This window comes from Ctenopharyngodon idella, chromosome 16, assembly GCF_019924925.1.
Source record: "Ctenopharyngodon idella isolate HZGC_01 chromosome 16, HZGC01, whole genome shotgun sequence".
Classification (NCBI taxonomy): Eukaryota; Metazoa; Chordata; class Actinopteri; order Cypriniformes; family Xenocyprididae; genus Ctenopharyngodon; species Ctenopharyngodon idella.
The window spans coordinates 4057960-4182313 of NC_067235.1; the positions used below are offsets into that span (position 1 = coordinate 4057960).

The window sequence follows — 124354 nt, forward strand, 5'->3', positions numbered from 1 at the left end:
TCTCATGTGAAGAGCACTAAAAAATACCTTCCTGTAGTAAAATTAGGATCCCAGTGGATTTTAGCAAATTTATGGGGCTAAACACTGCAACAGTTTACATAGAGATTCTGTACAGAGTAGCAGCTGCTCTTCGTTAAATTACAGAGGGGCACATGGGGGTGATAAGGTCCATGGTGCCCCACACTCATGCTGTGATCCCCTTCTCACCCTCTGTGTTATATATCACTGAGAGCTTTACTGTGAGATGAAGTCACTCCACTGTGGCACAGCACTTTTATTGCTTGTGCTACTAGACATTTTTCTAAGAGTCTCAGGGTCATGCTGGGTAAGAGATGAAGTGGCTGGGAGGTTCATAACTCTCCGGTCTCCAACTCAGCATGGAAACCACTTTCAACTTCACAGAGAGAAAGATGGAGATGAGATAGACAAGAACAGAAGATAAAGATCCTGGATAAAAACTTGTGAATGGTGTATGTTTCTCATGTGGCGTTATGTATTTGTTTAATTCTTCGGTGAAAAGGACATTTGGCAGGAAAATCCTGATGTAGAGAACAGGGTTGGGCTCCTGAGAGAACTGAGAATGTGACACTTCATACCAGGAAGTATTAAAAAGTACCATGCTGTATGATATTTATGCATGAATATGTTATCATGAACATAAAACATATCACATTGTACAAAATTTGGTATTTCTACCAACATTAGATGATATCATGATATCAATTATCTTTAAATTTAAGCAAATTAAGAAATTTGTATTTAGTAAAATTTATATAAAAATGAATAGTTTTAGTAATGTTGCATAAATAGATTAAAAGTGACAGCAAAGACATTTATAATGTTAACAAAAGGTTTGTATTTCAAATAAATGCTGTTCTTTTGAACTTTACAATTGGCAAAGAATCCTGAAAAAAAAGTATCACAGTTTCCACAAAAATATGAAGCAGCACAACTGTTTTCAACATTAATAATAATCAGAAATGTTTCTTGAGCAGCAAATCATCATATTATAATGATTTCTGAAGGATCATGTGACACTGAAGACTGGAATAATGATGCTGAAAATTCAGCTTTGATCACAGGAATAAATTACATTTAAAAATATATTTAAATGGGAAACAGTTATTTTAAATTGTAATCATATTTCAAAATATTACAGTTTTTACTATATTTTTAATCAAATGCATTAAACATTACAATAAACAATAATAAACTACCAAAACTAAACTTTTGAATGATAGTGTAAACATAGCCTATATGAATCATTAATTAACTTGTGAAATTATGGAATGGATTATGGATTTTTCTGATGTTTATTAATAGTCCTTATTTTATAATCATTACAGTCACATTTTGCCTATTCTTATGAATTTATGTAAATATACGTGTACTTGCCCAATCCTGCAAATATGATTGACAGGTTGAAAAAGAGCAAATGATAGTGGAAAGAGGTGGTTGTCTTAAAAAAGTGTTCCATACATCTGTCTTATCAGCAGAGAAACAGACAGTTTACAACAGGATCTTATTAACCGCACTGCTCAACCCCCACATTAGTTCATTCATGTTGATTCCCTTATCCACAAAACCAGCATTTTTGGACACTACCATGACAAAACCATGGTATATAGATGGGTCTTTTCTTTCATTAAATGGTCAGTGAATAAATGGGCTTTACTTTAAGAAAATTTTGATCATCCTCAAGAGGTGTTTTTTGCAACCTTGTTGCCAAAATGTGTCTACTAAATACATTTTTAAACTATATTTTAAAATGCCATGATTTGATTTATTTTTTTATTATAGTAAATAAATAAATGCATAATAGTAATAATAATAATAATAATAATAATATCATCATTATTATAAAGATATGGAGATCACAGACATTCATAAGACTTGCCAGATATGTAGAGTGAAGAGTGAAGTCACTGTTAAGCTTCAGTGTATTGTGAGCCGCTGATATATGATCTGGATTCAGTCCATCACCTCCAGTCAGCGCTGGTCTGAACTGCCCTCCAGACAGGAAAATGTGACACCAGCATTGTTTGCTTAACCACTGACTTTACGCTCCAATAATTACTCAAGCATTTACAGTATCACAAGCTACAGTTACTCAATCCACTCCAAAGTCTGGCAAAAGGTGAAGGAGGGAAAAAATACTTTGTATTATTATTACCAGCCTGTGTTAGTTCTTCTTTCACTGAATCAGCTGGTGAAGATTTTTTCTTTCTTTTTTAATACCTTTTTTTTTTTTTTTTTGCAGTTTTATGCTGTACATGTATGTTTTTACCTTTCTTAATCAAGGAAATTCAAACTCCTCTTAAACTTTGCCAGACTTTGGAGTGGCCAGAGGAGAACTGGCCCCCAACTGAGCCTGGTTTCTCCCAAGGTTTTTTTTTTTTTTTTTGTCACCTAACTAATAATTTTTATGATGGAAATGAATCAAAACTGGACTTACTTAAGCTGGACAATGACACTATCGCATCACAGGAATAAATTTAATTTTAAAATATATTACAATAGAAAACAGTTATTTTAAATTTTAGTAATATTTCACATTATTACAGTTTTTACTGTATTTTCACCAAATAAATGCAGCCTTGGTGAGCATAAGAGACTTCTTTCAGAAATCTTTTTTTTAAAAAATCTTACTGACCCCATTTTTTGGGACAAACTTTTGGTACGCTTTCATAAATGTAATAGGGTTGACAATTTTACTTTGACATTACAAGTTTTGTCATGAGCAACTTTAGTAGTTGTACGAATGTATCCAAAATTATAGTAACAGGGTTGATATTTTAAAATCATCCCTATACTGACAAAAAGTAAAACATTAAAGCAAAAATCATTTCTTCAAAGGTAACGCCAATGGCATTATGTACATTAAGTTTTTTATGAATGCAATATTTCATTTTACTGTAAAAAAATATGATGATATCAGGGCAACAGAGACATGGCAGCCGTTTTGTAGAAAGACTAATGTGAATTATGGATGATTTATGAAGTAAATTTTTCTCTCTAATGAAGATAATAACAGTGTGAATGAGAGTGATATACAGGAAGATACACCTCTCTATTTCTGTGCCCCTGTTCTGCTCTAGATCAGATGACTTGTTATATTTCCTAGGTAGCTAAATATAGGTCATTCCTTGTCTAGCAGCATGAGAGAACAGTTTCTCTCTCTCTCTCTCTCTCTCTCTCACACACACACACACACACACACACACACACACACACATACACACTCAGTGACTCTAGAGGACTGCTGAGCTACACTTGCAGTCAGTTGCAGAGCAGGTGACTGGATGACGTACACTGGATCCTTGTGAGGGCAGTTTCCACAGCAGAATACCTGATCGCAGGCACGTTGCTCTGGTGACAACATGCAAACTGGGAAATGCTCGGAGGCACTCTTAAAGTGACACCTTTTAACTCACTCGGTACACATTCAACGTCTAGTTGAAAAATAATTGGTTACAAAACCGATTTAATATTGTTGGCTTCTGTTTTAGACATTGCATGGGGTGTAAGGTTCATGGTTACAACAGACGGTTTACACAAGTGCCGTTTAGGGAGCATTTAATCTCTTACCCGTCAGGAGCTCGTTGCCTCCAGAGACCTGACTGTTACAACTAAACATTGCAGCTATGCAGTGCTTACTAAAGAGCAAACCTTTGTCTGTCTGTACAAAGTACAATGCGGTTCCACTGGGTTTCAGTGTGTTATTTGCTGAGTCAGTGGCTACACATAATTCACCTGGGCAGAGATGTTTAAAGAAAGAGGCAACAGCAGAGATTCCTCTGGATCACAGGTCAACGGGCAAAGAAAATATTTCTAAATCATGTTGAATCGCAAAACCACAGAGAAAAAAATAAAAATGTAATTAGCATCAGGTCATCATGACCCTGTATTTTTTTTTTTTTTTTTCCAGTGGAACATATAATGAGATGTTAAGCAGAATGTCCAAGCTTCTCTTGTCAATACAATAAAAAATGACTGATTATTTTTTATTAATGCCAAGCTACAAAAAGAACCCATAAAGGCCCAGAAATACTCATAGAAGTATAGCAAAGAAATCAGATAAATCAAAGAATGAACTGGTTTGATGTTATTTTGAACAAAATCAGGAGCTTGTTTCAGGAGTTTGAAACAGCTTGCCAAAGCGGAAAAGTTCGCTCTGGCTGGTAAACATCTTCGAACTACCGTTGGTCTGTGGCGATTATGTAAAATGTAGGTGTGGCTTTGAGGCTCTGCGTTCTTTGACGTGGAAATCATCTCCAGTTCATTTCTTTTGTTCACACTGGAGAGCTGCTTTATAGTAGAAATTAAAGTTGTAATTAACCCTTCACAAAGACCCGCCCCCTTTAGTTACTGTTGCTATGTCCGACTAGCCATGGCACCCTCACCCCACACATCATGTTCTTACACAGTGAAAAATACATTGCGGAGCAAGAGGACACTGACAACGTGCTGACAGTCAAGCCAGAGCAGGTTACCTTTGATATGAAACAAAGTCTCAGCTTTCAAATTTTGTAATTTTTTAAAGAAATTCAAATAAATACCATTTTGTGGCTCTTTAATGTGACATGACAGATCGCTGTAGTCCCCTAGTTCAAGCGGCACGCGAACCGATCATCTCTTCCTACTAGTTATAGCACGAAATGAACATGAATGATGGTATGTTGAAGATATGTTGTTTCAGCCATGAAAAGGCATCAATAGACTCCATTTTTCAAGTTCAAGTCCACCTACATTCTGGTTTGTTTTTAAAAAAAAATAAAAAATTTGATTGGTCAAAATTTGATCTGATTGGTCAGATTGCCTGTCAATCAAACTCCCAGCGAAGGGTGAATTCTTAATAAAAAAAAAAAACTTAATAAAACAGTTTTTTTTTTCATGTTTAATACTGTAAAGACACTGTAAAGACACTGCTTTAAATCAGTCTATTGTATAAAGTGGTATATAAATAAACATTACATGACTTGAACAGAGTGGCGAATTGCAGAGTTGGTGCAAACATATCCATACATTGCTAAGATCAGATGCTTTCTTAACTGTTGTTTTCTCACCGCTGTCATTTTTGCTGTGTGTTTATTTTTTTATTGAGATGAAAGAGTGCAGCACATATTTACATATTCATCTAAACGCCACTTTTATGTGTGAGGTCGGGATGTTCGCTAAAAGTATACCACTAAAAAGGTATACTAAAAGAACTAAAAATAACTTCTCTGTGAGTATATCGGGGCCTTAAAAAGTTCATACAACTTGAGGGTGAAATGATCCTCCTTGATGCCTCAGTCTTACCTTCTGGACTTTTCTGCACTGCTGTTGAGATGGTGGTGGAGAAGTTCAGCGAGGCGAGAGCGCACCCGGCTGCCTTCAAAAAAATTTATCCCTCTCCAGGCCCAAAGTCTAATGGTCCTTGGAAAGAGGAGCAGAAGGTGAGTGTGGCTGCTCAAGCCCCTCCTCCGAGGAGTAGGAGGAAGAGGCACCGTGCTGGGTGGAAGCTGGAATAAGACCTGAGGGTTGTGATTTCTGCTAGAAAGATGGGCGATTGAGCTAGATAAAATTCGGGCTATAACCCCTCTCTTTCCCTTCCTGGTTGTTTCAGTCTCCCCCACTCCCCACCTTTTAGGGTATAAGAGGTTGTTAAAAAAACTGTTGGAAAGAAGATGTTTAGGGGATTAAGATCATGCTGCTGGTGAATGGATGGTAGAGTCTCTTCCCATTCTATTTGGTTAATACTGATCCTCCCCAAGTTGAGCTTGACAAATGGAATCTGTTCATAAACTGGGTGCTGAAGTAAGGCGGAGCTCCCTGGTGGTCCAGTCCCTTATCTCACCTTCCCCATCCTTTCTGATGGGGTATTTAAACATGGCAAGAGATATTCAATTCAATTCAATTCACATTTATTTGTATAGCGCTTTTCACAATACATATCGTTTCAAAGCAGCTTTACAGAGAATGCATGTCAACATTACAATTTGGAGAATGCAGTTAGCTAATAATGTAATAATTTAGGCAATTAATTTACAATCACTGTTAGCAATTTAATTGAAGGTAGAAGCAAAGAGCTCCTGGAAAAATGAATTACATATTAACAATAATTAGGATATATAGAAATTTGCGAATGTGCGTGTTGATCCAGATGTTGCATCTTCTGAAGTCCTCGCAGGAGTTGGCGCCGTCTCTTCAAAAGTGTTGGTCATCTGAGGTCTTCTTAAGAGGCTGGAACCAAACTGAAGCTGATGTACTCTCTAGTCACCTCGGGACGGGCGTCCCGAGGTAAAACGGAAAGGCAAATGGAGAATAATTAGCATAGCTGCTGTTCATAGCATTAAGCAAAGATAGTCATGTGCAATTGATCTGATATGAGATTCATTATGTGAATGCTTGGCTAAAGAGATGTGTCTTTAATCTAGATTTAAACTGGGTGAGCGAGTCTGAGTCCCGCACATTATCAGGAAGGCTATTCCAGAGTTTAGGAGCCAAATGTGAAAACTCTCTCCCTCCTTTAGAGGACTTAGCTATCCTAGGTACAACCAGAAGTCCAGAGTTTTGTGATCTTAAAGAGCGTGAAGGATTGTAGGGCGATAAAAGATCGGTTAAATACACAGGAACTAAACCATTTAGATCCTTGTAGGTCATTAGCAGTACTTTATAATCGATACGGAACTTAATAGGTAACCAGTGTAGAGATGATAAAATTGGTGTTATATGATCATATTTTCTTGACCTGGTAAGAACTCTAGCAGCTGCATTTTGTACTAATTGTAGCTTGTTTATTGAGGAAGCAGGACAACCAGCTAGTAATGCATTACAGTAATCTAGTCTAGACGTCATGAAAGCATGAACTAACTTTGCTAGCAATGTTTCTGAGGTGGAAGAAGGCTGTTTTTGTAACATATGAAATATGATTTTCAAAGGACAAGTTGCTGTCTAATATAACACCCAGGTCTTTAACTGTCGAGGATGGAGTAACAGTACATCCTTCTAAATGCAAATTGTAGTCTGAGAGATTCTGTGTACAGGTTTTTGGCCCAATAAGTAATACTTCAGTCTTATCTGAATTTAATAGAAGAAAATTACTAGTCATCCAATGTTTTACTTCTTTAACACACTCTGTCAGATTGGATAATTTAGAGTTTTCATCTGGTTGTGTTGAAATATATAACTGAGTATCATCGGCATAGCAGTGGAAACTAATTCCATGTCTTCTTATAATATTACCAAGTGGCAGCATGTATATTGAAAATAGCAGAGGGCCTAACACAGATCCTTGAGGCACTCCATAATTTACTATCGTTATCTTAGATTTTTCCCCGTTTAAATAAACAAAATTGTGACGGTCTGATAGATACGACCTAAACCACTGTAATGCCTGTCCCTGGATACCAGTGTAATTCTGTAGTCGATCTAGGAGTATTTTATGATCTATAGTGTTGAACGCAGCACTGAGATCAAGTAACACTAGTATTGAGATACAGCCTTGGTCAGACTCTAGAAGTAAGTCATTTGTAATTTTAACGAGTGCAGTTTCTGTGCTATGATGAGGCCTGAATCCTGACTGAAATTTTTCATAGATAGCATTTTTTTGCAAGAAGGAGCACAATTGGACCGACACCACTTTTTCTAGTATTTTAGATATAAATGAAAGATTTGAAATGGGTCTGTAATTTGCCAATACATTTGGATCTAATTGTGGTTTCTTAATGAGAGGCTTAATAACTGCTAACTTGAACGGTCTTGGAACATGACCTAGAGATAAAGACGAGTTAATAATATTGAGAAGAGGCTCTTCTGCTACAGATAACAATTCTTTCAGTAGTTTAGTGGGTATTGGATCTAATAAACATGCTGTTGGTTTAGACGCCATGATAAGTTTATTTAGCTCTTCCTGTCCTATAGTTGTAAAGCACTGCAACTGTTCTTGAGGTGTGATAATTGAGGCTGAATCATAAAACTCTGTCAAAGGTTGTACATTTACAATTGTATTTCTGATGCTTTCGATTTTTTCAGTAAAGAAATTCATAAAGTCATCGCTACTAAACTGTAATGAAATGTTTTGTTCTGGTGATGTCTGTTTATTTGTTAATCTAGCCACTGTACTAAACAAAAACCTTGGATTGTTATGGTTATTTTCTATGAGTTTGCGGAGATGCTCGGCCCTGGCTGCTTTTAGAGTCTTTCTATAACGGGACGAGCTGTCTTTCCACGCGATTCTAAAGACCTCTAAACGAGTTTGTCTCCATTTGCGTTCTAGATTACGAGTTTTTCTTTTGATAGCGTGAGTAATACTGTTGTACCACGGTACAGTATTTTTCTCTCTAACCTTTTTTAATCTCATCGGTGCAACAGTATCTAATGTACTAGTGAAAGTGGTGCACATACTGCTAGTCATTTTCTCGAGATAATTTGTGTGTTTGGGTACAATAAGCAGCTGAGACAGATCAGGCAGTTTATTTGTGAATTTATCTATAGTTGTCGGGAGAATTGTTCTACCTAGTCGATATCGTGGCGCAATTTGACAAATATCAGCAGTAAGCAGTACGCATGTTACAAGGTAGTGATCAGTGATATCATCACTTTGCGGTAGAATTTCTATATCAGTAGGATTGATTCCATGTGATATAATTAAATCTAGTGTATGATTAAGACGGTGAGTGGGTCCAGTGACGTTTTGTTTGACCCCAAACGAGTTTAGTAAATCTGTAAACGCAGCCCCTAATGCATCATTTGTATTGTCTACATGAATGTTAAAATCTCCAACAATCAGCGCTTTATCAACGTTGACCAATAGGTCTGAGAGAAAGTCTGCAAACTCTTTTAGGAAATCAACATAAGGCCCTGGAGGTCTATAAACAGTAGCCAAAGCAAGAGATAGTAGCGACTTTTTACTTATATCTGAGAGTGTAACGGAGAGATATCCCCCTCAAGTTGAGCTTGACAGATAAATTCTTTCACCCTCCCCAGTTCATTGACTGGCAGTTGAAGTAGGGTGTAGCTCCTTGGCAGGGACTGGCATGAGTAGAGTAGTAGTAGTTGAGATTGAGTGGGACCCTCACTCTCTCCCTTGCCATCCTACCCATTTGTCAATCTTGGGTAGTGAAAAAGGATTATGCTCCATGTGTGCATATTGGCCCTCATCCTAACAGACTACTTGAAAGTTGGAGCATGGCTTGACAGTTGGAAAGGTTTGTATCATGGTTGACAACCCATTCTCTGTTGCCTCCCCAGAAGAAATCATTAGTCTTTAAGTAGGGAATTCTTCCTTTGCTTGCTCCCTTCGGTATGCTGCTCTCATAGGCTTGTGCTCAGGTCTAGGATCATATGTAAGGTTGCTGCAAGCAACTCCGTATTTCATCTTCACCTGGTTGGCTGATGGATGTGCTGCTACGGACTTAGCTGAGGCTATGTCTATAGTCTCCCCTGTAAGCTCTGCTCTTAGTGGCTTTGAGCTGTCCTGTAGCTGTGGCTTGGACTGGTCTAAAGCAGGAGTCCCCATTTCAGAAATGGTTGAGCATGAAGCTTGGGCATTTGTTCTAACACCTATAGTACTGAGCTAGTTGAGAAAATCAGCAACTGACACAGCATCGAGTTCCCTCGAAAGGGAACGTCTTAGGGTTACTTATGTAACCCTGGCTCCCTGAGAAGGGAACGAGATGCTGCATCACTTTACCATACTTCGGTCATGCCTGAACGTCTTCCTTCAGACAATTTGAATCTGATGACATGTTTGCAGGCACCCTATTTATATGCTCAGGTGCTTTGTGTAACGTCATCGCACTGTGCAGGACAATGGTTTGAACATGAAGTTACACATGCCTCAAACACCAGTTTGGAACAACTCTGAGGAGATCAAACTAGTGCAAAAAAGGTATTTTACGGTAAACTGTTAATTTACAAGTCAAACAACAGAGGAGCTGAGAGCTTTCTGAAGGTGAACATTTGTTTAAATGTCCTTCTGAAGGTTCTCACATTCGTTAGACACAACTAAAGGCAGAGAAAATAAAGCACTTCTTATAATCCCTATCAAGATTTTAGATTAGTCACATGGTCTACTGTAAAAAGTGCTGTAATCTATATCAGTAACCTTAATAAGGGTGTTTCATAAGTAAATTGTTCCTGTAACTCTTATTATATAATAAGGACATGTACTGTAACTAACCCATGGGGCCAGTTTACTCTCAGTTTCATTTAAGGGCTGTTGTAAAACTATGTTTGAACCAGTAATTTGGTGCTCAATACAGGAAATGCAGACAAAACATGACCCTGCTTCTATAGATTTCATTTTCCTTTTTGTCTACATTATTGAAGTATCTTTTTTTTTTTTTTTTGTATAAATATTTAATAACCCAGTCCAAGATGAGTATAACTGATGTATAAATAGATACAATAATGAGAAATAAAGACTTTTAAAAAACAATTTGTTTACATTTTTAATGAATGAGTCCTAAAACCTGGAAACGAGTTAGCATTTTTGAATTTCCATTTCCATCGTCCATCGTCAATGTTTTTTTTTTTTTTTTTTTTTTTTTTTTTATGGGTTTTTGTTAAATGCCTGAAATAAGTTCTGTGGTGATGAACACAAGCTCAAAATATTTTCAGGTTTTATTCTATGTCATAAAATACATCAGTAAAACGTCTTTGTGATTTTTTTAAAAAGCTTTTATTTGTCTTGTAAAAGGTGACTGCTAACAAGTATCTAAATGGGACTACAGAGGTTGTCGAGGACATTCCATTCCATCATACTGAACAGGTTAAATCATCTAATCACTAATCACTTTTACAGTTTATAATCGTGCTCTTGCAAATTATTCTAACTTTTACTACTCTAACTCAAACTTTTGGGAATTTTTTTTTTTTAATAAAGAAGAAAGAGTTGTCGGAAGCTTAATGGTGCTGAGGTTGAAGTCATCTGACCGTTGTGTAGTTTACTTATAGCATACCCTGGAGGACCACACAAGGAATTTTCTCAATCTCACCGGCCTCAACGAGTGGTCCAAGGCATGCCTGCCCGTGGATAGTCCTCACAGGAGCTTTGCAGAGTACATTGAGCGAGTGGGTGCTGAGTGGGTGCTGGTGATATGTGGATCTCCCTACACCGTCTGCCCCTTGGAGAACGACATTACCAGCCCCATTACGGACCCAGAACCCAGCCAGCTGCCTCTCACACCGCTAACGGACGATATGCCAGAACCCACCGCAGAGACAGTGCTCAAGCCTGCCACGATGCCAGAGCCAGAGACCACACCTGAGCCGTTCATCACCTCAATGCATGAGCCCAACGCAGAGTCTGACCAGGTGCGTGAGCTAGCAACATCATCTGTGCCCTCGGTATCCTCATGGAGTACGAGGGGATGAAAGGTAGCCCCGCCCACACTCCTGCCACTGAGGAATTATTATTATGAGGAAGTGGAAGAGAATATTTCCCATCCCCACTGGTTCCACCCAGCTTCAAGTCTCCTTCGTCTCTGCTGGTCCCACCCAGCTCAAAGCTTTTCTGCGTCTCCAGTTTTCCCATCCAACTCCAAGTCTCCTGCGTCTCCATTTGTCCAGTCCAACTCCAAGTCTCCTGTGTCATAAAAAATCCCATCCAGCCTCCCTCTCCCACCTCCTCTACTAAAGACAGCCAGTCCTTTGGCCCCACCTCTGCTGTTTCCCTTCAGTCCCTCGGCTCCCCCTCTGTTGATTCCACTCTGCTGCATGGATCTGCCTCGGGTCTTCCAGTCTTCAGCTCTACCTTGGCAAGGATATCCCCTGACTCGTTCCTCCACCCCTTCAGCTCCATCAGACTCCGCCATCCCTCTGGCACCCTGGCTTCACCTCAAATGCTTGTTGCTACGGCTCCACCTTGGTGTCCTAATCTATCGATGTCGCGTGGTCTCATTGGCTCTTCAGCTCCACCTGGGTCTACACTTCCATTGGCTACATCTCAGTCTGTCATCCTCCTGGGTCAACCTGGATCTCCACTATGGCTCCTCCCTTCCTCGACTCCACCGTCGACTCCAGGCCTTCATCCTGGCTGTGCTATGGGTTACAATCTGGCTGGGTTCAATCCCCTCGTCCCTGTCCTAAGTCCCCTTCCTCCCTCCCTGCTTCCCTCCCACCATCCTCAGTTGGATTCTGTTACGGCACGAGGACACGCCTTCCGGGAGGGGGAGGCTACTGTCACGATTATGGACTCCTGTATGGACTTAGTTCATGTTTCCTTTAGTTCCTGTTTCCCCGCTCTGTTTAGTTTTGGGTTCCTTGGTTAATGAGTGTATATTCATTTGTTCCTATGGTTTTCACCTGTCTGTCATTATGTTCGCCTGGTATTTATACTCCCTGTTATGTTCAGTTCACTTGTCAGTTATCGTGTATGATTTAATGTGTGGTTTATGCTCCATTGTACTCATAACGATCACCTGCTTTTATAATTAAAGTGTCAAGTATTGTCAAGTATTCCTCCTTCGTGCATGTTTTTTTTTGTTTTTGTTTTTTTTTTTAACCACACAACATGTTACCCTTATCAGGTGAGGTAAGTTAATAAAATAATTTTAAAATCAATATTTCACGTCCATTTATTTATATGTTTAAGTAGTTGTGTAATAAGCAGGGTGATCAAATACCCTAAAGCAAAATGCAGCAAACATAATTCCTTAAATTTTGACCTTTTCCTCACACAAAGCTATATGGCTTCAGAAGACCTGGAATAGTGTCCATATTATTTTTGCTGCTATTTTTTTCCTTTTTGGAGGTTGGCAGCATAAATAACCATCCACTATTGTTGAACGGCAAAGAGAAGCTAGTTTTCAAAATAATAAAAATAATAATAATAATACAGGATCAAAATGACATGAGGGTGTGTAAATGGTGGTAATTTTCCACAGAGCTTTGAGACAAAAAAAATCAATTATGGTGGGAACATAGTCATAATTTATATGCAGTTGCCATGTATTTTTCATTTCAATGTCCTAAGTAAAGGTCAAATTTTAGCTGTTGTTTTATAATAGCTTTTTTGGAATATATGATGGTATGCATTGTCTTTATTGTTTTACAGTAACTTGTCCTAATGTGTCATTTGTGCAAATGCTTTGTCCTACAGTTAGTGGATAATTCAGGAGTTTTTTTTTTTTTTTTTTACCAACATTTTGGACATAATGTCAATGCGTGCAACTGCAAATTGTGGACTGACAAAAACAGACTCACCAAACCGAAATCCATTTTTGCTTTAATAAAAAACAATATCATTTGAAAATAAATATGTTTAATAGTTATACTAAAAACACAAAATGATGTTAATATTAACAGCACCAATAAATATATTACTGTGAAAATATACTGAAAATGTGGCTGTACATGGAAAACAAACAAAGAAAATAAAACATTTCTGGCACTTTCACACAAAGAGAATGTTTTGTTTTCTCCTCCACAGATCTCATATCTCCACCAAACTGATCATTGATACAAAAATGTTCAACAACAACAAAAAAGGCGCTTTCAGGAATGTTGAAGTGTTTGTCTTTCTTTTCATTTGTATTTCGTTCTATAAAGGCTGTCCACAGTTTTTCAGATTGATGACAATGTCGATAGGAAACAAAGCAAAACAATATCAACAATAACACTGCATATAAATAGATCAAATTAAATACACAGAATACTGAACATATTCTAACATTATAAATTAGATGAGGTGAACTACATAAAGGGATATTAGATATGTATATACAGACATTGTGTGGTAATGAACAGTTCCTAAAGTTGTGTGCAATATTCTCTTTGGAAAATGTTACGAACCTTAAATATCTGTGTTATCTTTTACTACTGCTGTGAACTGAATGATTCTATTCCTTGGCAAAAGTCAAAAGATTTTTTCTTTTCTTTTTTTCTCAATTTGCATTTTGTCACATTTATCTTTTCTTCTTGTTCTTTATTTCCATATATACATACATGTAATATCCCTTTAGTATTTTCACACCAAGTCCTATAGGATGTTAGTCAGTACAGGTGTCTTTTTGACTAAGAGTTCACCCAAGTAAGAGTGACATCACAGAAATAGATAGTTCCGCATTCGTATCCCGTGCCTGGACCCACTGTTCCGAACAGTCCGAAAGAATGTGTCACTTCCTCTCCTTTGATTTACAGTCTGTAACTGTTCATATAAAGGGGTGGAGATTATCGTTTGCACCTCTCAGTAAAGTCTTGGACATTCAATCCGAGTCTTTAATTGGGAATCCACAGCCGGCCGGTCCAGTGAAGCATTACCTCACCGTGTTCTGTCCAATCACAGGCCCAGGTGCAGTGACACTGCAATATATCCCATTCACACGCCAAGCAGCGTCTTCGTTTAGTTGTTTGTAGTAATTCAGATGATAGCAGCGACACACATTGTCATTGTCATTTAATATATATAATATATATTCTATATATTAATATCTTAAAAATATACATTGGGATGATATCTCCTGCCCTCATTTCATTCTTTGTCTTTTGTTCAGGGTAGTGTTTGTAGTTCGTCCAGGGAATGCATCCTCAGGTTTAAAAAGTGCTGTGCTGTAAAAAAAATTCCTTCATTCAGTGTTCTGCCCAGCGTTCCGCTCATCATCTTGGTTTTTCACATCTGAAAGAGAACAATGGATTGGTTAGAGATCTGCTTGATCTGCACAGGGGAAGCTATGCTAATATATGTCAAGGAAAGCCTATGCACTTATTGATCTGTGACTTTACTAACCCAACACCCCACAACCGATCAGAGTTAAGCCTGTTCACACACTATACTATCTTCACGATAGAATGAATCCCGAAGGGGCATGAGAAATGGCCTTATGAAATAATATACTTTTATGTATATAAAAGTAATGTTTTCAGACACTTAATTGCATATTAATTGAAATTAAATAAAAATGAATTATAGTTAAAATTTATATTAAATGCAATTAGCTGAACTTTAGAGTGGACTTACGTACATCATATATAATTTCATAATTCTGTTGTCATTGAAATATGCACTGACAAGCATTTATGATAAACTAAATATTTGTAATTACACATTTGTAATGATGAAGTTGCTAATAAGTGCATTTAAAATACATTCACTTTAAATGATATTGAATAACACTGCAGTTAAAATTATATTCATGTATTTTATGTGCTTTAGTATGTTAGTCAACACATCAAAATAAACGTACTCACTTAAAGCACAACAAAAGATGATCAAAACAATGATCTTTAATACTTTTAATTTGACATTATTACAAAGTTCACTTATAAAAAGTGTACTTGAAGTGTTAAGACAATAGTGTACTATCTTTAAGTGCACTTAAGTGGCCTTTAATTGCATTAATATTATATTATCCGCAAGTAAATATACTTTAAGATTTGTAGTTTATCTTGTTGTTTTATTCAGAAAAGTGTGTCAAGTTATCATCTCTGAACTAGATACAGTTATTTTGCATCGCTGGCACTGATCTAAAACATTGCATCGTATTGTGGGACACTATTTCGTATGGTGTTGTATACGGGGATAATGTAGTTATGTAAAAATGTCCAGAGGTTAGACTTTTGGATTGGGTTAAAATTTGGTTTGGGTGGAACGACCACAGTATCAAAGTATGCTGTGATCTCCACTAAATATAACAATAAAATGTGGACAACATATACAAAATGCCAGCAAAGGCCACATAAGATCACACAGTTTAAATTAGTGGGACAGTTGATGAGAAGCAAACAGCATGGACACGCTTATATTCACATATATGTATAATTCAACATGATCTCATATTATGCATCTGAAACCTGAAGAGCTAATGGCACGATTCTGCACATGATGGCAAAATCAATAATGCCAAATTAAGTTCTGACTCATTATGAACATAAAATGGCAATAACTGACATTGAAAAAAAAAAAAAAATGAATCAATGAGAGCAGGATGTGTGATTGCACTTTACAAACACACACACACATATATGCACCATCCCTGCCTGTTTACTCAAAAACACAAAATGATATTGCTTGTTGACAGAATATCTTGTTAATGTCAGTGAATTCAGTTCATTAATCATTTCTATGCTCAACGCCAAAGTGTCGACACCAGAAAACATGATGTCGTTATTAGTGCAAGGCAGTAGCGCACTAGACTCTGACATCAAAGGTTGAATCTCACAGCAATAAACCACATACACACAATCACACACACTACGTCACCCTAAACATGCACATATAAGAGCGAAAATGCAACAAGCGCTATAAGCATGCAAAGAGAAAGAGCTTCGGATGAGAAGTTGCGTGTTGCACGTTGTGACAGTTCGTAAACAAACCTGCAAGTTCTTTCGTTTAACTCAAGTTGTCTGGACTTGCATTGCAATTGTGTGTATTTGCAGGAGCATTTACAGGTGAGGGGGTCCTGCACATACAAGCGCTTTCTTCTCTCTGAGCAAGGCTCACAGTGGCTGCAAGGGAAGCAGAAGGGAGAGACAGAGAGACATCTAAGCACTAGTGATCTGGGCAGAGCTCTGGAGTGACGCACACACACACTCGTGTACCTCGCCATCACACACAACCTTCACCGGATCAGATTGAATGAACTGTTAAAAATGTGTGTTCTTTTTCGCTTAGTTTTGAAGATGGGTAGCATTAGTGGCAGAAGGAAAGCTGGCAATGTGTGATGGGAGTGAATAATGAGCTCATTCATTCATCCATCCATCCATCACACATGAGGCACGGTGATTAGTGGCAACATTGATTCAGCTAGGAACAGTTATTGGACTGACACAGACAGCTGCATTCACATTCACATACACACTTTCCACATACACAATTGAAAGCAGTGTGACGCAAAAGCAATGTTTGCAAAAATGGCTTGGTCAAATATAGAAACTTGCCACAGTGCAGCAGCACAATTTTGAAACACATTATCTGTTCTAAAATTTGACTTTCTTAATTATGTAACTGCACCTACACCAACTTTTAAGAAAAATAAATAAAAAAATACTCCAGTTTTTCTCAAATTATATTTATGGTTTGGTTCAAACCTTACATTTTGTTGTAATATTAATCAAAATATTTATTTTCACAAAAACAAAAACATTAATACAAAGTAAAAAGATTTTTCATTATAAAGACCATATCATACTTAATTAATATCTTTTCTTCTGACATAAGCTAAAATGTTACTAAATGTAGGTCAATATAATAATTTAAGGATTTTCACAACAATTTCACCATAAACAAAAGCCAAATTAGCTATATGACAGCAAAATTTTCACTTGAGATAAAACTAAACTGTTTGTCAGTGTTTAATTTAGTTTACTTACTATAAATAAAACAACTGTAAAATCCTTAATGTTTATTGTGAAAATATGCATTATATTTTCTGTTATATAATAAAACCCACAATCATTTCTGGAGTCAGTAAAGCTAGCACATCAACACTCTGTGTCAAGTGAAAATACTATGTAAACAAAATTATTATTAATTTTTTTTTTCTTTTTTTTTTTTTGGAGTGTTACTTGCTGAAACTGAACAAAACAGGTTTTAGTTCACCCAAAAATTAATTCTGTAATTAATTACTCACCCTCATGTCGTTCCAAACCTGTAACACTTTTGTTCATCTTCAGAACACAAATAAAGATCTTTTTGATGAAATCTGAGAGCTTTCTGTCCCTCCATTGACAGCTACACAACTACCACTTTGACACTTCAAAAAGTTCATGAAGAGATCGTCAAACTAATCCATATTATTGAGGGGTTTAGTCCAAATATACTGAAGAGACTCAATTGCTTTATATGATGAACAGATTTAATTTAGGCTTTTATTTACATATAAACATTCATCAACGCACACATCAGATATGAAAAACGGAAGCTCAAGCATGTTCGCTTGATGTGCAAGAACCAATGAGGTTCATTCTTGTGTTACGCAGCACGTTTGAGCTTCCGCAAGAACCAATGAGGTTTGTTCTTGCACGTCAAGCAGGTTCGGTTGAGCTTCTGCTTATGTTCGCTGTATTTGAATAAAAGCTTAAATTGAATCTGTTCATCATATAAAGCTGTCGAGTCTCTTCAGAAAATTTGGACTAAATTGCCTATGGATGAACTTTTTTGAGCATCAAAGTGGTAGTTGTGTAGCTGTCAATGGAGGGACAGAAATCTCTCAAATTTTATTATGAATATCTTCATTTGTGTTTCGAAGATGAACAAAAGTCTTACGGGTTTGGAACGACACGAGGGTGAGTAAATGATCACAGAATTTTCATTTTTGGGTAAACTATCCTTTTAACTTGTTTCAGTGTAGTACAGACAAGAGCCCAAGAGACAAGAGATTGTTTTCAGAAACGTCAATGGGCCTCAATACAGGTGAGGGATCACATGAACGTGGCGTCATCCCAACTGTGGCGGCACATTAGTATGATAATGACAGAGACAGCCATGCAACCACTGTTTATTTACCTTTGGTTGCTTTCGTCTTTGCGGGCTTTGGGCCAACAGTGTGAATATGAGTACAAATAAATGCAGACTGAGTGAGATTACAAAGAGCAAACAAACTGCCCTGAAATAAAGCCAATGACTGAGAGCAAAATACTGCTTGAGCGCAGGTGAGCCGAGGCGTTGAGATCGCCTGTATCTCCCTCTCTTGCTCTTTTTCGGCTTTTAACCCTCCCCACTCTGGGTTTTCTGCAAAAAAGGAAAATAACGCAAGAATAGGACATCTAAAAAATTGAAGTTTCGAACAGTTATGCTGAGAAAGATCTATCAGCACTAGGGATGTCAAAAGTACAGGTACTCCAGTAACAAGTTGATACTAACAAGTTGATTTTGTTTTTTTTTTTTGTTTTTTTGTTAAATTGATTTTTTGTTTACTTGCACTACCGTTCAATTTTCTTTTGTTTTTTTTAAGAAATGAATCATTTTATTCAGCAAGGAAGCATTAAATTGATCAAAAGTGACAATAAAGAGACATTTATAATGTTACAAAAGATTTCTATTCCAAATAAAAGCTGTTCTTTTAAATTTTCTATTCATTAAAGAATCCTGTAATCTAAAATGTATCACGGTTTCCACAAAAATATGAAGCAGCACAACTGTTTTCAACATTGATAACAATAAGAAATTTCTGATTTCTGAAGGATCATGTGACACTGAAAACTGGAGTAAATTGTAATAATATTTCACAATATTACATTTTTTTCTGTATTTGTAATCAGATAAATGCAGCCTTGGTGAGCAGAAGAGACTTCTTTTTAAAAAACATCAAATCGTACAAATTTTGAACGGTAGTGTAAAGGCTATATGCCACTGTTTTGAACCTAATTTATATATTTATATTAATATTTAACATTTTAAATAAAGTAATATACATATTCATTATTCATTTTTGCTGTGATTTCATAATTGATACTGGTGTTAGTATCGACTACTGAAATTTCGCTATTGTGACAACCCTAATCTCCACCAATTAAAGCGAGGAGCAGCACGTCACGCACAGGCCTCATGAAGAATCAAGGATAGACGCTATAGTCCAAATAAGCAGCTGAATGAGCCGTAGCATGTGTGTGTGTGTGTGTGTGTGTGTGTGTGTGTGTGTGTGTTTGAGGAGCTTAGAGGTAAGGATCGAAGTACAAGGAGCTGAACTTGAGCTTGTGAATCAGAGTCGCTGGACTCCCCGCCCCCCGCTTGCCTACGTGCTGAAAGACAGGAGGTAGAGACGACACGCAGAGAGTCGGCGCTTAGCCCCATGACGAACGGATTTCATTTAGCCCTCTCAGCTAACCTGATCCATCTCTGTACGCTCGCATTAACCTACCAAGGTGCATAAATGCACACAGCCGACGCACATCCAATTATACGGGGTCATTCCATTAGATTAGACACTTTTCTGAGCCATTTTTGTAATGACCTTTGACCAACTGGTCATTTAGTGGAAGCATGAAATATGTAATAATATCCAGCTTTCTCACTTAATATCCAACAATATTACTAATTTAACTACACTGACACTATCGGATGAGAACAAAACTTGTGCTGATTTGCAAACTTGCTAAATGCTAAAAATAAAGGTGACTTGGCTTAGTAAACCTGCTGTTGTATATTGTGAATTATGGTGGCTCTTTGACAAATTGCTTGTTCCTCTTTTGAAGTTGCTTTGGATAAAATGCTTTTTTTATGCTATTTTTCCTTAAAATAACTGACATTTGTTTTAATATTTCTGTTATGCAACACAATGAATGGTTTCGGTGGATTTAGATACTTTTGTGGTCTATGTATACTCTACTAAGACACAATGGCACTAAATAAGGTTTGTGAAACAGCTCACAATAACCAACAATAACCTCTGTCTCAGGATCACCTACTATTTAAAAGACTAAAAATAAAAGTGGGTTAACGACAGACACTTGCTACTATGATTAGTATGGGGAAGTAGGCAAGGGTCAGCCTTGAGCAACTGTGGTGTGACAGGCAGCGGGTGGTCTTCACAGCCACCATCTTACAGCTGCCACAGAGAGCAAAAGCCACGCCCCAAAAGAAAAACTGAAACCATCCTATAAAAGAGTCTGTTATCAGAGCTCAGGTCAGAGGTCTTGAGAGATATACAGAGAAATTCAGGCTTTTACTGTGGGCTGTAAAACCCTCAGAGCGGACTGACAGACACATGATGAGCTGCACACTCTACTCATGGATTGTTCTTGCTCTAAAATTAGATTGCACTAGTCACATTTGAAGGCATATTACTGGGCAAATGAATTGTTTATTGTGGTCACATTTCTGCAGCCAACCTTTTAATAAAAGCGATCAACCAATCATGGCTTTATATTACAACACTTAGGGGCCGTTCACATATCGCGTCTTTTGCACACTCAAGTTCGTTATTATACGTTATTTCACGCTTGCAATAGAGAGCAATGCTGTCACAACACTCATGCGTTGCGACACGCTTGTTTTATCTGGGCGTCTACGCCGCAGAGAGATCAGAGATTGTTATATTATAGGGAGATGAGAGGGTCTGTATCTCTTACCACTGGAGAAAGCGTAACGGCTAACTTAATCACGTGCGGCACCTCTCAGCCTATTGTGTAATGGCAATGACATCAGTCGCAACATTCCCTAGTCTGCCTTCTCTTTAAAAAATACATTTTTATCAAGCTAAAATCTACATATAGTTCCCAACAAAAGTATTGTTTAGTGTAAAACATGCTGAAGATTAGCAAACAGGCTGTCGATTAATTAAATGATTAGCTATTTCCCCACAAAAGCTGTTTAATCAGCATAGTGAAGCCTCTCATCCATTAGCATTAGCCATTACGCTTTTTTGGCTAAAGGCTGCAGGCTTGACTTCCAGTAGCTTTGGCAAGATAAAAAAATCCCAACTTTTCAGAATGCCGCAAGAGCATCGCAGGTCATGTGACATGAACCAACCAATCAGCTTCACCCTTTACGATTACGAGCTGTGCGATTTGTCAAGCGGCTATTATTTTCGTTGCTGGAAATCCATTTGTCCTGAGTGCATTGGAAAGGAGGAGAAAGCAGCGCGGCCGGCGTTTTCCACACGTTTTTAATGTGACGTGAGTGGTCGCTTAATTTCCTCAATATTATTGATTTAGCTACACTGACAGTATCGGATGAGAACAAAACTTGAACTGACTTGAGCTGAATAACGACACTAGTTTGCATCATTAATTCTGTTACTCTCCTGTTTATTACTGTGAAGCTGCTTTGAAACAATTTCTGTTGTATGAAGCGCTATTAAAATAAAGGTAAAGCTGTGCATTGCAGTCATTTTACCACATTCTGATGAATTCTACTGGATTTAAATATAATAAAATGTGCTAAATTGAGCTGCACTCTTATTTGTAGCTGAATGTGTATTACCAAAAAATATGTCGGAAACAAACATGCAAGGGGTGGGAGATTTTGTAGAAATTTGTAAATAAAGGGCACTGCAATTCCATGAGGATCTGCAAAGCTTTCTGAGGGCACAGATTCAGCATGGGACTGCTAATGCATTTTATCCAAAAAGATTTGCATAATTACTTTTTTTATTTTTTCTCTCAGTTTTTCTTTGTGAGACAGGCTGCCATGTTCAGCAGATGGCAATCATTAAATAATGAATGGTTATCTGCCAGAAATAGAGATGTACTTGCTATAAAAAGACATCTAACACAAATAAAAGGAAAAGCAGGTTGTGTCATGATTAAGTCCTATTGAAAGCAGCGAGTCTTGAGTTTGTGCCTGAGGATTAGGAGGGATTCGGCCTTTGTGACATTTAGTGGAAGTTGATTTCACTGTTTGGGTGTGAGAACAGTCAAGTGTTTCACTTTATAAGCTTTGTTGTAGGGAAACAGGGTTGAGGGTGTGTCAAGGCGTGCTGTGGGAGTCATGACGAGTCGTGGTCGTAGAGATGTTTACGCACCAGATTTAAGTCGATATATTGAATGCTCACAATATACGAAAATGCCAAAGTCCCTTTCAAGGAATATGGCGGCCATATTTGCAAGACCTCCGGGCAGCTATTTCGGCATCCAAGATCAAGTCCTATCTAATGGAATGGGGGAATCCTGAAATCTCAAAAACTGCTTGAGTGAACTCACAATTAAATAATATATTTCAAATTAGTCCCATAAATGTTGTTTCTCATACACAAATAGCCCTGCAGTGACGTGTTGACTTTTATTATTATATATATATATATATATATATATATATATATTTTTTTTTTTTTTTTTTTCCAGTTAAACTTTATTTTGTTTAAAGAAATAAAAAATGTTGTTTTATGGTTTTAGGTTTAATATTAGTTCACAATAATAACTTTGGTTTGGATGTTTAATTTTAAGGATATTTTGGGTGAGCTGCAGAGGATTGATGGCACTGCAGAAGTGGCCACATAAGAACTTTTGAATGTTTTTTTGTTAAAAAAAAAAAACAGTGGCAAGAAGACTTAGAAATGTTGCGAGTTGGAATTCCTGGAACTTTATATTAGGAATTACATATAAGTGAAAATAAAGTAAACTCTGAGTGCTGTGTGTTTACAAAGTGAGCTGCACTGGCGCTGTGGACATCTGAGTTCATTTAGTGTTCACATACAAGGCAAAATTCCTTTGAACCACCCTAAAATATAGATGATAGAACAATAAGCAAATGGGATGCAGCATTTATGACAATGCAAGCAGCATGAATCTGGCAATGATGGAGATATTCACACGCACATCATCTCAGCTGTCCAGGACAGTCTCTCTCCACTCACATACAGACAGCAAGGACTGCTGAGTCATTTACATAATATAAAGTACACCGACCCACTGACTAGTCAAGTATTTTTCTGAACGACTAGCTCCAACTGGAATACATTGCTAAAAGTACCATATGCTTTCAATTTTATTGGTCAAACCAGGCGAACAGCTAAAAAAACTTAAGCTTTACTGCTAATAGCCTGGCTGCTAAGTGTTCAGTGTCCAGCTGGCTGCTTCTCATCGCCGGTCAATCAACCAAGTCATTGCAGTTTATGTCTGTGTATTTAGAAACGCCCTGCGCCATCTACATGTAGAACCGTCCATACTGTCAACAAATGAATCTTAACCAAATCCCACAATATCCCAGATGAAAAAAGAAGAATTGACATAGCTTGTCATAAGAAATAATAATAATAATATTAAACAAACTTACTTTTCTTTCTTTGCTTTGACTTCTGCCTTTGGCCTGAAAAAGACAGATGCAACAGAGGTTTAATTCACATTTTATAAATTAAAGGAATCATTTGCTAAAAATGAATATTCCGTCACTACTCATCATTGATGTATGCTGTTATGTTTTCTGTGGAACACAAATTTTACATATTTCCAAATAAATACAGTGCCACCTGTCGCAACAGGTTTGATGCCAATGACAAGACAGAGCAGGTTACTTTTGGTATGAAACAGTCTCAGCTTTCAAATTTTGTCATTTTCTAAGAAATTCAAACAATAAACACCATTTTGTGGCTCTTTAATGTGTTGTAACAGATCGCTGTAGTGCCTCAGTTCAAGCGGCACGTGAACCGATCATCTCTACCTACTAGTTCCTAAATAAACATGAATGAACATCAGAAGGTATGTTGTTTCAACCGCAAAAAGACGTCAATACACACCATTTTTCAAGTTCAAGTCCACAACGTTAATCTACTAACTCTCCTATCTGGCTTGATTGTTGGACAAAATGGCGGATTCGGCGTTATGATTGGTCAGATCACCTGTCAATCAATCTCACAATGAAGGGTGAACTGTCGGCCAATATGCACCATGTAGTTTTTTAATTAAAAAACTCTGACAGAGAGAAGGTTTTCCCTAAATAACGACTTAAACTTTAACAAAGCTATCATATGACTTCAGAAGACTTAGAATATAGTGTGCCAGTCTTACAGACTACTTTTATGGAGCTTTTAGGGTGTTTTTGTCCTTTTTGGTCACAATGAATTGTTGAAGGTTTATTTTCCCACAGAAAAAATAACAGCACAGTGAACAATAAGTGAGTAAACTTTCATAATAATGGCACAATTTCCATTTTGGAAACAACTGTTCCTTTTTAGACATACCTGCATTCACACTTGGTGTGTTCTGTGAAACTCAGTTGAAAATTATGCTGCGATACACGTTGTTTGACTCGCATTACCTAGACGAATATACAAAAAAAAAAAGCACATTAAGCACTAAGTGTGTGAGCATTCGTGCACTACATGCAATGTGTCTGTAATGTATTATGTTTCAATGAGAAAGCCCAGGGCTCATGATGTAGAACCACAGCTTGAAATATTCAAGTTAACAACCAATTTTTATTGGCTTTTTCTTACGCACTGTTGAATAAATGGCAAGGCCAGGCCTCGACTGTGGCCAATAGCAACATCAACCACATAAACGGAGCGTAAACACAGTGTGCAGCGGTAAACAACATAGCTGACATGCCAGTTAACACCGCCTCACTGTCCCATGTTGGGCAAGCATGATTTCAGAGGAAGCAGGATTGAACCAGTCTCACCTCCATGGTGACATTGCGCGTCTCTGTAGGGACACACTCAAGCGCTTCGTCGTTGCAGCAGCCTGCACAGCGCATGAGAACCACACAGGACGGGATGTACGTGTGTTCGATCTCGTCAGGATACTCCTGAATGATGTCTACCAGCAGCTCTCGTGTCTTACACGCACTCTTTGTATACACTTCAAAGAAGGGAGTCACTAAAGAGCAAGAAAAGTGAGAATGTTCAGTCACTATCATATCATATTCACACATACCCCCCCCCCCTTTTGTCCAATTAAAGGGGCAGTTCACACAAAAAAAGGAATGTTCTCTCATTATTTACTTACCTTTATATCATTCCGAAACCTGTATGCTGTTATTTTGTCTGTGAAACACAAAAAGAGAATTTTTGAAGAATCTTCATGCGGCTCTTTTCCATTTAATGACATTATTTTAAGTTCGTAATGACCACGACTGAGTCTGTTCCTCACACAAAGCTTTTGTACAACTTCAGAAGACTTGACCCTTGCGAAAAAGAAGTGAGCTTAATTGTACTGAATGTGCATTTGTAGCGTACTCCAAATCTTAAAAGTATAATAATAATAATGAAATCAAAGGATACTTAAGTGTACTTAAAGGGAGTACACTTTCATGACTGTTTACTTAAGTACACTTTTAAAAGGGATTAAGATATAATTAAGTTTCAATAACCTTTTGTTGTGCTTTGAATAAGTACATTTAATTTGATAAGTTGACTAACATACTAAAGCACATGCAAAGTTTCTGGATAATAATTTTAATTTTAGTGTTATTCGTTATTACATTTAAAGTTAATATATTTTAAATGTACTAAATTGCAACTTCATCATTACAAATGTGCAATTACAAATATATGTAATTACAAGAGATGACATTAAGTATATTTTAGTTTGCCATAAATGCTTGCCAGTACATTCGGCAGTACACTTCTACCATATTTCAAAGACAAGAGTTATGAATAGTTAAAATTATGAAATTACATATAAAGATGTATTATTTATGTGGGTCAAAAAAACACTCTAAAGTTCAGCTAATTGCATTTAATATAAATTTAAACTATAATAGATTTATTTAATTGTAAATAACATGCAATTAAGTGTCCAAAAACATTGCATTCAGTTTGTGCTTAAGTATATTCTTTTACAAGTGTATTATATCCATAATAAGTCCCCTTTTTAAAAGCATGCTAAAGTGTACTTCTTTTCCACAAGGGGAAATACAGCACGTAAGTCTTTTTGTGTGTGTATTTTTCTGTCCTTTTTATAGCCAAATGTCATGGTAAATATGAAAAGAGCAGCCTGAAGATTCTTCCCCTTTTGTGTTCCACCATCAAAATAACAGAATACAGGTTTGGAACGACATATTAAACCACAACAGTCAGTAAATTTAAACCATTAAAGTCAAATGCATGGCCTCACACCTTCACACAGGCCTGTTCTGTTCATTGGGGAGTTTACTTCCTCAAATGGGCAAAAAAAAGACATGTCACACATGTTGAGGCACACACACCAGCACATGTGCCCCACTTGCACGTCCACCCTACTCCACCCTAATCTGTGCACCTCCCTGAGCTGGCTTCCCATCATTCATTCTGACCCCAGTGCCTCATGACCTGCAGACTGCCAGGGAAAACCATGACCTCAGGCAGTGTGGCGCCAGGCTTTACTGCAGACACCTGACCTCTAAAAGAAGCCCACCCTGCGTGAGTGCTCCCTGCCACCCATGAATGCAAAAAACCAAACACAACTGTATTTATGATGCTGATGAAGTCAATAAATGCTAGAAATTTGTTGGTGGTACTGTACCAGCCACATTTCACCCAATGCCCCATCATGACACGTCTTCATTTATGGCTATGATGTTTGTATCCCATATCTTTATTTAGCAAAGTGCAAAGTCGCACGTGGTCTGTTTCGATATAGCATCTCTTAACCAGTTAGCCTGAGGTATTGTCTCTGTTATTATGCAAATATAAACTGACCACTACTAAGGGCGAATCAATATGTTAATTTAATGCCAAGCAAAATCTTCTAGCATAGGAGATATAAGCTGTGGGAAAGTGATTACGAATGAAAGCAGATGGGGAATGATGTAAAAATAACAATACACGTTCCCTCAGAAACGTAATAGGGACTCTATACAAACAACCAGGTTCGCTAACAAATAATTGTGACCTTGAGGACAAATCAGGGATAAATCTTGCAGTGTTTTTGTTAATAAACAAACATGGCCATGGTCAATGACTCCACACAAGGTTGCTTGCGGGTAGAATAATTATTCACTTTGACGAACCTCAGCACAACCTAATGAGGGTGGGAAATATGCCCTAGTGTTGAGTGTCCAAGCAAATATTTATGTAAGTTCGTAACAAAGGAGTATTTGATGGACTGCGTACCTGCCTCTAAAGCCTCAGAACTGGGATAAAACCATTTTCAGTTTGAATTTTGCCTTGGAAATGTCATTAAATATATGTCCTCAAGGTGGCGCTAGACTCTTAGCCCGATTTCAAATACATTTTTCATATCTCACATACTTCACATCAACATGAATGTACACTGCACATACAAAGAGACTTACCTTCATTTTTGCTCTTTCCCCCTTCTTTGGGTATGTGGGCAGCCTATCAGGAGAGAGAAGTGACAGTTATAAGAGACAGATCGCACAGAACAAGTTATAATCTGACCTATTTTATACATCACTAAAAACAAACCAATAATAATGCTCAGGAAACTCTCAAAAGGGATCGTTTCCTTGAGTTATGCACAACCAAAAGCACTTTAATTATGCTATACATGATCAGACCAATTAGACGCTTAGCCTATTTTATTAGTAACGAGTTTGCAGTGGTTCTCAACCTTTTTTACTCTAAGGCCTCCCATTGCGGTCTCAGTAAATAATAAACATTTCATAATTCCATGTATGTTCTACAATATCATCAACAGCTGCTGAGACAAATTAAAAGCAAGAAATATGTTGCCAGTTTATGTGCAATGTGCAAAAAATCAAACTTTTAGGGGTACAACAGCTTGTCAGTGGGGCATGGGTCTGATTAGATATTGATATTTGTGCATTATCAAGCCCTAAAGAGCACATATTAGTGCCTTAAGTGTAACTATGACCCAGTGAATGTACAACCAAGGGGAGATGTACCCAATGCAAATCACAAACATACCCACAGTGTACCATTTTCAGAATTTTAATTAAGTTAGATTTATTTCAAATAATTTTGAGATCCCCTGGAAGCCCTCCTAGTGGGCCCCGGACCCTTGAGAACCACTGAGGCTTTCAGAATCTATTAAGGGAGTTTGAATGCTTTCAAAAAGTAGTTTTAGAATTTTTAGATTTTTTATAGAATCTTTTAGAATCTTTTTTTTTTTTTTTTTTTTTTTAAAGTGAACACTATCTTCTTTCATCTTAGTGAGTCAATTTGTCATTCAAAGAGGCTGCGGAGAGCCAATGATTCTCCTACTACAAATCAGACGGTCCTATTTTCCCGCCTACAGATTAGTCTCGCTAGCGAGAGAGAGCGTGTGATCGGTTGCTGGTTGGTCGCGTTACTGCAGGTGGTGGACTGGCGCAACAGCTCTCGGTGTTGCGTGAGAAACTCGCCGGTTTGCCTCACAGACCATCTGCTTCACATCTAAGCAGACATTTTTCATATTCTGCACTCAACGTTTGGACAATTACGACTAACCAACCAACAAACAAACACACGACGGTAATTTACCTCATACAAATGTTTCACGACATCAAACATAGGCTACGTGCACTGCCAAATCACTATTCAAGTAAATGAATTAATAAGGCGGGAGACAAAGAAACGAAGGACCTCAGGTAATATCTTGTCATTATTCTCGACAAGAGAGCATTTGGTTACATTATTTAAAGTCTTAAGATATCGCGAGCACTAATAAAGTCCATGTTGTGACTGAATTCATAGTATTACCAATAAGAAATTACATTCAGATTGATCGAACAGAACATAACCCGTTTAACGCGTGTGTGACGCGTTACAGCACGCGATATATATTTACATAGTAATGTCTTACTTAACTGCTTCAGCTGAAATTTGCATTTATTAACCAAAATCTTTGCCTAGCTGAGATTAAATCCCTACAGTATATAGGAACTGTAGCTATACCACAGTATTGATAAATATTCCTGACATGACAGATATTCGTTTGGAGAAACTAACTATAAGTTTTAAGCTGATAATTCCACGTGAAACTTCGGGTAACCTAGTGTATAAAGGGTGTAATGGCACTGGGCAGATGCATTCCGTCCTCGTGCGTGTAATATGACCGCCGTATAGGCTACACATTAATAAAAAACGAATGGCTTGATCCCTTTATGTTATCTCTCATTTCAAACCCACCAAGAACACATAGCCCTTACCTTTACAGCAGACAGATGAAGGAGAGCCGCAAAAAATAACTGTATCGAATAAACAACAAAGTTCATGATTGTAATTCCAGTGGTGTGTTGCGGTGAGCGTCACTGAACAGTCTTTGGATCTCAAAACAATTAAAAGCGAAGCTGCGGAATATGAATGAACAGTGTGATATCGTGGGTCAAAATAACCATTCCATTCTGCCCTTCAGGACCGAAGCACCTGCGTCGAATCCACTAAAATTAACTTCTTGAACGTCCCCGCTCCTCCAGAATATATAATAACATAAATAATAATAATAATAATAGTAAAATAAGACAAAGAAAATAAATTGGGTGAAATCCACACTATCTTGGTCCTCCGCGTATTTCGCTTATAAAATCCACAGTATAACGGAAGGTCGACTTTTAATAAATCTAAATCCAAAACGTCAGAGGCAAAACAAAACAAAAAAAGTTTCGTACACTTCCAAGCGCAACCTCCACTCTGCACGCGCGACTAGGGCCAGAGAACGGCTTCTGTGCGTATGATTATCATCAAGAGCAAGACATTACATGTGCCGGTATAAAGTGATCCAATGGCAATCCCTGGTTTAACTGCAGCAGACGTTTCCTTCTTTTCCTCGTCTTATTCCCGCAATTGTTTTGGCTTTTCTTGTTTCATATAGGTGTGGACGTTATCGCGCAGTATGGGGAGGTCTTGTCAGTTTGCGCTCGCTCTGTCTTTCAACGCTTCTGCTGCTCAATGCTGCAGATCTTGAGAGAATCAGCACACGGGCGGCGAGAGCGCTGATTGGTCAGGAGGTTACGTAGATTATGATGCGAAGGGCTTGACTCACTTTTTATGAAGGTGGGAAATTCGTGCCCATTGCGTGTGGGCTATTCGGCTTCGTATAGGACGAAAATAGGTTTTACATTTACGAAAGCATTTCAGTTGTATTAAATCCTGAGTATATCTCTCATACATCTTCTAACTAATTTCGTTTTGTACAGGTTTGACCAGTTCGCACTAAAATGGGGGTGGTAGTTAATGCATGTTAACCATCTAGTCTTTCTGGAGGTAGCAACTTTAGGCATTATGGAAATTAAGTGGTAACACTTTACAATAATCACATTAGTTAACGTTAGTTAATGCATTAACTAACAATGAACAATACATTTGTTATGGTATTTATTAATCTTTGTTAATCTTAGGTCATTGTTCCTATTAGCTCAGGTCCATTAAATAATATTAACAGACACAACTTTTGATTTTAATAATGTATTAGTAAATGCTGAAATTAACATTAAGAATGTGTTAAGGTTTGTTTCTGGAGTACATTTTTTTGGTGGGGTTTTGATTTGATGTTGCAATTAACTTGTTGCATTCATATACATTTATATATTTGTAATTTAGTCTTTCTTTAATTTCACAATTAGTTTCTTTTTGTTGTTGTTGTTTAGGTGGAGGCTTTAAATAAGCCCTTTTGGGTTTTCTGCCTCTCCCTGCACAATATATAGATTGTACATTTTGTTTTTTATTATATATATTTTATATTTGTGCAAATAAACTAAACCAAACCAAACTAATGTAGTTAAATGGACCCTTATTGTAAAATGTCTTATGTGGGCAGTGAGATCAGGTTTTCAACCAGGCGTTCATGAAAGTCCTGCAGGGGTGAACAAATCCTATATATATTTCTTTAATGATCCTTATATTTCTATTATTGAGAAAATCTAGCCTTTTACAGCATATTGAAGGTCCCTAGATTGGCCAAGAGTCCGGGTAAGGGAGTCCCGCACGAACTTCAAAATCAGTTGACAACGTATTTGTCTATGGAAAGCCACAAAAATATCTTTGTTTTACCAAAGAAGAAGAAAAAATTCTTTACAACTAAATAAAACAGATTAAGTATAAAATATGTGCATTATGTCTATAATAGACATAAAAGGAACTCGAGAACATTAGTTTAGAAATCAAACTTGTTTTAATGGAATATTCTGGTAATGTAGAATCCAACTTTGTACAGGGTTAATGAATGTAATGCAGAGGTTAATCCAAAAACTGGAATCCCTGTGATAAACATTTAAACTACCACAATAATATTTACAGACTTCTAATATTACAGGTTCGCATGCATTATGAATGATGTGTACTTTATGTTTGAGCTTATAAATATGCGTGTAAACATGAAATGTTTTTCGTTTTCGCAAATGTTCCTGCCACTCATGTCCTCAGTGGACACAGATACCTGTCCTTGGCAGTCCTGTCATATTTTGAAACCTGCAGGAAGAAAAAAAACTATCCTGGAGAACGTGGATGAATGAAAATTTGAGCTGATGTTTACTCCCTTGCGGCGGGCAGTAGGAAGTGGCAGGGGGTAATACCAGGGCTTCCAAGTTCCCATGAGTACAAGCCGCTGAGAAAATCTAATTCAGCCAACTGGAAGACTCAAGGATGGCGCCCCAGTACAAAGATGGAAGATTTAGACGTAGTTTCATTTCCCTTCGAAATCACCATGACCTCTTTCTCACACACACAAAAAATACTCATTCCCCATGTTCCCTGACACAGAGGTGGGTCACGGCCTTCTCTCCCACAGCGCTCCGAGTCAGGCACTTTACCCTGTTACTATGGTTGCCAACCACTTAAAGTCTCCTTCTCTTTATGTTCTGTCCTTATCCTCGCTAACTTGATCCTCAAGTGATAAGTGTAATAAGGCGGGTAAAATGTTTCTCACTGTGGAACTTTTTGGGCTGTAGAATCTGTTAAACTAGTAAACCATGCACTCGTGCTTTGGCGCAATAACAGTACTGGGTATTCATTGATAAATGTCATCCTGGAGAAAAACAGATTTCATATAATGAATTAGCTTTTAGTAAAACTTTAATAAGCATGTTTGGGGATGTCAACTAAGTATCTAAAGAGTGATCCAACAGACAAATACAGCCGCTGAACTCCAGTGAAAAATGATCTTATGCTAGTAGAGAAGAAAAAGAGCTTGTGTTGATATAAAGGAACTAAATGAATTCATTTGTTTGAGCAGAGCAGGTACTTGTTCTGGTTCGTCCCACATTATCCCTTTATTCTTTTTCACCCATAGAGGGCACTGTGTAGACACTGTTTAGCATGCTGATAATATAAAGAAATAAAGTTTACAAGTGTTTGCATATTAAGAGCAACTATGAAATGTTCTAAATATTTATTTTGTATACCATATGTTTAATGGCTCTGTTACACTATCTGTGTAAGTAACATCAGTAGAATCGATGCCCATATGATTCAGCAAATCACATGCCACAATTGACACAAATACCAATATGTGCTATACAAGAGTATCAGTGACATTGTATTTGAAAGCACATCAGTATGTGTTCAGATGAATGATATAAAAACCACTACACTAAAAGTATAACCCAAAAGACACACTGGTTTAGAGTAATATAAATGGGTTGAATAGGAGAACATACCCATGATCAAGACAAATAGTAGCATCTATTGCTTGAATTAAAATCATTCTTTATTAACTTTGCACAGTTAGGGCTAGACATATTTCATAGTTATTTAACCCTCTAACGCATGCATTATGATAAATTTATAGAAAAAAATATTTGACTCTTTTTCTTTTCTTAGAATGGCTTAACTTGAAGTGCTGTAAAAAAAAAAAATTGGAAAAAAATATTATTTTAAGGTACTTTGTTATATGTTCTATTTTGCTGGATAATGCTTTATATTCTTTGAATTTCATTACGTTTTTCATGAATATTACTTAAATTGCAAATTTAGACAGTTAAAAACAAATACTGTTCATCATGTATCATAAAACATTGACATAAAACCAAAAACATTGCAGTTCATGAAAATTCAACATTACGCAATCTTATGAGAGGAAGGTTATGAACATGAACTCCCCATAATCCTTGAAACCTCACCTTTTTTCTGTATGAAACTTCAAAACACATTTTTTTTAAGAGGTGAGGCACAGGTACACATCACATTTGGTGCACTTCACCCTAACAATACACTTACAGCCACTTGCACCTGCCTTTTTGAGACACCATGGTAGACCAGTGGTAGGTCTGGTCCAGTAGTACTGGCTGTGGTGGCAGTGGGCAGGCAGGTCTCCGATGTTGATTTAATCCATAATACAAATGCCATGGCAGTCCTTAACATACGACTAATCAACATTGTATCACTAGCATTAATGTTGTTATTGTTACAGCTTAACAGACTGCAGCTGACCTTTGCTAGCTAGCTAACCTATTACAATAATGTCATTCCATTATTGCACAGTGTTGCCATATGGCAACACAGACATTTTATCGATTTATCAAAAACTATTTTCATAAAAACTTTTTTGAGTGGTGAATATGTCATCATAACTTACCTGAGATGATGTTACCAATTTTTTTTGTGAATGTGACATGGGCGGGTCCTTGTTTGTTACTGACATTTTAGTTTGCTTTCAGCAACTACCGACAAGAGACGGCAGTCTGTCAGAAATTGCGCCACAGAAAAAAATTGCATGTCATGTGACTTAACCAAAGCACATCATTGGCTAAACTAAGGTCTTCTCTTACCAACAAAAAAACAAGAATGTTCTCTTCAAGAGACAGTGGAAAGGAAATGAACGCAAAGAGTATGTTGCCATATGGCAACACCATGCGGTAGAGGGTTAAACTCAGTCAGAATGAGAATAAAAGTGTACAGAATCCTTTTAAAGTCACTCCAGATAAGTTTGGATTAAGGTTGCGTCTTAGACTGGATCATTCAAGGACAATAATCTTCCTGTCCTTAAAGCACAGCTTACTTCAGTGGTGTGATTTTAAAAACATTTTAAAAAAACTTTTCTTTCTGTACCATCTGAACACATTTTGACTAGGCCTTTGAGTTTGGTTCTTTCTTTCTTTCTTTCTTTCTTTCTTTCTTTCTTTTTACTGAAATTTCACACAGTCTGGATCTTTATGATGTGTTTCATATTGATGTCACATATACAATGACCATTTTTTGTCCTAAACGCCTTCTTGATCATTTATCTCTGATTAGTTTCCTACTTTCATTTTGGGAAAGGTAAAATCCATATGTTCTGTAAACTTAACGGTGTTTAATCTCATATTATGTCACTGGGATATTTTATACTCATACTCCTGATTTGTACATTTCCACCAGTTGTTTTGAAAGCATGGTTTCGCCTAAATGCGTATTCTTGCTTTTCTACTGCCAAATAATTGAACACTCAGAAATATTTCTTCTTCAAATCATCACAGCTGGTCACAGTTAAAATAACTTTAAGTGTCAATTACTTTGTTGCGTCAACTGTAAAGTGACTGCTTTTGTATGTGCTTATACTTGCTATTCATGGTGTCTGTGACAGAAAATAATCTGACCATAACCAGAGCGCTTTTACATAAAACAGTTAAAACAGAAAACAGAGGGATGATTTTGTTGATCCTTTGAAATCAGCCAATACTGTCCCCAGAATGTGCAAGAAATTAATTCAGTTTTTAATGTTCTTATATACAGATGGTCAACACACTCTGAATAGATTTAATTTTTATAATATATTTGATTACATCTTTTTTTTTTTTTTTTTTTTGTAGACTTTGAAGGGTGCACTTTAAAAAATGCTGGGTTAAAAACAACCCAAGTTGGGGTAAAAAAACGGACAAACCCAGCGGTTGGGTTAAATATTTGCCCAACATGCTGGGCAGTTTTATTTAACCCAACTATTGTTTAAAAATTACTGTTTTGCTTGTTTAAAATGAACCCAAAATAGGTTGGACATTAAAAATCAGACACATAATTACTAGAGGCAACAATAATAATCAAAAGGTGAACATTTGTTAATAAGAAATTTAATGTTTAAATGGTTATTGTTTAATTATTATTCATTAAACTTATTAATAAATGCTCATTTATTAAACATATTAATACATGTTAATTTACAACATATTTGGGGTTCATTTTAAGCAAGCAATACAGTAATTTTTAAACAATAGTTGAGTTAAATAAAACTACCCAGCAGGTTGGGCAAACATTTAACCCAACGACTGGGTCAAAACAAAACATTTGCTTGGTTAAAACAACCCAATTGCTAGGTTTGTCCATTTTCAACCCAACTTGGGTTGTTTTTAACCCAGCATTTTTTAGAGTGTGTGGGTCTGTATCTGTGCCATGGACATAGCTTTTACGCTTCAGTCTCCTGCTCTATTTTTTTAATGAGTGATCTTTGCATTGAGAGCCTCACTCCAGCCAAGGTCTGTCCTCAGGTTTATCTGTCACCTTGTCCAATAGTCTAAGTCTGAGCGTATTATGTCTGTGTATTGGGCCTGATAGTTTCTGACACAGAGCGGAGGACACACTTAGATAATTCACACCATGAGTATCCGCAAGCATACTGCTCACAGCTGCACTCCAAATAAAAAGCAAAGCTGCAAAAGATTGCTAAGTGAAATTAAAGCAGATGTCCAAATGCGTTTGGAACAGGATGCGCCTACTCTGCTGTCTCTTGATCTCACAGGACTGACCCTACCCAATGTTTTAACTACCGACCCACCCTCACAAACTCTGCTCCTTAATCCTAAAGGCCAGTTGGAGTTCTTTAAGACGTCTCACATGCTTTCTGTGAAAATATTTTGTCTGGGCCCCATTTCCAAGGGAGTCACAACGATAACATGAGCTGCTGCAGATCAAGACAGAGCTTGCAAACACATTGCATAATAATGGACAGAGTTACACTGAGGAAGACAGGGTCAGCGAGGACCTGAAGAGAGCAAAAGAAAGAGATGCTAGATTGGGGAAGTTCCTTCAGCGGTGAAGTGACGTGAGCGGGGAGACAAGGTGAACTCCTGGTACGGCATTCCTTACCGGGATTTAATTGAAGAACAACACGCAGGTTCATCTGCAGCGTAAAAGCCTCCCTAGCTTTTGCTGATGTCAGGAACATGTTAACGCACTTGCAGAGAAACTTAATGAGCCCTGTCAGCATCAACACCCACACTAAACACACACAGGCCTGCTTGAGTATATTGTTGAACTGCAGCTGCTGCAGAAATACACAAGCTTGACTCTTTCACCAATGATAATTAGGTCACACAGACTCTTGAACTTTTTTCTCTGTCTTATTGAAAAAAGATTCATGTGTATAATCAGTAAGAGAGATGAAGTAGTTTTCCTGGATGTCTTCACAAAGATACTTAATTCAAGCTCTAAAAATTTAGCATACAACAAGAAGCCTTAGTTGGTTGTAGCTAAAGTAGCTAACATGCCTCTAATATAGTCAGTGTTGGGTAAGTTACCTCAAAAAAGTAATTAATTACTAATTACATCATCAATGTTGTATTTAAAATACTTTTCAAGTTACTCTGTCTGAAAAGTAATTTAATTACTCAATAAGTAACTTACTAATTACTTCTTAAAATCCCTATAAACCTTGACTGGATAGACAATAGAAAGGAAACTCTTTTAATAATTTAGTCAAACATGGAATAGTTTAGCCTTTTATAGCTTTTTAAAACATTTTAACTTCATTAAAACGTACTATAATGCTTTATTTACTTTATAATACTTAATTTTTTTTTAGTAACAAATAGGGATGTCACTATACCAAAAATCTAGTAGGCCTAGTCTGTACCGATACCACCAAAAGTGCACAATACTCGATACCAAAGTCGATACCACGGTAAAAATATATAAAGATACAAATAAAACAATGCTATGTATTTTTTCAGGTAGGTCTAATAGTAGTAAGTAAAAATACCACAGAAATTGAATAATCAAATATAAAATAACTCTGCATAGTCATAACTGTATAAATGAAATATAGATTAATCCTTATTAAAGCTTTTTGTTGTTGTTTGATTATCATTTATAATACAGACAGCCAATAGTAGACAGTAGCATGTTTTAAAGGCTGCTGTCAATAAGACCTAATGGACGGAGACAATATGCTGTTACACATGCTGTTCACATTCACATAACCAACGCGAATATACGCCAAGACGGGCATTTTGACATAACTGTGTGTGTATTTGAACGTTTATGTGTAATAATACATATAAAGGTGAGGCGGCTATGTGTGTGCGCTTTGGTCGAGAGCGCGCTGACTGAAGATCGTCTCTCAGAGAGCGCGAGCAGTTTTTTCTCCTTTAGACATAGCTTACATTTTACCGTAATGTTCTTGCCTACCTGCGTCAAAAAAGTGAAGTAATTGGAATATTTCCATTCTGCAAAACAGCCACTCGCTTCTGCCGACATCTTCAGACAGACAACTGGTGCGAAGTTGTGAACTCACGTGCAGCTGCACTACAGCTAACGATTTTAAAGAGGCAGCGTTCACTTTTACCTTTAGATGACAAATTTAGATTTTAAATTCAATATTGATTTAAACAGAACTGTTGAACTAATTTACAGTATGTAACGCAAGTACATTATAAGTAACTGTAATTAAGTTACCTAAAAATGAACAGTAATCCCTTACTTTACTTTTTCAGTGGATAAGTAATTTAATTACAGTTCCCAACACTGAATTATAGTAAAAGGGATAGTTCACTCAAAAATAAAAACGTTTATATCATAATACACTCATCCTCTTTCTTCTGTGGAATACAAAATAAGATATCCGGAAGAATGTCTACTGTTTTTCTCCATAAAATGGAAGTCAATGGGTCCAAAACAACACTCTATGGACTGAAAGATTTGAAAGAAAGAACTAGTTAATTCAAACACTTATAATACCTTAATTTTAAATTATTTATTTATATATATCGTTTATGATGGATGCACTTTCTTCAGCTCATACTCGTTGGTTTTGCTCACTGCCATTATAAAGCTGTGATGTGTCAGGATATTTATTAAAGGATTAGTTCACCTTAAAATGAAAATTACCCCAAGATTTACTCACCCTCAAGCTATCCTAGGTGTATATGACTTTCTTCTTTCTGATGAACACAATCAGAGTTATATTAATAAATATACTGATGCATCCGAGCTTTATAATGGCAGTGAATGGGTCCAACTTAATTTCAGAAGGCTGAGCTGTGTGAAGTACACATTTATGATGGATGGACGTGGATGAAAGCACTTTCTTAAGCTTCATACTCGTTGGTCCCGTTCACTGCCATTATAAAGCTCAGATGCGTCAGGATATTTATTAATACAACTCAGATTGTGTTAATCACAAAAAAGAAAGTCATATACACCTAGGATGGGTAGAGGGTGAGTAAAGCTTGGGGTAATTTTCATTTTAAAGTGAACTAATCCTTTAAATTTAAATAGTGGCAGATACTAAATGCACATCAGTGCACTGTCAGTCACCTTATTCACAGTTTTAAAATATTTTCTTCATTTTTATATTTAAAATGAACTCCTCTCCAAAATGTGGGATGGGAAAAGGGAGAAGAATGGAATAAGAAAAAGATGGATTTTAACTCGGGTTGGTTGCTTGCTTCAAAAGTTAAATCCTTGAACTAAGCCCGAACTAAACTGTAAACTTGTCCCTCAAATCTGATTGGTTGATTGGAATGTTGTTCCAGGATCAACAAAGATGTTTTGCACTTGCTGAAATCTGTGGCCTGTTGCATGAAGCTAGTTGAACAAACTCTGAGTTTCAGAGTAGGTTTGGAGTTGACAAATCCAGATAAATCCAACCTGGTTTAGATCAGGATCAACTGTTGCACAACGTTCGGTATAAACTTTCTCTGTCAACTCAGGTTTAATCCAGAGTTTGCAAAGCGCGTGCACCTGAATGTGTGACACGTGCGGCAAACAGCCAATCACACGGAACAAGGAGAACGTCAATTTGATTCACTTCTTGTGAGAGAGCCACGCAATTCATGTCTCTTCTGAAGATTGAGATCATTATGAAAAATATTAAATTAAACGCATTTACAAACCAGGAATAAACACTGATGCAGTCAAAGTTTATTTATTTTATTTAATATAAATATAATGAATAATTAACAGCAAATGTTGAGCAATTTTGTCTTTAAAATGTGTTCACCATAAACTGATTTAATTTGGAGTGAGAGATAGAGGAGGAGTGGCTTTATTGCATCAGATACATGTCACTTTACTCACAGCTGATTGGTCCAGTTTGAGTTTGTGATCTCTAACTCAGAATAAATCCTGCTCCGGAGCAGGTTAGCCGTTTAGCATAAGTTACCATAGCAATGAACCCTGCTAAAAACCAATCCACCTTCATGAGCCTGAAAACCAGAGTTTGCTCAAACTAACCTTGAACTTACCTGGGTAGAAACTGAAACAGGCCACTGGTTCTGCTGTACTGAGGGAGTGCAAGTTGCAGAGAGCCTTTGTTTTTTTCCCTGAGTTAACTGAAGCTGCATTGAGAAGGTATTAAACTTGTGCAAATTTGCTAGTGTGTGAATTGTTTATGTGTAGGATTTGGGAAAACTGCTTAGAAATGCTATTGAACAAATATTTGATTCTTGGATACTGTGGCCAGTTGAGAGATTTGTAGAGTGTTAAGGATTTGACGCAAGTTCATGCTGTAGAGAACTCTTCATAGCTCAAGATGAGTAGCTTTGGAATATGGCCTAGTTAGAAAAGGAGGCGAGTAATGGACAGTAATAAAACCAGGTCTGGATTAGTGAAATGATGGGATTGTTATTATTTCAGATTCTGTTGCAAGTAGACTGAAAAAAAAGGTAACCTAAAATGGTAAGATTTAAATTAACTGCTTTAATTTTTAAGATAGTTAGGTTCAAAATATTAATTGCTGAATCAGCCCAAATACATTACAACTCATTTTTATAGGTTAAATCTGGTAGAAATAGCTCTTGAAGGTAACAATTGCAGCTTACAGTGTACAGTGTGAACAAATTCAAATTCAAATAGACACATTCAGCAGGAAAATTGTTTTGTCAGATGCAATGGGAAATTAAAATACTTTGTCTTGGAGAAACATGTAGATTTGATCCAAAAATAATGAAGTTTGATGGTACCACAAGAAGAGGAATCATTCAGTTTATATTGTGCATATTTTATTTTTGGAGTGAAAGAGAGAAGTAGCCAAACCTTCTGGCAGTTGTTGAGGAGACAAGCTGAAAAGAGAATGATTTAGTGGAAGTCAAAGAGGCCATGTTGGAATTATATTGAAGCAAAAGAAATGCTAAATTGTTGGTGAAGGAAGCCATGTCTTGTAAAATGGTGCATAAAAAAGGTTCACAGCAAACCATCATTTATGCAGGACCAGAGTGAGGTAATATATCTTTCCATTGTAATTTGAGGAATTATAATCATGCACCTCCCAAACTGTAGTTTAGGACTCCGTTTAAATGTTGAATTTATCATCACTGAGTTCACCATGCACCCTCTAAGATTTTAAACTAACACCAAGTTATATGTATACAAACACTGTGTCTGTATATACTATAAAGTGGAGATCTAAACACACCAAATGTAATGAAGACACCAAACAGCTGCACTATTACTTATGTGTGTTACTTATTAGTGTTACATTCACATGTCACATGTTCCCTGGTGTACAGTTCTGCAATATGTTTCCTTAATGGCCACATAAAACCGCACAGAATAATTGAGAGCAAATGTTCACTCTTCGTATGGCCTGAAACATTTAACAGTGACTGCAGACAATTATGAAAATAAAAGATACATATATTGCAAGATTGCTAAATTAAGCTATAAGAAAGAGTTAACATGCTGTTAGATTCATAGATTTAGGTTCATAGCAAACATATGGCACAGAATCCACAGGAATTTGTTTCATAAAATTAAAAAGTCCTGTTGACCCCCCTGTATAAGGTCTAATAGCCATCATAAATTCAATACTGTAAGCCAGATCAGGCCAAGTTCCCAGCACTCTGAGCCAAGACCACAGATGGCTTCACAGTATACCAAGTGCACAACATACCCAGACATGCCCTTTTGATTTATGTCTTCGCAAAAATCATGTCTAGAAGTCAGTACATTTTTGTAATTGAAGGAAATCTGACCTGGCATCTTCATATCAAGTGCTAATCTTTCATTTTGGCTTCATCTAGGCCAAATTTGTTTGTTTTACTTTTTTTTTTTTTTTTTTTTAATTAAAAGCCAATGGTTAATATTATTTTTGTTTACAAAATGTAATATATGCTCTGTACCAGTTTGCCTACTTATACTATGCCTTAAAAGTATGTAATGTTTTTGAGAAGAAAAAGTACATACTTTTGAGTGTACTACTTTGGGAGCTTTGGGACATACTACTTCATCATAATTGTGTCTTTAACATACCGCTCTGTCATCCTGTCACTGTTTAAACTGCCCTGTCAATCATCTTGTCACAGATAAAATCCTCCTCAGTCATTTTAATTTAATTTCCTACCATGTTGGAGAGAATTGAAGTAACACGTTGATCTGCCTGTCATGAGTCTTTCATGTGGAGAACTCTCCTCAAGTTAATGACCAAACATATCTTTATAAAAGTTCACAATGCTGTTGCAGATTAAATATAATGTGGATAACACTAAATATTTTTATTCTTCAGGTAAGATACTGATTATTAATCACTCAAACCCTTTTATCTAAACCTCTCTACTTAACTGTCGGTCTCGCACAACCGCCATGTTTGTAGTTTTTTAACACTTGCACTTATACACTATGTAGCCTAGTGTAGTGTTTGAATTATTTTGACATTCAACAACTCTGTCCCAAATGGAACCCTAAGCCCTTGCGATCTTCCTCCGAGTCCACACTTTTGTGGCATAATGTCGCTTTGACTGTTGGGTAGGAGTCTGCTGCGGAGCTCGCGGGCTCTACAAAAGTGTGTATCAAGGGCGCGTATTGACCACAAAAGGGGTACTCGTGAGCACCCTTTTAAAACCTAAAATGACAAATGGGACACCATATGGTCTTGTGGACTTGCCCACACGGCGGCCATTGTAAGTCCACAAGACCGCAAGTGCACATGAAGTGTGCCATTTGGGACAGAGATAGCCCCTCCCCCTCTGCTAATTAAAGCACCGACAGTTGAGTGCGTGAAGCGTCCAACATTCCACACTTCGTTTTTTTTTTTCTTTCTTCTTTTTAGGTTAATTAAAGGATTAGTTCACGTCAGAATTCAAATTTCCTGATAATTTACTCACCCCATGTTATCCAAGATGTTCATGTCTTTCTTTCTTCAGCCGAAAAGAAATTAAGGTTTTTGAGGAAAACATTCCAGGATTTTTCTCCATATAGTGGACTTCACTGGGGTTCAACGGGTTGAAGGTCCAAATGTCAGTTTCAGTGCAGCTTCAAAGAGCTCTACACGATCCCAGACGAGGAATAAGGGTCTTGTCTAGAGAAACCATCGGTCATTTTCTAAAAAGAAAAAAAGAAAAATTTATATACTTTTTAACCACAAATGCTTTTCTTGCACTGCTCAGCGTTGCGCCATGCATTATGTAATCACGTTGTAAAGGTCATGCGTGACGTAGGCGGAAGTACCGCGGTAGGGCGAGAAACTCTGTCTCATTTTCTCCTCCAACTTCAAAATCGTCTCATATTGCTGTTTTATCTTTTTTTGTAAAGGCCGTTTGACTTAGTCTTCATGTTCATGTTTGCTTAGTAAACACTTGTCGGTACTTCCGCCTACGTCGCGCGTGACCTTTTCAACGTGATTACGTAATGCGTGACGCATCGCAGAACAGTGCAAGGCGAGCATTTGTGGTTAAAGAGAGTCCTGCAATTTTGACCTTCAACCCATTGGTAACTGTTGAAGTCCACTATATGGAGAAAAATCCTAGAATGTTTTCCTCAAAAACCTTAATTTCTTTTCGACTGAAGAAAGAAAGACATAAACATCTTGGATGACATGGGGGTGAGTAAATGATCAGGAAATTTTAATTCTGAAGTGAACTAATCTTTTAAGTGCATCATCCGGGTATTTAAAGTGTACTTTTTATTTTTGGAATACTACTTTATACTACAAAATGGCATAGAATAGTGCAAAAGTATATGAATCGGTACCTTAATTCTAAATTCGAATACTATTTAGGATGGATAGTATGCAAATTGGGACGCAGCAATAGATTGCAGCACACATCAAAACTGATTTGTAGTATTTGATGTTCATGTAAAGCCATGAGCTCTTTAAAAACCAGACGTGGAAATTCTCATTAGCGCAAGTTTAGCAAGGTCCTGATGATATACTGTCATAGAACTTCTACCTGATAAGAATAGACCACACAATTGTGGAACACATAGTACTGTAACAATGTGAGCTCATCAGTCAATTCACACCATGGATACTATCTCAAATTTGATGATTTATTTAACCACAGTACAGCAAACAGAAGACAAAACAACAGCACATCAGATAGAGCAGCACAGACACAACTGCATAACAAATTCAGAAGACTATTTCCTCAATGTACAGTATAGCCAGATCTGGCAAGCGACAAATCTCAACTTATGCTTCAGGACTTGATATTGATACTGATACAGTATTTAAACTGAAGTGGTAAAAATTGTACATAGAATGTACTGCAAGTGATCATGTATTTTTTATAGTCTGGGTTGCATATTCTTTTACCTTATGTAATGTTGTTCATGGTTTTTGAGAATGAGGGCATGTCATACAGCTTGTCCATTCTGGCATCATTCTAATTTGGGTAGCGTCTACCAAGTGACAAAAATGCATCACAAAAATGTAAAAACTGGACATCAACAACAAATATGTGATAAATTGACATTTATACATCATCTAAACCTGAATAAATAAGCTTTCCATTGATGTATGTTTTTAGGACAGTATTTAGCCAAGATACAACTATTTGAATATCTGGAATCTGAGAGTGCAAAAAAATCAAAATATTGAGAAAATCACCTTTAATGTTGTCCAAATGAAGTCCTTAGCATTGCATATTCACTCAAAAAAATATTTTTTGATATATTTACGGTAGGAAATGTACAAAATATCTTCATGGAACATGATCTTTACTTAATATCCTAATGATTTTTGGCATAAAAGAAAAATCGATAATTTTGACCCATACAATGTATTGTTGGCTATTGCTACAAATATACTCGTCGACTTATGACTGGTTTTGTCTTCCAAGGTCACATATTAGAAGTGTTTTCTCCTTCTTTTTAATAGTTTATAAGCCTTATTAATTTGACTTATTTTCCTATCATATGTGTGAATCATGATTACGGTTAGTTGTGTTTTATTATTTGCATTTACCATTGTACCATTTTCCCTGCTGTCCACACAGACCTGCAATCCAATTTTGGGTTGCAACTTACCAGTTGAGAACCGCTACTGTAAATAAATGGCACAGAAATACAATCAGTAATTTACTGTCTCTAGTGCTATAAATTATGGCTTGGCAGTTCCCAGGATGAGTCTCGGGAGCTTTAAAGGGATAATTCACCCAAAAATGAAAATTCTGTCATCATTTACTCTCATTTACTGCTGTTAGACCAATTAGGTTGACCAGCCAAAAAAAAAATGTAACTTTTTAAACCTTTTGTCATCACTAACGGAAGGATGCGTAATGGTGTGAAGCAAAGCAGCTTCAAAAATATCAAATATTGGCAGCTTCAGGAATATCAAATATTAACCATATCTGATCATTGGCAGGGATTTGTCCGCCTCTGTGTCTATGGTTGTTACAGCCTTGACCCTGATAAGGCAGTTCATCTGGTCATGACCGGTTAGTGTCAGCTGAATAGTTGTTCATCCTTTCATGGAATTGTTTATAAGATGTAAGCAAGTGCTTGACTTGACCGCAGTCTGATACTATTGCTTTGCATGAAATTAAGCAGGGCAGAAGCTAGATATTTTACTTCATAACTTCTAAAATATGGATGCTTACTGCCATTATAAAGCTCGGATGCATCAGGATATTTATTAATATTTCTCTGATTGTGTTCATCAGAAAGAAGAAAGTCATATACACCTAGGATGGCTTGAGGGTGAGTAAAGCTTGGGGTAATTTTCATTTGAAAGTTAACTAATCCTTTAATAAATATCCTGACACATCACAGCTTTATAATGGCAGTGAGCAAAACCAACGAGTATGAGCTGAAGTAATCCATCCATCATAAACGTACTCCACATGGCTCCAGGGGTTTAATAAAGGCCTTCTGAAGGGAAGTGATGCGTTTGTGTAAAAAAAAAAAAAAAAAAAAATTTATTCAATATAATATATTTCATTCTATTTCAATCCTATTTACTTTCATTCACATTATAGTTCTGCATCTTGTTTGTTTAAATTCAAATTAAGGAAGTGAACTGGAATTTAAAAGGTTTTCTCAATTGAAAAAATCTGGAATCCCTGGCTTGTACTCCGTACAACAACTTCAGAGGTGCTTCTCAATACTCTAAAGGATGTTTCCTCGTTTCCTCATTCCTCCATCCTCCAGCCTGTGGCCCGGAAACCGATCCAAGTTAGCAGTCTTGAAGGACTCGGAGCTATGAGCGAGGATGCACGGGTGTCTTTCTTGTCGAAAAACCTGACGCATGTATAAATTCACCATCCTCTTCATGTCTGCAGTTTAAATAAACTGTACATCTCAAATATTTCAACAGGGCATCTTGCTTTATTAATATTAGTTATTAATTTCTTAAATAAAACTTTAATAACATATGGGGAGATCCCTTGAGCACAGCTGATGAAGTGACACTCGAGTGACCAAGAATATTCCATTGTACAAATAAGCTTTCCTTCAATTCCTCATTTTCTTCCCTTGCATCATTTCCTCGCATCCTAAGGAGGGTGGAGCTAAGGAAACAAGGATGCACAAATGAGCAATGAGAAGCACCCCAGCAATACCTATGACTATGATTGGGTGGTCCGTGTTCCAGACCACACCGTTCTTTTCCTGGTTGGACATGGTTGAATTCACTCAACCCAGCACCCTCAACTCACTGAGAAACTGCTTTATCTCAGTTAGATTGTGTCTCTCGTCACTAGCCTTGAGTATAGCATGCTCGTCATACTGTACCTTTGAGGCCAAGATATAATTTTCTCAGTCCCTTAGAAAGCCTTCACCCTTGATCCTGATGTACCTGGTCTACTGATGACAATCCCATCCACTCATCTCGCAAGAATCGGCAGAGCCGGTCACGCTATCGAACACCACAGCAAATCATAATGCTGCAAATGACAAAACCTGCTGACAGACTCAAAGCATTCCTCCCTCCCTGACCCAGAAGAGCATTGACTTGAAAGGAAGGTTAATGTTTGCACGCCACACTTAGCATGATGATTTTAGCTTAGCACGTGACATCATTTAGGAAAACACAGGTGGGACAACAAAGCCGCGAAATGTAGCATTGTCTCATTCATTCAAAGCAGATAATGCAAACAAGAATGCTAGTCACTTGTCACCTGGATTTTCTGCTTTCTTTCAGGAAGATAAGCTGAGATTTTCTTGAATAAATAAGTGTCTTTGTAGGTATTGTGTGATGTTAGCGGATCACTTGTCAGCTTGCATTTAACTTAACAGCAGGAAGGGGGAAGTTAGGATAGGATTTAGGTAATAAGAGAAAATAAGGGGAGATAAGGAAGTTTTTACCAACCACTCAATCAGACTCTCTTCATTTGTCCTCACAGAGCAGGTCTTCATCTATTCAACTACCAGGAAAAAACAATCAGAGATTGTTGGGTACTGTTAATGAATTCAGGAACATGGGAGTTTTATATATATATTTAATGTTTGGTTGTATTATTCGTATTATATACTTACGGCTTTTACTTCTGGTGGACAATAAAATTAAAAGATTTTGAGGGGAGATTCTCTGATTTTGTGACTGATTTTGGGCTGTCTCCTTTAAATCACTGATTACTTGAAAGAGGTACACTGCATACTTTAAAAAGAGAAATAATATACTTTAAAAGAATATACTTAAGTATAAACTGAATGTAATAGTTTCAGTCACTTAATTGCATGTTATTTGCAATTAAAGGAAATAGTTTAAATTCATATTAAATGCAAATAGTTGAGAACTTAAAGGCAGGAACACACCAAGCCGACAGTCGGCTGTCTGGCAGTTTTTGTTCGTCGGCCGACTAAGTTTTCTCAGTGTGTTCCGCACCGTCGGCTGAAGTTGGTCCTCGTCGCCTTTTTTTCGGCTGATTTGAAATGTTGAATCGGCGTCGGAGCTCGTCGGTCCGTCGGGCCATCTGATCATTCTGATTGGCTGTTCAGATACTGCCACCTGCTGGTACGGAAAGGCATTTCATCTTACGCAGGCGCAGAACGGACGTGCTACTTGGCCGTCGGATGTTGAGCGTTGGTTTGGTGTGTCAGGGCTACTTTGGACACAGACGCTGCCGACGTGAGCCAACCCTGCAGTCTGCTTTTGTCGCCACTAGTTCGTCGGCGTCGGCTTAATGTGTTCTGGCCTTAATAGTACTTGTCTGACCCAATGATAGGACTTAAAGGATTAGTTCACTTCAGAATTAAAATTTCCTGATAATTTACTTACTCCCATGTCATCCAAGATGTTTATGTCTTTCTTCTTTCAGTCGAACAGAAATTAAGGTTTTTGAGGAAAACATTCCAGGATTTTTCTCCATATAGTGGACTTCACTGGGGTTCAACAGGTTGAAGGTCCAAATGTCAGTTTCAGTGCAGCTTCAAAGGGCTCTACATGATCCCAGACGAGGAATAAGGGTCTTATCTAGTGAAACGATCTGTCATTTTCTAAAAAAAAATTAAAAATTTATATACGTTTTAACCACAAATGCTCATCTTGCACTGCTCTGCGATGTGCCACGCATTACGTAATCATGTTAGAAAGGTCACGCGTGACATAGGCGGAAAACTCCAACTCATTTTCTCCTCCAACTTCAAAATCTTCTGACATTGTTGTTTTATCTTTTTTTTTTGTAAAGGGCGTTTGGCTTAGATTAAGCCAGGATTAGGCCTTAGTTCAATTAGGACATTTAAGTAGCTTTTTTTTAAAAAGTTCCTTAGAAAAAAAAAAAAAAAACGTTAGTTGTGCATCTTGAGACAAAACAATGGCTCTGACATATTTTAAGATTTGCCAGTGCAAGTTGCTTTCAGTTAAAACAGCTCAAACATACATTTGAGACTGTCTGTGAAACTGGGGGTAAAATATACTTTAACGTAATTTCTATTTAATCTTTTTTTTTTTTTTTTTTAAACTATATTTAAATGTATTTGTAATTACACATTTGTAATGACGAAGTTGCAATTTAGTACATTTAAAATATATTTCAGACAGGACCACTTTGGCAAGTTACTTTGAGTTTATTGAAACACAATTTATGGTTCCTTATGGGGGTTCTTGCTCCTAAATTAATTGAACATACAAGAGCTTTAACATTATCCCCCCCATGGAACCATCAGCTTGGAATTTACATAGACAATTAAGACACTTTAGTAATGTCTTTAAAGCAAACAGTGGCAATTGTGTAGATGTGGCAGTGGGACGTCTATACTGTAGCTTGGTTATAAGGATGAGTGTCTCTCAGCAGAGAGGTCCATGCCAGCTAGGACTTGAAAGCCTACCGGAAGGTGCACAGTAATATGCTCATGCTTATAATGGGGAGGGAGGGTTGCGAGCAGTTTGAACATACTTACCGAGCAGTAATGCCACCTACATATGTCCCCGGTCTAATAGGAGAATGGTAGTGATTGGAGCGATTTGACAGCTGGCCACAGCACTATGCCTACGTGGGCTGACTGAACTAACGCTGCGCTCGATTAACTCTAATATCAAATAACACACTACACTTAAAATTCTAATCAATAACTTTAAATGTGCCCTAGTATGTTAGTTCAACGTGATTTCATGAGAATAGGCTACGTGTGTATTTTTACGTAAATTGTGGTTCTACCACACGTACATTTACTTACATTTTCATACACACAAAAACGTACAATATTGATGTATTTATAGCACTAAAACGTAAAAATACTTACATATTAACAGCAAAAAAACGTAAATCATGTAACGTGAAGTGTGAATGTATATGAATTCCCATGTATTAATATTAAAATCGTGGCTTTAATGATGTTTTTAGTCGAATTTATTGAAAGCAGTTTACTCATCTACTTAATATGAAATAACATTTCTGTTCGTGACTTGTGCTGCTCGTTTCGGAGGATTACATAATGTTAAACAAGACTACAATTTGAAGCCTTATGAATAAAATTTCTGTAATTGTTTAACCATTTTGTAATATTTAGTTTGTTTGCTGTGAGACACAGAAGGCGTTTTCTCCTATGCAGCGACTGACAATACAACCGTAAGATACACCAAAGCACAACATAAATTCACAAATCACATCCATTTTATTTGTTCGCGGTACTCCAAATCTTTAGAATCCATATGATTGTAAGGAACAGATCCAAATTCAGCCCTTCATCCATCGATCTTCATCTTCATTCTCAGCAACAGCAACCGTCACAGTCAAAGCTCGCGCTCGTTATGATTCAAATTTGAAAGTAGCGCCACCCTCGAGAAGCGTTACGACATTGGTTTACGGCACTGATATCGAACGCTCATTGGTTCTCACCTGCTCCGTCACAGATTACGACATGCCGTGTTCCAGTGGATTGACATTTGAAATGAGTGCGCGCCTTCACGGAGAGAAGCCGGATTCATCATATTTTAAAGGATTAATAAATTAAATTCTGCTCTGTACCCTATAAAAACGAGAGGACTGTGATTGGAACGCATCATCATTTGAACTACTTTTGGTACCACTTTTGACATTTTCGCAATAAATAAATTATTGTGATTACGCTTGTTTGTACAGAAGCCCTAAACGGCCATGGATTATTATTTTTTTCTATCTTGTTTTGTCGTGATCACGACTTAATTTTCTCGTGATCTCGAGATAACAAAAGTTGTATTCTCGTCATCTCGACATAAACGTTCTTTTTACAGTGATTGATTCTGAAACACACTGTACCCGGATTCTACTGTTGCTATAGTAACAAACACAACTTTCACGCGCATCAGATCGACGGATAAATCATGCGCTCTTATATCTTGTGGATATTTCAGCAAAATGTTTACTTCACTTAATAATAAAGTTTACAATAAATAAATACATATAGGCTAATCAATCACTGTTCAATAAATCTACGCTAAACATTTTATTTGTGTAATTAACATGTTTAATGATCAACAGAGCATTCAGCATCTCAAGCGCAGCCAGAGTACCTTCAGAAAGATGACAGATTATTCTATAATTCTATAAATTATTCGATTAAACCCACTTTATTTTCCTCATTCGTTTGAAATAAAATTATATTACATAATGTGTTTGTTATTTTTATTCGTCATGTAGGATAGGCTGTGATATCATTAAACTGTCTTCCTCCAGCTTCCATTAAAAAGAGGTGCAATACTCCAGATTTCCAAAAAACAAAACTTTAATCCAGTTGATATAGGCTAAAACAATCTTGGGATGCTGTTTGAGAAGAGTGTTTATGTATGTGTGTTGTTTCCAACAAAGAAATGTAGAAAATAGGTTACACACTATCACTGAATTAAATGACATAGGCTATAAATCATATTTCTTATCAATATACATTGAGTGAGTGAACGAACACCGAAACTGCGATGATTAAAATGGCGTCTTAAAGATACACAATAAGGTGCAAACAGAATACTATACAGTGACATCAAAATTAGTTTTAATAAGCAAAAAGTTTAGTATCACACCGAACTATTGCGGTCGTGAAACTGTGGTGAGTCCTGCACTAGTCAGAACGATAACAGATACACTTTTTTAAGCAAAATAATCATATTCAAGCATTTAACAGTTAAGTTAATTACTTAACGCGCACAATACTGCACAAAGTAAAGCGATCACGAAGACTCTCTCTGTCCGAAACTCGTACAGTCTGGGCCAATATGAACTAATAAAGTGGAAATTTACTGCACATCATCAGTTATATTTGGTAATATACTGACACCTGTTGGCACATTTGTGTAATTTACAGCAGAGATTAAGTCGTGATCACGACAAAACAACTTTTGTTATCTCGAGATCACGAGAAAATTAAGTCGTGATCACGAGAAAACAACTTTTGTTATCTCGAGATCACGAGAAAATAAGTCGTGATCACGACAAAACAACTTTTGTTATCTCGAGATCACGAGAAAATTAAGTCGTGATCACGAGAAAACAACTTTTGTTATCTCGAGATCACGAGAAAATTAAGTCGTGATCACGAGAAAATAAGTCGAGATCACGACAAAACAAGATAGAAAAAAATAATAATCCATGGCCGTTTAGGGCTTCCGTATGTTTGTCTGTCATTCTTTTATTTATAACAGTGCGGAGTTTTAAGAAATGGTTATGGGTTGGTTTAGGGGTAGGTGTAGGATTAGTGGCTCAAAATATCGTTTTAATGTTATATTTTTACTAAAATTGTCATTTTCCACACATTTCTGTCCATTATGTTTTATTCTTTTAACATTCTGTATAAAATGGGTAGGTTTAGGTTCGGGGTGGGGTTTAGGGATCTTACATTTATCTACAAAACGATAAAATGGAAATTATACATATATCTTTATGACATGAAAGATTCGTAAATATTTTTTTCGCTGTAAAAACGTACGTATTTTTACGTTTTAGTGCCATAATTACGTCAATATTGTACGTTTTAGCACCTTTCTAAACGTACAAAAATGTACGTTTTGTGTCTTTGAAAGTTACGTATTAATACGTATTAACAATGAGACCAGGCTGGTTAACACATCAAAATAAGTGTACATTAAAGCATAACAAAATATTGAGCATAATGATTTAAAATGTACTTTAATGTACATCTTTTCATTTAATTTTAAATTAATTTAAAAGTACTTGGGTGTGTACTTTTTGTACCAAAGTCATGGAAGTGTACTCTTTTTAAGTACACTTAACTGAAATTTTATTTCTTTAATATTATATTATCTGGATAGTTTTATTAACAAATATAGTAAACTACAAGTACACATTTAGTACAATTAAGCTGATTCACAGTGTTTGTCAAAGTATTCTAGAAGTCATTGTGCACTTTGTGTTAGTTGAGAAAGCTTAGAGGCTACTCAAATATGAGATTATACCAAAAACGAGCTACTCTTGTCTCGGTTTTGTTCCAGAAACCCCCAAACAAGCGTGTTAACTTTTGTAATGCCTTTTTGCTTTTCAGCAAATGGCCAAATTCATTCTTTTACTTTCCCTCTCATTGACAGAAGGCAAGCTTCCAGACTCCCACTGGCATTATGACCAGTGTTGGGGAAAGTTACTTTTAAAAGTAATGAAATACAATATTGCAATACTCCCTAAAAAACAAACAAACAACAACAACAACAACAACAAAAACTAATTGCATTACTTAATTACTTTTTTAGAATGTGTTATATTACTTATGCATTACTTCTTCTTACCAGGGGCTGGGCTTGCTTGTTTTAATAACAAAAAAAAAAATATATATATATATATATATATATATACACACACACACACACAATAAAAAATATCAATGTGATGTTTATCTAACGTCATTTTTGCTTAGTATGGTTGAATTGAATCATCTGAGGTCAGCAGCAAACATATTGTTAATAAAGTGAGATTAAATACTTCAAGTATATTTGAGGTACAGTGCTCAGCGTAAATGAGTACACCCCCTTTGAAAAGTAACATTTTTAACAATATCTCATTGAACACAAAAACAATTTCCAAAATGTTGACAGGACTAAGTTTAATATAACATCTGTTTAACTTATAACATGAAAGTAAGGTTCAGATTAGGAGAGTCATTATTCAGCTGAAGTCTGTTCAATGCTGATTCAGTTCCGTTGCAAAGATCATCAATTATTAAACTAGTTCAATTCAGCTGTAAAGCAGTTCTGCAGAAAACAGTGATGTCATTGTCTAGATCATATCCGTTCACATCAAATATTGTGAGTGCAGACAAATCGATAAGTCAGATAATAATATTTCAGAAAATCTTTACAAAAGTAGTATATAGTATGGAGAAAGGAGTTCGCTAGTTCTCCATCATGAGCATAGCCCTTGCGAAAACTCTGCAATGCTGTTCAAGGATTTGCCTCAAAATAATAAATGCATGTATGATTAAAATTCCAGCCATTCTCTCCTGCAATATTCCACAAATTAATCTTTGGAACTGCCCTTATCCACAGACAAGCCATGATAGCATCAACAAACAAACAGCAAGAGAAAGAGCAGGTTCCCAATTGTTTAACATACTGTGACATGGTTCATTGCTCCAACCCTGCCTTACATGACCTCTGACCTCTCTCATCCCATTTCTCTGCTGCCTGTCACCACCGTGCTACTGCTCTCATCCTTTTAAAAAGATGAAGGAAAAAGGAACTAAAACAAAAGGACACATTCCAGATTAACAGGCCGCCAGGGGCGGACTGGCCATCTGGAGTACCGGGAGTTTTCCCGATGGGCCGCTGGACAATGTAGGCCGGCCGGTTGCAACGTAAATATATATGAAGAATGAGTTATAGTCTATATGCTTGCGTCAGCCCAGATGAATTGTTCGCGCGGGCGCGGCCCACTTGAGACAAAAACTCTAATCCGTTTAGTGTGCTCAGTCTGTCTAAAAGCGCTCGTCAATGTCAAAATGTTTGAGATATCAAATCAAATCGAAGGAGGCGGGATTTACAGTCCACAGAAACCGAGCATGCGCAACTTTTTAATGCTTGAATAATGCAAGCCGAGGTAAGATAAGCAGCTGATCATGACGAGACAATAATATACAGCAATATTTGCCTACTGTTTACGATAAAAACAACGGACATTCATTTCCAGGGATGCAAACTACTTCTGACCTTTTTGGATTTTTCATATTGTAATGCCATTTACCTACGTTATTCGTCACACAATGCACAAAAAAACATTAACGTAGCAGTTTTCAGCATGTCAGATAAGAGAGAATATTTGTGTAGCCTGTCTGTGGTCAGGATTTCTTCAGTAATTTCATAATCATTTGAAAATGATTCATAAAACTCAAAATATCATTCTCAAACTTACACTAAAACATGGCAAAACTTTCATATTCAAGTAGTCTATGACCCGTGTTAGGAAAGTATCTAAAATAAAATATAATTTGCTAATTAGTTCACATGCATTATTTTACACACTGGCGATCAAAAGTTTGAAATAAGACTTAATGTTTTTGAAAGAGGAAGGCGGAATTTATTTGATTAAAAATACAGTAAAAAAAATATATATATATATATATATATATATAAAATATGAATAAAATTTCAAATAGATGTTTTCTATGTGAATTTATTGTAAAATGTAATTTATTCCTGTGATCAAAGCTGAATTTTCAGCATCATTACTCCAGTCCTCAGTCACGTGATCCTTCAGAAATCATTCTAATATGCTGTATTTTTCATAAACATAAGAATTTTTACACTCTTTTCCGCAATTGGACCTCTATTCCATAAAATGACTGTTGTCAAGCTCTGAAAGGTCAAATGCTATAACCACTAGAAAAGGCATCATAAAACAGTCCACATTCTGCACTACATTCTAAGTCTTATAGACCATACCAGAGCATTGTTATATATGGACTTTAATGGTAGGTATTGAACTTTAGTGATATTAAACTAATTCTGATTTTTCTCAGTTATTTTGCTTTATTTCCAGATTTAATCATAGGCTCGTTCTTACGTACCAGAGCACGTACGCGCACTCTTCAAAAACGGTAAAATATGTAAATGACATTTGTATATATTCGAAATAAAATATATATATTGTACTTAATGTCAGCTTGCTTATTTTGCTCAAGATAACAATTTATTAAGTCCACATGTCATAAAAACAAGAAACTATACTTCTAACCACAACTGGAGAGCTGTCGCTCCAACCACACAGGTTTGTGAATGTTCATTTGAATTATTGTTTCGGGAAACACCAAATCGTTGAACTATGTTAGTAATGACGGAACTTGCGATGTTAGTTGGCTAATGATTCTTTTGGGAAATGCATCCCTGGTTTGAATGACGGATGTGTGACAAAATTACTACGTTCTCAGGAAACAATCAGGACCAGCTACACTGAAAAAAAAAATTCTGTATATACTACAGAAAAAAACTAATGTAACATCTACATAAAAAAGTCAGTTCAGGCAAGAATTAAAAAAAAAAATTATAAATATACTGTAAAATTAAGTATTTTTCTTGGCAAAATCCTAACTGAAATATTTGCAGGCACAATAGTGTCCAATTTTCTTCTGAATTAAGTGAGAAATAGGAGTAGGGATTTAGGAATGGAAAATGAAAACTGTTCATATGTTTTTCATAAAGTGACTATTTCTTCAACCATTTTGGCACAATATCAACATCTGTAAAAATATATATTAGTCACTTCTATATTCTTTAGAAATGCAATTAATTCTTGTTTATATTGCTCCATTTTTCTCCAGAAACTGCACAGTTTCTATAACATTTTGAACAATGACAGTTTTCATTCTCCTAAATTTTACTTCCTTCTTCCTTCACTGTAAGCAGGATAAGTCATGTTTTAATAAGGTATTCACTGTTATGCATGACCACTTCTGCATCTCTTTTTTCTATTTTAGATATTTTCTTGATTATCTTAGATATTAGACCTGACATAATTTAATATGTGTGCGTGTGGATGCTTGCATTATTTTCCTGGAAAATTCTGCCTGTAAAGACAATGCAACACGGTAAATTCCAGAGATGTCATGAGGCTGTGTTTGATGTAAGACAGAGACAATAATAGGAAGTGATGGACGCTCAGAGATGAATAAATGGGAGAAGCCATAATGCTCAATATGGCAGCTGTAGTAACTTTAAAAAAAGAAAAAAGTCAGTTGCCATTTTGAAACATTGCTGATTTTTAGTTCCCTTTCAGTCGGTCACGTTCGACGTACGTCAGTAGTGACCGACGAATTGGGATATCGCTAGAGAGCCCTATCAGCTTCGAGTGAACTACAACAGGCCAATGGAGTTGGCGTGCGATATTTGCATAATGCGCACCGCCCCCGCCAGGTGGTATAAATAGGGGAGCAGATGCAATCGCACTCTGTCTTTCGCTTCGGAGCCATCTAGTGTGTTTCCAGCTTTCAGACTTCAGTGAATTCTTCAAGCTAAAAAAAAAGGAAAATTTCTTTTTCTTGTGTTGGTGCAACGGCACTCCAGCGAGGTCGCGAGCTTCCCGAGGAGCCTGAGCTTAAAGCTCTCAACTGCTGTTTTCACAGCACTCAATTTCCATTTCCCAGCATTGTGGTCTGTTGCGATTTGGGCCGGTTCCTCCGTTGTGTTCGGGGAGTGGTGTACCCGAACACATCGTGACACTCCCTGTGTGCTTCAGCACAAGAGAGCTGAATTTTTCCCCTCCTAAAAGAGCTTCACAGACGAACCCTGCGTCTTTTTCAAGATGTCATTTCGTCTGTGCGTTACTGGATGCGGTCGTTCATTGGTCCCCGCTGACGGCCACAATCGCTGCATCACGTGCCTGGGCGTTCAGCACGCTGAAGCAGCTTTTGTGGATAGTTCATGTTCTCACTGTGGGAACATGACTATTGCAGTGTTGAGATCGAGACTCTCGTTCCTTGGTTCTCAGGGAGCGGGGGTCCCCTCCCCTATGCCCCGTGCCGCCGTTTTCTCTGGCTTCGGCCGGGGTGACGGTGCGCCGGCGTGTAGGCAGGGTGATCTGAGGATCACGGTCAGGGCTTCCCCGCCGAGCACCGCTCCGCGGGCCCCTGTCCCCTCTACCTCACTGCAACCGGTGGTGTTGCCGATTGAGCGTGCTGGTCCCTCTACGGAGCGACCAGCCGTTTCTTTCGGAGCACCGGCGGATGACTGCATGTCGATCGCGGCATCGGAAGGTGAGCAAGAGTCCTCGGGAGATGAAGACTCGGCTGCGTTACCTCCCTCCGGGACCGTAGCGTTGTCCGAGCCTGATCCTGAGTTGACGGCTATGCTTTCCCGGGCTGCCGAGAAGGTCGGGCTCGTCTGGAACCCTCCACCGTGTCCCGAACCTTCTCGGCTTGATGATTGGTACCTCGGGGCGGCCCGCGCTGGTCCCCAGCGCCCCGCCCCGATGCCATTCTTCCCGGAGGTGCATGATGAGGTGACCAGGTCCTGGCGGACGCCCTATAGCGTTCGTGCGAGACCTGGTCCCTCGTCCGCCTTCACCAACCTGGATGGCGGGGAGGCTAGGGGATATACGCGGATTCCCCCAGTCGAGAGGTCTGTTGCGATGCAACTGTGTCCAACGGCCTCTGGCTGGCGCGGTGAGCCGCGTCTCCCATCCCGGGCCTGTAAATTCTCGTCAGGCTTGACAGAGAAAGCTTACAGAGCCTGCGGACAGGCTGCCTCTGCCTTGCATGCCATGGCCCTTTTGCAAGTTCATCAGGCAAAAGCGTTGATGGAAATGCCCCAGGGAGGTCTTGACCAGCAGCTGCTTGGGGAGCTGCGTGCCGCCACGGACCTCGCCCTCCGGGCGACTAAGGTGACGGCACGTTCTGTTGGTCAGGCGATGGCCACGCTTGTGGTCCAGCAACGCCACCTTTGGCTGACCCTTGCTGATATGAGGGATACCGACAAATATCGGTTCCTGGACTCCCCCATATCACAGGTCGGCCTTTTCGGCGACACGGTAGAGAGCTTCGCCCAGCAGTTCTCTGCCGCCCAGAAGCAGGCTGAGGCTATCAAACACGTCCTGCCCCGGCGGTCCGCTGCTGCCTCCACCCCGCCGCCGGCAGCACAGCCTCAGCCCGCTCGTCGCCGAGGGCGCCCGCCTGCGTCGTCCTCCGCCCCTGCTAAGTTGGCAAAGCAGCAGCCTACACCAGCCAAACAGCAGGGTGCCGGTCGCGGACGCGGCGCCCAGCCCGCTCAGGCCAAGCCAGGTGGCAAGAGGTCGAGGAAGACGCGACCCTGAGACGGGCGACCTGGAGGGGAAGGTTCCTGCTCTTCGGGAGAGGACTCCATCGTCTCTCCCACCCCCGGAGGAGGGCCGGGGGGAATTTGTGAAATTGTCTGTCCCGCCGCTGGCTCTCCGGAGTCCAGCGGTACCCACTTCATCACAAAAAGAGCAGTTTCCCAATCCTCCAGGTCACAAGAGACTGTGGCTGTCAGCGCGCGAGGCTCCGCCTTGCCACTCGCAGCCCACTCTCACTTCGCCAGCAGGTCCCAGTGTGATGGTCGAGGCCGCCCCCCAGCCGTCTCCCATTCACACTGTCACCTCGCAGAGTCTGACCCCACTTCGGGCCGCTGCGCCGTCCGAGTCGGGTTCCAGCACTCTGCTTCGCTGCCCCACCCCCGGTGCGTCTGTGGTGCCTTTGGTCCCGCTGGCTCGGTGTCTGGAAGCCTGGATAGCGCTCCCCAGCCCGTCCCGCTGGCTCATTCGCACTATCAGACTCGGCTATGCGATTCAGTTCGCCCGGCGTCCCCCGGTCTTCAGGGGTGTCCACTACACTCAGGTGTCCCTGGACAATGCACCTGTTCTCCGGGCGGAGATTGCTGTCCTCCTGGCGAAGGATGCAATCGAGCCGGTCCCTCCAGCCGATATGAAGTCAGGGTTCTACAGCCCCTACTTCATTGTACCAAAGAAGGGCGGTGGGCTACGGCCAATCCTGGATCTGCGTGTCCTGAACCGGTCCCTTCACAGGCTGCCGTTCAAGATGCTTACGCAGAAGCGCATTTTCGAATGCGTCCGTCCCCAGGATTGGTTTGCAGCGATCGACCTGAAGGACGCGTACTTTCATGTCTCGATTCTGCCTCGTCACAGACCCTTCCTACGGTTTGCGTTCGAGGGTCGGGCATATCAGTACAAAGTCCTACCCTTCGGGCTGGCCCTGTCGCCCCGCGTCTTCACGAAGGTTGCGGAGGCGGCCATTGTTCCGCTCAAGGAACAGGGCGTTCGCATCCTCAACTACCTCGACGACTGGCTCATCCTGGCCAGCTCGCGGGAGCAGTTGTGCGAACACAGGGACATGGTGTTAGCTCACCTCAGTCGGTTGGGTCTTCGGGTCAACTGGGACAAGAGCAAACTCTCCCCCGGGCAGAGGATCTCTTATCTCGGTATGGAACTGGATTCGGTCGCCCGGACTGCGCGCCTCACCGAGGAGCGCGTCCAGTCAGTGTTGACCTGCCTGAGTACGCTCAAGCGCAGGACAGCGGCCCCACTGAAACTCTTTCAGAGGCTCCTGGGGCATATGGCATCCGCAGCCGCAGTCACGCCGCTCGGATTGCTTCATATGAGGCCGCTTCAACACTGGCTCCGCGGCCGGATCCCGAGATGGGCGTGGCAGCGCGGTACGTTCCGTGTTCCCGTGACACCGAACTGCCGTCGCACCCTCACCAAGTGGTCGGACCCTTCGTTCCTGCGGGCTGGAGTTCCCCTCGAACAAGTGTCCAGGCATGCTGTGGTCCACACAGATGCCTCTGCCACAGGGTGGGGGGCCACGTACAACGGGCATGCAGCGTCGGGTCTGTGGACGGGGCCCCAACTGCATTGGCATATCAATTGCCTCGAGTTGCTAGCAGTACGTCTTGCACTGGGCCGCTTCCAGGAGCTGTTGACAGACAAGCACGTACTGGTCCGCTCGGACAGCACTGCGGCCGTTGCGTACATCAACCATCAGGGTGGTCTACGCTCCCGCCGTATGTCGCAACTCGCCCGCCATCTCTTGCTATGGAGTCAGAAGCATCTGAGGTCGCTTCGTGCCATTCACGTCCCAGGCGTGCTCAACCGTGCAGCCGACGAGCTCTCACGGCAGCCTCCGCTTCCGGGCGAATGGCGGCTCCATCCCCAGGTGGTCCAGCTGATCTGGCAGCGCTTCGGCGAGGCACAGATAGATCTGTTCGCCTCCCCGGAGACTGCCCACTGCCAGTTGTTCTATTCCCTGACCGGCGGCACGCTCGGCACGGATGCCCTGGCAATCAGCTGGCCCCGGGGCCTACGCAAATATGCGTTTCCCCCAGTGAGCCTTCTCGCACAGCTCCTGTGCAAAGTCAGGGAGGACGAGGAGCAGGTCTTGTTAGTGGCTCCATATTGGCCCACTCGGACCTGGTTCTCGGACCTCACGCTCCTCGCGACAGCACCTCCCTGGCCCATTCCTCTGAGGAAGGACCTCCTGACTCAGAGACGGGGCACCCTCTGGCACCCGCGTCCCGACCTGTGGAAACTCCATGTGTGGTCCCTGGACGGGACGCGGAGGTTCTGAGTGATCTCCCGCAAGCGGTCGCAGACACCATCACTTCCGCTAGAGCTCCTTCTACGAGGAACCTCTATGCGCTGAAGTGGAACCTATTCGTCGAATGGTGTTCCTCTCAACCAGAGCGAGAGGACCCCCGATCATGTTCGGTCAGAACCGTGCTTTCCTTTCTGCAAGAGGGCCTGGAGCGAAGGCTGTCTCCCTCCACCCTCAAGGTGTATGTTGCCGCTATCGCCGCACATCACTATGCAGTTGATGGTAAATCGCTAGGGAAGCACGATCTGATCGTCAGGTTCTTGAGGGGGGCGAGGAGACTGAATCCTCCCCAGCCCCCCTCTGTACCCTCTTGGGATCTGACCCTGGTTCTTACATCTCTCCGGGGTCGTCCCTTCGAGCCTTTGCAATCAGTCGAGTTAAAAGTACTGTCCCTAAAGACCGTCCTCCTGGTTGCATTGGCCTCGCTCAAGAGGGTAGGGGACCTGCACGCATTTTCAGTTGACGAATCGTGCCTGGAATTCGGGCCCGGTGACTCTCACGTTATCCTGAGACCCCGGCCTGGATATGTGCCCAAGGTTCCTACCACTCCCTTTCGAGACCAGGTAGTGAACCTGCAAGCGCTGCCTTCGGAGGAGGCAGACCCAGCCCTAGCTTTGCTCTGTCCCGTCCGCGCGCTGCGCCTGTACGTGGACAGAACGCGAAGCTTCAGGACCTCAGATCAGCTCTTTGTCTGTTACGGAGGCCAGCAGAAGGGAAAGGCTGTCTCCAAGCAGAGGATGGCCCACTGGATAGTGGACGCCATCGCCCTGGCGTACGAGTCCCAGGGCGTGCCTTGCCCGTTCAGGTTGAGAGCCCACTTCACCAGAGGAGTGGCCTCTTCCTGGGCGCTGGCGCACGGCGCCTCGCTGACAGATATCTGTAGAGCTGCGGGCTGGGCGACACCTAACACGTTCGCTAGATTCTATAGCCTTCGTGTAGAACCGGTATCTTCCCGTGTACTCGCTTCCACCAGCCGGTAGACGCGAAGAGCCCGTTCTAGTGTCGGCTTGCAATGCCACTCCCGCCCCCTGGGCCGGATACGTGCATCCTTTTTACTCCAGTCGAGTTCCCCGCTTGGCGAACCCTGTTGAGTTCCTCCGCCTCCCCCTTCGGCTCGGACATTGCGGAGTGTCTGATGCCAGGCCAAACCTCCGTCACCGACGTTGACGTTTGGCTGGGTTCCACATGTCGTGACCCCTCCACGTGAGCGGTCCCATGTGTGTATTTGTCCACGGTCAACTCCCTACGGCGAGCCCGTGTCTTTCCCTAGCAGAGCCAGCTCTGCTGTCACCTGTCAGATGAGTCTCCCCCTACCCAGGTGGAGCCATCCCAGGGACTCCATATGCGTACTGCCCATGGCCAGTCCATATGTGTACTCTCCACGTAAATTCCTCCCCTACAGGTGGGTAGTGGTCTCCGCAGCGTCCCCTACGGGTTCGCTTCCCCAGTGTAGTCTAGTTTACTTAGTGGGTATATCGGAACAGCAGTAGACTCTCTCGGCGTAAGCTCGCCCCCTTCCCCGTCCCACTGGTGCGCCGGGTGGCTAGAGCTTGCGCTGGGCACTGGAAGGGGTTCATACTGTGGCGCTTTATTTGGGATCCCAATTCGTCGGTCACTACTGACGTACGTCGAACGTGACCGACTGAAAGGGAACGTCTCGGTTACGTATGTAACCCTCGTTCCCTGAAGGAGGGAACGGAGACGTACGTCCCGTCGCCACAGTTGCTGTACCCTCGCTGTAGTGCGGACTAGATTGTCTCCTCAGCGAAAAACAGAGTGCGATTGCATCTGCTCCCCTATTTATACCACCTGGCGGGGGCGGTGCGCATTATGCAAATATCGCACGCCAACTCCATTGGCCTGTTGTAGTTCACTCGAAGCTGATAGGGCTCTCTAGCGATATCCCAATTCGTCGGTCACTACTGACGTACGTCTCCGTTCCCTCCTTCAGGGAACGAGGGTTACATACGTAACCGAGACGTTTTTTGGTCTGATTTTAGCTAGAAGTAACATTTGAAATATTAGTACCAATAAGGGTTCATTTGTTAACATGAACTAAAAGTGAAAAATACTTCTAAAGCATTTATTAATCTCAGTTAATGTTAATTTCAACCTTTGCAAATACATGATTAAAATCAAAACAGTCAGTTAACATACACAATTACAGTCAACATACAAAATTAAAACTTAATTATGACCAGTATCAATTATCTAATACCAATTAGCTTCTGACATTATTCTTCAATTGATTCACCTTTAATTTAGAAAGTTGTGACTCAAAGAAAATCATGCATCCATCCCATAAACACGATCATTCTGACATGACATGAAGGAATCTTTTTCCTTTAAGCCGTTTTATTAACAAAAACAAAGAAGGTAATACAAATATGAGCTCAAAACTCAAAAGTAGGAGAAAACATAATAGAACATTGTAACGATCTGCCCTATTGGTCGATTTTACATGGATTAAAATTGGGTTCAGATTATACTGTGTGAGAGGTTATGAGTGTTTAAAAAGATGAGACAGACAACAGAAATGAATAAATAAGGTGTATTTACAATATTCACAAGGAACTTAAAACAACACAATAAAACTAGAATAACTTAGGCTGTTAAAAGTGTGGAGTCCGTTTGCACCATACTCTAAAACAGTCCTTAAGAGTCCTAGTAGCGTGCTGAAAGTCCCAATGTGAAAGTGTCCACCAGTGTATATACAAAGTCCACAGAAGTGCTAATCAAAGTGAAGATGATGTGAAGCGCTGGAAAGGTAAGTCTGTAAAAAACAACTCCTCAATCCAGCTGGTCGTTTTGTTTAATGACCCAGTTTGTTTGCCATGCTGCCTTCTTTATACTGGCTTACTTCCTGATTCCTGTCATGTGATCAGTCACATGACAGGCAGACCCAGACTCATTTAAAGACATACACACATTAAAACCAATAAGAGGAAAAATTGACAAAAAAACCATGTAAACCAATTAAAACTCTATTATACATAAAGACAACAGAAATGAATACACAGACAACAGAAATGAATAAATAAGGTGTATTTACAATATTCACAAGGAACTTAAAACAACACAATAAAACTAGAATAACTTAGGCTGTTAAAAGTGTGGAGTCCGTTTGCACCATTCCCTAAAACAGTCCATAAGAATCCTAGCGTGATGTAAGTCCCAAAGTGAAAGTGTCCACCGGTGTATATACAAAGTCCACAGAAGTGATAATCCAATGAAGAGTGATGTGATTTGCTGGAAAGGTAAGTCCATGAAAGGTAAGTCCATGAAAGGTAAGTCCATAAAATGTAACTCCACAGTCCCAGCTAATATGTTTGTAATGAGAGAGAGATTGTTTGCCATGCTGCCTCCTTTATGCTGGCTTACTTCCTGGTTCCTGTCATGTGATCAGTCACATGACAGGCAGACCCATACACATTAAAATAAGTAAGAGGAATAAAATGGCTAAGACAACATGTAACCCAATTAAAACTCAAATATATATAAAACCATCATGATATATATATTGAGCGGATAAAACATGTGTCTTATGTGACAGTGTCACAACATAATAAAGACAATACAACACACTGAACTGCAAACTGAGGAGGGTTTAAATACACAGATTAATGAGAGGTAAAACAAGGCATAGGTGGGGACTAATCAATCAACTAATGAGTAACCATAGTCAATAGAGGAGAAGGGAGTGGGAGGGACCATCGGCACCAAATGAGACCTGGAGTTGGCTGACAAGGGGACTTGGAGCTGACCAACGAAGGAGACTTGTGACTGAGTGGAACCAGCGGTGACGAAGGAGACTTGGGGCTGGGCGGAACCAGACATGGCGGTAGGCTCCATCTCTAGGTCACAATCCATTTCTGGGACAAACTCAGCTCCAGTCTCTAGCTACGGGATGGGACCTTCCACTGCTTTAATTTCCTCAGAGCGCGTGGTCTCTGGCTTTGTGTTCATGACAAGCTTTGGGTCTGGATGCTGATGAAGAAGGAAGGAGATGGATATAATTCCAGCTGTTTAATTAACAAAAACCAAAAAAGTAGAAGGTAATAAAAATATAAACTCAATACAGAAGGAGAAAACGTAACAGCTTAACTGCTCAGTAGAATAATGACAATACACATCACTGAACTGCAAACTAAGGAGGATATAAATACACAGATAAAACAAGGCACAGGTGGGGACTAATGAATCAACTAATGAGTAACCGTAGAAAAAAACAAACAAACAAGAAATGGGAACAAATGAAACAGGAAAAAAACAAGAGGGTGCAAACTACAATGTCCATGAAAAGAGAACTAAACTTATCCAAACCGTTACAGTACCTCCCCCTAGCGGTAGGTGCCTCCTGGTGCCGATAACAAAAACTGCACCTAAGTGGATGGAGGGGGCAGTGATGAGCATAGGGGGATGGGAAGGAGGGCTAGGCCCCCTCACGGAACAGTCTATGGAGGAGCTGGCAGTGGAAGAACTCATGGTGGAGCTGACGGAGGAAGGAGCCAGGGTGGAGCCTTTGTGGTGAGGCTGGTCTGAACCAGGGTGACGACCTACCAAGGTGGATCCATTAGGGGTGGAGAGTAGACCCAGGTGAATCCGAGGAGATGAAGACCCAGGGCAACACCACTGGTCCGGATGGCAGAGGTGTAACTGCAGGCTCAGGGAACCAAGGTGGAGACGGGCCTGTCAGACCAGTGCGGAGCCAGTAAGAGTGAGGACAATGGTGGAGCTGGAGGGAAGAAAGAGCCCAGTGGCACTAAAGGGGTGAAAGGAATAGGCGTAGCTGGAGGCCCAAAAGTCCGTGGCACAACCAGGGTGATGACTGACCAAGGCGAAGCCGGAGGGACAAGGGAGCCAGGTGGAGCCTGAGGGATGGCGGACCACTGTGGAGCCAATGGAGCATCCAGCCAAGGTGAAGCCAATGGGTTGAAAGGCCGAGGTCCAGGGCTCGGAAGCCCAAGGTGGAGCTAGGGGATTGACACACTAAGGCAGAGCTGGAGACCTGGAAGCCTAAGGCAGATCCGAGCAGCTGGGCGGAGCCAGCAAAGGAGGAGCCGAGGGGCTGAAGGGAGCCAGTGAAGAGGGGGCAAAAGAACTGGAGTCGATAGAGGAGGAGGAAGGGACCATCGGCACCGAAGGAGACTTGAGGCCTTTCTCAATACCAAGTACACAAAGTCCGGTGTTTCTGCAAATGGTACAGCAGCATACTTGGTTGTGTCACTCAGCTCGCTCTGGCTACTCTGGTTATCTCTGTATGTATATTTTAGGCAACAATAAAACAAAATATGTTATAAAGCACTGCTCTGCCTCTTTTTGTTTTCATTTAAAAAATCATAAACATATTAATAGCCACACAAATGTGGTTCAGGCAACGCATTCGTTGATTAGCTTCACTGCATGTATATTTTTAACAAAACGAAATATAAAACACAACCCTGCCTCTTTTCGTTTACATTTTAAAAATATTTAACATATTAGTATGTGGTTTAGGTAAAAGTCTATGTGCATACTCTGATTATCTTGTAATAAAATTAAATATAACACAACCCTGTCTCTTTTTGTTAAATGTCAGTTTTAATGATCAATGATAGTTGTTGTAAAAGTATAAGTAAAAGGTATAAGAAGCTACACAATAAGAAATAAAGGAAACAATTCAGTCAAATGTACAAAGTCAGCCTAGTAAATAGCTTAAATATATAGGCTAAAGTTATGAAACGTCACTTTGCCCTCAGCCAAAATGATTTGCCAGGGAACAAATTATAGATTCATGAGACCAAAGATCGCCCGTTAGATATACAAAAGACAAATTATTATATCTACAGAGACATCAGTAGACGACGTTACAACGTTACAACGTTAGGACTAACTTAGCCAAGGTTAGGCTGTTCTTGGCTGGGTACATGAGCACTAAGCGCCCAATGTTAGCCTGGATCTCACAACTCCGAAAATGTCAGATCAAATTTTCAAAGAGGCTCTATCTTTACCAATAAACCACAGATTTGAGCTTTAAACTAGTAAATTCTCAGTTGAAAAACTACATTACATAGTTAACTATGTAATGTAGACTAAACTACATAGTTAAAACTACATTTCATTAAATAATAACAGAAGTATGTTTAAATTACGTGGGTTTTCTCCTTTACTACTGACTCTTGCTGGTTAGTGCGAGATGCATTCTGGGATACCTGGCTGTCTCAAGTCCACACATGTCGCCTCTCTATGCATGCTCGATAAAAGGAGCGGATCAAGAACACATCTGGGGATTTAAACTGTACTTGGCTAGATGTGAACTTTGAATTGGAACAGTACTTGGGCAGCGACTGATGGCGTTTCACAAGTCCACAAGAACACAAGTACAAACAAGAACGCATATTGAGAAACGGCCTTGGAGTTGGCCTACAAGGGGACTTGGAGCTGACCAACGAAGGAGACTTGGGACTGAGTGGAACCAGCGGTGACGAAGCTTTGGCTCAGTTTCTGGGTCTGGATGTTGATGATGAAGGAAGGAGATGGATATAATTCCAGCTGTTTTATTAACAAAAACCAAAAACATACAAATATAAACTCAAAACTTAGGAGTAGAAGAAAAAGTAACAGCTTACTTGCTCAGTAGTATAATGACAATACACAACAATGAACTGCAAACTGAGGAGGGTTTAAATACACAGATAATGAGGAGTAAAACAAGGCACAGATTGGGAATAATCAATCAACTAATGAGTAACCATAGAAACAAACTAAAAATGGAAACAAAGGAAACAGGCATAAAAACAAGGGCGTGCAAAGTCCATGAAAACAGAACTGAACAGAACCGTTACAGCTGTCTATGGTTTGGAACAGTCGATGATGCCTTAAAACTAGTCTCTGTGTGTGTAGGAAGCACATATTACAAAAAAAAATGCTTTGGGACTGAGATCATTCTTTGCTGTTTTCACACAACAGTCCACAGAAGACAAATAAATGGGTCATAAGACACTGAAACATACCCAGCATAATCTTTGTATCTCTTTACAAGAATAATACAAATGTTAAGTATACTTCCCAGACATGGCTGCCTCTTGTTTGTTTTTTACTTAATTTCCCAGGAGTGTTTATCACAACATCTAATAAACAGCCTTGTGAAATTAGATTGTACATAAATAATAATAACAATAATGGCAGATATCTTTTTCTTTTTCTCCATTTCATTCTGTCCACACGCAGATAGTGTCATGCATGAAATACTGTGTTTGAAGGGAAATTCTTTGTAAGTTCAAAGATATATTATGTAACTATTCTAACTATGTTTGAAGTGAAATTCTTTGTAAGTTCAGATGTATTACGTAACTATTCTAACTATCACCTTTTATCTTAATGGAATGTATCACCCAAAAATAAATGTGAAAAATGAATAATTTACTCATGTCCAAACCCATGTGCTGTTATTTTCTTCTGTGGAACACAAAAGGAGATTTAATTTTATCTCTCTTCTAGAGGTTGGTTGGTTGTCTGAGCTTTAAACACTGAGAGGTGCTGAAGACACAGTAGAGCTCCTTCACAAGCCTTGTTGGGATTCAGTGTAGGATTTGATTCTAATTCACTCAATGTGGGTTTTAAAGAACCACAATTACGGCTCCAAAACTGCAAGCTGCTTCTCTCTTTTAAATTCAATTCAATAGAGTGTGTGCTCTGGGAACAAAAATAACATGCCTCTGAAGTGTGGAATTGTCTGTAAATGGTGGTTTGGTAAACAATGCTGCTGACACAGCCTGATTCAAGCTCATGAAAGCATATCCTCAATAATCTATCATGTTACTGCAGCAGAAAGTGATGCTCAGAATTACGATGTTATATAACAATTTTAAACTTCAAAGAGAACTTTTCAGGCTGTGTTTCAGGCCATCTGCAAAATTTTTTACTTATTTAAAAGAAACTTGCTAGAATTGAACACCATCAAAAGCCCCCTACTGATCCATACAAATACAAGCAAAGAGTGTGTGTTGTGGTGCAGTTCTCAATGTGCTTGCTTTCTTTGTGCAGGACTCTTTATTATTGACTGGTTTTTACCTTGTTTTCTTCAGTAATTGGATTTCTAACAATCTTACTTGGCAAACACACATGCATGTGTGTGGTCAAGATAACAAAGGTCATTAACGGTGTTAACTAAGGCAAACATCATCATTACTCTTGTCAAAACCCTAACCTTAAGTATTAAACTTAGGCACTAACTAATCCTACATCGTTTGTGCTACAGACATATGGTTTGTTGAGGAGAGCATGCTATTACTTTCCTAAGGAAACAGACTTGAATTTTTTGCCTGGTGCCACTTTTCGCTTACAGTACCCAGAACCTCCTACAGTAACAACCGCAACAATATGCTAAAAAGCACTGAGAACACCCTAGCAACTGCATAGTAATGTGATAAAAAGCAACCTGCAACTACAGTAGCAATGTCAGGGTAATCACCCAGAACAGCAAAGTAGCCACCTAGCAGGGCGCTAGCAACTTCATAGCAAGGTCCTGGCAACCCCTAGCATTGTGGTATCAAGTTTAGCACAGCATGCACCTTTTAATCTTTCAAAAAATGTGAAAATATCAGCCCAGCCTCATAGGGGCAAAAAAAAAAAGTGTCTGTGGTGACATTTTTGTAAAATGATGTTGCTTCTTGTGTAACGGAAGCCAGCTAGTAAGAGCTGTGCGAGTAAAACTCATTCCCCTGGCCTGAAGAGGTGCACTAGAGACTGATGCTAGAGGCTGTGGTATTTAGCGTCCTTGTTAACACGCCCGCCTCCCATGCCGCCAACACTAGTTTTAGTCCGACTCAGTGCCTGTAGAACCGGTGGGGTTACACTTGCACATTTTGCAGCACTTTCAAAGTGAAATGTCTAGTGAGTGGCGCTAAAAGCGTGTTCAATTTTCTCCGAAACAGATGAACATGTATCTGGCAACGTACCTGTATATTACATTGATTCTTGCATGTATCATGGAATTTCGTGACTGAAATGTTACCCTAAACATAACCAATAGTGTGAGCAAAAGCAAATGTTAGATATAAACATATTTGCTGAAGCAACCAAGCCATTTTAGTGTGCTTCTACAGCACAAGACTCTGAGCTGTTCTGCTGAGTCTTCACACTGTCAGCAAAACATTCATTCATGATTTCTGGCGATATGGGTGACAGTGACTATTGGCAGACAGGATGTAGGCATGTCCAGTGATGTGAAAAAGTTGAGTGATGTTTAACTTTATGCAAATAAAGAATGATTTTTGAGAGCAACAACCAATAGGAGTGAAGTCAGTGGAGCGCATGTTATCCGTCACTACATCTTGTAGGGAAGTCGGCAAGATGGAGGAGAATTTAATTTTAGTGGTCAGCAACTTCCCTATAATTTATGATATGTCTCTGTGTACAGTACATACAGCCTGAAAGGTTTTGTGAACGGGCTTGCGCTTTCGCCACAGATAAATAGACCCAAAGGAAAAGAGCATTCATCTGTAATATTAAGACTTTTGTTCATCTTTGGAACACAAATGAAGATTGTTTTAATAAAATCAGAGCAATTTTTGTCCCTCCATTGACATCTACACAACTGACACTCTGGCTCAGATTTCATCAAAAAGATCTTAACCCTCTACCACACGCATTATGATAAATTATAGAAAAAAATATTTGACTCTTTTTCTTTTCTTAGAATGGCTTAACTTGAAGTGCTGTAAAAAAAAAAAAAAAATTGGAAAAAATTTGGAAAAAAATATTATTTTAAGGTACTTTATTATATGTTGCCATATGGCAACAAAGTACAATAGTGGAAATAACTTAGAATAAGTGTAAGTGTATATAGTTAATATTTTTCCTCAGAAATGTTGTTTGTATTGAATCAATTGGTGCTATTATAAGCTTTAGCAGTAATTATAAACAACAACTTATAAATATTTTCCAACATCGTGTGCTTTTATTTATTCCATTCTCTTTTGCTGGATAATGCTTTATATTCTTTGAATTTCATTACGTTTTTCATGAATATTACTTAAATTGCAAATTTAGACAGTTAAAAACAAATATAATACTGTTTATCATGTATCATAAAACATTGACATAAAACCAAAACCATTGCAGTTCTTGAAAATTCAACATTACGCAATCTTATGAGAGGAAGGTTATGAACATGAACCCCCCATAATCCTTGAAACCTCACCTTTTTTCTGTACGAAACTTCAAAACACATTTTTTTTAAGAGGTGAGGCACAGGTACACATCACATTTGGTGCACTTCACCCTAACAATACACTTACAGCCACTTGCACCTGCCTTTTTGAGACACCATGGTAGGCCAGTGGTTGGTCTGGTCCAGTAGTACTGGCTGTGGTGACAGTGGGCAGGCAGGTCTCCGATGTTGATTTAATCCATAATACAAATGCCATGGCAGTCCTTAACATACGACTAATCAACATTATATCACTAGCATTAATGTTGTTATTGTTACAGCTTAACAGACTGCAGCTGACCTTTGCTAGCTAGCTAACCTATTACAATAATGTCATTCCATTATTGCACAGTGTTGCCATATGGCAACACAGACATTTTATCGATTTACCAAAAACTATTTTCATAAAAACTTTTTTGAGTGGTGAATATGTCATCATAACTTACCTGAGATGATGTTACCAATTTTTTGTGAATGTGACATGGGCGGGTCCTTGTTTGTTACTGACGTTTTAGTTTGCTTTCAGCAACTACCGACAAGAGACGGCAGTCTGTCAGAAATTGCGCCACAGAAAAAAATTGCATGTCATGTGACTTAACCAAAGCACATCATTGTCTAAACTAAGGTCTTCTCTTACCAACAAAAAAAAAAAAAACGAGAATATTCTCTTCAAGAGACAGTGGCAAGGAAATGAACGCAAAGAGTATGTTGCCATATGGCAACACCATGCGGTAGAGGGTTAATTTGTATTCCGAAGATGAACGAAAGTCTTACAGACTTCTTTTCATTTTTGGGTGAACTTACCCTTTAAGCATTTTATGTACTGATTCCATTTATATTTAGTCTTTTCCCTCCAAAATGTTTGGTTTTAGCTGCAAGCAATCTAATTTGTTGTCTGTGAGTGTCATTCCCAACATTACTTGGCAACCAGTAGTGGGAACGCCCACTAGCAACCCAACCACCAGCCACTGGAGATATGCAGCGACAAAGTCACTGGTGGTGTGAAAAGCTTAATGCTGTACCAGGTGAGCTACAGAAAAAGTTTACTACATTAGAAAAGCCATACATATGGAACTGGTTATGTGATGCAAAATTTAAAAAGTATTAGTTTACAAATCATGCCGAATGGTAAAGTGCATTGAGGTCATAACATAGTATTGTGCAAGGAACCATGTAAAAAGAAGTCTTTATTAATCGATAAAATGCCCCTGTAATCATTATTTGTGTGAAAAGGAAATAAAAGTCATTGGTGTTTTACTTGTTGTTGGTATTCATTTCAGCTGTAAACTGCAGCAAATTGATTGCATAGGTATCTTTTTGGAGTTTAAAAAATAAACAAATAAATAACTAGACTGATCCAACAGAGCACTGAGTTTTTCATATAAATTTGCAGCCTGTTGTTGGACAGCAGTGCTAACAGGATGGGGGTGAAAAGGGCCTCAGGGTTCAGCCCTATTTATGTACCGTCATGGTACTTGATGCTAAAAAAAAAAACTCTTCACCATAGTTACTCTCAGCACTTCAGAGCAGCCCAGCTGTTTATGGTGCGAAAAAGCAAATCTGCTGATAAAAGTCAGATAAAAGTCACGGGTGTCAAAAATATCAGCGCAGAAAAACATGTTTACTCTGGAAGGATGTCTCTTACATAAGAGCTGCTCCGTGTTGTACTCTCCCTTCTGTTGTGTAAGCAGTCCCTGCAGAATAGTGCTGCTCTTGAAGTAATTAGGAAGTTCACAATATCTGGGTCCACCCTGAGACACATTGGATGACCAGCGGCTCCCCTCCCCCAGCCGACTGACCTCCGCTGGGTCTGATTCCTCCCCAGACCACCACGGGGGCCTAAGCATTATAGCCATCCTGAAGTAATGTTTAAAGGCCTGGCGGAGTAACTCAGCGGCACGATTGATTGTGAATTTATCTGTGGGTGAAGATGTAGCCAACGTGTAAACACCATCCATCACAATCGGCATCTGCTTCAACAACACCCATGTTCTGTGATACACAAAGAAAAATTCACAAACTATACAGGTGTATTATATACACAAAAATGATCCATTGCTCAAGATGATTATCACTGCAGAAACAGTTCTTTATAGTTCATGCCAAGGGCTCAAGGTTTGGCTACTTTCACTCTTAGAAAAAAAAGGTTTAGTGGGGTTCTATATAGTATAACTCTAGGGTTCTTGACTCAATTTTAAAGAACCCTTTATGCCAAAAAGTTTCTATATAAGGAGAAATGTCTTAAATGATTGCAGAATATTTTCAAAATAACATGTTATTTCCATTTTTTTTTTTTTTTTTTTTGTAGTGATAATGTATGTTTATGAGCTGCTTAATTCATAAAATTGAATTAAAATTAAAAATAAAATGTATTTGTCAGTACATTCGGCAGTATACTTTAACCATATTTCAAAGACAATAGAATTATGAAATCATGTATAAAGATGCGCTTCAGGCTACATTCAGGCTGCCAGTCCAAATCCGATTTTTGTGCATATCCAATTGAAATCTGATCAGATTTAGCAAGTGTGAATGACCAAAAATCACATGAAATGCAATTTTTAAAAATCTGTTTCGAGCTACATTCATATGTGGTTTGAAATCCGCATTTCTGGAAAATTTCTCAACTAATTACATTTAATATAAAGTTATACTATAATACATTTTCATTTAATTACAAATAACAAGCAATTAAGTGTTCAAAAATATTGAGTTCAGACTTTTTTTTAGAGTATATTATTTCAATAATAAGCATTATTTTTAAAAGTATGCTAAAGTGTCTTTTTTTCACAAGGGTTAATTCATGCGTAGTATGGCTAACCACAGCTTTCAAGAACATCAAGTTCTGCTTCCCCAACACTTCCTAGTTAAACTGCAGGATCTTGCTGAAGAGTTGTGATGGAGAGATGTGCGTGTTTGTGGCTTTGTCAGTACGTACATGTTCCTGACATACAGCATGACTGTGCAAATGTTCCAGTTCATTTCAACACTCCTGCACACGTTCATGTACTTCAGCCAGACTTATTTTTAGGCCGCTACATGTAAGCACATATGCTAAGAAAAGTCCATAAAAATAGGGCCCAGTGTACTGTGTTAATGTTAATTGATTTTTCACAGATGTTTTACCCATATTTCGAATTACACATTGCATTGTGTTGTGTTTTAGGGTTAAATTAAATGGCTGTAAATTAAACAATTAATGTCCTTACAGAAAATGTATCACTAACTTTTCCATTTTCTATGGATTTTTTTTCTTATATTACATACAGTACCACAGAAAGCACCTCTAGTGGTAAAACATGAACACACAAATACAATAAATTTAAATAAATAATAAAATAAATAAATATACAAATATCCAATTAATCAAATAAAACTTAATATATTCCCTGGAACATTGGTGTTGCTTCAGGATTTTACATTGGACGAGTGTCACATACTGCTCCGAGATATAACTGAGGATCCAAGTGGGCAACATGCAGGAAACACAGGCAGACAAGGTAATCCAAGTAACCAGGCAAGAGTCAAAACCATAAACACAACTGATGGGTGCTTTCAAAAAACTGCTTCGTGAAGCCTCGAAACCTTTGTGAATCTTTTGTTTCGGAGCGCGTATCAAACTACCAAAGTCGTGATTTCAAACGAGCCTTCATGATGTCTTAACTGTTTTAAAATGTTTCGAAAGTTCAATGGTTCGCCACTAGGGGCAATATATATATATATATATATATATATATATATTAACACATATTATACCAGCACTTCATATTTAATGGTATTAGATTATTTGTTAATTGCATTTAATAGATTACTTTTCAATAAAACATTTTCAGTTGGTTTGTAAAATGTTTTTTCATGCATATTTGAGCTGAGTTTTCGATGCTTTTACACCATTCTGACCAGCATGCGTCACCAGAGTGTGACGTTTCGAGCTCTTCGAAACAGTGAATCATTTTGCAAAACACAGGAAACCAGAATAGAGCTCAGAATTACAGTGTGACACAAACAAGACTTCGCAAGGAATGACTGAAAACACAGGGCTTAAAGGCAGAGTTAACAAGGTGATGACACACAGGTGGAAGTCATCAAACAATAATGAGTCCAGGCAATGTGTTATGGGAATTGAAGTTAATGATGGGAAAGCAAGGGAAATGGGAGGAGTGCCCTCTGGTGGCGATCATGTGCACTCTAGTTGGTGGATGTAACAAGTGGTGACCCAACACAAAAGCAAAATTATGTATACAGTACATAGTAATGAAAAATGTCAGAAATATAATTACTATTACCATGAACCACATAATAATTATTAACATGTCATATGACAGATTTGGAGTGTTTTGTAAAACCTGTCTAAACATCTGGATTTTGACAGTTTATTGCTCTTAGCAGCCAACGTATTCACTGCATAAGACCAATTGTGGTTGACGCAAACCATGTTTATTCTCATTGCAATATAATGTATATGATGTAGTTTAGGTTTTACTTTCTTCCTCTGCACTCTATATAGTATTACTCTGAGAAAAAGAGGCCAACTACAACAAATCCAAAAGATTCTCATTGCCCTCCAAAAGAAATGTGGTAATTTCCAACAGTTTAAAGCTCATTTGAGTCAATCAGTCATCCTGCTGTTTTACCGTAAGACAGACTCCTAACCGTTCACCTGAGGACTGGCCTATTCCACGTCAGAGGTGAAAACCGAATCAAGAATATCACACAGTATATGTGTCATGGTCCATGGACCGCACACTCTCTACTATTTCAAAACACCGAAATCTGCTGAGAATAGGCGTTACTTATTATTGTAAGACGTTTTAATCGTTTTTTTATTAAGAGAGACACTTGAGACACAACTTACAGATGATTAATGGGATGGATGTTCTGTGATGCATAATGGGCATCGGTTTTCCATGAGCATGTGCTCATTTGATCTGACATAGGGAAGTTGTGAATGCCAAGAGACAATACATGAATTACACTCATTTGTCTTGAATTGGAAAACACTCAAGTTTTATAGTATGTCACAGCTTTGTTGGTGGCCTCCGCTCAGGACAAAAAATAATCACAGAAACTTAGTTTCTTAGTTCACTTAGTTCCTGTGTGAGCATAAATCTTATTAAACAGACATGAAGTAATCATCTGCATTTACAATGAAAGTGACAGAAAAAGTGATTTCACAAGGGAAAGCATGACTCTGCATTTGTCAGCATGAGTCTGAGTATATTCTGAGATTTTGCAACAGGTCAGTTAATAATCGCAAATGGTCTTCTAAATATGACTAAAGTAATTAATTTTCAGATTCTGTCAAATAGAGTAGAGTGGGGTAAGATGTGTCAGTGGGTAAACAGTGTCACAGTTGAAGCAGAAATCTGTCATCATTTACTCAGCTCATGCCGTTCCAAACCAGTATGACTTCTCATTTCCCCTCTGCCTTGAGGAAAACTTAAGGAAAAGGTGGCACATCTTACCAAACCTCCTACTCAGAAACATGTGGTGGAATGTGTGGTTTGTGTGTAATGTGAGGATGTCATTTGAGCTGATCTGTCTGAATCTCAAAAGCCCTGTGAAAATATAGACGAGAGAGTGATGCTGATGTCTTAAGCCCTATTTGGACAGGACTAAAAAATTACATTTTGTTTATCACTTGACGTCTGTGATTTCATGCACCAATATGGACGGGACGAACATCTCTGTGTTTATTACAGAGGTGGGAGTGTGTGTTTTCTCGACGTGGGCGTTACATCAGGGTCATGTGATATGCTTGCCTCTCACTTCATGAGTTTATAGACTTGGCTGTTTATAATAAACTTGCATAAGTGAGCAGCAAAATCAAGAAAAGCATTTTCTCTTACCTGACACTGATATTAAAATGGGCAGTCTTTTTTGCGATTTGGCTCTATTTATTAATTTTATAATTTTATTTTTTGTCGGATACCATTCATATTGAAATGAAATGAAAGCATGCTGAAGATTGGTGTGCAAACGGTAGCTCAGGTAGGTCAAAAAACACACAAGGAGAAGCATTAGGATAATACAACATCAGCAATCACAGACATTCGCATTCGGACGGGATTAGTATTATTAGTATTATCTGAGGTAATTTTTCCAGACCTTTTTACAGAAGGTAAGAGTCACTGCAATCTTCACTGACATTGTCCGTAATGATGACTGAGATGGCACATTCGGACGGGACTAAAATCACTGAGAAGCTCTGGTAATAATTACTTTACTCCACCTCTCCATGTAAAACTAATCCTGTCTAAATAATGCTTTATAAATGTCTTTCCCCTTGCAAATCAGTGTTGGTCCCATTTTATATTAGGTGACATTAACCACTATGTACTTACATTTAAATTAATCATTTGATACAATGCACTTATTGTGTACAAACATGTTTTTACATTGTACTTATATTTTAAAAATACCTGCATGTAAGTACATTAAGGGTGGGTTAAGGTGTAAGGGATGGATCAACAGTGTAATTATGAATGTAATTACAGAAATTAATTACATTTATAATTACACTGTTAACCCATTACTTACACCTTAACTCACCGCTAAACCTACCCATACCACCAAACCTGTCCCTAACCTTACCCATTTTGCAAAACAATATGCACACAATAGGTACATTGTACTTATTTTTTGATGTAAGTACATAGTAATTAAGGTCACCTAATAAAAAGTGGGACCTCACTGTTTTACTGGAGGCTAAAAACATGATGACAGATTTGTCCGTCTAAACATAGAGGCACAAGTAGACACATGGGGAAGTGCAAGATGAGTGTGACTGTATCTCAGAAGTTATGTTTTAGGCCAATGTCCAGTTGCACAAACGCTTGTTCCCTGAGAAAGGGAACTTGCACTGCGTTGGTAACGACACTTTGGGGAATCCCCCTCAGTGTAGCACGTCTGAAACATGAATGTAACTATTCCAACACAGAATCTACAAAGGGATGCCAGCACACAACAGAGATAGCTTTCGCTCTTCATCAAGCGCTCTCTGTCATTGTGTGTCTTATTTATTGTTGTTTGTCACAAGCATATATTATTATCTTGGCGAGTGAACAGTTCAAGCAGTGTGTGCATCCTTGCCCAAGGTTTATAATGGGTGGGGACACACATCAGCTGTGTGTTCGTTGTTTGGGAGTGCAGCTTGCCGGGGCCTGTGGTCCCTCCCCAGGGATCTTGGCAACAGAGGCGACGCTCTCGCCCACAGCCCGCCGAGCCGAAGGTCGATTTGAGGACCGTCCTTCAGGTGAGAAAGGCTTCGGGAAAGACGTCCTAGCTCTGGCAGGACCTCTGAGGGTTGTCCCCCTGGAGTGGAGTGATCGAGGTCATTTCCACCTCGGATTTCCAGCGATCGCATGCTGCAGTGTCCGGCTGTTCAGTTGCCTTCCGAATATATCTCCATGGGCCCTGCATACGGTAGAAAAGGGGTACAGACTGCAGTTCAGTTACCGCCCCCCGAAGTTCAATGAGGTGGTCGGGACTGTGGTGGACCCAGAGCAGGGTTGGGTGATGGAACAGGAAGTTCGCTCCCTGTTGGTAAAGGAGGCCACAGAACGTGTTCCTCCGCCAGGGTTCTACAGCCGGTACTTCATAGTTCCCAAGAAGGATGGGGGGGGTTGCGTCCGATTTTAGATCTGCGGCTCTTGAATCGTTCTTTTGAGGAGATTCAGATTCAAGATGCTCACTATTCCTATCATCGTTAGTCAGATCAGATCTGAGGACTGGTTTGTCAAGATAGATCTAAAGGATGTATACTTCCATGTGTCAATCATTCCTTCTCACAGGAAGTTCCTGAGGTTTGCATTCGGGGGCGTAGCGTTCCAACATCGGGTTCTTCCGGGGACAACCCTGGCCTAGCTCTCTCCCCTCACATATTCACCAAATGTATGGATGCAGCTCTGGCCCCGCTGAGGCCTCAGGGCATCCAGGTGCTGAATTATATCAATGACTGGCTCATTCTGGCCCAGTCTCGAGAATTGGTAATTCGACATCGAGATGTCGTCCTTGGCCATATTCAGAGCTTGGGGTTGAGACTCAACACAAAAAAAAGAGAGTGTTGTCGCCGCCCAGAGAACTACGTTCCTGGGGGTGGTGTGGGACTCGACAACGATGCGGGCACAATTGTCTCCCACTCGTATCGAGTCTATCCTAGTGATGGTTTCCAGGATCAAGCTAGGCCACGCTATCACTGTAAAGCAGTTTCAAAGGCTGCTGGGGCTCATGGCAGCTGCATCCAACAACATTCCTTTTGGCCTCCTGCATATGAGACCCCTACAGTGGTGGCTAAAAGCCAAGGGGTTTTCCTCGAGGGGAAATCCGTTCCGTATGATCAGGGTCATGCGGCGATGCCTTTGTGCCCTGGCCATATGGAAAAAACCTTGGTTTCTGTCCCAAGGCCCAGTATTGGGAGCATCATATTGCCGAAGAATCATTTCGACAGACACATTCCTTTACGGGTTGGGGCTCGGTCATGGATGGCCACTTTGCAGTGACTCATGAGTGGTCTGTGGCAGGCCCAGCATTCCTCATGGCACATTAATTGTCTGGAAATGCTGGCAGTCTACAAGGCTCTGAGCAGCTTTCTCCCAGACCTAAGCGGCCACCATGTCTTAATGAGGACAGACAATATGTCGATGGTCTCGTATTTGAACCATTGGGGGGTCTGAGGTCCTGCCCTCTGTGGTCCCAAGGGAAACTGTCACCTCTCAGAGCGATGTATGTCACCGGGGACCAGAATCAGGGAGCAGACATCCTGTCGAGGCAGGGGTTGAAGCCCAGGGAATGGAGACTTCACCCCGAGGTGGTGAAGCTGATATGCAAGAGGTTCGGCCCAGTGGAAGTGGATTTGTTCGCATCTTGAGAGACATCTCACTGTCCACTGTGGTTTTCTCTCACTCATCCAGCCCCACTGGGGTTTGATGCCATGGTACAGATGTTGTCGAGGCTACACCTGTATGCCTTTCCCCCAAATGCTCTGCTCCTGGGAGTTCTGGAGAGGGTCCGGAAAGAGGGGATCAGTCTATTGCTGGTAGCCCTGTTCTGGCTAGCCTGAGTATGGTTCTCAGACATTATTTCACTCCTGGCAGGCCAGCCGTGGCAGATCCCTCTGACGCATGCATGGAGGATGAGGCCTGCGACTCGTTCCAGAGTCCCAACCTGGAATCTGGCTGTGATTCTTGAAGGGCTGTCACTTGCCCCCTTCGAACCTCTTGTGTTGGCTATGGCAAAGAACCTGACTTTTAAGATGGTCTTTCTTCTGGCAATTACTTCTCTCGAGAGAGTGGGGGACCTCCAGACCTTGGCTATCTCACCGACTTGCCTGGAGTTTGCCCCTGGGGGAGTTAAGGCCATTCTACACCCTAGACCTGGCTATGTGCCTAAGGTATACCATCTAATTTGGCATGGTCAGTGGTTCTTCCGGCTTTCCATCCTTCGCCACATGTGTCGGCAGAAGAAGAAATACTTTATCTGCTCTGCCCTGTCAGAGCATTGAACATCTATATTCAGAAGTCTTCTCAGTGGAGGTGGTCAGACCAGTTGTTGGTGTGCTTTGGATCACCCAAAAAGGGGTTTCATGTTTCCAAGTAATTGGATAGTTCAGGCTATTTCCTTGGCCTATCAGGTGCGCAGTCTGCCTTTACCTGTGGCCTTGAGGGCCCACTCTACTAGAGGCATGGCGTCCTCCAGTGCCCTCCTTTCAGGAGTCCCACTGCAGGAGATCTGTGATGCGGCCGGGTGGCCCACCCCACATACTTTCACCAGATTTTATAGTCTGCACCTTCCTTCTATTCCCTCTAGTGCTCTCGTCCTAAGTTGTGCCTGGTTCAGCTTCATACTAGGACAGGCATGTTTCGGTGTGGCATAGTGGGTATCCGTTCCCCAAAGTATCGTTACCGACGCAGTTGTAACCGGAGACGTAGGTTACGACTGTAACCCTTGTTCCCTGAGAAAGGGAACGAGACACTGCGTCTCTTTGCCACACCTCTCCATGCCTGGGAGTGGCTTGCTGAGGCTATCTCTGTTGTGTGCCGGCGTCCCTTTGTAGCTTCCGTGTATGCCATCACATGTTAAGTCATGACGCAACACCAATCAGGATTGGAATAGTTTCATTCATGCTTCAGACACGCTATGCTGAGGGGGATTCCCCAAAGTGTCGTTACTGACACAGTGTCTCATTCCCTTTCTCAGGGAACAAGGGTTACAGTCGTAACCAGAGATGTTTTCACTACAAGTTGGTTTAAAACATCTAGCTCCAACTGGCTTAAATTAGAACAAATTTTGTGAATTTTATCCTTCAAATTAAAATTCTGATATGTGGTAATTTTATACAATATGTAACTTTTCTTTAATAGTTTTGTGTAATTTGTTTAAAAAGAGAGAGATATCAGTCATTCGCAAGTCACCTCATTAATGTGGCCACGCCCACGGAGAGCGCGCAGCATTCAAAGGCAAATTCTGAGGCGATCCATGCAACAGAGTGAATGCCCGCATCAACTCGAAAAAAATGTATCAAGCTTAGTCAGATACATGTACATCTTTTTGAGACACGGTGAGGAATAATTCTGGAAGAATTTACCTCAGAGGAAGAGCACGACTTTCAGTTTCATTTCGAGGATCAACTTGATCAAGTCGGTGATTGTGAATGGTAAGTTTTTTTATACTTAAGTTCTTTATTCTGATCGCGATATAGTGTCTGTGAATATTAAACCGCAAAAAGACTGTTTAAATATGAATCCTGCATGTTCTGTGTGTCTTTGTGTGAATAAATGGGGCAGACGTACAGTTTCGTTTACTACACATAACTTACATTAGAAAATATGCCATTTTGGCTTTTCCCAAACTGTATTGCTATACTGAGATGAGTGAAATCGACTGAAATACATAATAAATACTGGAATAAAATGTGTTATTAATGTATGAAACTGCACATTAACGTTTATAGGCTCTATAATATAACAAATACGATACATAAAATGTCATAGAGGTAATATAAATGTTCAAACAAGATTTCTTTCAGCTGTTCAGTTTGTTGATCTAAAACCCAGAATAGACTCAGTATTTTCAATGGGTTCTAGGAAATGTAATATGGGATTTTAAAAAGGCAGTTTTCAAATTATGAGTAAAATAAGGTCTTTGCTTTATGTTACTTGCAGAGACAGCTCCTATCTCTATGAATTGGGAAACATCAATTTCTCCAAAGCTGATCATCAAGCTTAAGATTAAATTTCATATTTGAAATCACCAATGAAATCTGACAACAGCTGTTTCATACATTTTGTTTCTAAATGCTCAAATCATGACAAAAAAAAACGGAATTTTTCAGGCTGGAGCAGCCAATGTGCATGTGCAGTCATAAGTGCACATCTCAGAACATTGATTGTTTCTATAGCAATCGGAGCTTCTAACAGCAGCTGCAGTGATGCAATGACTTTACCAACTGGCAATTGACTCTTTTATTTAGAAGGTGGGACTTATTCCTCCATATTGCACATTGCACTTTCTCCCATTCATAGTAATATGAGTGCACTGTCTTTGTATCTTATATCTAAAGTCTTTGATAGTACCTGCTTCCGTTGAAGTCGCCAGACCACATTATTTAAACTTGGTTTTAAAATAATCGTGTTTAACAGCGGAATTTGTGGTGAAAAAAGTACACTTCCATAATGTACTTAAAGTTCTCTATTTTCGCACTCTAATTTTTTACTTAATATACTAAAAATATTTCTTTAGTACTTCTTAAGATAATCTTAAGAACACCTAAGTGTACTCAACTGTGCTATTTTGAGACTCCGTGAATATGAACTAAAATGTGCTTTTAACATGCCATCTCTGTCATAAAAAAACATATTTAGTTACCACTTGTAGTACACTTGAACCTGTGTATGAAAAGAAAGTGTATGAAAGATGGGTTCAAGTGTACTACAAGTGGTAACTAACTAAATTTTTTAATACAGAGATAGTATGTTAAAGATAAAGATAGCACAGTTGAGTACACTTACATGTTCTTAGGATTATCTTAAGAAGTACTAAAGAAGAATTTTTAATATATTAAGTACAAAATTAGTGTGTGAAAATAGAGCACTTTAAGTACATTATGGAAGTGTACTTTTTTTTCACACATCTGAGAGTCGAAACAAGTAAAATGCACCAAAAGAGCTCTTTACCTCCGCCCACTCCCATGAAGCACCACAAATGACATAATCGAGTTGGTCTACCTATGCTCTCAAAATACATAAAAATTTGAATATAAATGCATATTTTGCAATAAACTTAAAATATATTGTTTTTATATATACAATCAACATTTTAAAATTAGTAGTTTTTAGTGCTGTCAAATTGATTAATCACCATTAATCACTAGTAGTGACAATATAAAGACAACACTAGTAGTTTTATATTTCTTCATCATTTCTAATTCGATTATGCTGTTTGCAATGCTTCATGGGATTGTAGTTCTTTCCCTCACTAAAGCCATTAAGTACACAGTCTTGTACCTTTGTATTTTTGTCCGATTTTCAAATACAATTTTTTATTTCAAAGTTTGTAGTGTTATGATTCACCTTGTAGCTGACTGGCTTGATTAATGACTTGTAATGCTTTACCAAAGACTTTTTTTTAAATCCATATGGGAAAAAATGAATAGAAAAAATTACTTCCGGAACCAACCTGCATTGGAAAAGGGGGCGGGAACTGTTGCACTCCATTCCACTTTGATTAAATTTTGTTAGGCATGCTGATCTTGCCAGATTGAGTTTTGAGAAACTGTCAGAGCTCATCTCAGGGCTTATTAGGGGCAGTGGGAGTCTGTGTTTGGAGTGATATGAGTGAAGTTCACCCTGAAGCCTCTGGAAAGTCATTAACAATGAGCAATCTTAAGTGGATATACAAGAACCATGTGTTTGAACCCACCATGGCGAAGTATCTTTTTAAATAAGTTTTGTAGATGTATTGTAGTTGTGAAGTGTTGTAGATTTATATGAAAGGTGGCTGATATACTGATTTACAGATGACGAATAAGATGCATTAAATAATAAACACTTATTTTACTCACCATTCAAAAAAAAAAAAAAAAAGGATTTTGGAACTAATACTAGGCACAAAGACCACTTGAAAAATTGTTAGTTCAACTTTGTTTGACTGTCAAGGTTTACAATCTAATTTATGCCAGATTTCCGCAGTTTAACGTGATGTCAACAGAGAGTTTACGATGTCGTATTTGTGCTGTTTTTGTTGATTGTAAGACCTGGACCGTGAGGCTGAATGTGTGCTGACTAATGAGGTAAATCAATTTAATGTGAGCCTTTGTGCTTTTGTGAATGCATGAAGACAAAGAGGTGGGCACATGAAGCCTTAAGACGTCTATGAGGTGTGAAAGAAAGTAAATAGAGAATGTGAGGGCTTTGTAAAGATGAGGGGGTGCTCTTGAGGTTGTGATTAGCAGCTCAGTGCGTATTTGGGGCAGTCATAGAACCAGACCTCTATGTGTGTGTGTGTGTGTGTGTGTGTGTGTCTATATGTGTGTTTTCACCAGACCACACTAGGCCACCCGCCACTGACAGGGTCAAAAGGGCAGGGGTCAGGGGAGGGCATGCCTGCTACAGCTAATTATATGACAGCCTATATCCTCCCCTCTGACCACAGACAGGGGAAAGGGGATTATGGAAAATATGTCGGGAAGTTATGAGAACACCCTATAGAGATAGCCACCATGTCGGAAATGAAGAAGGAAAAAAGAGCTACGTTGTTATTGGAATTCAGCAGATCTTTTAAAAAAATAAGTGGTAAATGTTGAGGTCTGGCTAGGCCAAAGTCTTATTTCACAGGAGAAGGTTTTTAAGGTAAAAATAACAAAACATCCGTTACAACAAAATTAAACTACTTGAGAAGCAAAACTGCACAAGATAGGTTTGTTTTTGAAGAATAAATCTTGAATTGTTCATTTTTCTTAACCCACTGGACAACTTTTTCAACAAAATTTTGTTATCTGATAAAATAGAAGTCAATGTAATGGTGTATATCACAATATGGTTGTTTTTTCTACGTATTCAACAATAAATGGCTTATATACAATACCGATCAAAAGTCTGGGGTCGGTGCAAATTATTATTTTTCTTTTCCCAAAGAAGTCTCTTCTGCTCACCAAGGCTGCATTTATTTAATCAAAAACACAGTAAAAACAGTAACATTGTGAAATATTAGTACATTTTAAAATTGCTGTTTTCGATTGTATTATATTGTAAACTGTAATTTATTTCTTGTGATCAAAGCTGAATTTTCAGCATCATTACTCTAGTCTTCAGTGTCACATGATCCTTCAGAAATCATTTTAATATGCTGATTTGATGCTCAAGAAACATTTCTAATTATTATCAGTGTTGAAAATAGTTGTACTGCTTCATAATTTTGTGGAAACCATGATACATTTTATATTTCAGTATTCTTTAATGAATAGAAGTAGTTCAAAAGAACAGCATTTATTTGAAACAGAAACCTTTTGCAACATTACACAGTAAATGTCTTTATTATTCATGACAAATGAAGGAGTTTGGCATGAGTGCAAAAACAGCTTCACATTAAGAAACATTTAAAAGCAAAATAGTCAAAACAAATATAATTAAAAAGATAGTTTAGAATGGATGAGCCACTTACAAAGCTGTAGTAAATCAATATACACCAATCAGGCATAACATTATGAGCACTGACAGGTGAAGTGAATAACACTGATGATCTCTTCATCACAGCACCTGTTAGTGGGTGGATATATTAGGCAGCAAGTGAACATTTTGTCCTCAAAGTTGATGTGTAAAAAGCAGGAAAAATGGGCAAGCGTAAAGATTTGAGCGAGTTTGACAAGGGCCAAATTGTGATGGCTAGATGACTGGGTCAGAGCATCTGCAGTGGTCAGTATCTATCAAAAGTGGTCCAAGGAAGGAACAGCGGTGAACCGGCGACAGGGTCATGGGCGGCCAAGGCTCATTGATGCACGTGGGGAGCGAAGGCTGGCCCGTGTGGTCCGATCCAACAGACGAGCTACTGTAGCTCAAATTGCTCAAGAAGTTAATGCTGGTTCTGATAGAAAGGTGTCAGAATACACAGTGCATCAGTTTGTTGCGTATGGAGCTGCATAGACACAGACCAGTCAGGGTGACCATGCTGACCTCTGTCCACCGGCAAAAGAGCCAACAGTGGGCATGTGAGCATCAGAACTGGACCACGGAGCAATGGAAGAAGGTGGCCTGGTCTGATGAATCACATTTTCTTTTACATCTTGTGGATGGCCGGGTGCGTGTGCGTCGCTTACCTGGGGAACACATGGCACCAGGATGCACTATGGGAAGAAGGCAAGCCGGCAGAGGCAGTGTGATGCTTTGGGCAATGTTCTGCTGGGAAAACTTGGGTTACTTTGACATGTACCACCTAACTAAGCATTGTTGCAGACCATGTACCTTTCATGGAAACGGTATTCCCTGGTGGCTGTGGTCTCTTTCAGCAGGATAATGCACCACTAAAGCAAAGCAAAAATGGTTCAGGAATGGTTTGAGGAGCACAACAAGGAGTTTAATGTGTTGACTTGGCCTCCAAATTCCCCAGATCTCAGTCCAATCGAGCATCTGTGGGATGTGCTGAACAAACAAGTCTGATCCATGGAGGCTCCACCTCACAACTTGCAGGACTTAAAGGATCTGCTGCTAACATCTTGGTGCCAGATACCACAGCACACCTTCAGGGGTCTAGAGGAGTCCATGCCTCGACGGGTCAGGGCTGTTTTGGCAGCAAAAGGGGGACCAACACAATATTAGGAAGTTGGTCATAATGTTATGCCTGATCAGTGTACTCACACCTGTAACCGTACAACAGTTGAATTCAGTATTAATGTGTCATGTTGTGACACTTCTCGACAACCATAAACGGCTAAACTTCGCTTTACATCACTAAATAGCGTCTTCCTGGCTTACACTCACTATTTTCACAGTACTGCATATTTCTTTGTCACTCTGACATGTAAACGATATAGTAAATCTTAACCAAGCACACATTTCAACCGTCTTACCACCCAGCCCTTTATCAGGACATGCTCCTGCGGCATGTAAGTGCAATGTATTTGGTGTAAGGGGGATGTGGTTAATGTCAGAGAAACGGTCTGGTGCCCTCTGCCATATCTGTATAGTGTGTGTATGTGTATGTGTGTGTGTGCTCCAGTATTACGGTTCTGTGTGTCTTGGCTTGCTTCTGAGGCTGATCCCAGCAATGTTTGGGGTGGGCCATCCCGGCAGTATCAATCACTCTCAGACAAACTAACAGTCCAAATTGTAACATGTGTTCAGTGTTTCAACTCAGCTGAGCTAACATGACCAGAACATGCTGTGTGTGGACAAGGCCCTGGTCTAACTCAAAACTAGCACAACTGTCCATTCATGAACAATGACTGCAGTCGCACTGGCATTTCCGTGCAAAGAAGAAAAGATGTGCTGAAGAATGAGCGTTTAACAAATAATGAAGTCAGGATTGACTGGATTTAGATAGCTTGAGTTAAATAGCTGCAAAGAGCTGTATGCTTGAGGAATATATTTTGTTTCACTTTAATTACAGTGCAACTCTTAAAAATAAGGTTCTTTATTGGCATCCATGGTTCTATGAAGAACCTTTAACATCCATGGAAAGTTTCAAATGCACAAATAGCAGAGAAAAGTTCCTTAGGTTATTAAAATATGAAAAAAAAAAAAAAAAAAAAAAGAAGTTGTTTTTAAGAACTTTTCATTGAAAGGTTCAGTGGTACCAACTGTTATTTTATGGCTTCACTGTGAAACCCCCTTTTTGCAACCTTTATTTTGAGAGTGTGAAGGCAACAATATACAGAAATTCTTCCTTCTCAATAATTTTTGAGCTTGTCTCAAATGCTAACTTTGTGAAGCAATTAATAATTTTTACAACAATTCCACTGTCCAGAACACATAGTGGAATTAGTTCAACATACTACAACAAACCCTTAAAGACCCGCTGAAGTGCTTTGAAATGCACAGCATTATTCAATGTGTTGACGTAATTTCCACTGAAACAAGAAGACAGGGGCGGGACATATTGAACAGCTCCTTCCCTTTTTTAAAAATGCCAACAGCGTTTTGTTTATATCACAGCACAGCCAGAGCTGTTGAGCTAGTACGCTGCAGTTTCCTCCTAATCTAACGTTTCTCGTCATAATATCCTCCATTATCACTTTAAAATATAGCATTCTGTGCAGAATTCAGATGGGTCCAATACGTTTTGTGGTCTGCTCCGACTCGTGCATATGATCTGCTGTGTGCTATCGCATCTCTGGACCAGACACTAACAGGAAACCAGACTTTATTCGCCTCAATGGAAAGCATATTTACACTGTCTGAATCGTTCCCTATCTCCTATATAGTGCACTATGTGCCATTCACCATGTAGAACATAGTAAATGTGTGAACAAGTGACCGATTTCAGCAGCAGCTTCAGTGTCTATTTATAATGTAAGGGGCGGGATGCTTTAGATTCTAGAGAACATCTGATTGGACAGAAAATCTGATGAGAAGCTGTCATCAAAATCATTGATCCATACAGTGAGAGACTGTAAGTTTTGAATGCTTATATTTTCTAAATGCGAATTTTGTTATTGTTTTGATAACAGTAAAGCTAACATATTTGTACTAAAAGCCAAAAAACTTCAATTTTGATTTCACAGGGACTTTAACAGTCTCTTTGGTCACTCTATGCATTCATTTGTGTGGAAAAGAACAACAAAAACAGTTTCTTCAGTTTCTCTTTTTTGTGTTCAACTGAAGTAAGAATATTATAATGAATATTAATATATATATATATATTATTTAAATATTAAAATGACACAAAAAATTATAATCTTACAAAAGGTTTCTACTTCAAATAAATGCCATTATTTTAAACTTTATATTCATCATAGAATCCTTGAGAAATGTATCACGGTCTCCACAAAAGTATGAAGCAGCACAACTGTTTTCAACATTGATAATAATCAGAAATGTTTCTTGAGCAGCAAATCAGCATATTAAAATGATTTCTGAAGGATCATGTGACACTGAAGACTGGAGTAATGATGCTGAAAATTCAGCTTTGATCACATTTTAAAATAGATTCACATAGAAAGTTATTTTAAATCATAATCATGTTTCACAAAATTACTGTTTTTACTGTATTTTTATCTAATAAATGCAGCCTTGGTGAGCATAAGAGACTTGTTTTAAAGACTTTGTTCATTACATTACAATAAAGCTTTGATTTTGACAATATTTATACTTTTGTGTAAACCATAAATATTGTTAAGAGTCCAACTTCTTTAAACACAAGTTCAGATTACTAGAACAAACGTACCTTATTCAAGTGACTGTGTGATTCATTGATGTCCAGTGACAGGATGTACTAACAATCACAAAGCTTTTAGCACTGAATTTATTCCCTGGCAACTAGAAAAAGTACAATAAATTAGGCACAGCGATGCCAACAGGCGTACGAGGAGTAGGCGAAATAGCTGTAGTTTTCTTAGTCCATGAGGAGCTGGCTGGGTCTGGATGTTGTGGTTGTTGTCTTTACACACAGCTCCTCTTGAATTATCACTGGGATCATGTTTTATTAGATTATTGGATAGATCAGTCAAATCAATGTCACCAAGCATGTTGCTGCACCTCTGTAGTTACACAATATCCCGAGTGGGGCTGCATGATTTGGCACAATATCATTCAGAATGCTCTATGGGATTATAGTTCTTTCCTGGATTTAAGCCATTAAGTACACAGTCTTGTACCTTTTTTTTTTTTTTTTTTTTTTTTTTGACTGATTTTAAAATATTTTTTTGCTTCAAATCAAAGTTTGTAATGTTGTGATTCACCTCGTAGCTGATTGGAAAAATACTTTCAGAATCAAGGCCACTGAAAAAGTAGGTGGGCACTGTTGCTCTTCATAGAAATAGTTTCCATTTTAGTTTCCATTTAGCGTTGTCAAAATGAAATTACTCAGAACCTCTTTCGTTCCACCCAAGAGAGAACTAAATGAAAAAAGAACCCAGTTATCTTTCACATTGTTGGACTTAAAGAACTTTTTCTTTTATTTTATTTTGTATTTTTTTCTACAACTTCACAAGTTTAGTTACTTTGTTACTTTTTTGGAACACAGTCCACATAAATATTTTATACAATTATTTTTGCAGATTTTTTCCCTAAATGTTTTAAAGCGTGCTAAAGAGAACCTGGCGCATTTGCTATGCACTTCAGATTTTAAAGTCCCCTGTGGTGAAATTCAAGTTTTTAATGTTGTTTATGTGTCTATGTGGTGTTTTTAATATGCTTTAAGACAAGCCATGTGCAAATTCATAAGTCTACACCATTGCTAATTATTTTCTCTTTAAAACTGCAGTGATCTAAAGACAGTTTCAAAGACGCGGTTTGAAATCGCTGGTGTTTGTGACGTCACAAACTACCTTGTAACCAATCACGTCAACGTGCCGGCGGGCTTTAGCATATCATTAACTGACTGCGCAAGGGAGTCTCAAAAGAAGCCAGGTTATCCCGGTATATTTTTCTGTTGATATAAAAAATCGTGTATAGGTGTATTGAGCAATATAGCGGGTGTATTACGATGCTATGATGAGCTATATGCCTTTCTCCACTGACGTTCTAATTTGTTCAAAGCGTTTCTAAGGAAATTGATTTTTAGAAGGCAGCTGTCTGACTCATGAATGTGAACATGGTTTGTGTAACATTAGCAACACATTATTAGCAGCTCTTTGATAATGAAGTCAAGCAAAAGGCTAATCATATTAATTACCATTATGTGTCCGACGTTGTAAAAAGCGATACCATTGTGCAGCGTTTACCTCAGTAAGTTGACTGAGTGGATCTCTGAGCTTGTACAAGTGAGTGGAGGCGGGTCTAATTAGCATATTCATAGAGCCACGTATAATAAATGAGGCAAGGGTGTAGAGTTACATTCAAGCTATTTTAAGGGATGAAGAATTTTTATTTTTTTTTCACAGGAAAAAACATTTAAATATGTCATTTTGGTGATCAAAGATGAGTTTTAAGGGATACAATTATTTACTACAGGAGGACTTTAAGCAAGACAAGCACCCCCTGATGGGTTTGAAGTTTGCAATGCTTGCAAACAATATATTTATTTCATTAAATCACAGTCTTGATTTAGGCTTTTATGATTGTTTTGTGCACTATGTACCACTTTAAAGTCACTGTATACAGTATCTTCCCTTTCTATGTTTAAACTGAGCAAACAGCATCATTAATATATATATAGCATCGTTGTATAATGAATAACGTACTTCACACTTATTAGATTGTCTGGATCTGATAAAACACCCTGCATCTGCACTGCATCCACCCTAAACACACCCCTCCCCATATGTACTGCCTTACACACACACACACACACGTTTTTACATATTGCATAATTGCACAGCAGTTCCTCATTAGTGTGTGTGACGTATGAGCTGCGTCTGAGATATGGTGAGTCACAGCTGAAGGAATACACACTTTCCCTGCTGTTCGTCTGCCAAGCTGGGTCCCCCCTTGAGTGGGCCTTCAGCCAGTAATGGAAACACTACAGCAAGCATCTGGTATTAGTGTGGCGCCCGAGCAGGAGAGTAGGAGAGTAGTCCTGTACTGACATAGGGGAACGATTCCAGTTCCAAAGCTCCTTTCCCAGTGTCTGCAAAATCGTTGTGGGAAATGATACTGTGTACACATGAAGGCTGAAGCCCATCATTTCTTTTTGCACTTTTTCCTCTGATTTTTTTTTTGTAAAATACAATAATAAAATTAATGCTATACCCTTGTGGAAAAAGAAGTACACTTTAGCATACTTTTAAAAAGAGAGCTTATTTCAGGAATAACATATTTAAGTGTGAACTGAATGTAATGTTCTCAGACACTTAATTCCATTTTATTTGAAAACGTATGATAGTTTAAATTTACATTAAATGCAATTAGCTGAGCTTTAGAGTTCTTTTTTGACCAACTTAAGTAGGACTTGAGTACATTTTTATATGTAATTTCATAAATACTTCGATTGTCTTTGAAATAAGGTTAACGTGTACTGCTAAATGTACTGACAATCATTTATGGTAAACTCAAATATGCTTTAATGTAATTTCTATTGATACTTGTATGTCATGTATTTAAATATGTTTGTAATTACACATTTGTAATGATGAAGTTCCATTAGTACTGCATTCTAAGCTTTCTGAATCTTCTCATTTAAAATATAAAATGTAATAACAAATAAACAAAATAAGTGTAATTCTTTAAAGCATGACAAAAGTTTATTAAAATGATGATTTAAAATGTACTTTAAAGTAAAACTTTTAGACCCTCCACCCCTACAGCTCAACTAGACTTCTCCTTCCCTCCGGCTTTCCCATCGTCTTTACTCCCTCCATCGTTGCCCTGGTCTGCCAAGCCCCAATCACCGCCTCGGTCCCGCAAGCTAGCAGTTCCACCTTGGGCTTCTGGCCCGTGGATGACGCCCTGGTCCATCAGCCTCTCTGCTCCACCGGTTTCTCCATGCACCCTGGTTCCATCTTCGTCAGTCGGTCCCCGGGTGGAACCGGGTGGAACCCGGGGACCGACTGACGAAGATTTCGATTTCAGCCAAAGCTCCACCCTGGCTCCTCCCACCGTCGGCTCCACCTTGGTGTCTCTCTCCACTGATTGCTCTTCATCCCTGTCCATCACCAGCTCTGCGCGCTCCTCCAAAGCCCGCTCCCTCCGCCCGCACTCGAACTATCAGTTACAGTGCAAGGACGCACCTTCCAGGAGGGGGGAGTAGTGTCACGATTATGGACTTCTATGTTGATATTATGTTCTGTTCCTTTAGGTCCTGCTCTATTTAGGTCTGGTTTCCTTAGTTAGCGATTATCTCATTTCTTTCTATGGTTATGTATAATTATCACCTGTCAGTCATTGTGTTCGTCTTGTATTTAAACTCCATGTTTTGTTCAGTCCCTTGTCGGTTCTCATATATGATTTATGTGGTTTGTGTTGGATTGTTTTTCTCCACAAATCTCCTGCCTGTTTTTTTTTTATTTATTTATTTTTTTTATTTTATTGATAGAGACTGTTTATTTTGGATTCTCCTTCATCCTCATGCTATCAATATGGCCACCAATACGGTTACGAAGATGAACGAAAGTCTTACGGGTTTGGAATGACATGAGGGTGAGTAATTGTTTCATTTTTGGGTTTCATTTTTGGGTGAACTAACCCTTTTAAGATTATATTATCTGCAAGTACTGTTTTTAAAAATATACTTTTAAAATTTGAAGAACACTATGTAACGAATTAGCTCAAAAGAAATATGAATAATTAATCATGACTAGTTATAATTAATTATAAATATTTGGATCTGTTATTAAAATTAACTTAATGTAATAAAACTACAATTACAATCAATTAACCTGTTTGACCAATGAACACTCAATGTTAATTGTTTATTAATTCTAAGAAATGTTAATTTCCAGGTTATGGGAAATAACATTCTTATTGCACAGTACTACTCAGAGCATGTAGTCAGGATCTGCATGATTAGGGACTCCAGTATATGAGCATGAAACACAAACAACTTTATGTGTGACATGAACAAGACTTTATTAACTAGACTAAACACTTAAACTACTCTAACATTCACACACATACATACATACAGTTTACCAAGAGAAAGAGAGAGCTAAAGCAGAATACAGGAAAGCAAGAAGTTACAGCATTGTTTGAGATTCAGCAGATCAACAGCCTTGAGCAAACTATCAGTTTAGTTCTAACATGCCCTTCTTTAAAAGGGGTAAGGATACTTAATGTATCAAATAATGAGACTAAGTTTGATACTTGCATGTCTCACCAATTTGGATTAAACTATCCTGATGGAATTTGTGGAGGCTCCCGTTGATGTTGTCTTGATGAAAGAGAACCAGTTGGATTCAGAGAATCTTTGGTGAATGGAAGGTCTAGGCCGGAGCCTGGCACAAGCTTGGGGTTCCTTAGAAGCTTCTAGCACAACATCATCTTCACATCAGCGTTTTTCAGTAAAGGAAAAGGGGCCGTGATCTTGTGATCAGTGATTTTAAAGTGTGAAGATGCCACACCCTCTGGAGGTGACTGAGCCAATAAGGAGTTGTTCCTCCTATGGAACTTTTACGAGTCTTTGTGTTTCTAGCAGGATATTAGCATAAGACATTGGATTGGATGTATGAGAGAAGAACCTTCTAGATTCTTATAATACTAGATTCTTATAATGTGTCACAGAGTTACCAACATGTAACATACCAAATAGGAAACGAAAGTTGGAGTCCATCAATACCAAACATGCTATCCATGTGATTTTAGTTAACCATAGTATGCAGCTCTGAAACAATAATACAAAGGAGTTCAAAAGAGAGAATTAATACATAGGCCAAAGCCTATAAAAAGAAAATCATGAGATAGGAAAATTGAATACATGTTTATACATTTCTAAAGTGGTTATATATATAGAATATATAGGATAAAAAGGGTTTATTTGTCCTTCTCAACAAGAATTAAGTCAGAGTCACAAGTCTCTGCAAATTCTTTCTGATTGTAAAAAGTTCTTATGAGTTTTCCTGTGTCCTGTAACAGGACACCTGGTTCTTCCTGTGTGTTAGCTTCATTTAGGATGTTAGTTGCAGTTTTGGAGGATAGGTTCACAGAACTTTGTTGGGAGAGTTTTCTGGATTATTCATTAAATATAATGAATAATTGTGTGTCTGATTGGTCCAGACGCTACAACTATAAGTGCACATTCAGTACAATTAAGCACACTTCTTTTCACAAGGGTATCCTTTCACATGTTTTGAAGAGAGATCTTGCTGAAGACTATAGTGATGGGTCAAGATTAGTAGGCAGGACAGTATATGCTTTTCAAATGGAGAAATGTGCTAACATGTAGAAATTCTTCTATATCTTGGTATGTCCACATCGAAAAATATGATACCAAGCAGAAAACTAAATTCTACTCTGCAAACTGTGATGCAGACAGGCTTCCAGTGTGAATAGTTCCAGTATTTAGCCATTTAGTTTTGACACATCACACATTGGTTTAAGCTTGTCAAGCATTAAAAAAAAGAATGAAATCCAGTCACACCATGTGTGCAAAAATTACTTTTATAGCATGAATTTTCTTTCTGTTATTTCTTTTCAGAATGGTCTACTAGTCCTACCACATATAGCTGATTAATGACTAGTTTATCTATTTTTTTTTTAATATATATATATTTAAATATTTTTAGTATATGTGCTTTGAACTTTTCTAATTTCTTTGTGAGGATTTTAACAATGTGTGATTTAGAGTGCCAAAACTTCAGTCAGACTTTTCGGTTTTTATGCGGTTTATCTGCAGATCTTCATTTTTTTGTGTGTGTGGACTGGGATTGTATTGTGCAATAAAAGGTTATAAATATTTGGTCTAAGTTGTCAGTTACCCTAACTGTGTGTTCTTGGATTCTATCTGTGCTGTTAAATGTTGGTTCTTGTTCACATGAAGATGGGCGTTTTTGCCCATTGTGCGATGGTCTTATGCTGTTTTTCCATGTCTTATGCATGAACGTTGCATTTTGGGTCTCCAGGTCAAAACAGCATTAAACTTTTAGAAAATGCTGCATTCTGTTGCACTCCATTTTGAACTCAAGAACACATCCTAAATGAACACTCTCTAAAAACATTGTTTGATCAGTGTGAAGTGAACATCAATCAGGTTAATTATACAGGGCAATGATCAACTAATCATTCAAAGAATCCACAAGCTATTTGATTATGAAAATCTGGAGTTCTGCAAATCTGAGGGGAAAACATGCACCTCTCTTCTAGTTGCCTCTGGCCTAGTGCTTTGAGCTGTTATAGGGTTGTGTTTTCAGCAAATATATCATTGTAAACATCCCTGGGGTGAATTCAAGGCTACAAGATCCGGGTTCACCAAACCAGATTCATCAACAAAACATCATGATAGCAGGGGGTATGATGTATGATTCATATTCCCATGCTGTTTTTACATTCATTATTCTTCTAACTTGGACAGATTCTGACCTGGTCATGTACTCGCTCTACGCAGAAACGAAGGCAACTCTAGATAGGATAGACAAACAGAAAGTTTAAGAATTAGATGATTTTTTCAGCTGAAGTAATTGGATTTTAATAATTGCAAGTCAATTTTCAATAAGCAATGACGCAATTTGGGGAAATGTTTTTTTTGTTTTTTGTTTTTTGTTTTTTGGGGGTTTTTTTGCACACTTCCCATTTTTTTAACATGACATGGTTATGTATATTTCTTTGAATTTCAATTTATTTTACTTCTTCAAATTCGAATGTCCTATTTGCTACCTCAATAAAAATTCAGGAACTGAATTAAAAATCTAAATGGCCCTAACAGATAGACAGTCAACAGACAAACAGCCGGAACAACAAGGGTAAGTTGAGCCATTTTAAGTGTAAGCTGAATAATTTTCTTTCTGGATGAGAATATAAATGGCACATATTTGCACAGAACGAGGTAAAGAGGACAATCTAGGATGGTCTCAAACAGTGATGTTAGATTTCATACATTTTCATATTTTATTGTCATTAAACTTAACAATTACTTAATTGCTAATATAAATGCCAAAAAATAAATGTGTAGGACTCCAAATACCAAGTGTACATAGCACAAACTGAATTATATTTATTTAAATTAAAATGAAAACAACAACAACAAGTATTTGATAAGTACAAGCGGCTTAATATCTAATACCCATCCATTTGTGTTATTTCACATAAAGGTGAAATTTTAAAGACTGTCTGTTTTTTCCATGCAACGAAAATGGTGTCACAATGGTGGCTGAAGATGTCAAGCTTGAAAAGGGATGCAAAATCAGTATTATGTATTATAAAACACTGGATTACACTGGATATTATTACTTAAACTACGGTCTTTTTCTCATACAAAGCTATCATATGAATTCAGAAGACTTGGAATGTAGTGCACCAGTCATTTTTATGATAATTTTGCATCCTTTTTGAGGCTAGATATGTTCAGTCACCATTCATTGTCCATATATGGATCCAAACTGAACACTGAATGTAGAGTTTGGTAAACAGCAAAAAACTGTTGATTGATCCAGAATTTCAGCATTTTCCTCAGCATTTGTATTTTAAGTATTTTCATTTATTCAGTAAATAAACCCACACTAATATCTTCCAAACATCGGAATGACAGACAAAACTGAGGTGAAAAACATGCTTTAGAACACATTACAACAGTGTATGGTGCTTGGGGCACTTCTCTGCTGTTTAGGCTGGGAAAACAGCTTGGGCTATGTAACCAAAAGTCAAAAAGATGTCCTCAGAGGAATGTAAGGCAATGTATGTCCATAAAGACTTCCATCTCTCTCACTGGAGGATAACTTGTCTGGAGCATACATGGACAAGCATTTGTGAAAATTCCAATGACACCAAGTGTGAGATCATGGAATTGTCTGTAGATTCACTAAATTGTATGGAAATGAGATGTGTGGTTTTTTTTTCAGACTTCTTTTGCAATATCCTCATATTCATCCTCAACCACATCTGTTCTTTTCAGCATAGACAGTGGCCTCATTAGCATCATCATTTCCCTCAGCATAGTCATAATTTATAGGTTTTCACACTCAGTTTAGAACACCCTTTTATAATAACGAGCCTAAAACAAATTACACAACTTAATCTACCTCTCTTATTAACTTGTAATTTCGTTTAAATTAAACCAAACCCATGTGAGATCAAAAACCTCAAGATGTAAGTTGTCCTGTCTTGGTGTAATGCTCCGATACATCCCCTTTGAGCTTAGCTCAGTCCACCCACAATGAAGCATTTGATCGAATGGAAATGGGTGGAGATGCTTGATGCTTGGATGCTTGGCTTGCAAGATGATGTCCAGTTTATTCAACTCTTCAAAAGTAGCACAGCGTGTACCAGTACGCATTTAAGTGTTTAAATCATTGTGTTGCTCTACTTTTTACAAGCCATCTGTATGAACCTTTGTCAGGGAAGATGCCATAATTATTTGATGTAAATAAAAAATAGGCTGTGAGGGAAAGATATACAGTTAAGGTCTTAGATTACATTTCACTGCAATGTTTTGTCCCCTGGACAATCAGGTGGACTGTACTTCTATTCGGCAAGGCCTTGTTTGTGAGTACCCTAATATAAGGTCTATATTACTTGTTTTTGCCTCCTCCACCAGATGTTTATATTTTAATTATAGAAGCTCAAAACATATTGGTGAATTTGTTACTTCCCGGCACACTGCCCTAGATATGCCTTCTCAGTTTTGAGAGCAAAGACACATTATTTCTAGGTGTTCAGCAAGTCTCTGTCATGGGCCCATTCTTCATGTAACTGATAGACCACCCACTTACAGAAGTGACCTCCTTTTGTTTAGCAAATTACAGTTACACAAGCACACATGAAACAAACATGAATTTTGAAACTTCTTCACCACAAGTTATTATTGTTAACTAAAACTAAAACCATAAAAATTAATTACTTGAAATAAAATCAACTGAAATAAAATTACATATAAAAATCAACTAGATGCCAAGGCAACATTTCTCAGTTTCATTTAGTTTAAACTGAAGTACTAAATAAACTAAAACTAAAGACTAAAACTTAATAAAACTATACAGACCTATTTAAAAAAAATAATAATAATAATTACAAATTATAAAAATACACATTACTAAAAAAAAAAATGAAAATCAAAAAATAAAATATAATTCAATATATATATATATATATATATATATATATATATATATAAAACTATAACAGTTTATCAATGATACTAAAATAACATTGTTCATCACTTTGCAGATTCATACAGTAACAATTTGACATCTAACGCATGCATACAATAACTGGGAAATTTATAGGCATCATAGTAATCATTCTCTTCATTCTGTCTTTATTCACAGAAGAGGCCTCTTGTAAATGCTTGCTCTGAACGCAGCATAATGTAAACGGAGTCTCGAGGGAACGAGAGTGACCCATTGTAAAGAGTCGGATCCCTCTTTCTCAGTGTCTCCCCATGGCAGGGTCCATAAATATACCAGGTGTATAAACATGCCACATCCCTGCCCCTGGAGTTCTGAGGCCAGGCTTGGCTCAGATGAGGTGCTGATGTCCCTGCAGTGAGCAAACTCCCTGCCAGTACAGATGGGTGCACCCTGCTTCCTGATCTCTGAATTGAGTTTGGCCTTACAGCCTTAGCCTCACCACAGCTGGCCAACAGATTTAGACCCCTTTCACCCTCTTGCTGTTGGCCCGGGGACATGGTGAAAGAAGACTGCACATGGGAAATGTCAGGTTGAACATGAATTAAGAGATATCTTTCTACATGTAAGAAGTACCATAAATTGAAGTGTTGACCGAAACATTAAGACTGACAAGAATTGGCAGCCAAAGTCTTACAGAATTGCCAAGAGTTTTTATTCACTGGCAGCAAGGCTCAAATGATGTAACACAAGAGCATGAGAATCCTGCCTTAAATTCTGTCCTCCTGGGAAGTTCCTCTTTGCTTTTTCAAAAGTTGAAATTACGATGTGATGTGCATGATTTTGGTCAGAATTAAATGGACTCTGGATTTCTTTCACCCTTTTCCACTTCCATACAAATACCCATTTTAAACATTATTTTTTGTAAAACATTAACTGCTGTTCTTCATCAGCAAAACTTACAGTCTGGTCTTAAAGAAAGTCCCGAGTTTCCCACTGGAAACTTTATGGTGGCAACTTGAAAATACGATTATTTCAATAATACTTTATACAGCATGCACAGTTCTACACATCTACAGTTTGTAATTTGTCATCAAATGTTTGGAATAATGATTTTTTTTAAATATATTTTCTAAAGATATCTCTTGTGCTCACCAAGGCTGCATTTATTTAATCAAAAATGCAGTAAAAACAGTAATACTGTGAAATATTTTTAATATTGTGAATATATTACTCCAGTCTTCAGTGTCACATGATCCTTCAGAAATCATTCTAATATGCTGATTTTGGTGTTCAATTATTATAAAATTTTTATTTATGCTCAATTATTAATAATGGTTCTTATTATATCATTGTCTGTAACATGTATGCTCAGTTTCTATGAATTTGTTTGTCTTAGATCTCTTATTAATCTTGTTAGTTGTTAATTAGTTCTACACACCTGTTCTGTTTCTTCTCTGATTACCTCTTTTGTTTATAAGCCCCGAGTTATCCTTAGTTCCTTGTCGTGTATCGTCTATGTTATGTGGTTATGTTTACATGGTTCTTCTGAGTTTTCCTAAGTATTATATTAAAGACTGTTTCCATTTGGGCCATCTGTCTTCATGCACTACTTTCTACAGCTGCCCGTGACAGCCTACAGGACTGAAAAAATAGAAGGTGGACATACCAGCACTGCTTCACCTTGTTGCCTGTGAGAATCACCTGCTGGTGGAATATTGGTGGTGGAGGTTTAAGCACGGCGACGCCCTGTTCACCATCAGCGGGGCAGAGAGGGAGCCCGGACCCACGCCTACCAACCAAGCGCTAGAGTCTGCCACCTGGGCGCCATGGAGTCGAAGTGTGCTGTCCATTCCATCACAGAGCCAGGAGAGGACCACTGCCTAATAGATTGGTGGTCCGTGGATCCATTTCCCTCCCGAGTCCCCATCCTTGAGTCTTCGCCTTCTCCATCGGTCCCGTCCGAATGCCTGGACACTACGGTTCCATCCAGAGATCTTCCTCCTCCGATGTACCCGCCTGACTTCCTGGTTCCATCTCCTCTGCTGGTTTCATCCAGTTCCCTGGATCCATCAGTGCCACTGGTGTCGTCCTGCTCCTCGGCTCTGGCCCCACCGCTTGCTCCATGCGGCTCCTTGACTTTGCCTCGGGGTTCCCTTCCACCAGGTCGGCATGAGATTGAGTCCTCGGCTGCACCTCGGGCCTGCAGGCCCATGTCTCCACTCTGGCCTGTCAGCCCGTTGGCTCTTCCTCGGCTCTACGTTCCCTCAGCTCCAACATGGTCCATCAGCCCTAGGACTCAGTCAGTCGTCGCTCTGGCTCAGCCATGTACTTTGGAGTCTCCGGCTACACCCCTTCTGCTTCACCAGGCTTCTCCTTCCCTCTGGCTTCCCTGTCATCCTCGCTCCCTCCGTCATCGCCCCGGTCTACTGATTCCCCGTCTCGGTCCCGCGAGCCAGCAGCTCCACCTAGGGCTTCCGGGCTGCAGATGTCGCCCTGGCCCGTCGGCCTCTCTGCTCCACCAAGGTCTCCATGCACCTTGGTTTCGTCTCTGTCAGTCCCAGAGTTCCGCATGGACATTCTGCCAAAGCTCCACCCTGGCTCCTCCCACCGTTGGCTCCAAAATGGTGTCTGTTTCCATCTGCTCCTCCTGGTCCCTGTCCATCACCATCTCCACACCATCCACCAGAGCCCCCCCTCTCCCTCCGCAGATGGACTTGTTAAGGCACAAGGATGCATCTTTCAGGAGGGGGAGCTACTGTAACATGTATGCTCAGTTTCTGTGAGTTAGTTTGTCTTAGTTCTCTTATTAATCTCATTAGTTGTTAATTAGTTCTACATACCTGTTCTGTTTCTTCTCTGATTACCTCTTGTGTTTATAAGCCCCGAGTTATCCTTAGTTCCTTGTCCTGTGTCGCCTATGTTATGTGGTTGTGTTTACATGATTCTTCTGAGTTTTTAACACTGATAATAAGAACACAATATTACTGTTTTTACTGATTTTTTTTTTTTTTATGAAATAAATGCAGCCTTGGTGAGCATGAGAGACTACTTTCATAAACATTTAAAAAACCCTAATTATTCCAAACTTTTGACTTTTTTTCTCAGAATTGTGTGATATAATGTAATTGCAAGTTATAAAGTCAGAATTGCAAGATAGAAACTTGCAATTGCGAGTTATAAAGTCAGAATTGTTGTGTCTCCTGTTGTGTCTCAGCTTAAGGAAAATTTTTAGAGACTAGCTCATGCCCGAATGCATCTGAGTTGAACACCACTAACAGTTCACAAGGGTTGCCATTTAACTGGATAGCAACTAATGCCTGGTTAGCTAGTAATTAGGAGTCTCGTTTACACCATAGACTTGTTAGACTGTCATTTACGGAGAGGCTGGGAAATTTTAAGAACATAACATTCAACTTGATCTGTTTTACAAGTGAGCTGCAATGAAAACAGAATATCAACACCTACATAATAACTTCATTATGACAGAGATATCTGGCATATGCTGAGTGCACGTCATAGTTTCAAGGTGGAGGGAAAAGAAAACTGGACAAAAACAGATGATTGTTAACATTAAATGACCTATTGTGAATGTTGAAGCACAGTTAGTGTCGTCCTTCTGAATATCATATTTCCTTTTATGTTATGAAGTGGCTCCAAAATGTATTCGGAGACTTAATTCACAATTAAAATTTTCTGAATGTCATTTCATTATTTCTAAATAAACCAAGTGACAATTATGGTAAGTGAAATAAGCTTTGTTAATTGTGACCAGCTTTGTCACTATCACTGCCCAGGTTCGAGTGATACAATGTTATTTACTCTATGGGACCTATTCAGTCTACTAAATATTATGAACTGAATAATGTGTGTCTCTCTTTTACTTTAGTTTTTAACAGCAACTATATTCAGGGAAAACCAGTCAAAGAAAACATATGCCTAGAGCACCTCCTAGTGATCATTATATAAAACACAAAGGAAAAATTTGCATGAGATATTGCTTAATAGATTAACAGCATGCAGGTTTTTGTGCTTTTCAGCATGCAGGTTTTTTCGCTCAGCCTAGATCCCCCTCTACGAGGCGGTTATATGCTCTAAAGTGGCACTTGTTCGTAACTTCGTTCTTTTCCTGGAGGGAAGACCAACAGAGATGTGGTATTGGATTGATGCTTTCTGTCCTCTAGGAAGGCCTGGAAAGGCACCTGTCTGCATCCACTTTGAAAGTGTTTTTGGCTGCGATAGCAGCAAATCACGAAACTGTGGATAGTAGATCAGTGAGAAAGTAGAGTCTCATTATTAGATTCCTGAGAGGTGCGTGGAAATCAAATCCTCCAAGACCGCTCCTCATCCCCTCTTAGGATCTCTCAGTGGTCTTACAGGCCCTACGGGGAGATCCGCTTGAGCCTTCAGTCAGTGACAGTCAGTTGAACTTAGTGTCCTCTCCATGAAGACAGCCCCCTGACTGTGCTCACCTCTGTCAAGAGAGTGGGCCTCTCCACTAACAAGACATGCCTAGAGTTCGGCCCGGCAGACTCTCACGTGGTCCTGAGACCCTGGCCCGGATATGTGCCTTAGGTTACCACTACCCCTTTCAGGGATCAAGTGATGACCTTGCAAGCAAACCCTCCTGATGAGTGAGGCCCAGCCTTGCCTCTGTTGTGCCCAGTGCATGCTTTGCGCATATATCTGGATCGCAAACAGAGTTTCAGGTTATCTAAACAGCTCTTTGTCTGCTTTGGAGGACAGCAGAAGGAGAAGGCTGTCTCCAAACAAAGAATGTCTCACTGGATTGTGGATGCAATTCTCCTGGCGTATCAAGCCCGAGGTTTACCGTGCCCCTTGGGAGTGAGGGGCATGACCACTCGACCAGGGGCGTTGCAGCCTCTTCACCTTTAGCAAACGGTGCCTCGCTTGCAGACATGTGCAGAGCTGCAGGCTGGGCTACACCCGATACCTTCACTATATTTTATAATTTGTGCATGGAACCAGTCTTATCTCGAGTTCTGGGTACCAACAGATGAATTCGGATGACTGGTAGGGTGTAGAGCACCTTTCTCTGAGGCAATAACGTTCGCTATTTAGGTCCAGTTCAAATTTCTCTTGAGTGATGAACTCTGAACCACCGTTCTCCATCACTAAGGACATTTTGGTAGATGAGTTCAGCAAAGAAACTCATTACCAGATCCATTACCTGTGATATGCCCCTTTCAGGAGAGCCTTCATATTTGGGTTAGTGCTCCATATGTACTGACTCACTAACGGCAGTCCCATATATGTTCGGCTTCTCTAGTGTGAACCCAGTGTCTTCCCCTGAACAGAGCTCCGCTCTGTCACCAGTTACTGTGTATGGCAGTCTCTCCCCTAATAGGTGCAGCCCCTCACAGAGACTTCCCTATGTAGTAAGTCCCTTAGGTAAGTCCATAAGATGTATTTCCACATGTTTACCTCCCCCTTGAGTAGGATGTGGTCTCCGTAGTGTTCCTTTCTCACTAGAGGAGAACGCTTCCCAAAGTTAACGACCAGGTATGCTCAGCTGTTAAAACCTAACTGTTTTGAGATTCATAGAAAAGGCTATGTACAGCTGAGGTGACCTCTTCCCATTGTAATGGCAAGTTTCCTAGAGGCAAATGAGACGTGAGGCCATGCTTTCTGGTCATTGGAAGGTTGCAAGAAGGTGAAGTGCACTTGTTACTTGACACGCTACGCGTGTCAGCATTGTGCCATCATGAACTTGTGATGCAGTTCAGTTAGTTGTGGTGCTTAGTATAGGTACCCCTAGTGTAGGTATTTTGACACAACGTCGAAAGTGACCTACAGAAAGGGAACGTCTCAATTACTGTTATAACCCTCGTTCCCTGATGGAGGGAACGCAGTCCCTCATGCCACAACTCTGAACTGCTGCTGACGGAGTTGAGATGCTATCTTGGCTCCTCAGCACAAACCTAAATGAAGTATGCAGGCCCTTATATACCCAGATGTCCGGGGAGTGGCCACACATACAAATTTCACACCTTTTCTGAATACATTAGAGGTGTTTGGGCTCCCAAGAGTGACCCCTAGTGTCAGTATTTCAATGTCTCCATTCCCTCTATCATGGAACAAGGGTTACAATAGTAACTGAGACGATTTCTACATCCCCCACCCCCATTTTTTTTTTTTTTTTTAAGTTTAGAGTGCTCTGATTGGCCAGCTGGCCCAGTGCATTGTGATTGGCCAAACAGCTCAAGTGTATGTCTGAAATGTAACGTTCCTTACCATAATCACAAGCTTCAGCTTCCAAGACTTTAAGCAATTGCAAACATACCATTATTGATATCGTTGGTTTTACCATATCAGTTGAAGTCCGAGTAAGATTCTGAAAATGCAGATGATCAAGCCGATCGATCAGAACCAAATTTGTAAGCATGACTTGAGCAGAACTTCTCATAGTGGTAGGTAGTCTTTGTATATAGCCTGCATTGTGCTACCCCAGGTTCAGGAAGCTGTCCTTTGTAAAAATGCACTGTGCACTGTACTTCTCAGATACAGCATTATAAATAAATCTTAACCACTAATTCATAACAGAGGGGTTTTGCTGTTGCATCCAAACACACAGTGTCTCTGAAACATGGAGACAACACTACAATTCACTGAAACCTCATTTTCTTTCTTTGCGTATGCCTTCGGGCGGGCATTATGATAATATGTCACATTGTAACATAGACCTTTGTAATATCTGGACTTTGATCGAGACATTTTACGCAGGTCTGCAGCAATGTTCTCTGTTAGATAGAACAAATCCCTTTGTGGGAGACTATGAGCTTTACAGATCTAATACATGCACAAACAGATATATTACAGACTAAAGGAAAAGGAAAACATTTAAAAAGCGTCATATGACCCCTTTAATACTCTTCTGATATGGCATTAACGTTATATTAAAATTGTAAAACATACTTAGCTTTCATGTGTAGACATTTATTAATATTGACACATCACATAATACATTGTGTTTCCATGGTAGTTAAACACTATGAATAACATTAACATAATATTGTGGTCTAAGCATGCACTCTATGCTTATTTAATTTGGCATCAATTAAATAAACCACACTGGATTGTGGACAAAATTTTTTTAGAGAGAGCCTGTCCATGTTCCCTAACAACAGGGAAAACATTCAAATGAGGTGTTGATTCTCAACTGTCAGCCATATGACAATGTGATTTGGTCCCACTTTCTCTTGCTGGAGCTCCTGATCATTACCAGTAATTCTGTGGAGAAAATGTAGTGTTCATCACAGCTGCAGGAGAATAAATATACACACCAGTTTGTGAACTTGAAAAAACAGCTAGATCTAAACCGGCTGGAATCTAGCTTAGAATCTGCAGGTCAAATATTCAGACAAGCCACTGTTAATATAATTTTTGATGCATGTAGATTTTTGCAAGACTTTAGAGAAAATCAGTCTATCACACACAAAATACAAAGATTGGGAAAAGTCCAGCATTTGAAAAGTTTTTTTCTTCTTCTTCTTCTTCTTCTTATCTTGAAGGCAAATAATCCGCTATTGTTTAGATAGTCTGACAGATTGAATAGATTGCTGTGGATATATGGCAGTTGTTCAATGAAATGGAATTACAACAAACAATCACTGCAAAAAAAAAAAAAAAGATTGTAATTGGTAAAAACTTGTTAACTGAAAGTCCCTTTACTCTATACAGAGAAAATCTGTTGCCTTATAAAGTCACTTTTTATTTATTCATTGATTTATTCATCTGCCACAATAATATATTTGAATTATTTATTATTAAATTATTTGGGGGCTTTTCAGCAAATATTGATATAGGTGATGACAACCATGTTTTAAATTGAATTGCAAATTTAATGTTAATGATCTGGTGTAAGCTGAAAGGTTTAGGAAATGCTGAAGATTGACAACCCACACGAGAAATAGTAAGGCATAAAATATGAATTAAAAGTCAAGGCAGCTCTGTGAAAATTTTCTAAGGTTTCATGTGAAAGAGGTAGCAGCAGAAATTATAGGTCATTGGCCAAACATCATAAGATGTGGGTTGCTGAGTGACAAACGCCCATGAGCCTCTGTAGACCTCAAATCAGGTCACACATTTTAAAAGTGTCCATATGTGCATTAAGACATTGATGACAGCTTACTGACCACCGGATGTGCTATAAAACAGTGGATGTCAGCTGGTTTACCTGGAAAAATCATGTGTTGGCCCAACAGTTGACAAAAGTGAACAAAAATTTCCTTAAAATCAAACAATGAAATGTACTAAAGTGCCCCTATTATGCTTTTTTAGTTATTACCCTTTATGTAGTGTGTAATACAACTGTTTGTGAATGTAAACATAGTTTCAAAGATCAAAGTGCTTGATAAATGGAGTTATTGTCTCCCAAAAGAAAGAACCAAATAATGCCTCAAACAAGTTGTCAGTAATTCCAGTCATATTTAATGCTCAGACCTATAAAGAGTAAGTTTGTAACAAATTTGCATAATGCCAGCCTATTGTCTTCATTGGCTACTCACGAACAACGTCTACTTTGCCCACCCTCAAACACTCTAGTTGTAGATAAGTTTGGTTCATATTGTTGACATGTTAAAAGATGCTCTTTTCTGCACTGCAAAGGCAAATGAATTTTGATGCACTTCCGAAGGATAAGAACTTGGACACGAATTGATACGATAAAACTGTCACCATAATTATTGTTCATATCACTATGTATCAAGTGCTGAGGAAGCCTCCGGAGCTGAAATTCAGATATAGTAATGGGTGTTTGGTCTACCGCTTACAGTGTGTGTCAGAACAGTGGAAGCTCTCAGAAAGGAGGGGTTTAGAGAGACCAAATCCTTTATCGAACCGTTTCAGACACTGAGAAAAGAGATGCTGCTGCAATGAATATTTTGAGAAAATGAAAATGTTTTTTGACAAAAATCTATTGTAGGAGACCTCCAAAACAAAATTAGGAACCTTTAAAATAGCATAATAGGGCACTTTAATATTACCATGAACTGCACAGTTTTTGGTTTCTAAGCATCACTTGAAATTCAAAGGGTTTTTGCTCTCAGCAACCAATAATTCACTGCACAAAGCACATTGTCAGCACAAACTGTGTTTATCCTGCATGTAAACCTGTATTTAAAGTTGTCTGGGTTCTATTTCTTTTACCTTCTGGAGATTTGTTCATGGTTTTGGAGGATGAGGGCTTGTACGCAAACTGTCAGTGTTGGCATCTGTCTAATTTGGCTTCTACCAAGTGACAGATGATTTTGTGGCCAAAAGCTGTAGAGTTTTACTGGATGCACGGCCTTTGACTTTAACAACAAAAGATATAGGAAACATATTCTCTCTTTTAAAAGTCCATTAGCCTATTTATTTTTCCTGTCAAATCTATTCAGAGTTATTTGACTAATTGTTTTATTTATTGCATTAAATATTGTTGTTTCTCTTTGAACAGACTGTGAAGCATTTTTTAGGTTGTGACCCTCCAGTTGAGAAGCACCGCTATAAACCTCACATTGTGCACATTTCCCACTGATCTCCCTTCGGCCTGCTGAGCTTGGATGAGTTGGGGAGTATAAAGCCACGGTCACATTTTCTTGTAAAGGTGAATGGCTGAGAGGTGTGTCAGACTCTTCCCAGCCTCTGTTGTTTACAAGCTGTTTTTATTCTCTCTCTGAGGCTCATTCTCAGCTCTATAAACATTTATGTGCCAGCAGGCCTGGAAGTGCCAACAAATCATTTTGTGTTCATTAATGCTTCCTTCAGTCATTAATGCTGCTTTATACCTTACCTTTTCTCACTTGCCAATGAGGTAATAATCACATTATTTAATGAGTCTTTGATGCTGTGGGCTGAGAAACACAATCGTGACATTATTTTACTGGCAGTGTATGAGGAAATGGGTGGGAGAGGAAGTCAATGAGCTCATGTCTTGAAGGGAGGCCTTCAAAGCTTTGCCCTCTGTGCCAGAACCCAGTGGAAGTGTTCAGCTAAAAGGAGGGAAAAAGAGATATAGTGCAAAATAAATGGTTAAATGACAATAGATTCAACATGACCAACAATTTCTAAACGATAGTTCACCTAAAAATAAAAAATCCCGTCATTATTTACTCATGTTGTTCCAAACCCGTATGACTTTATTCCACGGACCATAAAAGAATTTTAGGCAGGACTTTCATGAAAAATGACAAAAGGTCCAATACAGTATTGACGAATAGTTTGAGTAGTTTGGGACAGGGTTATTATAGTTAACAAAAACTAAATTCTCAGAAGTATCTATGAAGCAAGTGCTGATGTCATTAAAGAAAAGGAATAAACACAAACTAAGACATTCACAAATTCATGTACATTTTCTTAAATAAACGTCACAATTTATAAATACACACTACACTCTTAAAAATAAAGGTTCTTTATTGACATTGATGGTTCCATGAAGAACATTTAACATCCATGGAACCTTTCAATTGTACAAAAGGTTCTCTATAGTGGAAAAAGGTTCTTTAGATTATTCTTTAGATGATGTTCTTCACACTAAGAAATAATAGTTATTTTAAGAACTGTTCACTGAAAGCTTCTTTGGGGAACCAAAAATTATTCTTATATGGCATTGCTGTGAAACCCCCCTTTTGGAACCTTTATTTTTAAGAGTGTACTGGTCAAATGTTTGGAATAATTACAATTCTTTAATGTTTCTTAAGCAGCAAATTGTCTCGGTTACTAGTGCAACCTTCATTCCCTGCTGGAGTAGGCCGGCCCAAATTCCAGGCACGAGTCACTAACAGAGAAAGCTTGTAGGCCCCCACTCTTTTGATGGAGGTGAGCGCAATCAGGAGGGCGGTAAGCTTGACTAATTGCAAAGGCTCAATCGGATTTCTCTGCAGGGCCTGAATGAGGTGAGGAAGGGTCTAGAAGGGTTTAGCCTCCGTGCACCTCTCAGGAACCTAAAGGCAGGAACACACCAAGCTGACGCCGACGAACTAGTGGCGACGAAAGCAGACTGCGGGGTTGGCTCACGTCGGCAGCGTCTGGGTCCAAAGTTGCCCTGACACACCAAACCGACTCTCGACAGCCGATGACCAAGTAGCACGTCGATTCTGCGCCTGCATAAGATGAAACGCCTTTCCGAGCCACCTAGTAGAGGGGACTCTGGACTGAGTAATGGTATCTATCACTGGTGATAGTCCGGGAAATGAGTGGCGTGCAGTAACTTCAGTCGCTGTTTACTCCAGAGGAGGGGATAGTGAAATGCGACAGGAGCGGATGCCGCCCTAGCGATTTATATACAGCACTATCGCTGTGTTGTCCGTCCGGTCCAACATGTGCTTGCCCTGAATCAATGGTCAAAACCTCCTCAGAGCTAGTAGCCTGGCCAACAACTGGCCCTGAGGCTCTGTGCCCACTGCATACAGTGCCCTAAACTGTCTCGGAGGCATCTGTTGTGGCAACAACACACCTGGACACTCATTCTATAGGAGAAGTCCTGCCCATAGAAACACAAGGTCTGACCAAGGGCTGAATAAATGGCAACAGATCGGCATGATGCCCACGCTGAAGCGGTCTCTATGCATCAACCCCAGTAGAGTAACTGGGGGGTGGGTGGTATGGTTGAGATCGGTGGGGGGAGCTTGCTCTTTTCCCAGTCTCAGGAATGCTTCAACGCCTTGCAGGGGTTCTTAGTGTCCTGTCCAGGCTATTGTGGGGCTCAACTATTTGCATTCGCAGGCTGCCTTCGGCGACACCCAGGTGGAGCTTAGGCTCTCGGGGGTCTAGGGGAAGAACTGCTCCGAGCCAAGTGTTTTATCACCTCTGTTGAGGACTTTTCGCAGCATAAATGCACCGCAATTGCATGCTCCACCTGGGGAACGTCTGAGTACCCCTGCGCCACCCCACAATCAAGGTTAGTGAGGACGGAGGAGCCAGCGAAGCATGTTCTGGCAGAGAAAGGTGCCATCCATGACTTTGAGATCTCCTCATGCACTTCTGAAAAAAATGGAACCAGGGAGGAGTGTGGCGCAACGTCACACTCCGATCCCAGGAACCAATAATTCAGCTGCAAGCGCTCAAGACAGGGCGGTGGAGACAACTCTTTCCCAACTGTGGATAAGCCTCAGACTGCACTGTCATGCCCGAAAGGCAGCACATATGAGTCATCCACATCGGAAGGCATAAGCCTACCCTCAGATGGTGCGAGTGACACTTCATCCTCTTCTTGAGCCCTGAATGAGAAAATTAAGCTTGCCCGAGGGCAAGCCGCCAAACTCGGCAGGCAGCAGCTCTCCCACTGCAGGTCTCAGATCGTCCTCAGTGCTCACCGCCGAGGCCTCGTACCCGGAGGTAGAAGGACCAGGCTGGGAATCAGCTGAGGATCTCAGCTTTTTGTAAAAGTACGGGATTCGCAACTGCAATGTCCCAATGGGCATGCTCTCGCAGTGCATGCTAATTCCACACGGCAATTCCATTGGCCATTTCGTAATACGTCAGAGGTGTTTGAGCTCTCAAGGGTGACCCCTTGTGTCAGTATTTCGACACAATGTCGAAAGTGACCGACAGAAAGGGAACAGCATATTAAAATGATTTCTGAAGGATCATATGACACTGAAGACTGATGAGTGGGACCAAACGTTTAACAGGATATGATAGTAACGTGACACAAAAAGGAAAAAGGGCACTACAGAAAAAGGCCAGTTGACTCTCGCTTGACTCATAGAAACAGTGAATGTTTCTCTCTAAATTAAAATCTTTAGACAAACACAAGAAGGATGTGATAAGGGTAAATGAATATTTGTCTTCTTTAATGTGGTTGATAGCTGAGAAACATCAGCTGGGCCAGACACCTGTCATCCATGCAGGGGAACATGGCTCCTCTCCCACTTCTCAACAGGATGGATTCTGCGGCACACCAAACAGGATACTGATGCTGCGAAAGCTAACAGATGAGTCAATCGCTTCATAAACATTACTAAGATTTTATCTTAAACAGTCATAGTTTTCCGTTTGCTTTTTTATATCCTACCCTTCGTATGGACTATATGACACACGTAATGTCTAAGCACAGATGCTTGAGACGCAACTGGGGTAGAATAAATTATTAAGGCAATCAAGCATGTGTCTCGCCACAGTCCTGACCTCAGCATGACCACATCACAATTCCCACAGACATCATTAAGATTTCAGCAGTCATAGTTTTCCTGATGAAAGTAACAGAGAAGAATGATCATATAATTCCACCAATCATAGTGCTACATAAACTTAAAATTACATAGACCTACTAAAGCAAAAGGCGGTTAAAAGGGCCATCATAATGGTTTTATCATTTTATGTTGACTGTGCTGCTGTATTGTTAGGTGAAGTATAACACAATAAATATAAGTAATTTATTTCATTTTGAGAACAAATCATATCTTTTCTTCCAATAAAAAACAACATTCTGCAGTGGAAAACATACTGTATATATACACCAGTGGTGTGTGGTGGTGTTTTAAAATGAGGAGGCAAAGTCCTCATTTATGTCCCTGTTACACAATTTTAAGTTAATATTACATAAAAAGAGAGACCAAATACAATTCTATTTTGTTATTTTTACACTAAAAATGTTCTATTTATTAAAAGCAAGTATAAATTTCATCAAGTTAGTGTTTTTCTACTCATTTTTACATTTATTCCAAAATAATAACTAAAGGCAGTAACAATTTAAACAATATGTATTATTTATAAACTAATATTAAGCTTTTATTTTTCATAGTCAATTTATTTTCAGCAGTCATCAAGCTTGTACACACTGGTCACTCACTCACAGACACAAAGATGTACCTTTAATTTCACCAAGCTGATTGCTCAATAACCCAGGTATCTATCACTTTTCAGTCATAATTTTTTCAGGCCATTTCGAGTTTGATTTTGACATGACACAAAGCGGTGATATGTAAGTAACAGTTGTTTACTTACTTTTTAATTAGTCTTCCATTAACGCCATCACTGTCTTCATTCAGACCGATTCGACGAGAACACACACGAAAACAATAGGCGGAATTTATCGCATGAACCAATCATGTCCAATCATAACCGATTATATCCAATCATAGCGCAATTGAGGCATTGCCTCCTCTCACGTGACTTTCCCCCATTCATTCTCAATTACCCCCTACTAAAATCTGCTTTGTTTCTATAAGCTGAAGGGAGGCACAGAGACGGGGACTCCCCGTTGTAACTTTACCTGCGGGTGGTGCTGTTTGACCGTGTTTCTTTAGAAAAACGAGTGACTTTTACACTTTTTAATGTCAAATTTTGTAACATTTGCGTTGTTTTATTTTTGTAATATTGATTATTTTCTTATCCAGTTTTTTTGAGGAGGCACTGCCTCCCTTACCTCCTCGGAGGAAACGCCCCTGATATACACTATCAGTTATTTTGTTTTGTTTTGTATTGAAAGGAATTCATTTTTTCATTCAGCAAGGCTGCAATAAATTGATCAAAAGTGACAGAAGCTATGTTATCATCCAAAGTTGTGAATTTAACTTGTGCGCAAAATTGAAAAATTGCATTTGCAAATAAAGCACCGTTTCTATCCAGGGAGTCGAAGAGAACAAAATAGTTACCTCCTGATAAACTGACGGCCAAATATCACGAAGAAAAATGTAAGCTGCTGCAAGTAGGAGAAGCCACTGGGTCTTTTTTTTTTGTATATAATTTATATAAATACTTGCGTCTCAGAGCGTGCAGATGGAATGCAATAAACGCAGTCATGTTATCTTGCCTTCAGAGGTAGATACCTGTTTGGGAATGCAGTCATTATACCGAACCACTTTACGACAGACATTAGATACAAAATTTCAGAATGACCAAAACAACATTTCACTTGCTGTGCAGCGAGATCGGTCTGCTGGTTGGACCCTCTCATCTTGAAAATTCACATGACTTTTTTGATGCACATCAAGTAATTTATTCGGTAAACGTGTTTCCATCGTACTTTATGCATGTTTTCTAATCAGATAAAAATGTATCCACCTTAATTGAGCACGTTTTATGCACAATTTTAGAATTTATGCCAATCTTGCCATTTCCATCCATCATTTTTTATGTATAGGTGGATGGAAACAGCTAGTAAAGACATTTATAATCTTACAAAATATTCCTATATCAAATAAAAGCTGTTATTTTGAACTTTATGTTCATCAAAGAATTCTAAAAAAAAAACATGTATCATGGTTTCAACTAAAATATTAAGCAGCACAATAATAAAAAAAAAAAATAAAAATAAAAAATTTCTTGAGCAGCAAATCAGCACATTAGAATGATTTCTGAAGGATCATGTGACACTGAACACTGGAGTAATGATGCTGTAAATTCAGCTTTGATCACAGGAATAAATTACATTTTAAAATATATATTGTTTTCCAATAGAAAACAGTTGTTTTAAATTGTATAACATTTCACAATATTACAGTTCCCTTTCGAAAAGGAACTCGCACTGCATCATCGACGCTTTGGGCAATGCCTCGCGTGAGCGCTTCTGAGGACGTGTGTCAACTAATTCAATGGCGAGAGTGAACGTCACGGGCGTGTGACGTCACGACCAGGAAAGGATAAAGGCACATCCGGAAAGACCGGCATTAGCTTCTGTTTCCTCAGTAAGCGCTCTCTGTCAAAACTGTGTCTTATTTACTGTTGTTTGTCAAAGCACTATCAGTATATTATGGCGACTCATTCATACAAGCAGTGTACTCCTCTGTGTCCTCGTTATATCACGACCAGAGATGATCACGACTTGTGTGTAATGTGCTTGGGAGCGGAGCATGCTCTGTCAACGGAGAAGGCAATCATGGGGATCGCAAATGGATTTATCAGAGGGGTTAGAGACGGGCTCCGCCTTATCTCTGCCTATACCTGGTCAATCCAGCGCTTGCTCTCAGGTGTCAGAAGCTGTCACATCGGTCATCGAGAGGTTTCAGGAATCTAAAAGGCAAGCGGAGGCATTCAAACACTACCTCCCTCGTCGTCCACACCCCTCTGAGCAGCCCCAGCCATCTACTTCCTTATACAGAGTGCAACAGAAGGAGATTGTTGCTTCTCGTGCCCCACCTCATAATTACGGGGGGCCGGGGAGACATTCTCAGCAGAAGCCTTCAAAGCAGAAGCCAGATCTGAGGACTGTGCTTCAAGCTAAGAGAATGCCAATGCCTTATGGCGCCCCCTTGCGGGGTGGAACGGCTAACACCTCAGTATACTGTGCCCGTTCCATCTCGTTGCCCTCAGGGGACCGTTCTGCCAACCCCGCCACCCTTGATGCCTCGGGGTGCAGCGGTTTCCAGCGAACTTATGGTGCAGCTGCCCCTCGACGCTGCGTCACACTCGCACTCTGAGGAGAGACAAAAAGCAGTCAAAACGGTTGTTTCCTGCCAGTACACTTTAGGTCATCGGAGTGACTGCATTAACTACACCAGAGACCAGTCTCGAGAGACTGGTTCCTTTAGTAGATTTTCTGGTAGAATGGAAACGTCTGCCAAATATATCTCAGTGGGTCCTGCAGATAATAGAAAAAGGCTACAGAATTCAATTCGGTTCTCGGCCACCTCTATTCAACAGGGTGCTCTACACAGTAGTTCATCCTGGGCAGGCTCTGGTAATGGAACAGGAAGTAAAAGCTCTTCTAGCAAAAGGAGCTATAGAACGGGTTCCTCCTCCCAGCAGAGAGTCAGGGTTTTACAGCCGATACTTCATTGTTCCAAAGAAGAACGGAGGGTTGCGTCCTATTTTAGATCTTCGTCATGTGAATCGTTCAGTCAAGAGACTCAAGTTCAAAATGTTGACACTGAAACAGATCGTGACGCAAATCAGATCCGAGGACTTGTTCGTCATGATAGATCTCAAGGACGCATACTTCCATGTCTCCATCCTTCCAAAACACAGGAAGTTCCTCAGGTTTGCTTTCGGGGGCGAAGCTTATCAATATCGGGTTCTTCCATTCAGTCTAGCTCTATCACCCCGCACATTCACAAAATGCATAGATGCAGCTCTGGCCCCGCTCAAGCTACAGGGCATACGTATTCTGAATTACATAGATGACTGGCTAATATTAGCACAGTCAGAACAGATGGCGGTTCGACATTGAGATGTCGTTCTCGATCATATAAAGAAATTGGGGTTGAGGCTGAACGCCAAGAAGAGTGTGCTTTCTCCATTGCAGAGGACCACCTTCCTGGGCGTGGTATGGGATTCAGTGATGATGCGGGCCGTTCTCTCGCCAGTCATTCACAGTAAAGCAGTTTCAAAAACTTTTGGGTCTGATGGCAGCCGCAGCCAACATGATACCTTTTGGCCTGTTGTACATGAGACCCTTGCAGTGGTGGCTCAGAACCAAAGGGTTTTCATAAATTGCCTGGAGATGATGGCGGTCTTCAATGCATTGAAGTACTTCCTCCCAGATCTGAGAGGCCATCATGTGCTCATCTGGACAGACAACACATCGGTGGTCTCTTACATAAATCGACGGAGGGTCTGTGTTCGCGCCCTCTATGCAAACTGGCGCTTTGGCCAAATGGAAGTGGATCTGTTTGCGACTCAGGACACGACGCACTGTCCACTTTGGTTCTCCCTTACGCATCCAGCTCCCCTGGGACTGGATGCTTTGGTACAGACGTGGTCGAGGCTACGTCAGTATGCGTTTCCCCCAATTGTTCTGCTCCCAGAAGTTCTGGAGAAAGTCCACCGGGAAGGGATAAGTCTACTGCTAGTAGCACCTTTCTGGCCAAGCCGAATATGGTTCTCAGACCTGATATCGCTCCTCGACGGCTCTCACCCCCGCCCAGAAATGTGGAACCTGTGGGTTTGGCCTCTAAGGGGGCCCAACTCATAGAGTCTGGTCTCTCAACCGAGGTTGTGGAGACCATACTTCACTCCAGAGCTCCATCCACAAGGAAACTTTATGCCCTGAAGTGGAAACTTTTCACTTCTTGGTGTGATATGTGACAGTTAGATCTAGTAAACTGCCTAGTCGGTTCAGTGCTTGAATTCTTACAAGATCGCTTTCCATCAGGGCTAACCCCGTCTACACTAAAGGTGTACGTGTCAGCTATTTCTGCCAATCATGCTCCTTTGGATGGGACAACTGTGGGGAGAAACCCATTGATAACCCGTTTCCTTTGTGGTACTTTGAGGCTGAGGCCTGCAACACGTACCAGGGTTCCTGCTTGGGACTTGGCCATTGTTTTAGAAAGTTTATCTAAAGCTCCCTTCGAGCCACTTGATACGGTTTCAGAAAAGTTTTTGACTTTTAAAACCATCTTTCTTCTAGCCATCTCGTCTCTAAAGAGAGTAGGAGACCTTCAGGCCCTATCTATATCCCCTTCATGCCTTGAGTTTGCACCAGGGATGGTCAAAGCGTTCCTTTACCCTAAACTGGGACACGTCCCTAAGGTTCCGACCAATACACAATGGCCTATTGTGTTGCAAGCGTTCTGTCCTCCTCCGTTCTCTGAACCAGACCAGGACACGTATGTCCAGCACTGGACACATATGTCCACAGAACTGCCCTGTGGAGGAAATCAGATCAGTTATTTGTTGCGTCCAAACAAACAGTCAGCAAGTGGATAGTCTGGGCTATTTCACTGGCTTATGAGGTTCTTGGTCAGCCATGTCCCTTGGCTGTCAGAGCTCACTCTACTAGGAGTATGACACTGCGTCCCTTTGCCATATTTCCTGCATCCCTGTGATCGACTTACCAGCATCTGAAGCTAATGCTGGTCCTTCCGGATGTGCCTTTATCCTTTTCTGGTCGTGACGTCACCCGCCCGTGACGTTCACTCTCGCCATTGGATTAGTTGACACACATGCTGAGAAGCGTTCACGCGAGGCGTTCCCCAAAGCGTCGATGACGCATTGTCTCGTTCCCTATTCTCAGGGAACCATGGTTATATACATAACCTGAGGCGTTTTTACTGTAATTGATCAAATTAATGCTGCTATGGTGACCATAAGAGATATTAAAAGAATTACCAGCCCAAACTTTGAATAAATATCAATAAATATCAATATCATCAACAACATGAACGATTATGAATGCATAAATCAAACACACAATAGCTGCCCATGCTTGTCTTTTCCAATAGCATCCCTTAAGAAATGTCAACGGAAAATGTCACCATACCCCCCCCCCCCCCCCCCCATACTTTATAATGAAATATGCTTACACTGTTTTTCGAAGGTCCACTCTAGACATTCTACTAACTCTAAGTAACTTTTTAACTACATGTCAACAAACTCTCAGTAGAGTATTAGCAGACTGTTAGTTTAGGGTTAGGTGTTAGGGTTTAAGTACAAAAAGTTGACATGTAGTTGCAAAGTTACTTATAGTCAGTAGAATGTCTGTTGGGGAGCATCAAAATAAAGTGTAAGCAGATATTAAGCAGACAGTCTACTAATACTCTAATGAGAGTTAGTTGACATGTAGTTGCAAAGTAAATTGTCTAAAGTGGACCATCAAATTGAAGTGTTAACTGAAATAATTATTAAAGAAACAATGACAGCATAGAGATTAATAAACATATTTAAAATGTGAGTTTGTTTACTTATTATTATTAGAAGCACCATGGGTTCACCGGATTTCTCTCCTCTCCCGCATACACTGGCACAGTGTTTATAGGCTGTAGCTGTTTAGAGCACTGACACTAAAACCCTTCACTAGTCACTAACTCTCTGTGATTTGCACTTCAAGCTGATCTGTGGTGAAATAGTGTTGTATGTTTTCCAGCGACCACTGCTTTCTCAGGTCAACTTGGATTAAAGCCTTTGAAACCTCCACAAGACGCTGAACACGGTAGTGTACTCAATGGACACTGTACACAGATTATTTCTTCTGCCTCTGAACAAGTTCTGGATAAAATGTTCTTGCATAAATTCATTTTAAATGGCATTTTGGGAATTAAGTGACTACGACATAGTAAGTACACATAACTAGCTAGCCGCGTTATTTCAAATCTCAAGTACGTCATAAAGTTTAGTGCATGTAGTCCATTGGGGTGGGGCTGGGGAGAGGCACTCATAAGTGAGCAGTTGTACTTTCCCAGATGTAGATGATGACTCACTGCAATAATGCACTGCGGCCACACACACGCACTGGATGAGTCCTCCTCTGTTTACACAGTGATGTGCTTTCAGTCTCGTCTGCCATACGCACACGTGCTTCCAAGCACTCAAACGAGTCTCTTTTTCCAGATTCACTTTTACTCAGAGCAGGACATTACATCACTGCACCTCTGATCATGAGATGTCTCTGATGTAAAGTCACATGACAAGGATAGGACGCAGAGGCGCATTCAGACCACTGTCATTTCCTCCTTCGGGTTTACTGAATATTTGGCTAAATCCTCACACAGTGGGGACCAAAAGTCTGAGACCATATTTAAAATCTGGGATTCAAATCTAATTTAAAGAGAAAGTTTTAGGATTTTGGACCATTTAAAACCTGATGCTATTTTAAAAGTTCTTTATTTTGTTTATTGGGTGTATTAGAATAGGTTCACATGCCTTAATGTTAAAAAAAAAAAAAAAAAACATTATCCTTCACATACTGTACATTATTGTAGCTCTTCTGTTCACAGTCTGTCTGAAACGCTCTGATTTCTACAAGGCCCATCCTTTCCAAAAAGCTCAGAGTGCTCTGATTGGCCAACTTCGCTCACAATGCTGCTGAGAAGATGAGCTTGCGATTATGATAAGGGGTGTTATGTTAATAGTTTAATTTATCTTCTTCACTATAACAACTTTATGTCTTGAAGTGACAACATAAAATACAGTTTCAAATCCCAGGTTCAGTAAGTTGCCTTTTGTATAATGTGCTGTATCAAGCTAACTTTTAGGTTGTACTGCTCAGGAACAGCGTTATGAATAAATCTTAACCACCGATTCCTAAATTCATTCTTTTTCCAAACAAAGGCCAAACAAAGGGATTTAGTTTGCTTTTGCATCTAAACACACAGCGTCTCCACGACATGACAACAACGCTACAATTCACTGAATTCTCGCCTGTTAGCACATCTTTGGGCAGACATTATGCTAATATTTCACATTGTGATGTAGATGTTTAAGGAAGTAATATATGGACTTCATTCGAGGTGTTTTAGGCAGGTCACCATGATATCAAAATTAACAATTTTTTTTTTTAATGGATTATTGCAGTATATTTATTACAAATGATTTATCCATACACATCAGTTTTAAATTCATGTGCCTCTTAAACTTCAATCAAAGCAACTTCTCCCTTTTGCAGCGACATCTCTTCTCTGATGGCGTGTTTATTGTGGGGACGGGACAACCTGTCAATCACAAGAGATCGACCTATAGCAAACCACTACCATCCAATCAATTCTCCACGGAAAAAATCAAGTCCTGCCCTACATTTTTTTCTTGTTCGAAAAGCCGTTTCACTTGGATATACGTTCCAATAGGGAAGGAAAGACAATTGCAACTTCTATTTAATGACGACTTTAAAACCAAGAAACATGATGTAAAATAAAGACATTTAGGTCAATAATCAAGTGCAAGTTGCCTAAATGAGTGACTGTGATCATGTGACTGTTTGAACAGACAGTCAGATTTTCTTCTTACACTGAAGCTCAAGATGCTCAAATCATGCTGCAGAACACAATTACCAGGTTTTATGTATGTCATGACTGCAGACGTGGACTATACCATCAAAAGCCAAAAGCTAAATTATACATTTATGGTGTTTTTGCATCATTTTTACATCAGTGGGGTTTTAAAAATGGACCACACTGTATGCAACGTCTGTTTTTGTAGGTAGACAAAAAAAAAAAAAAAAAAGAAAAAAAAAAGGAAAATATGGATCTCTTAGGCCCAAAATGCATGCTGTCATATGAGGAAAAATTATATAACTTGAATTCAGTTCCTGGGTTATAGTTTAGATGCTGGCATAGAAATGAGCAAGAAAGGTAGATTACAGACCATAAATGGAGAAAAGAGAAGGGTGTGTCGGGTTGAGTAAATTGAGACGGTGACACAGCATACTCTCTGGTTACTCTGTTGTTTGGCTGTTTTCACCTCATGTGCCCTTTGTGTCTCAAAAATAGAGATCTCATACATATCAGCCATTTTTCTCAAACAGCAGCTAAGGGTATTCTTAAAGCAAGTGTTGTACAGGTTTTTTTTTTCTCTCAATTACTATAATTTAAAATAAAATAAATTCAATAGATTCAAATTACATAAAGTGTTTTAAATGAAAAAAAGTTCTAAAACCTTTTCTGTTAAGATCTAATTAAACAAGTGCTTAAAGGGATAGTTCACCCAAAAATGAAAATTATCCCGTGATTTACTCAACCTCAAGCCATCCTAGGTGTATATGACTATCTTCTTTCAGACAAACACAATTGGAGATTTATTTATAAAATCTCATTGGGATTGTTGACGGGTTGTTGGGGCACATTTTGAAATGCATCCATACATAATCAAAGTACTCCTTACGGCTCCAGGGGGATAATACAGGCCTTCTGAAGTGAAGTGATGCGTTTTTGTAAGAAAAATATCCATATTTTAAACTTTATAAATTCAAACAACTAGCTTCCGGCGGATGACCGTACACATACTGCGCAAGTCGACTTGCGCCAAATGAGTAACCCCTTGAACCCCTTTTGATGTATGACTCAGGATGTAGGAGTATCGTAAGCTTAGACGCCTCTCATGGTTTAAACAAATAGGGCTGTGCAACAAACTCAAGCTCCTCTTCTCTTATATCGAAATCCTCTGACATTTCTCTTTAAAAATTCTCGTTTTAGATGTCTAATTCGTGACTGGTGTTTTGTTTTGCTCTATCCTTTGCGCTTCTGCGTTCGTCATTACGTCGTGCGTCGGGTCAGAAGTCACTCTTCCGCTGTAAATTTATGCGTATGGCCGTCTGCCGGAAGCAAGTTATTATAGTTAAAAAAGTTTTAAATATGATCAGAGCAATCAGTACTCTCTGAAGGTAACAGCCCTCTTTTCACTGGCCCTATAATGCAATAAATATTTGTTAATCTTTCAAACACTGTCACTCCTTTACTTCTTTACACATTGTACATTACATAATGCATTGTACCACTGAACTGAATTAAAAGACACAATGAGTTTTGTGTGTTCTTTTCTCAGGGTGATTTATTTTGGTCCTCAAACACTCACACTTGAAATTAAACAGAAACAATGTGTGCTGTCAGTAGATTTCCAGCAATTCATGCCTTCTCAAATAAAATATTGAATTTATCTCACCAAATCACCTCCCCATTCCTTCTGTAGATTCACAACCGTGTGCACTTTGAAGACTACTCATCCAAGCAAATACACATACATGTGCCCGGACACTTTCCTCTTAATTTAAGCTTTGCCTTAATTACCAATGAAATATTCTCAAGTAAAGTCACTTGGCAAGCACTCTTACCCATATCTAGTGGCTCTGAAGCAAAGGGAAGCAGGAAAAAAGTTGAGCTGCTGTCTTTTGTTCCACACAAACTTCTCTGACTGGCCATTAACGCATGTTTCCGGGGCCTCCAAAAACAGGGGGCCCATTTCTATGGGAGCTCCTCTTTCTGCAGGACTGCATCCAGCATTTCTGGGTCTCTCACGTGCTCCTTTTCTCTGCCCTGCTACCCCACTGAGAATGTAACAATGGGAAGCAAATCAAAACTCGATTTGATACTAATCCGTCTAATTGAGGAGCCAAATCCCAAGGTAGAAGGTGACTTTGATCTGGGAAAAGGGGCGGGTGGAGGTGGGGGTGGGCCAAAGATTAGCAGAGGCTTAGCTGCTTTAGTGCAGAGAAAGTTTTTTCCAAATTTCTTCTCTTTCCTGCTGTTCTGTTCTTAGTCTTTATTTCTGCACTGTAAAAAAATAAATCTGTGAAAGTTATGGTAACACATGTGTAACTAATATAATTCTATAAACATTCATTTAACAACAAGATGGAACATTAAAAAAGAAACATAATTGTTTAAACAAAATACCATCAAATGTAAAGTCTAACGTAAGGAATATATTAATTTATAATGTAAATTGTAAGTCTGTAATAGTATTTTAATGTAAAATTACTTAAAGGGTTAGTTCACCCAAAAATGAAATTTCTGTCATTAATTACTCACCCTTATGTCATTCCAAACCCGTAAGACCTCCATTCATCTTTGGAACACAAATTAAGATATTTTTGATAAAATCCGAGAGGGTTTTTATCCTCCATAGAAAGCAATGAAATTAGCACATTTAAGGCCCAGAAAAATAGTAAAAGCATTGTTAAAATAGTCAGCGTGACTACAGTGGTTTAACCTTAATGTTATGAATGTTAATTTTTGTGTGCAAAAACAAAACAAAAATAAAACGCATGTATCGTGCTGCTCACGTGAACAACGTCGTGCAATACTGAGTCGGCGATCAGCGACTTGTTGTTTTTGTTTTTGTGCACAAAAAGTATTCTTGACGCTTTATAACATTAAGGTTGAACCACTGTAGTCATATTGACTATTTTAACAATGTCTTTACTACTTGTCTGGACCTTGGTAATTTCGTTGTTTTCTATGGAGGATAAAAAATGTCTCGGATTTCATCAAAAATATCTTAATTTGTTTTCAGAAGATGAATGAAGGTCTTTGTATGAACGACATGAGGGTGAGTACTTAGTGACAGAAATGTCATTTTTGGGTGAACTAACCCTTTAAAATGTCCCGTTAGATCTGTTACAGTTTTTCACCCTATATAGTAAGTGAACTTGTCATTGACCAATTAGGCTAACTTTTTCCCTGTCAGCATTTTTTTTTATTTTATTTTTTTTATTTATTTTAAAGTTGCCAGCCAGTGCCAGCATTTTTGATCATTTTCATAAAACTTTCATGGCCCCCAGAATACTTTGTTGTATGAATATCTGAGCATGCAAGATGAAAGAACATGAAAGAACGGAGCCTCTGTTTTTTATCTCACAGAAGTGAGTACACCCCTCACATTTTTGTAAATATTTTATTATATCTTTTCATGTGAAAACACTGAAGAAATGACACTTTGCTACAATGTAAAGTAGTGAGTGTACAGCTTGTACAACAGTGTAAATTTGCTGTCCCCTCAAAATAACTCAACACACAGCCATTAATGTCTAAACCGCTGGCCACAAAAGTGAGTACACCCCTAAGTGAAAATGTCCAAATTGGGCCCAAAGTGTCAATATTTTGTGTGGCCACCATTATTTTCCAGCACTGCCTTAACCCTCTTGGGCATGGAATTCACCAGAGCTTCACGGGTTGCCACTGGAGTCCTCTGGTGGATGTTAGAGACCTTGCGCTCCTCCACCTTCCATCTGAGGATGCCCCACAGATGCTCAATAGAGTTTAGGTACCCTCAGCTTCTTTAGCAAGGCAGTGGTTGTCTTGGAGGTGTGTTTGGGGTCGTTATCATGTTGGAATACTGCCCTGCGGCCCAGTCTCCGAAGGGAGGGGATCATGCTCTGTTGGCATTCATGGTTCCCTCAATAAACTGTAGCTCCCCAGTGCCAGCAGCACTCATGCAGCCCCAGACCATCACACTCCCACCACCATGCTTGACTGTAGGCAAGACACACTTGTCTTTGTACTCCTTACCTGGTTGCCGCCACACACGCTTGACACCATCTGAACCAAATAAGTTCATCTTGGTCTCATCAGACCACAGGATATGGTTCCAGTAATCCATGTCCTTAGTCTGCTTGTCTTCAGCAAACTGTCTGCGGGCTTTCTTGTGCATCTTCTTTAGAAGAGGCTTCCTTTTGGGACGACAGCCATGCAGACCAATTTGATGCAGTGTGCGGCGTAT

General features: G+C 39.3%; 2 protein-coding genes across 4 annotated transcripts; one reads left to right on the forward strand and one right to left on the reverse strand.

The window, feature by feature from the left end:
- Positions 1–13201: 13201 nt before the first annotated feature.
- On the reverse strand, positions 13202–30151 carry vegfaa (vascular endothelial growth factor Aa). 2 transcript variants are annotated; one of them, XM_051864921.1, is made up of 7 exons: positions 29396–30151; positions 27578–27620; positions 24983–25179; positions 24543–24619; positions 23639–23671; positions 16300–16431; positions 13202–14602 (listed from the first exon to the last, which is right to left on the reverse strand). In XM_051864921.1, the coding sequence occupies exons 1-7, from the start codon at positions 29459–29461 to the stop codon at positions 14584–14586; spliced, it is 567 nt and encodes a 188-aa protein (XP_051720881.1). In that variant the 5' UTR covers positions 29462–30151; the 3' UTR covers positions 13202–14583. The 2 variants fall into 2 exon arrangements, with proteins under 2 accessions (XP_051720881.1, XP_051720882.1); XM_051864922.1 differs by lacking the exon at positions 16300–16431 and having other exon boundaries at positions 29396–30141.
- Positions 30152–78100: 47949 nt separating this feature from the next.
- Positions 78101–102207, forward strand: LOC127496923 (uncharacterized). 2 transcript variants are annotated; one of them, XM_051864912.1, is made up of 3 exons: positions 78101–81400; positions 92869–92972; positions 98747–102207. In XM_051864912.1, the coding sequence occupies exon 3, from the start codon at positions 100375–100377 to the stop codon at positions 101329–101331; it is 957 nt and encodes a 318-aa protein (XP_051720872.1). In that variant the 5' UTR covers positions 78101–81400; positions 92869–92972; positions 98747–100374; the 3' UTR covers positions 101332–102207. The 2 variants fall into 2 exon arrangements, with proteins under 2 accessions (XP_051720872.1, XP_051720873.1); XM_051864913.1 differs by lacking the exons at positions 78101–81400; positions 92869–92972 and adding an exon at positions 95229–96226.
- Positions 102208–124354: the final 22147 nt, after the last annotated feature.

Coding starts and splice junctions, on each gene's coding strand:
- vegfaa (XM_051864921.1), bottom strand. CDS start 29,461: ATGAACTTTGTTGTTTATTCGATACAGTTATTTTTTGCGGCTCTCCTT. Junction 24,620..24,982: donor CGCGCAATGTCACCATGGAG/GTGAGACTGGTT, acceptor ATATTCGTCTAG/GTAATGCGAGTCAAACAACG. Junction 23,672..24,542: donor CACACCAAGTGTGAATGCAG/GTATGTCTAAAA, acceptor TGTCTTTTTCAG/GCCAAAGGCAGAAGTCAAAG.
- LOC127496923 (XM_051864912.1), top strand. CDS start 100,375: ATGGAGTCGAAGTGTGCTGTCCATTCCATCACAGAGCCAGGAGAGGAC.